Here is a 109,238-nt window from a genome sequence, read left to right as displayed (position 1 = left end):
TGATCTGCCATATGAACTAACGCCAGTGCTGCACACAGTGTGTGTTTACATTAAAAAGCCTGCAGGGACCAGCTATAGACACCAGAACCACTTCATTAAGCTATAGTGTCCCTTTAATGTGAGGTAAATTATAGATTAGTGTCACTAATAATATACTAGATTGCCTACTTACAATTGGATGAGGATGATGATGGGCTGCAGTTTGGCTCCACTGGTCTGGTGTAGAACAGGACCTCTGGAGGCTGTTTGCAACTGTGGTCACAAAATTCAACGTTCTGGGAGAATTGGAAGCAGCTCCATTTTTTGGGGGCCTCTTACACAGCTCAAGGTCTGGGCTCCAGTGCCTGACGGTGAGTATGCCCATAAGGCCCACTCATAAGTCCACTTATATGTTCCACCCACCCATGAGCTCGCTCACAGGGAGTGGAGTGTGTAGGGGATGTGTTATGTGTTATCTAATATGTGTGCTTATGGTATGTAGTGTATAGGGATACCAGTTTGTGCAGGTGATGCAGTGTGTTTGTGTGTAGTGGAACAGTGTGTATTTGTGTATAAGGGATGCATTATGTGTTTCTGGTTGTGTGTGAGGGATGCATTGTGTGAATCTGTGTTTGTATGCATAAGGGATGCAAGGTGTGTGTCTGTATGTGTGTGCATTGAGTGTAAGAGATGCATTGTGTTTCTGTGTGTATGTAAGAAAAACAGTGTGTGTGTTTGCATGTGTGTGTAAGGGTTTGCAGTGTATGTTTCTGTGTATGTGTGCAAATGATGCATTGTCTTTGTGTGTAAGGGTTGCATTGTGTGTGTGTGTAATGGATGCATTGTGTGTTTCTCTGTGTGCAAGGGAAGCCTGTTCTGTTTCTGTGTATGTATAGGGATGCATTGTGTGTTTCTGTGTATGTATCGGGATGCATTGTGTGTTTCTGTGTATGTATAGGGATGCATTGTGTGTGTGTGTGTGTGTGCGCGTAGTGTTAAAGAGCTCCCTGTCTTGCCCCATGTCCTATAGAGCTGTCCCTTCTGTCCCTTAGAGCTCTCCCCTGCCCCTTAGTGGTCTCTCCTCTCCCCCACCCTCCCCTAGCGGTCTCTTCTCACACTCACCCACCCTCCCTGTGCTCTTCTCATCCCCCCTCCACCCTCCCTGTGTTCTTCTCACTCCTCCCTCTGTGTGTTCTCACCCCCCCCTGTGTTCTTCTTACCATCCCTCCTCCCTGTGTTCTTCTTACTCCCCCCTTGTTCTTCTTACCCCCTTCTTCTTATTACTCCCTTCTTCTTCTTACCCCTTCCTTCTTCTTCTTACCCCCCTTCTTCTTCTTACCCCCTTCTTCTTTTTACTCCCCCCTCTTCTTTTTACTCCCCCCTCTTCTTCTTACTCCCCCCTCTTCTAATTACTCCCCACTCTTGTTCTTACTCCCCCCTTCTTCTTCTTACCCCCCTCTTTTTCTTATCTCCCCTTCTTCTTACTCCCCCCTCTTATTATCCCCCCTCCCCTCTTCTTACTCCCTCTCTTCCCTCTTCTTACTCCCTCTCTTCCCTCTTCTTACTCCCCCCGCCCCTCTTACTCCCCCCGCCCCTCTTACTCCCCCCTCCCCTCTTCTTACTCCCCCCTCCCCTCTTCTTACTCCCCCCTCCCCTCTTCTTACTCCCCCTCCCCTCTTCTTACTCCCCCCTTCTTCTTACTCTCCCCCCCTCCTTCCCCTCCCCTCTTCTTACTCTCCCCCCCTCCCTCCCCTCTTCTTACTCTCCCCCCTCCCTCCCCTCTTCTTACTCCCTCTCTTCCCTCTTCTTACTCCCTCTCTTCCCTCTTCTTACTCCCCCCGCCCCTCTTACTCCCCCCGCCCCTCTTACTCCCCCCTCCCCTCTTCTTACTCCCCCCTTCTTCTTACTCTCCCCCCCTCCTTCCCCTCCCCTCTTCTTACTCTCCCCCCCTCCCTCCCCTCTTCTTACTCTCCCCCCCTCCCTCCCCTCTTCTTACTCTCCCCCCTCCCTCCCCTATTCTTACTCTCCCCCCCTCCCTCCCCTCTTCTTACTCTCCCCCCTCCCTCCCCTCTTCTTACTCTCCCCCCCTCCCTCCCCTCTTCTTACTCTCCCCCCCTCCCCTCTTCTTACTCTCCCCCCTCCCTCCCCTCTTCTTACTCTCCCCCCCTCCCTCCCCTCTTCTTACTCTCCCCCCCTCCCTCCCCTCTTCTTACTCCCCCCCCTCCCCTCTTCTTACTCTCCCCCCCCTCCCCTCTTCTTACTCTCCCCCCCTCCCTCCCCTCTTCTTACTCTCCCCCTCCCTCCCCTCTTCATACTCTCCCCCCCCTCCCTCCCCTCTTCTTACTCTCCCCCCCTCCCTCCCCTCTTCTTACTCTCCCCCCCCTCCCTCCCCTCTTCTTACTCTCCCCCCTCCCTCCCCTCTTCTTACTCTCCCCCCCTCCCTCCCCTCTTCTTACTCTCCCCCCCTCCCTCCCCTCTTTTTACTCTCCCCCCCTCCCTCCCCTCTTTTTACTCTCCCCCCCTCCCCTCTTTTTACTCTCCCCCCTCCCCTCTTTTTATTCTCCCCCCTCCCCTCTTTTTATTCTCCCCCCCCCCCCTTCTTCTTACCCCCTCCCCTGTAGGTGGCCGAGCTGCACTCCGGTCCGCGGTCCCGGCCGGAGTGATAGGAAGGTGCTCAGTGTGCACCTTCCTGTCAGTCCGGCCGGGTACAGGAAACAGAAACTCCTGTTCCGCGCGGAACAGGAGTTTCTGTTTCCTGTACCCGGCCGGACTGACAGGAAGTGCACACTCAGTGTGCACCTTCCCATCACTCCGGCCGGGACCGCGGACCGGAGTGCAGCTCGGCCACCTACAGGGGAGGGGAGGGAGGGAAAAGCTGCTGCAGCCGTCTGAGCGCTCTTTACAGAGCGCTCGGCGGCTGCAGCATTTAAAGGGCCGGCCCGCCGCGGCCGGTCCTAAAAGAATTTCGGGCGGCCTGGGGGGCAATTGCCTCCCTGCCCCCCGGCCCAGCCCGCCCCTGCTCACGTGGTACACTACATTGTGCTGATTTCTGTAGGGCTTAGCATGTCGAGTGTGCAAATTCCGAGACTGGTCTAGTTAAGGAGATGAATGGGTTGTTGAAAATGTGGTGGAATCTCGGTAAAAATAAATTTAGTAGGCCGAGATTGCCACGTGGTATGTGCGCGCGCATATACTGATGTATCGGTCGGTTGGTTGCACGTGGCAAAGATACAATCAGTAGTGTACGGAGCATGTGCAAGAATACAGGATATAGTATTCCCCCCCTCCATTGTGCTGGGCAAGCCATGTGGTCAAACAGGAAGTTAGTCTTTGTTCGGTTGATTGGTTAAGAGTATGTGTGGGTGGAGCTTATTATGGGAGGAGTTATATGCCTATATAAGGGACCTACACTGTTGTTCGGGGCTCAGATCTTGTTGTATTTTGGTGACATTAGTCCCTCTGAGTCCCGGTCGGTGAATCGAATAAAGAATCTCTTTCTTCCTGAAGAAACCTGTGTCCATCTCTCTGTGCTTGGCTTCCGTCAGTTTCTCCGGTATCATTTGGTGCATTGGCCGGGAAGCTCATCGTTCAACGGTAGCTGAGAAGCAGAGGCGTGAGACGGTCTATCTTTGCCCATGCTCTCTACGGCTGCACCCCTGAACTTCTGCGTGTACCTCCTTTCGTCTCGGCGCCACTGGTCCGTTGTCCAGGAGATCATCGACCTCTACGTAGTAAGTGCTGGGGTGTCCCCGTCGATGAGTGTGAACTCAGGTTCAGGAACGAGGAGGTAAGACGACTACTGTTTTAGACGGTGGACCCACTAGGGGTATTGGATACCGATTGTGCGGTAGGCCCATAAGGGGTTATTTGTGTATGGAATTGGCCCCCTCCAGTGGAGGGAAGGAGCGAAGGCGCACTGCTCGTAATTAAACGCCCTGTAGTCAGCCCGTTTAATTTTGGTATTGGAGTCAGGCTGGGTCCTGTGTAAATAGCCCAATCCGGACACCGGTGTCTTGTCTAGACTAGCGTTCTAGGGTGTATATTACGTTCGCTAGGTCAGAGGGACCAGGAGACTAAGCGGGGCCTGTGTAAATTTGGTTCGCTAGATCTCAACCTATCTAAGTGGGAAGGCGTGTAAATTTGGAACCCACTAGACTTTTGATAGAGTAGATAGACTAAGAGGGTACTGTTGTAATTTCCGTCCTCTAGTTCGCTATATGTGGTGCTTGGGCAGCGTAGCTAACCAAAACGGATGTAAATAGTTTTAGGTAGTCCATCGAGGTACTGGCCAATAGATTAGTTGGGAATTGTAAATGTGTTAAAGATTGTTGTAGTAGAGTGTATATCTTGCTAGATAGCGTGAGCTCAGCCGTCTAGCGAGAGTGTGAATAGTGTGTAACTGTATTATAGCGCACGGTACCATAACCATGTATAATAACCACTGATACTGTAAATAATTACTAATAATTGTCGTTTATGTTGTATGTTTAACACAATAACCACTACTAATTGAACTGTGACTTTAAATTGAACTCTAACCAATGCTAACCGTACTGTAACTACTGTTTGTAAAGACGATGTTACTAGGGTATGTTATAGACGGGTAATTTGCATATATTTGCATTATAGCGTGGGTGGCTGTATAGTTTCGCCAAAGGGCACAGTATTACCGTGTTTCTCCGAAAATAAGACCGGGTCTTATATTAATTTTAGTCACACAAAACACACTAGGGCTTATTTTCAGGGTAGGGCTTATTTATTTACGGTACCGGTATGTACATTGAACCCCCCCTTTAATTAATCCACCCCCCCTTTAATTAATCCACCCCCTCTAATTAATCCACCCCCCCTTTAATAAATCCACCCCCCCTTTAATAAATCCACCCCCTCTAATTAATCCACACCCCCTCTAATTAATCCACCCCCCTCTAATTAATCCACCCCCCCTCTAATTAATCCACACCCCCCTCTAATTAATCCACACCCCCCTCTAATTAATCGACACCCCCCTCTAATTAATCCACCCCCCCTCTAATTAATCCACCCTCCCCTCTAATTAATCCACCCTCCCTTTAATTAATTCACCCTCCCTTTAATTAATTCACCCCCCCCCCTTTAATTAATTAAGTCCCAGACATAAAATACCGGTATCTACTCACAGTTCAAAGACCACTGGGTGCCTCACCGCCCAGAATGGATCCTTCCGCTGAAGATCCGTGAAGGCAGACTGACGGCGCTGCGCACGTCGTCATCACGCTGCTCACGTCGTCATCACGCTGCGCGATGCCGCGGCCCGCAATGCTCCTCCCCCTCCTCATAGAAGAAGGAAGTCCCGCCGGGCCGCAAAGGTAAAATGCCTAGGTCTTATTTTCGGGGTAGGGCTTATATTGCAGCCCACCCCGAAAATTCGGCTAGGGCTTATTTTCGGGGTAGGTCCTATTTTCGGGGAAACACGGTAGTTATTTAGTGATGGTGTAACAGCTGTGTGTGTACGGGAATTCCCTGTGTGTTTTGTTGTGTGCGTTCGGCCTAGTAACTGTACCACGTGGTGCTGTTGCCAAGGGGAACGGGTGTGACCGTTGGAAGTGTGTTTGTTTGGTTTCTGTTGGAGATGACGCTTCATTGTTAAGTATGGGTGCATCAGATTCAACGGTTATGGATCCCTTAGGATGTATGTTAAAAAACTTTAAAAAGGGATACAATGTATATGATTTGGGGGTAAAAATGTCTCCAACACGCCTGACTACTTTATGTAGTAGGGAATGGCCTACTTTGGTGGCCGCATGGCCACCACGTGGCAGTTTGGATCCTAATCTGGTGCAGCGTGTACATGTGGCTGTATCAGGTAGGCCTGAACTTTACAGCCAGTTTCCGTATATTGACTGTTGGAAGCAGGCCGTAAATGACTTGCCAAAATGGATCCGGGTATGCCACGAGGAACAATGTCGCCTCATGGTGGCCAGAACTCGCTTGTCCACTAAGGCCGTAATTACGCCCATTTTGGGAGTCTGAGATCCCCATGCCGCCCCCTTACTCCTCCTCCACAGGAAGAGGAAGAGGAGGTGCTGTTGGTAATGCTACTCCCCATGCCCCGTTGTCCCCACCTACTCCCTCCTCTAGCTCAGAGTCCAACCCTCTTGTTTTAAACCCTCCCCTTCCGGTACCTACCTCTGTTAATCCCACCTATCCAGATTTGACGTCATTTCTAGTTCCTGGTCAGGCTCCTCCCAGCCCGGCTCGGAATATTTTACTTACTGACCTCCCATTCAGTAAAGAAAAAGCGTCCCCTTCCCCTCGTCTTACTAACCCTCGACCGAAACCCGTAACCGACATCCCTCAACGAAGCCCCATACTAACCCGACAATTGACCGGTACCCTCCAACCCCGACATTATCAGATGCCTCTCCGACTGACACCTGGCCCGACACATATTGACGGTGATGGCCAGTTACAACACGCTGATCCCGTCTTTGTCTATGTTCCCTTCACTACAACTGATCTATTTAACTGGAAGACCCATAACTCCTCATACACCGATAAACCTCAAGCCATGACGGATTTGTTTACCTCCATAATCCAGACACATAATCCCACTTGGGCTGATTGCCAGCAATTGCTTATGACATTGTTTAATAACGAGGAAAGGACACGGATAAATCAAGCGGCAATTAAAGCGCTGGAAGAAGTGGCCTGTACTCAAAATCAGGCCAACCCAGCAGCATGGGCCGCAGCCCATTATCCAAATGCTGATCCAGAGTGGAATGTCAATGGCGCAGACATGGCCCATTTAAAAGCATACAGGGACGCTATTATTGCTGGCATGAAAGCCGGAGGGAAAAAGGCGATTAATATGTCTAAGACGGCTGAGGTACTGCAGAAATGTGATGAATCGCCCAGTGCCTTTTATGATCGATTACTGGAGGCATACCGTTTGTATACCCCCTTTAATCCAGAGGCTCCTGAGAATTCCCGGATGGTTAACTCTGCCTTTGTCAGCCAGGCCTACAGAGATATAAAGCGCAAGCTACAGAAGTTAGAAGGGTTTGTAGGGATGTCTATAACCCAACTAATGGAGATAGCAAATAAGGTCTATATGAATAGGGAGACAGAGACAAAAAAGGAGGAAGAGCGAAAGATGCGAAGGAAAGCAGATATGCTAGCAGTAGCTATCGCAGGCGTAGATAGAAGGGAAAAGGAAGCGTATAGGGGAATGGAGAAAGGCGAGAATAAGTGGAATAGGGAGCCGTTAAGTAGGAACCAATGCACGTATTGTAGGGAAGAAGGGCATTGGAGAAGTGAGTGTACACAGAGGGAACAATATGAGAGAGATAGACCAAGGGCAGGATATAGCAGTAATTATAGAGGCAGAGCAAGAGGGAGAGGAGGCCCTGGAGGAAATAGTGGGAATAATAGAGGTAGCGTTAGTGGGGATAGGTATTACCCAGCAGCGCAGAGACCCAGAGAGAGAGAAGATAGGGATTTTGTGGGTTTGGCTGACACTGTCATGGATGACTATTGATAACGACCGGGCTCCATCCCCCTTGGCCGAGCGGAGCCTATGGTCGATGTAGTAATAGGGGGAAAAAGGAGTTCTTTCATGATTGACACTGGTGCTGAACATTCGGTGGTGACTGACCTAGTCGCTCCTCCTTCAGGAAGAACTATCACTGTAATAGGAGCAACTGGAAGGAGTGCCGCTAAACCGGTTCTTAAAAGTCGACTCTGTACACTGGGAGGCCACGTAGTAAAACATCAGTTCCTTTACATGCCTGAATGTCCAGTCCAACTGCTAGGGTGTGATTTGTTGTCGAAATTACAAGCACAGATAACATTTCTGCCTAACGGAACGACATCCTTGAAGTTCAATGGACCCTCAGGTATAATGACAATATCAGTACCAAAGGAAGAAGAGTGGCGACTTTATACAGTGTTGACCAGCCAAAACCCTAAGAGTGATGAATCCCTGTTTAACGTACCAGGAGTGTGGGCAGAAAGTAACCCACCAGGACTTGCTCGCAATATTCCACCTATTTGGATTGAATTAAAGCTAGGGGTTTATCCAGTGAGCTTGAGACAATATCGTATTCCACAAAAGGCAAAGAAGAACATACAATCTTATTTGGATAAGTTCATAAGGTATGGTATCCTAAAATTCTGTACTTCCCCCTGGAACACCCCATTGTTGCCTGTTCAAAAGCCCGGTACAGATGAGTATCGCCCTGTGCAGGACTTGAGAGCAGTCAATGATGCGGTAGTAAGTATTCATCCAGTTGTGCCCAATCCCTATAACCTGCTTGCTTTAATTCCGGGCGGGGCTACTTATTTCACTGTTTTGGATCTCAAAGATGCATTCTTTTGCCTACGAATTGCTGCGGAAAGCCAGTGTATCTTTGCATTCCAATGGGAAAATGCTGTAACGGGCTCGAAACGCCAGATGACTTGGACAAGACTGCCCCAAGGGTTTAAAAATTCACCTACTCTATTTGGATCAGCTTTAAGTCAAGACTTACTGGATTTCAAGTCCATCCCAGGAGAATGTGTACTATTACAATACGTAGATGATTTGTTGATAGCGGCAGTTACAAGGGAAATATGTCAGCAAGCAACACATGATTTACTGCACATTCTTTGGAAGGCAGGATACAAGGTGTCCAGGAAGAAAGCCCAGTTGTGTCAACCAACTGTCAAGTATCTGGGATTCCATATCTCTGAAGGTCAAAGGATAATGGGGCCAGAGAGAAAAGAAGCTGTATGCCAAATACCAACACCCAAGAATAGAAGACAAGTGCGGGAATTCTTGGGGGCAGCAGGCTTTTGTAGGATATGGATTCCCAGTTATGCGATATTGGCGAAACCTCTTTATGCGGCTATAAAAGGTACAGAACACGATCCCTTCCTGTGGACCTTTGAACAGCAAAAGGTCTACCTGATCATACACGTCCATTCTACTTATATGTACATGCACAAAGAAGAATGGCTGTGGGAGTATTGACACAGTACTTGGGATCATGGCAACGACCTGTTGCATATATGTCCAAACAACTGGATGCAGTGGCCAGTGGTCTTCCACCTTGTCTAAGAGCCGTAGCTGCTGCCGCCCTGCTGGTAGCCGAAGCTGATAAGCTCACTCTGGGTCAGGAACTCTACGTGCGAGTCCTGCACGCAGTACAGACATTGCTAGATTATAAAGGCAACCACTGGTTTAGCAATAGCCGCATGACTAAGTACCAAGCTATGTTATGTGAGAACCCGAGAGTGCATCTTGAGACTGTTAATACCTTGAATCCAGCTACCCTCTTGCCACAACCTACTGAGAGTCAACATGATTGCCTGGAGGTGATGGATAAAGTGTTCTCAAGTAGACCGGACCTTTGTGATTTTCCCATCCAGAACCCTGATGTCCAGTACTATACAGACGGCAGTAGTTATGTGAAAGAAGGGATTCGCTATGCAGGATATGCAGTGACAACTATAGACAAGGTGAAAGAAGCTCGGCCATTGTCAAAAGGAACATCGGCACAGAAGGCAGAACTAATTGCACTCACACGAGCGTTACAATTGGCTGAAGGATTAAGGGTGAACATCTATACGGACTCAAAGTATGCGTTTTTAACCACTCATGCCCACGGAGCTTTGTATAAAGAAAGAGGACTATTGGATTCAGAGGGTAAGGAAATTAAGTACGCAGCTGAAATATTACAACTACTGGAAGCCATGTGGGAACCGAAAGAAGTTGGTATTATACATTGTCGGGCGCATCTGAAAGGAGATGCTGATGTAACAAAAGGAAATCGGATGGCAGATAATGCAGCTAAGCGTGCCGCTGAATCAGGACAACAGGAGTATGTGGAACATATAGCTGCTCTTATACCGACCCCTCTGTCTCAATGGACTCCAGTTTATACAGCTCAAGAAGAAGAGTGGTTAAAGACTGAAGCTGGGAAGTATTTGGAGAACAATTGGTATCAGCTAGAAGATGGAAGAATAGTTATTCCAGCATCACTAGCTGTAGAAATTGTCCAGAATTATCATAACGGGACACATTCCGGGAGAGATAGTATGGAAGAATCTCTTAGGAAGCATTTCTACATACCAAGATTGTCTAACTTAACTCAAGCCATTGTAAGAAGATGTGTGATATGTGCCAAGAACAACGCAAGGCAAGGTCCCGTGAAACCACCGGGAGTCCAGTATATGGGAGGACTCCCTATGTCCGATCTCCAAATAGACTACACGGTAATGCCTAAATCCGGTGGATATCGTTACCTACTTGTAGTTGTATGTACCTACTCAGGATGGGTAGAAGCATGTCGTACTCGTACAGAGAAAGCAGGAGAAGTTGTGCTATTTCTGTTGCGGGAAATAATACCCCGATATGGACTACCATGTTCTATTGGATCGGATAATGGTCCAGCCTTTGTTCACCAGTGCCTACAACAACTGACTCATATGCTCGGTATTAAGTGGTAACTTCATACGGCATATAGGCCTCAGAGCTCTGGGAAACTGGAAAGGATGAACAGAACTATTAAGAACCAATTGGCAAAGATGTGTCAAGAAACTCAACTTAAGTGGAATGTTATTTTGCCGATAGCTCTGTTGCGCATTCGTAGTACACCTACCAGAAGGATGGGTCTCTCACCTTTTGAAATTATGTATGGGCGTCCACCTCCCGTACTTGGTAACTTAAGGGGGGATTTGAGTCAGTTGGGAGAAGGAATTACCCGACAGCAGGTTGTAGAGTTAGGTAAAACTATGGAGAAGGTACAGAAATGGGTACAAGATAGATTACCTGTGAATATTTATCCACCTGTCCATTCTTATCATCCAGGAGATCAAGTTTGGATAAAGGAGTGGAACAGTGTACCGTTGGGGCCAAAGTGGAGAGGTCCTTATGTTGTTCTTTTGTCTACCCCTACAGCTATAAAGGTGGCCGAAGTGACTCAGTGGATTCATCACTCCAGGGTTAAACCAGCAGCAGTAGATTCTTGGCAAGCTACATCAGATCCTGAGAATCCCTGCAAGATCCGGTTAAAGTGTGTAACTCAGTCGGAGTGACGAGGAGATATTGGGACTTCTAGAGTAATCAAAGAGATCAGCAAGTAGGTGTTTTGATGGCCATAATAAAGCCTGACCACCTACCTACGTTACATAGTCAGAGTGTCTTGAAGGGACCTCTGTGAAGGGAAGAGAGGACTTGAAGGACTCCATTCCCTGCAGCCCTTACATCCTGGAAGCTGAGGTGCCATCGCACGGATGAAGAATTAGGACAAAGATGTCAGGAGAAATGTATTTGATAATGTGTATATTTGTGTTTTTAATTATTCAGGAAGGTAGAGGTACCGACAAACCAGGCTGTGAGGTTTGCATTAAGACTACAAAAACAGGTAATCATATTTCTCAGACCCTTATTTGGCATTCACAGTATGAGTGTAAAGGACATGTATCTAAGTGTTTCAGTCCAGAGTATCAACCCCGTACAATTTGGTTGACCCTTCGGAATGGAGACTCACAGGGGACCCTGATAAATAAGACCATATTAGAAATCGTACATTCTTCAGGTGTTCTGCTGTTTGATGCATGTAAGGTGATATCAAGTGGTAGAAAACCATGGAATGTATGTGGGGATCTTAAATGGGAAAGAACGGATGGGTCCAGGGGCGGGCTGGGCCGGGGGGCAGGGAGGCAATTGCCCCCCAGGCCGCCCGAAATTCTTTTAGGACCGGCCGCGGCGGGCCGGCCCTTTAAATGCTGCAGCCGCCGAGCGCTCTGTAAAGAGCGCTCAGACGGCTGCAGCAGCTTTTCCCTCCCTCCCCTCCCCTGTAGGTGGCCGAGCTGCACTCCGGTCCGCGGTCCCGGCCGGAGTGATGGGAAGGTGCACACTGAGTGTGCACTTCCTGTCAGTCCGGCCGGGTACAGGAAACAGAAACTCCTGTTCCGCGCGGAACAGGAGTTTCTGTTTCCTGTACCCGGCCGGACTGACAGGAAGGTGCACACTGAGCACCTTCCTATCACTCCGGCCGGGACCGCGGACCGGAGTGCAGCTCGGCCACCTACAGGGGAGGGGGTAAGAAGAAGGGGGGGGGGGAGAATAAAAAGAGGGGAGGGGGGAGAATAAAAAGAGGGGAGGGGGGAGAGTAAAAAGAGGGGAGGGGGGGAGAGTAAAAAGAGGGGAGGGAGGGGGGGAGAGTAAAAAGAGGGGAGGGAGTAAGAAGAGGGGAGGGAGGGGGGGAGAGTAAGAAGAGGGGAGGGAGGGGGGAGAGTAAGAAGAGGGGAGGGAGGGGGGGGAGAGTAAGAAGAGGGGAGGGAGGGGGGGAGAGTAAGAAGAGGGGAGGGAGGGGGGGGAGAGTATGAAGAGGGGAGGGAGGGGGGAGAGTAAGAAGAGGGGAGGGAGGGGGGGAGAGTAAGAAGAGGGGGAGGGGGGGGGAGAGTAAGAAGAGGGGAGGGGGGGGGAGTAAGAAGAGGGGAGGGAGGGGGGGAGAGTAAGAAGAGGGGAGGGAGGGGGGGAGAGTAAGAAGAGGGGAGGGGGGGAGAGTAAGAAGAGGGGAGGGAGGGGGGGAGAGTAAGAAGAGGGGAGGGAGGGGGGAGAGTAAGAAGAGGGGAGGGAGGGGGGGAGAGTAAGAATAGGGGGAGGGAGGGGGGGGAGAGTAAGAAGAGGGGAGGGAGGGGGGGAGAGTAAGAAGAGGGGAGGGAGGGGGGGAGAGTAAGAAGAGGGGAGGGGAAGGAGGGGGGGAGAGTAAGAAGAAGGGGGGAGTAAGAAGAGGGGAGGGGGGAGTAAGAGGGGCGGGGGGAGTAAGAGGGGCGGGGGGAGTAAGAAGAGGGAAGAGAGGGAGTAAGAAGAGGGAAGAGAGGGAGTAAGAAGAGGGGAGGGAGGGGGGAGAGTAAGAAGAGGGGAGGGAGGGGGGGGAGAGTAAGAAGAGGGGAGGGGAAGGAGGGGGGGAGAGTAAGAAGAAGGGGGGAGTAAGAAGAGGGGAGGGGGAGTAAGAAGAGGGGAGGGGGGAGTAAGAGAAGAGGGGAGGGGGGAGTAAGAAGAGGGGAGGGGGGAGTAAGAGGGGCGGGGGGAGTAAGAGGGGCGGGGGGAGTAAGAAGAGGGAAGAGAGGGAGTAAGAAGAGGGAAGAGAGGGAGTAAGAAGAGGGGAGGGGGGATAATAAGAGGGGGGAGTAAGAAGAAGGGGAGATAAGAAAAAGAGGGGGGTAAGAAGAAGAGGGGGAGTAAAAAGAAGAAGGGGGTAAGAAGAAGAAGGGGGGTAAGAAGAAGAAGGAAGGGGTAAGAAGAAGAAGGGAGTAATAAGAAGAAGGGGGTAAGAAGAACAAGGGGGGGAGTAAGAAGAACACAGGGAGGAGGGATGGTAAGAAGAACACAGGGGGGGGTGAGAACACACAGAGGGAGGAGTGAGAAGAACACAGGGAGGGTGGAGGGGGGATGAGAAGAGCACAGGGAGGGTGGGTGAGTGTGAGAAGAGACCGCTAGGGGAGGGTGGGGGAGAGGAGAGACCACTAAGGGGCAGGGGAGAGCTCTAAGGGACAGAAGGGACAGCTCTATAGGACATGGGGCAAGACAGGGAGCTCTTTAACACTACGCGCACACACACACACACACACAATGCATCCCTATACATACACAGAAACACACAATGCATCCCGATACATACACAGAAACACACAATGCATCCCTATACATACACAGAAACAGAACAGGCTTCCCTTGCACACAGAGAAACACACAATGCATCCATTACACACACACACAATGCAACCCTTACACACAAAGACAATGCATCATTTGCACACATACACAGAAACATACACTGCAAACCCTTACACACACATGCAAACACACACACTGTTTTTCTTACATACACACAGAAACACAATGCATCTCTTACACTCAATGCACACACATACAGACACACACCTTGCATCCCTTATGCATACAAACACAGATTCACACAATGCATCCCTCACACACAACCAGAAACACATAATGCATCCCTTATACACAAATACACACTGTTCCACTACACACAAACACACTGCATCACCTGCACAAACTGGTATCCCTATACACTACATACCATAAGCACACATATTAGATAACACATAACACATCCCCTACACACTCCACTCCCTGTGAGCGAGCTCATGGGTGGGTGGAACATATAAGTGGACTTATGAGTGGGCCTTATGGGCATACTCACCGTCAGGCACTGGAGCCCAGACCTTGAGCTGTGTAAGAGACCCCCAAAAAATGGAGCTGCTTCCAATTCTCCCAGAACGTTGAATTTTGTGACCACAGTTGCAAACAGCCTCCAGAGGTCCTGTTCTACACCAGACCAGTGGAGCCAAACTGCAGCCCATCATCATCCTCATCCAATTGTAAGTAGGCAATCTAGTATATTATTAGTGACACTAATCTATAATTTACCTCACATTAAAGGGACACTATAGCTTAATGAAGTGGTTCTGGTGTCTATAGCTGGTCCCTGCAGGCTTTTTAATGTAAACACACACTGTGTGCAGCACTGGCGTTAGTTCATATGGCAGATCATATGGGTGGGGCATTGTGATGTCACATGGGGGGGTGGCGCAATGGGCCACTTGACTGGTTTTGCCCCCCAGGCCTAAGGCTGCCAGCCCTCCCCTGGATGGGTCTAATGATAAATATATTTGCCCCAGTAGTAAGAACAAGTATATAGATCCAAAATGCCCAAATAAAGAGTATAATTATCGTCCATATTGGTCCTGTGTAGGGTGGGCAACTTGGGGACAGACAGTAGATAAGGATATGATTGTTACTAAGTTGCCTACCAAACCTTATTGTAAGTCTATGGAGTGTAACCCAGTCCATATACTTATCAATGACCCAGAACTATTTATAGATAGGTTTGGGAATTTATTTGGGTTCCAGATATATGGAACAGGTTTGGATCCTGGGACAATATTATTTATAGGGATAGAGACCGATACTGTGGCAGCCCAGACTCATCAGGTTTTCCATTCCTTCTACGAGGAGATGAGTGTGGAAAACAAGATCCCCCATAATGCTAAGAACTTGTTTATTGATTTGGCCGAAAGTATTGCTGGTAGTCTTAATGTAACCAACTGCTATGTGTGTGGAGGTACTAACATGGGAGACCAATGGCCTTGGGAAGCAAAGGAGGTAATGTATTCTGGTTCTGAGACAAGTGAACAATTAATAGATTCTCAAACTGATTATCAAAGGATTGTTAGAGGTAAATCTGAGTGGTGATTAAAGACCTCCATTATAGGTTATGTTTGCATAGCAAGGAAAGGAATAATGTTTAATACATCTGTAGGAGAATTGACTTGTCTAGGGCAAAAAGCTTACGATGATAATACAAAAGATACAACTTGGTGGTCAGCTTCAAATGCCTCAGAGCCACCTAATCCGTTTGCAAGTTATACCAATTTAAAGGATGTGTGGTTTGACTTATCTGCTACATCTAGTTGGAAAGCTCCAGCAAATTTGTACTGGATCTGTGGTAAAAAGGCCTATTCGGAGTTACCACAGGACTGGAAAGGGGCATGTGTATTAGGTATGCTCAAACCATCCTTCTTCTTGTTGCCAATTGAAACAGGTGAGACTTTGGGAGTTAAAGTATATGATGTGAATCATAGAAAGAAAAGGGGACCCCTAGAGATAGATAGGGTACCTGGAAAGATAATGAGTGGCCTCCCCAGCGTATTATAGATTATTATGGGCCAGCTACGTGGGCAGAGGATGGTACTTTTGGATATAGAACCCCAATATGTATGCTCAACCGTATTATAAGGTTACAGGCAGTGGTTGAGATAATTACCAATGAGACATCGCAAGCGCTCAATCTCCTAGCAAAGCATAACACTAGGATGAGGACAGCAGTTTACCAAAATAGACTAGCTTTGGATTACTTATTAGCAGTAGAGGGAGGTGTATGTGGGAAGTTTAACTTAAAGGGACACTCCAGGCACCCAGACCACTTCTGCTCATTGGAGTGGTCTGGGTGCCAACTCCAACTACCCTTAACCCTGCAAGTGTAATTATTGCAGTTTTTTTTAAACTGCAATAATTACCTTGCAGGGTTAACTCCTCCTCTAGTGGCTGTCTATTAGACAGCCACTAGAGGTCACTTCCTGACTCATAGCACAGGTTTTCTGTGCTAAAACGTCGCTGGACGTCCTCACGCTGTGTGAGGACCTCCAGCGTCGCTCTATTCCCCATAGGGAAGCATTGAAATTCATTTTCAATGCTTTCCTATGGGGTGCGCTAATGCACATGCGCGGCATTGCCGCGCATGCGCATTAGGTCTCCTCGGCCGGCGGGCGAGATCAGTCTCGCCCACCGGCCGACGTAAGCAGAAGGAGGAGCGGCGGGGGAGGAGGAAGCAGCGACGTGGGACATGTCGCTGCCTCTGGTAAGTCACTGAAGGGGTTTTCACCCCTTCAGCAACTGTGGATTGGGGGGTGGGAGGGAGAGGGACCCTCCAGTGCCAGGAAAACAGATCGTTTTCCTGGCACTGGAGTTTCCCTTTAAGCAATTGTTGTCTTCAAATAGATGATGAAGGGCAAGCAATAGCTGAGCTTACTAGCCATATGGTTAAATTAGCACATGTGCCTACCCAACTATGGAAAGGGTATAATCCAAGTAGTTGGTTTGGTAACCGGTATGAGCAGTTTGGAGGACTTAAGGCATTGGTAGGTGGAGTCATGCTAATCTTGATGCTGTGCCTTCTCCTACCATGTCTGATTCCTTTGGTAGTTAGGTCTGTGCAGAGTATTATAGAGAATATAGCAGAGAGAAAGGCTGCTGCACAGATAATGGCTATTTATAGGTATGAGGCTTTAAATCAAGGAGAACTAGTACAGGAAGAGGAATGAACATTGTTGAGGATTCATATCTTTAGGGAGTCGCAAAGTCTGGTCTGGTTTATGGCAACTTGAGGTGTAAACAAACTCAGATTAAGTGATGCATCTGGAATTGTGAAATATCAGAAGCATCAAAGAGGGGAATGTGGTGGAATCTCTGTAAAAATAAATTTAGTAGGCCGAGATTGCCACGTGGTATGTGCGCGCGCATATACTGATGTATCGGTCGGTTGGTTGCACGTGGCAAAGATACAATCAGTAGTGTACGGAGCATGTGCAAGAATACAGGATATAGTATTCCCCTCCTCCATTGTGGGCAAGCCATGTGGTCAAACAGGAAGTTAGTCTTTGTTCGGTTGATTGTTTAAGAGTATGTGTGGGTGGAGCTTATTATGGGAGGAGTTATATGCCTATATAAGGGACCTACACTGTTGTTCGGGGCTCAGATCTTGTTGTATTTTAGTGACATTAGTCCCTCTGAGTCCCGGTCGGTGAATCGAATAAAGAATCTCTTCCTTCCTGAAGAAACCTGTGTCCATCTCTCTGTGCTTGGCTTCCGTCAGTTTCTCCGGTATCAAAAAGCTGAGTGCAACTCAGGATATGTGAGCTAAGCTGACATGCAACTTGCCAGGCTGCCACACAGACCCCCTGCGCATGTCAGAGCATTGCAGAAATTTTGCATGCTGCTAACGTGTGCCTTTAACAATGTCTAATATATATAAATAGCGAAAATAGTTAGATCAGCTGGTCAGATTTCTGTCATATTTCATATAACACTTTTTTCTACATTTTATGATGTTATAAGTAATGCTAATTGCATGTGGTTTCACTTTTACAAAAATAAGTGCACGCTATTACACAATTATTATATTTTCCAATAGATACCTGTAAATTGTCAATACGTTGGCAAAGATATTCTATTTTCTCATAATGACATGACCTTCGATGTATAGGCAATAAATTTAATATTTTTTTAATAACTGGATTGATATCTGATACCATTTTCACTGGTGCACCATTGGATAAAACGTGTACATCATTCACTAGGTCCCAGATAACTGCCTGTAATAAAATGATTATTGCAGCTGTGCTGCTTTCTGGGATGCATTCTAGACTCCTTTGAAAGCGTTGAATTAAGGTGTTTTGCAAACATGATTGTAAATTGTAGCGGAGCCCTAGTCCTGTTCAGGACTTTCCTCCGCTGGATCAACAAGAGTAGAAATCTGGAACAAGAAATTGCCAAGTAAATAGTCCACCTTCTCCCCATTTTCTGGACGGCACACAGTTGTGGGAGTACAACTGAAGTTTATTCTGCCACACATGGCTTTTATGCACTGGCCCTAGCATGGGGTTTCCATATCAAGAACACAGGGGTTTTATTCCCAAGACAAGAGCCTTTGTGTTTGAGAGATAATTGAGCTCAAATTAGGATAACTCAATTATCTCTCAAATACAGAAACTTAAATGCATATTTTACAATACCCCCAAAATACACAAAAGGAATGCAGGAACCCCACAAAATTCATATTTCCGAATAGCCCAGATCTGAGCGCACAGCATATCCAAAAAGCACTCAAATCGGTTTGGTACAACAAAAGTTCTGTTTGCATAAAGTTTTTTTTTTTTTTTTTTTTAATTCTTTATTTTGTCGTGCACGAAAAATACAAAGAGGCAAGCAATGCCACAACAGCTGTTGCCAGTATTCAAGTCAACATTTAAAGACAATTGTTTGGCGTATCTGAACATTGCACATTTTATGTCATAAAGTAGTTTCAACAATGGTTAAACCACGTCTGTTGTAAGGTAAGGCAGACGAAGTCCTGATACAGGTTAACAGACTAACTTATTGAGGAGCTAGCGTTATCAGCTTAATTAACTAAGGCACATCGTGTTTGCGTGAGTTAAAAATAAAGAGGATATTACTAGGCAAAACATTGCTAACAAATATCAGGAACATGCTGGGTCTTTTATGCTTATTAGTTTGCATAAAGTTTTGATCGACCTATGTGAACACCGACGAACGCTCCCCCTAGCTGCTTTAGAGTGAATGCTCCCCCCAGTTGGTAGATCATATCTCCTGAATGTCGTTCATCTATAGTCGGGAAGTTGAACGAGCAGCAGTATGAACTCAGCACGGATTCGTGGACTCGTGTGGCCGAAAATAGTTCCAGGCGTACGACAACCATGTACCGCTGCCTGTGTTCGGGAGACAAAATGGACGGGGAAAGCACTCAAACTAATGTGTCAAATCGTTAATTTGTTGTTAACAGCCAGGGGAGGTCGGTGTTCACTGGGGCATAACAAGGGGAACCACACACCAGTCATTCGGGAGACAAACAAGGGGGTACGGGCAACCGAACACAAGGGAATGGAGTCTGCTACATAAATGTCATTACAATTGAAGATGATTTAAAACTTGGTGCCTAAGCTGAGGTTGTATACATTAAAGCCAAGCCCCTTCTGAGTATGGACCTTACACATGCTCAGTCTTCTCCTAAAGAGATTTGTAACATCACCAATTTACTTTTCATTAGGGCATTTGAGACTGGTGGCAGAAGAGAGTCAGGTGTGTTGCTTTTACGTCTGTAGCTTTCGTTGACTCACCTCATCAGGGTTAGAAGTCAGTAAATTAAGGAGACGTGCCAGAACATTGAATTTTCTTCTCCCATAATATATGAACAGGGTCTCTAGCTGGTCTCAGATGCACAGTAAGTAAAATGCCTGCCTGTTTGTTACCTCTGCCTTTCTCCTTCTGTGTCGAGGGGAGTTGTAGACCTGCATTTTTATACTTGGCAGCAATCACCCCACTTTTCAGTCCACTCATTAATCCTGTGCCATGTCCTAAGCGAGTTCAAAGTATTCGTGCAGTGATCCTGTGCCATCCAATACTCTTCTTGTGTTAAACGTCCTAGACATATCTTTATTTAGTATTAGCTATGCAACAAACTTTTCATGTCATCGAGATGGGTATTACACAGTACTAATAGTAATAGGTCACCGGAAGTAGTCTGGGCTTAAGCTGCAGTGACTGGTATAATACATTTATCTGTTATTGTGATACCAGTTATATAGTTAAATAGATATGCAATCAGTTCAATTAAGTGGTCTGGGTGCCAGGTCCCCCAGGTTTTAACCCTTCATGTTTACATTGCAGGGTTAATCCAGCCTCTAGTGGCTGTCTTCCTGACTGCCGCTAGAGGCGCTTCCGCAACGCTGAATACGAAAATCGCATCCAGCGTGCAGAACGTCCATAGGAAATGCTTTCCTATGGACTGTTTGAATGCGCGCGTGGCTCTTGCCGTGCATGTGCATTCCGCTCCACTCGGAAGCTGACGTCTGCAGGGGAGGAGAGGTCACCAGCACCGAGGGAGCCCGGCGCTGGATTAAGGCAAGTGGCTGAAGGGGTGTTAACCCCTTCATCCCAACGGGAGGGGGGACCAAAGGGTTATATAGTGTCAGGAGAACGGGTTTGTTTTCCTGACACTATAGTGATCCTTTAATTTTGTCCTAAATAAAGTATCTCAGCTTTTCAAAATGCAGTATCTTTGTAATCAACAAATACATGTAATGCACAATCACCACAGCCAGCATGTACATATTGGCTTTCTGTTCCCACACTAGATGAATGGGTTTGTCCTTCAGTGTAATGAGCTACTAGCCCAGGGCTACACACAGCCCAAGAGGACTGGTGCTGTTACAACATGTGATCTTTACAGTTAAAGTAGACTTTAACCTAAACTGCTTTGGGCGATTTCCTGTGTGGTTTTAAAAGATTTTTCTTCATATACAGCATGGGAACATTTTACTAAGTTAGACATCCTATGACAAATAATGAAGGTGTCATCTCTCAATGGCACACATGCAGCTAAAGCAATTTCTCATATATAAACAAATCCCTAAACACCATTGTATAGATCTACGATGTATACTGAACTGTAATATTTATCATTCGGGAAAATGACAAATCATTTTAACCTACAAGCTGCATTTATTGATCCTTTGATCAATGCACTCAATATAGGTTTCTATTCAAAAATACACCATACGTGAAAAGCTGGACAGGGATTTTCACATTTGTATTTATTAGATAATATTAGCACGAAATAAAAAAAAAAAGTATAGAAATTCTGGTCCCTTTATTATAATTCTGATCTTTTCGTTGTATTAACCTGATGGAAGCTGTCAAAAACGGATAACTATTTTAATGATTAAAACCAGAAAAACATTGAGTCCAATTGCTCAGCTTAATGGACCCTTTTTATATATTTTGGGACTATTTTGTTCATTCACGGAGTGTGTTGAAAGCCTTGGGGTCTGGTAGGACTGTAAGGGGGTGGAAAGCACAGCACCAATAATGCATCAATCCAGTTTGTGAATGTGCTGACTTGTTAGCTAAAAGGCCCCGATTTTATTAACCGGTTTAAGTACAGAGACAGTTGTCCACATTCTGAACCAAAACAAAACCTTGAATTTGAACTATAGGTTTGTTCCACTGTAATTTAATGGTCTCTCTTAATAGTAACAGGTCTCTTAAGTGCCCCCATACAAGTTGTTTAACTTTTTTTTTACAGGACAGGACAGAAAGGGTTTTCATTTAATATTCTATATGTATAACTAACACAACATTAAATGTGAATAAAATGTTAAAAATGGGGGGAAAAGGGGGAAAAGGGGGAAAACATTGTATATACATATTTTTGCTTATAATCATTTTTACACATTCAGTACAACTATTTAAAAATAGCTCATATATATCTAGGTCACATTTGGTGAATAAAGGGGGGAGAACCGGTATAGGATCCTAGTGTGACTTTGAAACCCTGTGACCAATTAGTAGATCTCCCTCTGCTCTCCATTCGGCATGTAAGTTGATGTAATGTATTTGTATGTATTTATTGTACTACGACTGTCTTTTTCGACTAAACCCTGAATACTATGTTTTATGTAATCAAGCACAATTAATGTATTTTTTTGTATGGGAAAAAAAACTATAAGAATAATAAAAATTATATTTAATAAAAAATAAAAAAAAGCTCATATAGATTTAACCCCTTAAGGACACATGACGTGTGTGACACGTCATGATTCCCTTTTATTCCAGAAGCTTGGTCCTTAAGGGGTTAAATATCATAGCTTTTATTTTATTTAGTGTTTTAATACAGGGGTGTGTTTGCATGTAATATTTGCGTTTGATTGCAGGGTTGTGTTTGTATGTAATCCTGGCTTTTAAATGTCAATGTACATTTGTGTAGTGTTGGTGTTCGAGTGAAGGGGTGTGTTTGTATATAGTTTTGGAGTTTGAATGAACAGACGTGTTTGTATGTAATATTTGTGTTAGATTGCAGGGGTGTGTTTGCATGTTTTGTTGGTGTTTGCTTGGATGTACACACATACACACATAACTGCCATAGTGATGTACCGAACTGTTCGCCGGCAAATAGTTCCTGGCGAACATAGCGTGTTCGCGTTCGCCATGGCGGGCGAACACATGCGCGGTTCGATCCGCCCCCTATTCGTCATCATTGAGTAAACTTTGATCCTGTGCCTCACGGTCAGCAGACAGATTCCAGCAAATTAGCAGCAGACCCTCCCTTCCAGACCCTCCCACCTCCTGTACAGCATCCATTTTAGATTCATTCTGAAGCTGCATTCTTAGATAGAGGAGGGAAAGTGTAGCTGCTGCTCATTTGAAAGGGAAATTGATAGCTAGGCTAGGGTATTCAGTGTCCACTACAGTCCTGAAGGACTCATCTGATCTCTGCTGTAAGGACAGCACCCCAAAAAGCCCTTTTTAGGGCTAGAACATCAGTCTGCTTTTTTTGTTTTTTTTGTTTTTTTGTGCGTAATGTAATTGCAGTTGCCTGCCTGCCAGCTTCTGTGTCGGGCTCACAGTGGATACTGTGCCCACTTGCCCAGTGCCACCACTCATATCTGGTGTCACAATAGCTTAAGCTTGCATTTAAAAACAAAAAAAACATTTTTTCACTGTAATAGATTGAATAGCAGTTAGTTGTCTGCAAGTGTCTGGGTGTCAGGCCTTCAGCGTGTACTCTGCCAACCTCTGCCAGTGTACTTTGCCACTCATATCTGGTGTCACTATAGTGTGCCTTTAAAAAGAAAAAAAGTTTTTCACTGTAAGCTAATAGCAGTCAGTGTCCTTAAAGCGGGTGTCAGGCCTTCAGCGTGTGCTCTGCCAACCTCTGCAAGTGCACTTTGCCACTCATATCTGGTGTCACAATAGCGTTGATTTAAAAACAAATTTTTTTTTCACTGTTATAGATTGAATAGCAGTTAGTTGTCTTCAAGCGGGTGTGTCAGGCCTACAGCGTGTACTCTGCCAACCTCTGCCACTGCACAGTGCCTCTCATATCTGGTCGCACAGTAGCTTGCACACATAGTACCACTAATCCCCCCAAAAAATGACAGGCAGAGGCAGGCCACCCCGCAGGGGCCATCGTGGTCGTGGTGCTGCGATTCCCTTTTGCCCTTGAATAATGCCCAGTTTTCAGAGGCCACGTACCCTGAACTTGAAAAGTTCTGAGGACATAGTTGACTGGCTAACACAGGACACCCAATCCTCTACAGCTTCCGCTTGGAACCTTGACGCACCATCCTCCTCCAGCTTAGCTTCGGGCACCTCTCAAGATACCACTCACCCGCCTGCCGCCACCACCAACACTAGCACCACAGCCGCTTCACTTGGTATGTCAGAGGAGTTATTTACACATCCGTTTGAAGAAATGAGTGATGCGCAACCATTATTGCCAGAGGATGTAGATAACAGGGATATATCTCAGGCAGGCAGCATTACACACATGGACGTACGGTGTGATGATGATGATGTTGTACCCGCTGCTGCTTCCTTTGCTGAGTTGTCAGATATAAGTGAAGCGGTTGATGATGACGATGCGTCCATGGATGTCACGTGGGTGCCCGCTCGGCAAGAAGAAGAACAGGGCGAAAGTTCAGATGGGGAGACAGAGAGGAGGAGGAGGAGACGAGTTGGAAGCAGGGGTAGGTCGTCGCAAGGAGCTAGTGGCACAGTCAGTGGCACCCGGGGTCAGCCCGACAGCACGCCAATCAACGCATGCTGTGTCCACCACCAGAATGCCATCATTGCAGAGCTCAGCAGTGTGGCATTTTTTTTGTGTGTCTGCCTCTGACAACAGCGATGCCATTTGCAACCTGTGCCAAAAGAAACTGAGTCGTGGGAAGTCCAACACCCACCTAGGTACAACTGCTTTGCGTAGGCACATGATCGCACATCACAAATGCCTATGGGATCAACACATGAGTACAAGCAGCACACAAACTTAAAGCCGCCATCCTCCTCCTGGTCCAGCATCTTCAGCCACGTCAACCACTGCTGTCCTCCTTGCCCCCTCTCAACCATCCGCCACTCCGTCTCTCGCCTTGAGCAGTTCCCGCTCATCTGCCCACAGTTAGGTGTCTGTCAAGGGCATTTTTTTTTTTTTTAATTCTTTATTTTTGTAGTGCATAAGATTATAACAGATGGTCGTGAGGTACCCCAAAGGCATTCCTCCAACGCATTATAACATTTCAGCATATGGGTACATGGGAAATCTAGCACAATTTTTGTTTAGAGGTATTTCAAGCAATAAACAATAGAGGTTCTAAACAGCTGAATGTGTCTCTTAACTTAAGGTAACATCTCTGGCATATTTATTCAGCTAATTTTGAGCAACTACATGTAACATTCAGTCTGTGTAATATTGGCTTAGTCTGGCTTTTTTTTTTACAAATGTGGGTTAAAAGTTTAAGCTCATGCATTGGCGAAACAGGTGTGACAATGGGTCTACCGGAGGACATTTTTACTGTTAAGTAGATACATGAGGGTAGGAACAATTTTGACAAGGGTCCAGCTGGGCTGATAATCCTGCCTAGTTATGTAATCAGAATGTGTTTGCGGTTATTCAATTGCCTCACATGCGAAGAAGGTTGGGTAAAACATCAAATATAGCAGGTACAGTCGTAATATTTTTTGCAAATTTATAACTTAATAGGCAACGGATTAGGTAGGGTATTCTCAGGATCATCTACTTGTCTACGCTTTAGGCTACATGGAGTTGAACATGAAACAAGCTGTTCCTATCCCCGGTTGAGTTATAGAGGTTAAAGACCGCTGGCCCTGTATCTATATGGCACTTTAGCATATACAGCAGAGGACTGGGTAGAACACTAAACTAGCAAGCATAAATGAGAAAAACATAAACATAAAAATCAATATCTGGCAGCCGTCGTTAGTGTGCATATGGAAAACTCAGGCAGGTTGGCATATATGGGTAGAATATAGGAGTCCCTTCAGTGGCATCTGCTGTTGTGGTCTGTCCCATAGTGATGGCACTGCTTTAGGCAGCAAGCCGGTGTTCAGCCTATGCCCGAGGGCGGGAAACGAGCGTCCTGTGCACTGGGGGTTAATTAGGCTGCAGTGCTCTGGTGGCTCTGATGGGCATCCCTCCTGCCCCAGGCCGGTCTGCAGGCCAGCATCTTCTTGCCACGGACATGGGGGCTCCAGGGGTCCCAGTCCTCCCCTGTAAGGGGCAGACTGGAGGTCCTGATGGTAGGTAGCCGCTGTCTGCGGGCGATCCTCCGTCTGTGTGGATGATGCCGTGGGGCTCTACCCCTAGTGGCCCTCGGCCTGGGTGATCTCTTAGTGGAGGGTTTCTGTGCTTTGGAGGTGTGTGTGATCGGGGGGGGGCCCACTCACCACTGGCCCTCAGTCTCCTGGTCGTCCTCTTAATGCCGCTGCCTTGCTGCAGCTTGGCGTGCCTCCAGCGCGGCCCAGAAGCGGTCGAAGATTTCATCCAGCCTGTCCTGTGTTAGCTGCGCTGGAGTGAGAGGCGCTGCCTCGGATTGCTGGGTGTCAGAGTCCCGCTGGGTATTTCGTGCCGCCATTTTGTGTGTCTGCTAGGCTGTAGCTGTATTAGTTTAAGTTGCTTTTATGCAGGATACAGGCCAGGGTGGACCGGGATGACCCCCGCCGGCCCAGAGGGGGGGGGAACAGGGCTGAAAGGCAAGCTTGGAAGGTCCCAGCGTCGCACGGAACGGGGGGTTGGCCGCTCCACCCGTCCGGCGACTGTGCTAGGCCTCACTCCAACGAGCTCCGTCTGATGTGCCGTGCACCCGCGAGCAGCGTACCTGGGGTTCCTTGGCTGGGTCCAGAAGCAGGTAAGTCTTAGTGTTGGCGGTTTGGCTGGCTGGCGTGTGGTAATCAGGCTAAATACGAGAATTGAGCTCGGAGCTCACACGATGCACGTCCAGCCGCCATGCTGTCCAGGCCCCCCAGCGTCAAGGGCATGTTTGAGCGTAAGAAGCCAATGTCAGAAAGTCACCCCCTTGCCCAGTGTCTGACAGCTGGCTTGTCTGAACTATTAGCCCGCCAGCTTTTACCATACAAGCTGGTGGAGTCTGAGGCGTTCAAAAAATTTGTAGCTATTGGGACACTGCAGTGGAAGGTACCCGGACAAAATTTATTTTCACAAAACGCAATCCCCAACCTGTACTCGATTGTACAAAAGGAAGTAATGGCATGTCTGGCACACAGTGTTGGGGCAAGGGTCCATCTGACCACTGATACCTGGTCTGCAAAGCATGGCCTGCTGCCACCTCCTCTACTCCTCCTACTCCATCCTCTTCCATAACCTCCTCGGCTGAGTCCTCTTCTGCTGCTGCGTCTTGCTCCACATCAACGGCACCCCCCCAGCTCCCCAGGTACTATTCCACATCACGGATACGGCAGTGTCACGCCGTCTTGGGTTTGACTTGCTTGAAAGCATAGAGTCACACCGGACAAGCACTCCTGTCCGCCCTGAATGCACAGGTGGAAAAGTGGCTGACTCCGCAGCAACTGGATATCGGAAAAGTGGTTTGTGACAACGGAACAAATTTGTTGGCGGCATTGAAGTTGGGCAAGTTGACAGATGTGCCGTGCATGGCACATGTGTGTAATCTGATCGTACAACGCTTTGTGCATAAGTACACAGGCTTACAGGACGTCCTTAAGCAGGCCAGGAAGGTGTGTGGCCATTTCAGGCGTTCCTACACGGCCATGGCGCACTTTGCAGATATCCAGCGGCGAAACAACATGCCAGTGAGGCGCTTGATTTGCGACAGCCCTACGCGTTGGAATTCAACACTCCTAATGTTCGACCGCCTGCTCCAACAAGAAAAAGCCGTTAATGAATATTTGTATGACCGGGGTGCTAGGACAGCCTCTGGGGAGCTGGGAATTTTTTTGCCACGTTACTGGACGCTCATGCGCAATGCCTGTAGGCTTATGCGTCCTTTTGAGGAGGTGACAAACCTAGTCAGTCGAACCGAAGGCACCATCAGCGACATCATACCATTTGTTTTCTTCCTGAAGCGTGCCCTGCGAAGAGTGCTGGATCAGGCTGTAGATGAGCGTGAAGAGGAAGAGTTGTGGTCACCATCACCACCAGAAACAGCCTTATCAGCATCGCTTGCTGGACCTGCGGCAACGCTGGAAGAGGATTGTGAGGAAGAGGAGTCAGAGGAGGAATGTGGCTTTGAGGAGGAGTAGGAAGACCAACCACAACAGGCATCCCAGCGTGCTCGTTGTCACCTATCTGGTACCCGTGGTGTTGTACGTGGCTGGGGGAAAGAACATACCTTCATTGAGATCACTGAGGAGGAGGAACGGGAAATGAGTAGCTCGGCATCCAACCTTGTGCAAATGGTGTCTTTCATGCTGTCGTGCCTGTTGAGGGACCCTCATATAAAAAGGCTGAAGTAGAACGACCTGTACTGGGTGTCCACACTACTAGACCCCCGGTATAAGCAGAAAGTGGCAGAAATGTTACCAAATTACAACAAGTCGGAAAGGATGCAGCATTTGCAAAATAAATTAAAAAGTATGCTTTACACAGCGTATAAGGGTGATGTCACAGCACAATGGAAATCTAACAGGGGAAGAGGTGAAAGTCATCCTCCTCCTCCCACGACCACGCCGGCAAGGACAGGATGCTTTAAAGACGTGTTGTTGATGGAGGACATGCGGAGCTTTTTAAGTCCTACGCATCGCCACAGCACTTCGGGATCCACCCTCAGAGAACGACTCGACCGACAGGTAGCAGACTACCTCGCCTTAACTGCAGATATTGACACTCTGAGGAGCGATGAACCCCTTGACTACTGGGTGTGCAGGCTTGACCTGTGGCCTGAGCTATCCCAATTTGCAATAGAACTTCTGGCCTGCCCCGCTTCAAGTGTCCTGTCAGAAAGGACCTTCAGTGCAGCAGGAGGTATTGTCACTGAGAAGAGAAGTCGCCTAGGTCAAAAAGTCTAGATTACCTCACCTTTATTAAGATGAATGAGGGATGGATCCCGAAGGGACTGACAGTGGGCGATACATTCGACTAAAAAAGGCCTGATGAGATGAGCTGCCTTGGGCTAAAAATGGTCCACACGCTACTGTATTTTAGCTCTGAATGCCGGTTGACTTGCGTGACTTATCCGCCACCAACTAGGGTTCAAGCCGCAATGTTTTAGGGCACTTTCTGCCTGGGAAACAAACATCAATTTTTATGGCCGCTGCTACAGCAGCGGCTGCAACAATACCTAATTTTTCAGGCATGTATACATGCCTAATTTTTCGGCCCTCTGGTGCTGCACTGTGGCTTCAAAAACCAAACCAAAAAAAAGGCACATAACAGGGATTAAACTGATAGGAATAGTACTACTTAACACACCATCCTATCTGGTGGTACATTAGATTGTACACGCAGTGCCCCAAATTTGAAGTAGGAGGACCGACCAAGCATCTTTTTCCATCTCCCGGTTCCTAAAAACGATGCCATTTACACGTCCCCTGATAGGGCGCCAGCTCGTTATTCTCTTGGGCGCCAGCTCGTTATTCTCTTTTTCATTTCACTAGGGACACTGTACTGCACTATGGGCACTTAGACACACTCTTTGTCTTGCACACTGTTATTAGCCAGCATCTGTGATGGGAAATCAGGCAGTCATCTAAACGTTTAGATTGAGCTTTAGCTTAGAACACCCTTGAACAGGGCCGCCATCAGGGCATGACAACCATAACAGTTGTCATGGGCCCGGCGGTCCTGGGGGGCCCCGAGCCCCACATACTGCTGCAGTAAGTAATGGCTGAGCTGGGGAGTTAAACAATCTCCCCAGCCAGCCTGCACTCAGCAAGGGGCCCGCATAGTCGTCCGCGGGCCCCTGCTGCTACTAATCATGTCCTCCTTGCAGGGCACACTGAGGGGCAGCTATGGGGCCTCCCAAAGACCCCACTAGGCTGCCCCTCAGTGTGCCTGTCTCAGAACACAGCCTCACTGAGCTGCCTGCAACTGCTCAGGGCAGCTCCGTGCGGCTTGTTTTGCAGGAAGTGACATCACCAGTCACAGTGAGCTATGCGGAGCTGCCCTGAGCAGACTTACAGGCAGCATGTCAGCATTGTGAGGTTCCTTCAGAAGAGGACCACCAGAGAGGTACGGTTTGGGAGGGTTTTGGGAGCCCCTACCCCACCCCCCCTTGCTCCCACTGAATTCCCTACCCCCCTTGCTCCCACTGCATCCCCTACCCCCCTGGCTCCCACTGCATCCCCTACCTCCCCCCCCCCCGGCTCCCACTGCATCCCCCCACCTTGCTCCCACTGAATCCCCTACCCTCCTTGCTCCCACTGCATCCCCTACCCCCCCTGGCTCCCACTGCATCCCCAACCCCCCCCCCTGACTCCCACTGCATCCCCTCCCCCCCCTGGCTCCCACTGCATCCCCTCCCCCCCCTGCTCCCACTGAATCCCCTACCCCCTTGCTCCCACTGCATCCCCTACCCCCCTGGCTCCCACTGCATCCCCTACCCCCCTGGCCCCCACTGCATCCCCCCCTCTCCCACTGAATCCCCTACCCCCCCTTGCTCCCACTGCATCCCCTACCCCCCTGGCTCCCACTGCATCCCCTACCCCCCCTGGCTCCCACTGCATCCCCTACCTCCCCCCCGGATCCCACTGCATCCCCTACCCTCCCCCCCTTGCTCCCACTGCATCCCCTACCCCCCTGGCTCCCACTGCATCCCCTACCCCCCTGGCTCCCACTGAATCCCCTACCCCCTCCCCTTGCTCCCACTGCATCCCCTACCCCCTTGCTCCCACTGCCTCTCCTACCCCCTGCTCCCACTGCATCCCCTGCTCTCTCTGCAGCCCCTACCCCCTGCTCCCACTGCAACCCCTACCCCCCTGCTCCCACTGCATCCCCTACCCCCTGCTCCCACTGCATCCCCTGCTCTCTCTGCAGCCCCTACCCCCTGCTCCCACTGCAACCTCTACCCCCCTGCTCCCACTGCATCCCCTGCTCCCTCTGCAGCCCCTACCCCCCTGCTCCCTTTGCAGCCCCTACCCCCTCTGCAGCCCCTGCACCCACTGCATCCCCTGCTCCCTCTGCAGCCCCTACCCCCACTGCATCCCCTACCCCCTGCTCCCACTGCATCCCCTGCTCCCTCTGCAGCCCCTACCCCTATGCTCCCTCTGCAGCCCCTACCCCTCCTGCTCCCACTGCATCCCCTGCTCCCTCTGCAGCCCCAACCCTACTGCAGCCCCTACCCCCTGCTCCCTCTGCAGCCCCTAGCCCATACCCCCTACAGCTCCTACCTCCCTGCTCCCTCTGCAACCCCTACCTCATTCAGCCCCTACCTCCCTGCTCCATCTGCAGCACCTACCCCTGCTCCCACTGCAGCCCCTACCTCCTGCAGCCCCTACCTCCCTGCTCCCTCTGCAGCCCCTACCTCCCTGCTCCCTCTGCAGCCCCTACCTCCCTGCTCCCACTGAATTCCCTACCCCTCTGCTCCCACTGCAGCCCTTACCTGCTGCTCCCACTGCAGCTCCTGCCCCCTGCACTGTGCGCAATGGTAGGGTTTCGCTTTTGGTAGTGGCTAGTGGGCTACCCAACTGCTCCCACTGCAGCTCCTATTACCCTTTGCCCCACTACATCCTGTCCCTCCTCTGCACCCACTACAGCCTCTATTCCCCCCTGTACCCTCTGCAGCCCCTTCCACTCACACCCCTTACAGCCCCTTCCTTTCGGCACCCTCTGCAGTCCCTACCCCTTTGCACGCACAAACATAAAGGGACACTATAGTTACCAGAACAACTACAGCTTAATTTATATTATACAGCTTAATGTAGTTGTTCTGGTGAGTATAGTCTACCACTGCAGGGTTTTTGCTGCAAAGACTGCCTTTTCAGAGAAAATGCAGTGCTTACATTGCTGCCTAGGAACACCTAGGCGCTTCCTGTGTCAGTGTTGCAAAATGTGCAGCACTGACATTCAACATCTCCATGCTCTGCATGTCGACGCTGAACGCTTGTCATAGAGAAGCACATATATATATATATATATATATATATAGCGATTTTCGCTATATATATATATATATATATATATATATATATATGTGCACAGAGGGCCCCCTGCTACCTGTACGATGAAGAGGGGGCCCAGCAGCACACTCTGTCCTCCTTTCCAGCTGCTCTCTGTCTAACTTTCCTGCATTCTGCGGCCGCCAGAGCGTTGCCACGGGTTACTATGGCAACGCTCCGCACAGCACACAGGCCTGTCTCGTGAGATTTAGTCAGAGAGGAGCTGGAAAGGAAGAAAATGTGTGCTGCTGGGCCCCCTCTTCAATGTACCGCGGCTGGCTCCCTCCACCATGCCACTGGATCAACAGGAAATGCGATCTCCCCCCTCTCTGGCACGGTAAGAACCAGGGAGAGGGGAATAAAATTGAAATATACACAAATAAATAATAAAAAAAAATACTCCCCTTCCCCCCTATTTTACACACACACTGAATCCTTACAAGCACACTCTGCACTACACACACACACTACATTCACTAAACACACTCTGCACTACACACACACTACATTCACTAAACACACTCTGCACTCACTACAAACACTACATTTACTAAACACACTCTGCACTACACACACACACACACTACATTCACTAAACACACTTTGCGCTACAGACACACACTACATTCACTATACACATTTTGCTCTACACACACTACATTTACTATACACATTTTGCACTACACACACACTACATTCACTAAACACACTCTGCACTACATTCACCATACACTCTCTGCACTCACTACAAACACTACTTTCACTAAACACACTCTGCACTACACACACTACATTCACTAAACACACTTTGTACTACACACACTACATTCACTAAATACACTTTGCACTACACACACACACACACACACTACATTCACTATACACACATTTCACTCACTACAAGCACACTACATTCACTACAAACACACTACATTCACTATACACACTACATCCACTACAAAAACACACACTCTGCATTCACTATACACACACCTACAGTCACTACACACACACTCTGCATCTAATGCATGCATACAAACATTACATACATTACACAAAACATACAATCTGCATCCACTATACACACTGCATCCATGACACACATACTGCATCCACTATACACACTGTATCCATGACACACATACCGCATCCACTATACACATTCTACATCCACTATACACACTGCATCCATGACACACATACCGCATCCACTATACACACACACACACACACTTCATCCTTGTGGGCGGACTCAGGGCTGGCCCCAGGGGCCCAGATCTTTAACTGTGTCAGGGGCCCTAAAATTTCTGATGGCAGCCCTGCCCTTGAAGGAGATTAGGGATAGTTTAGAGCAGTGCTCCCCAACCTTTTTATCGCCGCGGACCGGTAAACGTTTGATAATTTTTCCGTGGCCCGCTTGTTTTGATTTAATAAGACAAAAAAAAAAAAGAGCACATATATTAAAAAAAACACACAGACACATACATAGTGAGAAAATCACAAACACAGTCACATAAAGACATAGACTCAAAATTGTTGGTTCAGGGTCCCACACATACTCAGACTGAATGTATATAGCATGTTCATGTGAGAGTTAATAAAAATGGGGTACATATGAGGGTATGTGACAGACAGGATAGGTAGGTAGTGTTACACCAGCAGACTAATGCTGATGTAACACCACCTATACTCAGCAGCTTCTTTCCCAGTCACAGACTGGGGGAGTTTCTGTGGCTGGGAACTCAAGGCTGTATTTCAGTCTCCTACCTACCTTGTCCCAAGCTGCCTCTGCTTCCATGCAGTGCCCCTTCTCTCTGGTGCCCGATCACAAGTCTCCTCTGCCCTCTGTTATGGCGCCAGTAGTGTGTGCATGGGGGCAGTGTTTGTGGGGCAATGTGTGTAGTGTGTGCATGGGGGCAGTGTTTGTGGGGCAGGTGTGTAGTGTGTGTATGGGGGCAGTGTTTGTGGGGCAGGTGTGTATGAGGGGGCAGTGTTTGTGGGGCAGTGTGTGTAGTGTGTATGGGGGCAGTGTTTGTGGGGCAATGTGTGTAGTGTGTACATGGGGCAGTGTTTGTGGGGCAGTGTGTGTAGTGTGTGCATGGGGGCAGTGTTTGTGGGGCAGGTGTGTAGTGTGTTTATGGGGGCAGTGTTTGTGGGGCAGGTGTGTATGAGGGGGCAGTGTTTGTGGGGCAGTGTGTGTAGTGTGTATGGGGGCAGTGTTTGTGGGGCAATGTGTGTAGTGTGTACATGGGGCAGTGTTTGTGGGGCAGTGTGTGTAGTGTGTGCATGGGGGCAGTGTTTGTGGGGCAGTGTGTGTAGTGTGTGTATGGGGCAGTGTGTGTAGTGTGTGCATGGGGGCAGTGTTTGTGGGGCAGGTGTGTAGTGTGTGTATGGGGGCAGTGTTTGTGGGGCAGGTGTGTATGAGGGGGCAGTGTTTGTGGGGCAGTGTGTGTAGTGTGTATGGGGGCAGTGTTTGTGGGGCAATGTGTGTAGTGTGTACATGGGGCAGTGTTTGTGGGGCAATGTGTGTAGTGTGTGTATGGGGGGTAAGGAGGGTAGGGAGGCTTTTTTATATATTTTTTATTTAATTAAATATAATATATTGATGTCCCCCCTCCCTTCTTACCTTTACTGGGAGGAGGGGGGACATTTCTTAGTCCCTGGTGGTCCGGTGGGGAATCCCTGGTGGTCCCAGCGGTGGTGAGATGAACTCTAGCCCAGTTACAGGGCTAGAGTTCACTCTCGCGAGATTTGGAGTGTTGCCGTGGTTACCGCGGCAACGCTCCAAATCTCGCGAGAGGAGGACCCGGAGGAGCTGCAGGTAAGAGCTCCCGGGTCCTCTCTCACTCCCTCCCCTGCCGGCTGTCAGCACAGTGCCTGCAGACCGGGGAGGGAGATCTCTGATCTCCCCTCCGGTCCGCAGGCACATTGCAGGGCTGGCACTTGGGCAATGCCAGCCCTGCACTAGCCGGCAGGCTCGCACACCCCTGGGCGGCCCGGTACCGTTTGATCCACGGACCGGTACCGGTCCGCGGCCCGGGGGTTGGGGAACACTGGTTTAGAGGATTCTTCTTAGACCACTCTGAGTCTTTATAGCCCTTCTACCTATCCAGCATTTCTGGAAACTAGCTAAGAGAAAGGGTGGCTGTGTGTCTGTGATACATTTAACTTTATATCACCTTATTGACACTTTATCACTCCGGTCTCCATACTCTCTGCCTATACACATCTATTTAGAGGGAATTTCCTTGCCCCTGCCAATATTATATAATAGGTAATAGTATTACCATTATTACACAATTAGCCACTATAGGGGAATGAGTATAGTATCCCTTTGTTATTTATAAATGATACGATAAAGACTTTTGTCCATTACTCAATTTACTTTAACAAAGGGTACTAACCACGGTATTAGGAAGCATTACTCTGCTTTCCCTTTCTCCCTCTATTATACACCTATGCTCACTAGGATTTGTAGGTATCACTTTATTATAGTTGTCTAACCTTTTCCTATGCCAGTTTTAGATCTCCTTCTTGGGAGATTTTTCAGTTTATTAACATACTTTCAGAGACCCTTGGTGTTGTACGTGGCTGGGTGGAGGAAGAGACCTTCAATGACATCAGTTAGGACAAGGAACGGACATGGCTAGCTTGGTATCCAACCTTGTGCAAATGGGGAGTTTGCGGTTGTGCAAATGGACTGTTTGCGGTTGTTTGCGGTGCGTTAAACGGGGAGTTTGGTCTGTCACTGTGAAGCGGGTGTAACCCTTACACTACCTGATCGGTACAACATCATACAGTAGGTCCCCCCCTTATTATTTTTATGGCCCCCACCCACCGCTCACGGGTGGGGGCTGGGGGGAGGACAGTAGCCCCCCCCCCCCCCCTTATCCTTTTTTACTGAATATTCCCCTGTATAACAATGTTTGGCATTTAGTGAATATTCCCTATTCTGCTCTGTGTCAGTGTGTATCAGGGTCCCTGAGGACATCCATGTCTGCCAAGTGACCCTATGTAGGGGGAACAGTCCCTATTCTGCTCTGTGTCAGTGTGTATCAGGGTCCCTGAGGACAGGTGTCAATCCATATCTGCCAAGTGACCCTATGTAGGGGGAACAGTCCCTATTCTGCTCTGTGTCAGTGTGTATCAGGGTCTCTTAGGACAGGTGTCAATCCATATCTGCCAAGTGACCCTATGTAGGGGGAACAGTCCCTATTCTGCTCTGTGTCAGTGTGTATCAGGGATCCTTAGGATAGGTGTCAATCCATATCTGCCAAGTGACCCTATGTAGGGGGAACAGTCCCTAATCTGCTCTGTGTCAGTGTGTATCAGGGATCCTTAGGATAGGTGTCAATCCATATCTGCCAAGTGACCCTATGTAGGGGGAACAGTCCCTATTCTGCTCTGTGTCAGTGTGTATCAGGGTCTCTGAGGACAGGTGTCAATCCTTATGTCAAGGTGTCAATATGTCATATGTCAGGTGTCAATCCATATCCATTGTGATTTAGGAATGTTAGGTGATTTATGCCCTTTATGGCTTAAAACCAGACTCTGCATCAACTGTGTAATTTTCCATGTGAGTTTTGCCATGGATCCCTCTCCGGCATGCCACAGTCCAGGTGTTAGTCCCCTTGAAACAACTTTTCCATCACTATTGTGGCCAGAAAGAGTCCCTGTGGGTTTTAAAATTCGCCTGCCCATTGAAGTCTATGGCGGTTCGCGAACGTTTGCGGAAGTTCGCGTCCGCCGTTCGCGAACCGAAAATGTTGTGTTCGCGACATCACTAAACTGCCACATACATACACCCTGACACACAGATACACACACTGACATTTACACATACACTGACATATAGATATACACAGTGACATATACACACCTTGACACACAGAGACATACACAATCAGATACACACACATATACACACACAACTTAACATAGATACACACACACAATGTGACATACTTTACATACGTTGTAGCAAATATTTGTTATATTTGCAGCCACCCTCCTGTTTGCATACCTTTGGTTTCCAAGAGGGTGGCTTGCTTCCTGCTTCTTGTCGAGGGTAGAAAGGATCTGCTGCTACTTGTGCCTTCCCCTCTCCCCCTACTGCTACTTGTGCTGCCGCCACCTCTTCCCTCCTGTACGGTGTGCTCTGTAAGAAGATCGGCTGCCACTTCCTCCCAGCGTTTGCCATATTATAAGGGCACTGTTAAAGGGCTGTGGCCCCTGTTCAGCTATGCCCATCGGGTGGCTCTAAGTGCTCGACAAATAGTATATGAGTTATACTTTAAGCAATAAAAGAGTTAATGTGGTTTCTTCAGGATGAAAAGGAGAAATGCTAATATTTTATAATTGAATTAATTTACTAGAGCTAGATTTGCCTTAAATAATATAATTAAATGACATCAGCCATATGTAATTTAGAAAGCATTTATGAATATTTATCATGAAGTGATAATTGTTTGACATTAAACAGATATTTATTATCTGAAAACAGCTTACAAATGCTGCAGATCTCTTGCAAGCAGTCTTTGCAAGCCCAGCCCTTTTTAATTGGGAAGCCAATTTTGACTATTTTTCTTTTTAATAACATTTTTTTTATTATTGTGAGCAAATAGGTGATTGCTAATCTAATCACTCCCCGTTGGAACCTCTGTAAATAAATAAAGTGAAATTGTTGCAGAACTTAATGTCCTAAACCAAACTGTTTCAGTCTCCTTACTTAGAGGAGAAAGCTGTACACAGCCAATGGAGACTATTTTTAATTTTTGTAATCAATGTATATTGACATTTTTTGAGTAAATCCCTTACCTACCTTTCCTACTTCCTCTTTTTAGCCACTTTCTTTGTTCACATTCATTTGCATTGCTAGTTATTTGACCAAATGTTTACCATTTTGCAACTGTCCGTTCATGATTTGGAAAATATTTGGCATCAGAAGGAGGACTGTATAAGACATCCAAAATGGATGCCTACTTTGATTGATAAAAAAAAAGTACAATATGGAGTCTCTATGGTTTTGCTCAACTCAATGTACATTTTTTTTAATGTACTATTTTTCGAAGACTGTGCTAAAATGCTTTAAAACTTGGTGGGGATTTTGGAAAGTAGAAACCATAGTGCTCAGAAAGTGTGAATGCATGTGAATGTGTGAATATGTTTTTTTTTTAAAAATGTATCTATCCTGAAACCATTTAGCTACTTTGGCCTTCAATTGGAAATTAATGAGAATTGGAAGGAATTCAAAGTGAGAGTTAATAACTGGATACATCCCATTGTCCTGCAATATTTTATAGAAAACTGCATTTAATTGTCATGCAGAGCAATGCAGGATACAGCTTGAATGCAAATCACAATGTCTACAACAAAATGTCCCTGAAGAAAACCTGTGTGACAGTTACAGGAAAAACAGAGCAAACTATTTTTTTATGGGAGACAACATTTAATAATCACATCTTATGTTTCTCCAGGCATTTTGTACAATTCCAGTGATCTAGCAACACAAACTAAATTTATATAGTGGTATGAAATACCATATTCTAAATACCACAGTTGCAGAATTCTGGAAGATTATAATGTATGTTGTAGGTTTATCCAGTCATGCACCCTGTTTCTGTCAACGGCAGTGTTTAAAGAGTTGTTGCGATACATTCCACAGGTGCCCAATGGTTCGGAGAATTGTTGAGATATAGGATGGTGTGAGCACGGTGCCATTTCAGGGGAAGGCCGCAGGGCTCCATATTCACTAGATGAAGTTTTAAACAGAATGCTTTGTTGCTTGGCTTGGAATATATTGTTGGGAGAAAGGTTTGGATTCCCCACGCAGGAGAACACAGGATTGCCAATGTTATGACAAGGCTGCCCCATGTTAGCCGTTTGTTATATGTGCCTAGATATGGAGATGATCCTTCAAAAGATATGCCTTGGAGAGAAAATAGAAATATATTTAGTATGAACCATCAACATTTCAATGCAAAATGGATTTTAAACACACACACAAATTCTGATTGTTGTATACAAAATGTATATGTGGCTGTAACATGCGTGCCGTGCAGATACAACTAACAAGTGATGTGTTTTGGCCTACGACAAGACTTCTAGCACCAAAATCACTACATTTTAATGTAGTGGTTTAGTACATAGAAGTCCCTATGTCTGATGTTTACAACATGCATCTGGTGCCTGCCACTTCCTTAAGAGGAAGTTCAGCATCACTGTGCACTGCATAATGACACTGAACTCTGCTAATGCTTCTGTAAAATAGATTATGTTTAAAAAGAATATTCAACTGCTGCTCCTCTGACTGCCCATGTAAATTACATATAGAGCCACAAGGCAACCTAGATGTTTGATATCCCATTTTACCAGCCTGACATTATTTTGCAAAACTCATACCTGCATACTGGCCCTTAGAATCTCCTCATTAGAGTAGGGCAGTGTACATGCAGATATGCTGAACAGCTCATTTGTAAGCATTTGTGCTCTGTAATGAAGTTAGGATATGATGTCACTCCTACATTAGTAGAAAGCATGCAAGTGTGTGAGGTAGCAATTCCAGATATCAGTGCAAGCGTGCATGGAGAGATGCTTGCGCACCAGTGCACACACGGATTAGACTCAGTTCCAGTCTTACTTTGCAAATGTAGGTAATAAGAGACTGGAGCATCTGTTAGAAATCCAATATGAGCAAAGATGTTTGGCCATTATGGACTGGGGTGTGACTTTAAAGGGACACTATAGTCACCCAGACCACTACAGCTCAATGAAGTGGTCTGGGTGCAATGTCCCTCAGGTTTTAACCCTTCACATGCAAACATAGCAGTTTCAGAGAAACTGCTATGTTTACATTTGGGGTTAATTCAGCCTCTAGTGGCTGTCTTCCTGACAGTCACTAGAGGCGCATCTGCGACGCTGGATGCAAATTTCACATCCAATGCGCAGAGCGTCCATAGGAAAGCATTGAGAAATGCTTTCCTATGGACACTTTGAAAGCGCATGTGGCTCCACTGACGTCGGACGGGGAGGAGAGGTCACCAGCGCCGAGGGAGCCCGGCGCTGGATTAAAGTAAGTCCCTTCAGCGCCACGAGAGGGGGACCCTGAGGGTGGGGGTATCCTCAGGGCACTATAGTGTCAGGAAAACCGCTTTGTTTTTCTGACACTATAGTGATCCACTATAGTGATCCACTATAGTGATTCCACACTCTCATCTTTATTAATGTTGTTCATTTCATTAAAATGGGAGGATTGGAGTTATTTTAGAAACTAGCAGAGCAGATGCTGAGTTGTCAAAGCACAGTGGGTTTACAATTATAAAACACACTTCTAACATAAAACAAGGCAACAACATGCAAACAAATTTTAAAATTATGCATTCAGTAACCAGGTGTGTCAGTGGCGTACATGCCTTCGACTCTATAATATTCAAGCACAGTTGGTATCTTGGTATACGCCCCAGCATTTATCTTGATGGTAAATATATTATGTTTCATCTAGATTTCTCCTTTGGATTGTCCACTGCTCTTACAAATCCACCAACAAATACCTCTCTTACCCTATGACTTCTATGATATGTGTGTTTTAAAGGGACATTCACTAAAGCAAGTTCATCTTATTGAAGTGATTTGGGCACATACCTTTTTTTGTGACAACGTAAAACATTGCAATTTCAGAGAAACGTTAATGTTTACATTTTGCGTAAACCCCTACTATAATGGCGGTCTGACTGAGATTCGCTAGAGACGCTTCTTCCTTGTCGACCCTTCATGTTCGGTGTCATCAGCATGACGATGCCAAATGCTACTAATGCTTCTCTACGAGAAGTACTGGATTACATTTTTGTCTCTATGCAGCGTCGGAGAGCCGAATATGTTGTAGGTCCCCAAAACTTCTCTCTGAGACACACTGGACTGGGCAGAAATTGCCTGTATTGATGATCTCAGAAGAGGCACCATGGCTGCTGAGTGCATCCCCGCTGCTGGATTACAGGGGGATTTAAAAGGGAGCCTCAATCTAAATTAGCAAAGGAACACATCTAACATCAAAAATCACATGTTAATATTTAAAGTTATAGTTTTCCTTTAAATGTCTGCACTTCATTTCGACAACCCCCTCTTTCAACATGGCCATCATGCTAAACCTGGTCCTCCTGGACCCCTGCCACTACCTACATATAATGGCTGCTACATGAAAGGTGCTGCCCTGCAGTATGTAGAATTCATATGATGGGGCACAATCAGTTCAGTATCCAGCAGTAACCCTAAAGGAAAAGCTGTGACTCCCTGCTGTAGTACATGAGTGCTCCATACTGCAGTACATGATTGCTCTATACTGCAGTACATGAGCACTCCATACTGCAGTACATGATTGCTCTAGACTGCAGTACATGAGTGCTCCATGCTGCAGCACATGAGTGCTCCATACTGCAGCACATGAGTGCTCCATACTGCAGTACATGATTGCTCCATACTGCAGTAAATGATTGCTCTATACGGCAGTACATGAGTGCTCCATACTGCAGTACATGAGTGCTCCATACTGCAGTACATGATTGCTCCCTACTGCAGTACATGAGCGCTCCATAGTGCAGTACATGAGTGCTCCATACTGCAGCACATGAGTGCTCCATACTGCAGTATATTATTGCTCTATACTGCAGTATATGATTGCTCCATACTGCAGTACATAAGTGCTCCATAGTGCAGGGCAGCACTTTTCATGCACTGCCCCCCTCAGCATGAACATGTAACGGGTACCCAGATAGTATGATGAGCCTGTCTTCATGCTGTTTACATATCTCTCCCCTCCAGCCCCATTACACGTACCTGGCCCGCGGAGTGCTGCAAACCCTGTGAGCAGTCCGTAACGTGCAGTGCAGGGCTGATCCGGGATCTGTGTTGTGTGCGCCCTGCGGTAACCATGACAACCCGCCGGGCCGGCCTCCTTGTCTAGTTAGCCGCGCCTATTTTGGGAACAAGTCACGCCCTTTGTCCCGAGGCTCCACGGGAAATGTATTTCCAGTCGGTTCTTTGCTGGCGGTAAAGCAGCGTCCCGCACTGTAACTCCCGGCGTGCTCCGCGGCCTGGCCACGCCCCCTCACGCTGGCTGTGGGAGGGAGACTGATTGTTTTCGGAACGCGTCACCGGCTGACAGTTACCGATCAGCGGGCGGAGGGGACAGACATGTAAACACCTACCGCGGGGTCTCCGGGGCCTGACTCACTCACCGTGAACGAGCGCTGCAGGCGGGAGCCCGCCATTCCCACCGAGGTACCGGGGGAGGGGGAGATCTAGGGCTGACATCGCATTGTCCGCTGTGTGACAGCAGGCTGGGCCCCCGGTAGCTCTATATATAACATGGCAGCCTGCTCCCAGGGGCCCAATCATGGCAGCCTGCTCCCAGGGGCCCCACACTGGCTGTGTACCCACAGGGACCCAATCATGGCAGTCTGCTCCCAGGGGCCACACAGGGGCCCAATCATGTCAGTCTGCTCCCAGGGGCCCCCAGTGGCCGTGTACCCACAGGGGCCCAGTCATGGCAGCCTGCTCCCAGGGGCCCCACACTGGCCGTGTACCCACAGGAAACCAATCATGGCAGTCTGCTCCCAGGGGCCACACAGGGGCCCAATTATGGCACTCTGCTCCCAGTAGCCCCACAGTGGCCGTGTACCCACAGGAAACCAATCATGGCAATCTGCTCCCAGGAGCCCCACAGTGGCAGTGTACCCACAGGAAACCAATCATGGCAATCTGCTCCCAGGGGCCCCACACTGGCCGTGTACCCACAGGGGCCCAATCATGGCAGTCTGCTCCCAGCCCCCCCCCCCCCCACTTACCGTGTACCCACAGGGGCCCAATCATGGCAGTCTGGCTGGCATTCAGCGGGTTAATGATGTCAATACCAGCTCTGCCTGCCAGGCTGGATAATAGGGCTGACTGGCACTCAGCGGGTTAATTATCTAAGCCCTGTTATATGTCCAGTTTATGTGTTATCCATGTTTATATACTGTCATCATGTCCCCTGGATGGGAATGTGTAAGCTTGGGCACTCTAGATGTTGTGGACTACATTTCTCATCACCCTCAGCCAGCCTTTGGTACACCAGTGGTCGCCCATACTTTTCCAAGCCTCAGCCATGTGTCCAGGACCCCCAAAGCAAGCCCCCTCTGGGGGACAGACCTGGCTGGCTGCTGCCATAACACCTTTGTTTTGGTGGCTCTCCTGGTACTCAGCCCTTACACAGGGATTGCATCATGTTGGATTTTGTTTATCATTGCTTTATGACATCATCCTTGTCCACTGTCAGAGCACATTTTAATATATTGTTTTTTTTCCCCTTTTGTTTAACAATTGTTGCACCTGTATAGGATCTTACATGTGTGTTATTTATATTTAAATATGATCATGATGATCTGTAGGTCTTTAGACCTCCAGAATCTGGCTCAGTTAACTTTATTATTATAAATCTTATATTTTGCTGATCCTTCCATTGCCATGTTTGTGTTTTGATCTATCATGTTTTAAGTAGAAAACAGAGCAGCTGTTACCCCCTATGTGCCAATGCATGGCTCCTGCCTGCTCTTTATTGGAGTGTTGTCAGGTCAGGATGTCTCGGTATAATAATAGGTGATATCTAGTGACAAGTTAGTCTAGTTCTAGCATTAGTTCAGATCAATACGCCTGCATTATCTCTCTGCAGACTGAAACACAAGCTGTAGATGGCATTGACTCCTCCCTGGTCCTTCTTGATCTTGTGACTTTTAGGCACTGCCCCTTAATGCAGGGGATGTGACAAAGCCTTGTTTTTCTTTTTTTGTTCCTGATTACTCAGGGTTAGTTTGTGCTGTGTTTGAGAGTGATACATTTATTTAATTTTTTCAAATAGATATTTATTTTTGTCTTCTAAATATATCATAAAGTGTCTGACACAGCAAAACAAACAAACAAAAAAACCCCACATATTTAGGTTTTAACATAGGCTCAAAATTCCCACTAGCCTTTGTAAAGTGAAAATTCAGCCCTGGTGAGTGTGCCATGGAAGCTCTAGGCTTCCAGTGGTAAGTAATTTGTGGGCCTGTTTAGTAGTGCAGCACTTTACATTTTGAGTCCTGCTGTTACTGGCTACATTTTGCATTAAGGATTGCAAACATTTAATGTTTACTGAATAAACTCCATTTGTCTGATTTACTGCAAACACTTTCAAGTTCCATTATTTTCCCAGCTTGGCCATTTTGGCAAAAAACTAAATTCCTGGTTTAATGATTAATGTAAAGAGCTATTCCATAGGAACCAATATCACAAAAAGTACAGTTTGCAAATAAAACAGGTTTGTTCACAGTAGCGGTCACTGTACATGTGTTGCTCCTCTGAGTGGGATTTTAGTAAAGGGCAATTTACCTGGTCGAATGCTAGTTTTTTAAAGCGGTGTGCTGTGGCTGCAGGTGGTGGCCTTTGACCACAACGAAAGAAAGTGTCAGTCACTATACTGTAGGTTCAACTGAATGTGCAGAGATAAATCATCAGGACACTTGTGCAAAACCACCTGCCCACTCACCCTCATTTATTGCTTTCATCATTTATAATTAAAACAGAAATTTAATAATGCTACTTTCTTTAAATAAATAACCTCCTCATGACAAAGCCTATCTCACACACACACAGTCAGGCACCTCTACAAGTGGTTTCAAACTTCTCGAATATTTTCTCACCAGAATAGTCGATCAAGTAACATTTGACCCCCTATGAAGTATTTGCAGCACAATCAACCCCCCCCCCCCCCCCCCAAGCTGATATACAGTGGGCTATTGTACAATAACAATCTGTTTTTGGTAATCTAGTCTCCCTTGACCCGGATTATCACTAAATAATTCTAGAAGGCTAATTTCTTAGCACCTTATCTAGCAGATGGACTCCAAAGCCTTTCAATTCAAATACAGGAGCACTTGTTTTAAAGCTGTGTACCATCGCTGCTACATCATATTGTGGTGATTATGGTAAAAAGAGGATTGGGGTGCAGTCCCTCTTGTTCTTTCAGCAGAAGAAGGGGTGTGCCTTGAGCACAAAGAGAACTAATTTTTTGGTCAAAAGGTACAAAAATAATTTGCCAAAGGCTCCTTGTATCATATCACCTACTGTAAAATGAGAGTCTGAACCAAAAAGCTGCGATATCTGTGGTGCTTAAAATGCCCCTTTACTTCACAATGGTTCTGGAAAAAACCTTAGGTAAGTTCTATAGTTTGAAACCTAACATCTTCATTTGGTAAAATTATAGTGTAGTATATTAACTGTAATAAAGAGCATGCTGTAAAACAAATGCCTCTGCTATCATATTATTTTTTATTTTTTTGGAACAAGGTGGCAGACTTGCTTTAATTTGTGCTGAACTAGGCTGGATATTGCACTCTGTGTGTCAAACACAGGAACATAAACTGGTGGCCATAATTCCCAGAAATCCGAGCTAGCTGCCAGAGTAACATTCTGTTCCATCTAAATGAATATGTTAATACAACCCACTCTCAGAAGAAGGTTCCCCTTTATTTGTGCTGTTATTTAACCTAATGTGTCATTCTGTTCTAAGTTATGTTAGAATTTACAGAATTGTATTTAGAAACATTTCTTCCTTTTTATAATGAACTATGTATGTTTTCATAAATCTTTTAAAACAAGTAAAGGAAGTGTAACCACAGGTAGTGCTGTCACTTCCTTCATAATAATCACACGCCTGTGTTACCGGAAGGTTGTTTTGTATACAATGCTTGATCTGCCTGTGTGCACTTAGTATACATAACAAACAGGGGAGGGCTGGCAGCCTTAGGCCTGGGGGGCAAAACCAGTCAAGTGGCCCATTGCGCCACCAAATCAGTTCACCATCTATGCCCACCTTTTTCTGGTTTTATAACGGATATTGATGTTATGCTAATCAGGAGCTCTTTGCCATACCCGCTCCTTCACGGCTCTGACTTTCAATGTTGTCAGAGCACAGGCTGAGAATCTCTGAGCCTGCTCTCTGACTCACTAACTGAGCGCCGGAACCACGAGGGAAAGGATATGATCTGACTGCACCTACTGCTGGTGCGCACCAGTGGACCACCAGCGAAACGTTTAAATTAAATATGCTGGTGTACCCAACTTGTGAGCTGTGTTGGCCGCCGGGCGCCTCTGTTGTCATGGCACCCTGCGTGACCGCACAGCTTGCCCACCCCAACGGCTGGCCCTGCTGACACACACTGATGTTACTACTTAGACATCCCTCAATATTAATACAGAGATGAGAGTAAACACCAATAAACTGTGGAAACAGAGCTGATCCCCCCCAAATTTATAAAGGTTTGCTTAGAGGATTTATTCAAGATTAAATCATGCCTCCTCCTCTCTCCCCCATGCGCTGCTCTGTAGGCTGGGAGGAAGTGAAGAGTAATCACAGTCTCCCAGCACAACGCCACCTGTGGCTGCATGGGGAACAGCTGTTTAATGTAATGCTTGCAGGACGGCCAGCTGCCGCAGAACCTCTTTGTTTCCGTCTCTGCAAAGGGCTCCAGGCACTGCTTGTTGTGAGTGTGAGCCACTGTAAATTAGGGGCAGAGGGCACTTGCACTGCGGTCAAGACGGGTCTGGGCAGGAGGAGAGTGCAGTGCAATCAGTGCACTCCCCTCCTGTGGGTCACCAGTAGACTGGTGCACCTGCCCAGGATCAGAGCCGGTGCAAGGATTTTTGCCGCCCTAGACAAAATATAAATTTGCCGCCCCCCCCATTGTGACATCACAATGCCCCACCCATATGATCTGCCATATGAACTAACGCCAGTGCTGCACACAGTGTGTGTTTACATTAAAAAGCCTGCAGGGACCAGCTATAGACACCAGAACCACTTCATTAAGCTATAGTGTCCCTTTAATGTGAGGTAAATTATAGATTAGTGTCACTAATAATATACTAGATTGCCTACTTACAATTAGATGAGGATGATGATGGGCTGCAGTTTGGCTCCACTGGTCTGGTGTAGAACAGGACCTCTGGAGGCTGTTTGCAACTGTGGTCACAAAATTCAACGTTCTGGGAGAATTGGAAGCAGCTCCATTTTTGGGGGGCCTCTTACACAGCTCAAGGTCTGGGCCCCAGTGCCTGACGGTGAGTATGCCCATAAGGCCCACTCATAAGTCCACTTATATGTTCCACCCACCCATGAGCTCGCTCACAGGGAGTGGAGTGTGTAGGGGATGTGTTATGTGTTATCTAATATGTGTGCTTATGGTATGTAGTGTATAGGGATACCAGTTTGTGCAGGTGATGCAGTGGGTTTGTGTGTAGTGGAAGCAGTGTGTATTTGTGTATAAGGGATGTATTATGTGTTTCTGGTTGTGTGTGAGGGATGCATTGTGTGAATCTGTGTTTGTATGCATAAGGGATGCAAGGTATGTGTCTGTATGTGTGTGCATTGAGTGTAAGAGATGCATTGTGTTTCTGTGTGTATGTAAGAAAACAGTGTGTGTGTTTGCATGTGTGTGTAAGGGTTTGCATTGTATGTTTCTGTGTATGTGTGCAAATGATGCATTGTCTTTGTGTGTAAGGGTTGCATTGTGTGTGTGTGTAATGGATGCATTGTGTGTTTCTCTGTGTGTAAGGGAAGCATGTTCTATTTCTGTGTATGTATAGGGATGCATTGTGTGTTTCTGTGTATGTATAGGGATGCAGTGTGTTTCTGTGTATGTATAGGGATGCATTGTGTGTTTCTGTGTATGTATAGGGATGCATTGTGTGTTTATGTGTATGTATAGGGATGCATTGTGTGTTTCTGTGTATGTATAGGGGTGCATTGTGTGTGTGTGTGTGTGCGCGTAGTGTTAAAGAGCTCCCTGTCTTGCCCCCTGTCCTATAGAGCTGTCCCTTCTGTCCCTTAGAGCTCTCCCCTGCCCCTTAGTGGTCTTTCCTCTCCCCCACCCTCTCCTAGCGGTCTCTTCACACACTCACCCACCCTCCCTGTGCTCTTCTCATCCCCCCTCCACCCTGCCTGTGTTCTTCTCACTCCTCCCTCTGTGTGTTCTCACCCCCCCTGTGTTCTTCTTACCCCCCTCCTCCCTGTGTTCTTCTTACTCCCCCCTTGTTCTTCTTACCCCCTTCTTCTTATTACTCCCCCTTCTTCTTACCCCCTTCTTCTTCTTAACCCTCCTACTTCTTCTTACCCCATTATTCTTCTTACTCCCCTTCTTCTTCTTAACCCTTCTACTTCTTCTTACCCCCTCTTCTTCTTCTTACCCCCTCTTCTTCTTCTTACCCCTCCTTCTTATTCTTACCCCATTCTTCTTCTTTTTACCCTATTCTTCTTCTTACCCCCTTCTTCTTCTTACTCCTTCTTCTTCTTACCCCCCTCTTCTTCTTACCCCCTTCTTCTAATTACTCCCCACTCTTGTTCTTACTCCCCCCTTCTTCTTCTTACCCCCCTCTTTTTCTTATCTCCCCTCCTTCTTACTTCCCCCTTCTTCTTACTCCCCCCTTCTTCTTACTCCCCCCTCTTATTATCCCCCTCCCCTCTTCTTACTCCCTCTGTTCCATCTTCTTACTCCCTCTATTCCCTCTTCTTACTCCCCCCTCCCCTCTTCTTACTCCCCCCTTCTTCTTACTCTCCCCCCCTCCCCTCTTCTTACTCTCCCCCCTCCCCTCTTATTACTCTCCCCCCTTCCCTCTTCTTACTCTCCCCCCTCCCCTCTTCTTACTCTCCCCCCTAACCTCTTCTTACTCTCCCCCCTCTTCTTACTCTCCCCCTCCCCTCTTCTTACTCTCCCCCTCCCCTCTTCTTACTCTCCCCCTCCCCTCTTCTTACTCTCCCCCCCTCCCCTCTTTTTACTCTCCCCCTCCCCTCTTTTTACTCCCCCTCTTCTTACTCCCCCCTTCTTCTTACTCTCCCCCCCTTCTTACTCTCCCCCCCCTTCTTACTCTCCCCCCTCTTCTTACTCTCCCCCCTCTTCTTACTCTCCCCCCTCCCCTCTTCTTACTCTCCCCCCTCCCCTCTTCTTACTCTCCCCCCTCCCCTCTTCTTACTCTCCCCCCTCCCCTCTTCTTACTCTCCCCCCTCCCCTCTTCTTACTCTACCCCCACTTTCCCCCCTCCCCTCTTCTTACTCCCCCCCCCCTCCCTTTACTCCCCCCCCTCCCTTTACTCCCCCCCCTCCCTTTACTCCCCCCCCTCCCTTTACTCCCCCCCCCCTCCCTTTACTCCCCCCCCCTCCCTTTACTCCCCCCCCTCCCTTTACTCCCCCCCTCTCCCTTTACTCCCCCCCTCTCCCTTTACTCCCCCCCTCTCCCTTTACTCCCCCCCCTCCCTTTACTCCCCCCTCCCCTCTTTTTACTCCCCCCTCCCCTCTTTTTACTCCCCCCCTCTTTTTACTTCCCCCCTCCCCTCCCCTCCCCTCCCCTCTTTTTACTCCCCCCCTCCCCTCTTTTTACTCCCCCCCTCTTTTTACTCCCCCCCTCTTTTTACTCCCCCCCTCTTTTTACTCCCCCCCTCTTTTTACTCCCCCCTCTTCTTACTCTCCCCCCCCTATTCTTACCCCCTCCCCTGTAGGTGGCCGAGCTGCACTCCGGTCCGCGGTCCCGGCCGGAGTGATAGGAAGGTGCTCAGTGTGCACCTTCCTGTCAGTCCGGCCGGGTACAGGAAACAGAAACTCCTGTTCCGCGCGGAACAGGAGTTTCTGTTTCCTGTACCCGGCCGGACTGACAGGAAGTGCACACTCAGTGTGCACCTTCCCATCACTCCGGCCGGGACCGCGGACTGGAGTGCAGCTCGGCCACCTACAGGGGAGAGGAGGGAGGGAAAAGCTGCTGCAGCCGTCTGAGCGCTCTTTACAGAGCGCTCGGCGGCTGCAGCATTTAAAGGGCCGGCCCGCCGCGGCCGGTCCTAAAATAATTTCGGGCGGCCTGGGGGGCAATTGCCTCCCTGCCCCCCGGCCCAGCCCGCCCCTGATAACAAATCACATACAAAGTTTAAGGAATACTCCAAGCACTATAAGCACTACAATACACTGTAGGGCTTATGGTTCCAGGAGTGCCCTGCCACACCCTGTGGAAGTAGTCCAGCTGTTTAGTAATAATTTGACTTCCTATGTGGGGTTTGCTACGCTCCGCTCCTCTCAGCTTTCAGGAGAGCCGTAAACACCTGAGCTAAGCTGTGCAGGGCCAGCTCATGGGCCAAGAGCGTCAACTGATCACTCTTAGCTAGTGAGCTAAGCTGAGCTTTCATCTGAGAGTAGGCAGGGACCCCAATAATTAAACTGTAGTATGATGAATTAAGACTTTGAGGTCAATAGGTATATTTATTTTTTCTGTTTTCACGTGTGATTGCTTTAAAATAGGTCTCTAAGGTTATGAATATTTGTTTTATTTTCACCGTTAGTTTATTTTTTTAGACTGATTCAGCCCCCTCCCATTTTACAATAAAAAAAAAAGGCAAAACTGCTTTAGACCACCTGTAATCCAATGCCAAGATGGACTATGCCGTGCAGTTTTAAGGTATGATTGGGGAACACAACATATATATTTGTGTGAGGTTCCCCTCTATCTTCCACCTCAGCACAATGGAAGGTTGATTGGCTTTCCAATACCTACTTAGTCTACGTGATCCTTTGTAAGCAACATGTCTATAAATGACAGACATATTGCACTCTGTATGTCCTGCTAAAGGAATGGAGCTCTTAAATAAATTGTGAGGTTAAATAAGAAAAAGCAGTTCTGAGTTCCTTTTAGACGTTTGCCCAGTTTTGATTGGTTTCCATGCTTCATTCCTATATGTTAAATAGGGTAGCTTTACAACACACACATTTAGTATGACTGTCACTTTAACAGAAAGCCAAGGGGCTGTTGGCACACATAGGGTTAAAGCCTGACCAGTTTTCACTGGATGGCGTCCTCACATTAGTAATGGATAAACAGAGTCAGGTGTTTATCATTCGAAGATCGCTGTAATAATTTACCCATACTTGAAACCTCAGGACTGTGTTACATCAGTACTGTGTTTTAACAGTGTGTAACATGCAGGAATCTCTGTAAGACACATTTACATTGTTTGAGTAATAGTTACATTGAATTATATTTTTGGTTCTGCACATATTTATTTAAAATTGGAGTAGAGTGTTAAATAATGACACACTGTGCTATTCTTGATAATTTATGTTCGGCTGAGCCATTCACTTACAGAGGTTCTAATTGACAAGCCCTGCTTACATAGCCAATGTTACATATGTTTCAACAAGTAGAGGAATTAATAGCATTTCTCCAAATTTCATTTTTTCTTTATGAATTCCACACTGATCAGCCCGACTCCTGTGTAATATTTTTAAAGGTCGCTGTCATGTCTGGGATTTATTTATTTTTTACGGTGAATGTATTTTATTTATACTTTCTATCCTGTATGTGGTTTATATGCACAGTTAGACCCCATACCTTGTTATTTCATTTAACCCCAATGGGGCTGTGTGAAAATAAACATTTAGGAAACCTGTTCTTGAACAGTGCACATGTCATGCAGACTTAATGCCGTGTCACTTTGTACAGTGACTTTCTAGAGTCTGAAAAAGTGTTTGTTCTCAATGTAAAATTTGCATACAAATAACATGATACATTAATCTAGAATACGGGGTCTCTCTCTTCTTCCCCCCCCCCCCCCCTTTCCCACCCATTCCCTCCCTCTCATGACAACCACATACCTAATATTGGCTGGCACCATAGATGTTTCCTTAATTCTGGCATAGTTAACCATCATTGGCTTGGGCAAATCCCTTTAAAGCATGGATGGACAAAGTGTAGATCTCTGGATATTGTGGAACTACAATGGACATTTTGCTTTACCAGTCTTTAGAATGTCAAAATCTCTAGGAAGTTGCAGTTGTACAACATCTGAAGATCTACAATTTGCCCACCCCCAATTTAGGGCATCACAGTCCTGCCAGCCACCTGTCAGGACAGGATACTTTTTGTCTTGAAAATAATTTCTTAAGACATGGATTATATAAAGTATTCTATTGACATCTTTCCATATGGTTTATTTTCCAGTAACGTGAAAAATGTCTGAAAACTCCAGTGACAGCGAGTCTTCTTGTGGCTGGACGATTATTAATCATGAGGTATGGAGCTTCCACCTTCAGTGTGAAAGTAAATCTATTACCCAACAATTAGTACGGCTTTACCAATACTAAAGGCTAGAAAATGTAATTGATATTAAAACATGGTTCAGCCAGGCTTTGCTAGTTAGACAGGAGTGCAGGTTGGCAAGTTCAACTAATGGATATATTGACCTGGAGCCTTACTAGGCATATTTCTAAGCGGACAGAGATTTAAGGGTATGTTTGAATGTTATTAAAATTCTGTTTTTACAAATGTTTTAAATCTTGGCTATTTATGACTTCAGCTCAAAGTTATTAAAGGGACACTCTGAGAGATAGTCACTACAGCTTGCTGTAGTAGTTATGTTGCCTTGTGTCCTGGTTTACAGCAGGCAGGGTTAACCCTAGATGGACCTGGCACCCAGACCACTTCATTGAGCTGTAGTGGTCTGGGTGCCTTTTGTGGTCCTTTAACTCCACCTTTAGTGGCTGTCTACTGGACAGCCACTAGAGGGACTTCTGTTAGAAGCTGGCGCTGGACACCCTAACATTATGAAAGGGGATGTCCAGCATCACCCAATGCTGCTCATACGTATTAGGTCTGCCCCCCCGGCTCACATGGGCAGGGGAGGAGCGAAGGTGAATTGGGCACTGGACCCAGCTAAATGACAGAAGGGGTTTTAGTGCCAGGAAAACAAGTTTGATTTCTTGGTACTCTAGTTTCCCTTTAAGTTGACTCATTAACAACTAAGATAGTTATAATTGGCTGTGCATTATGTTTATGACATCATATTTATACAATAACCCATACATTTAATAAAACTGCATATATTGGGTAAATTGACATGCCAACATAAAATGACACATTTGAAGGAGTGGCAGGTCAGTACAGTGTGTGATCATATTTTGTGACTAAATCATGTGAAGCTTTTTCGGTACAGACAGAATGACAGAACTCCTGCCTAGTGTTTCTCCTCCATCCATCATACATTAGCGCCTCCATTAGGCAGGATGCAAGCTGTCACTGTTACAGCAATGGAGATGGGAGAGAGCACCTACCCAGGCAATTACCTGACACCTGTTCCATGCTGGATCACAGCCAGCATTGTAAATACATGAAGTGGATACTTGTGCACTATCCATTATCTCTCTACCATTGGCTAATCATTCATTTAAGTGCAGAACAGATGCTAATTCCTGTCTTACACATGATTTCATTAGCTTCTTGTTTTTACTGACAGGTTCTGAGAAGTTTCTGATGGCAATGAATTTGTGATCCTTTTAAATAGATTTTTCATTTTTAGTTTTTTTTTTTTTTCTGTTTGCATAATCAAATGATTTAAATCTGGCTATTTGTTTTAATATTATTGCTAAATTAAACCAGGGACTGCTTTATCATATGACCCTTCTTTCTGCCTTGACTTGATAAAGGCCCTGACATCGAGTGCAAACATTGCTGAGTGCAGAATCACAATAAAAAAACCCAAACAAAACAAATTGGCCATGACCCACCAATGGTCAAGGACCAATCAGCCAATGGTGACTTTTCCTACCGGGGTGTATGTGTTTGACAGTGCATTTTCTTGGTGGATGGTAACATGTCCTCAAACAATCAAACTGTCAGAAACCAGGCATATCTTTAATTTTACGCGTGCATTCGTGACTAAAAGGTACATGCTAGAGAGTGATTGTCTACAGGACCATGCATTCTAGATTTAGTCCTCATCTGCTCCAAAATTATTACTCAAGGCCAACATGTGAGGCCTTGGACACCTCCTTCAGTTTAGCTATGGAGATTTCAAATGCGAAGTTCCATTAAAGGGACACTATAGTCACCAGAACAATTACAGCTTATTGTATTTATTCTGGTGAGCATAATCCTTTCAGGCTTTTTTCAGTAAACACTGTCTTTTCAGAGAAAATGCAGTGTTTACATTACAGCCTAGGGATACCTCCACTGGCCACCCCTCAGATGGCTACTAGAGGTTCTTCCTGGGGCAGTGCTGCACAGTGCCCTCTGCATGGAGACTCTGAACTTGATTCAATGCATCTCTATGAGGAGATGCTGATTTGGCTGGGGCTGTGTTTGGCTTATGCTGGCTCTGCCCCTGATCTGCCTCCTTGACAAGTTCAGTCAATCCAATGATTTCCTATAGGAAAGCATTGTGATTAGCTGTGATCACCACTGCTTTTGATGTTAGCGAAGCAGGCAGATCAGAGGCAGACTGCAATAAAGGTAAGATTTTACTATATTTAGAGGGGGCTGATGGTGGTTTTAACATTATAGGGTCAGGAATACATGTTTGTGTCACTGACCCTATAGTGTTCCTTTAAGGAAAAAGATCTATTGGGGAGGCACTTGAATATGGTAAATCAAATGCTGCACTGAGTATTTGTTTACCCTGAGACTTCTATAGAGTTCAAGAGATGAACACCCTGCTGTAAATTGACACTTGTGCTGTGACATAGAATACCTTTTTATAGTAACTATTCTCATATTTTAACATCTTCGGTGGTTTTCCTCAACAGGGTTCCGATATAGAGACCATAAACTCTGAAAATGGGGATGTGTGTGCTGATTTTGCTTCAGAGCAAAGGGATGAGTTTGTGCAAGAATTACAGCCCGCAGAAGCGGAAGATGAGCCAGGTAACGTAATAACAGTGTGCATGGTAGCAGCACGTGTTCTGGAACTCTGTGATTAACTGATCTCATTGTGCATGTTACAGATCTTTACATCAGTGAGAACTCTGCTTCCACCATAGGGATTATTCTGCAGGCTTCAGAAGAATCTCATCTTGCTTCTGAGGTCAGTAAGCAGCATAAAGGTAACATGTGTCCTATATAAAACAGCTTTGTTATAGCATAGAAACAAATACATAGGGCTTCCGTACCTGGCCTGAGTTCCCACCGTGGCCTGCAAATGTTCTTATATGTATTTTCTTTTGCTGTGTGACTATGCCCACTGTGTTACATATTAATTAGTTTACTTTGTTTTCGGTATACCTTCTAAACATGTAAAGGCCATATTCTGTATTTGTTAATTAATGGAAGAATGTTCTTGGAATCTGGTATCAGGGTTATTCATTAAAGTTTGAATTTCTTGTTTCCAAAATATGACTTTTTATAAATGTGGCTATTTTCTCCTAAAATTTTAAACTGACATTAGGTACCCAGACAACTTAATCTCATTGTGGTGCAATGTCCCTGTCCCCTTAAACCTGAAATGTTAATAAATGCAATTTCTCAGAAAACGCAATCATTCTATTGCAGGGTTAGGACTGCCTCTAGTGACTTTTGGTCGCCTAACTGACCTTAGACGTCCTCCTGCTCTGCAAGAGGACATCCAGCAACCTTAAAATCTCCATAGGAAAGCATTGCAGCAATGCTTTTCTATGGGGAGGACCTAATGCGCTTGGTGTGCATGTGCATTAGCACCCCCCTTTTACAGCGATTGGCGTGGCGTATTCCTAGCACTATAATATCCCTTTAAATTTGCTCTAAATTCCCAACGGTTTAGTAAAGTCTGACCTTGGTGAATAACCCTGTAGGTATAAAGTATCCATGGCTGGTCTATACATAATGCCACGATGAGTTAGCATTTCAACTGCCGCAGGGAAACCCGACAAGATTCATTTCTAGTTCATTTCATTATCTCAGCCAATAGTGACACTGTCTCTAACTTTAATGATCTTTGTCTGCTACAGGATGTGTCATCTTACAGCCTCTCTCCTACAGCAGCAGCCACCCTTCCAGATGAATTACGTTGCCAAGAGAAGAGAACGTTGGCTGCTGACAGCTTGGGTGAGGCTGCCAGTGAGGACTCTGACATTGTTACCTTGGAAACGCCTAAAGTCGATGATATTGGGCCCTTGGAGGACGAAGTGGCAGACAGTGGAGATATTAACATGAGCTCTTCCTCTAGTAGTCAGTATACCTTCAGCAAACCTGAGCTTGGTAAGCATTAACCCCCTCCCGTCAAGATATGGGTTTAGGCATGTCATGCAATCATATCATGCAGGAATATCATAAGGCTGCCATCTAAGAGCACCATGATTGCAGGCCTTTTTACATGATCGGGCTTATTTCACACGGGAAGTGCTAAAATGCCCTTTTGCAAGTCCCTCAATTTATTTCTGTAAATAATCGAATTTAAACTCTATATAAGTATGTAGTCATCAGCCAGATATCCATCATCCAAAGCCAGATTAAGGTCCCCCCCCCTCTTCTAGAGCCCTTTGTGATGTCTCTGTTGATTGATTGTGTGTGTGTGTAGGAGCAAGGTAAGAGTTGTATGTTGGGAAGGGGGAGTGGAGTCTGAATGTGTAATTGAGCGTTGTTTGTCATGTGTGCCCCCCTCACCCTCTCCAGTTTCCATGATTGTCAAGTCGTGGGTGAGCAGGGTCCCTGCTAGTTCAGTGGAGGATGAGATGGTCTCTGTTTGGACGGTGGGGAAGCTCCATCATCTGCACCGATATCAAATACAGACCACTTTAAGAGCTCCCACTTTAAGAGCTCCCTCCTGGTTCTGGCACTTGGTCAATGACAGAGTTATCAGGAAGTGCCAGGGGACCACCAGGGCACTCTTAAAGAGGTCGAGACATGATATTGGTGCCACACCACAAGGTTTTATTGATGAACTGCGGCACAGGCCATGCAGTGCGATCTTTTGATCTCTTTGCTGGCTCTAGGTGGGCCTGTTCAGACTGGGCTTTCTGAGGCCATCTTGGTCACCTAATGGGCAATCTGGCTCTGCCATCATACATGCTGTTTGTCATTTTTGTGGTGCTGCTGTCACTCTTTGATATTGTATTTTGAGTTATGTTTTTCTCTTTGTGTTTTACATCCTCTCCTTTTTGTGCTCTGCACAAAGGGGATCTTGTGGACGAATAAGGAAGATGCTTACCAATGTAAGGGCATGAATCAGTGAATGGAGAACAGGGTGCTTTTTTGTTCTTGTTAAACTTGATGGTGTCAGTGTGTGGATTTATATCCGTTAAATTTTACACAAGCTTCTTTAACTTGTGCCATACTAATCATAAGCAATATATTTTTGGAATGGTATACAGCTGTCTGCATGTTTTAACATTACTTGTCAGAATAATTTTTTTTTCTGTTAAAATGCATAAAATAACACTGAATAAATTGTCCCTGGCCAATAATTATTATAACTGTATGGCTTGACTGGTTGCCTTGACACCTTTTGTATACAAAAACATATTATAGGACAGCTTAACTTGGCATTTTCAAATAGCAATATCTGCAGTATTTGTTGTTCATTTTACCATAAACTTGGAAAATATTCTCTGTTTTGGCCCACAGATAAGTATTTGATTATTAAATTGAGTTCCTCCAGTGGTTAATAATGCATGTATTGGGTATTATAATAATGTATTTAATATATGAACTCCTGTGTTAGTTTTTCCACCTCAGCACAGTGCCGACGAGTCCAGCAATGATGAAGCAAGCGATGATTCTCGTCCGACTGTCCGACAACGGCGTTCAAAGAAATTGTCTGTGTCTGTCTCAGAATCTGACACTAAAGCTCCTGCAGACCATCCTATTGCATCTAAACCTAGAACATTGGGTTGTCGGGGACGTGGCCTGAATAAATGTATTATACTGGCTCTGATCATTGCAATAAGTATGGGTTTTGGCCATTTCTATGGTACGTCTGGAGGAATTCATTTTGTTAATCTTATCTAGCTGTAAAAATTTGTTAACAAGTATTATGTCTGGCTCCTAGTCATGTTGTTCCTAATGTCTGTCATTTTTGTATTTTTGCATATTATATGTAATCCAGTGATTCTCTTCCCAATGCCTGGTTCCAATTTGTAGAGCTATAGGAGAAATATAGGCACTTTCACTTCATTCTTGATAGTTTCTTAAATATACAGATTTTCTGAGTATTACTACAGGTGGAAGTGGAAGTGTCTCGTAGGTACCGTGCATGGGTACGCTTGGAATTGGTCTTGCTCTCTGTATTCTTCTTCTGTAAATATTTTAGTATTGTAATGTAACCCAACCATGTGATGTCAACTCCTGCTCTACTTACAATTAAAGGACCACTAAAGGCACCCAAACCACTTTATCCCAATTAAGTGCTCTGGGTGCAGTGGGCCTTTAGTTTTAACCCTGCATTGCTGTCTAGAAAATATGGCAATCAGAGTTAGAACCTGGCCATGGCACTAACAGAGATTGGTTATTGCTTTATTTATTTAACCCCTTAAGGACCAAACTTCTGGAATAAAATGGAATCATGACGTGTCAGACATGTCATGTGTCCTTAAGGGGTTAAAGGGACACTGTAGGCAGCCAGACCATTTAAGCTCATTGAAGTGGTCTGGGTTTAAACTCCCATCACCCTTAACCCGGAGCATGTAATTATTGCAGTTTTTATAAACTGTAATAATTACCTGCTAGGGGGGTTAACTGGTAGACAGCCACTAGAGGAACTTTCGGGTGGATAGGTGGATACTTTTGGTTGACTAAATGACACTGGACGTTCTCAGGCTCTGCATGAGGACTTCCAGCGTCACTGCAATCCCCATAGGAAAGCATTGAATAATGCTTTCCTATGGAAATATCCTAATGCGAGTGCTGCACATTAGGTCTCCTCCCCGCTGGCGGTGGGGGAGGAGCGGAGCTGAGCCAGCTCCAAGTTACATCGGCGCTGGACCCAGGTAAGTGTCAGAAGGGGTTATTAACCCTTCTCCACCACGGGGGTGGGGGGTTTGTTTTCCTGGCACTATCGTTTCCTTTTAATGGGGGATGAGGACCAGGTAAGTAAGGGTTACTTTGACCAAAAACAGTCTTTTTTTTTATTTTTTTAAATGTTTAATTTAGAACCAACATGAGTGAGGCAGACCTAAGTCTGCTTGCCCCAGGTAAGAAGAAGCGATGTGAGCTTTCGGTTTTGATAATATACTCTGCTCAAAATTTATGCTTTTAAAATATAAATTGAGAATTCAATGTGAATTTCAAATGTAAGGCTAGAGTAGTCAAACTAAAAGCATAGTTGGGTTGGCTTAGAGAATTTTTCCAGTTTGGCTATTTTGACCTAGAGGGGACACTATAGGAGCCAAAACAACTTAATGGAGTGGTTTTTGTGTATTGATCATGCTTCTGCAGTCGCACTACATAATTCTGTGCCATTTAGGAGATAAATCACTTTGTTTTTATTGCCCTAGTCACACAATGCTGCAGGGTACTTGCATAGCCTTCTTAAACACTTCATGTAATGATCTAATGTTGTAACTTCTTTCATGGCACAGTATGTTTCATTTAGAATTTTTTATCCCCTGCCCTGTTAAAGGGACACTATAGGCACCCAGATCACTTTAGCTAATTGAAGTGGTCTGGGTGCAGTCTCCCTGTCTCTTTTTAGTTCTGCAATGTAAAACATGGCGGTTTCAGAGAATCTGCAATCTTTATATTACAGGGTTAAGACTGTATAAATGCAGGAAGCCACTAGAAGCAGAGTTTAGCTCTGTGAAACGACACTGAACGTCCTTACGCTTTGCATTCAAAAAACTTTTTCACCTATTAAGTGAGAAATAAATGAATTTATTTTTTTTTTTTTTTTTTTTTTTTAAATCTTTATTTTGGTGTGCAACAAAGGAATAACATACAGGCTTGCATAGCCACGACAGCATCAACAAGCTTAATGTGGTCAAACATTTGCATACAGTGTCATGACATGAGGTATAATTGCACTTTTTTATGGGTTAAAGAAACTGGAAATCTTGAAAAATTACAGGCTAGAGAAATAGGTCACAGGTTAGGTAGGTAAGTATGTTGAGTAAGGTAGTTAACAAGGTTAACATGTCAAGATATAAATCAGGCTTATCATAAGATTCTATTCTACCCTGTGTGCTAGATGGTAAACATATACAGTATTTAGTGGTTATCAGGCTTAAACATGACTTAGATTGTGATACATATATATGCAGAGTGAAAGATCTGCTGGGTTTAGAGATTAGGCTTTGGTGCATACCGCTTCGCTTTTACATTTAAGAGCCATCGGGCAGACTGATGGGTAAGGGAAAACAGTGGATTAAATAGCGCGATGGATGGGTATCTCATACATGCAAAGCTTATCTAGTTTCTCTATGACTATAGTGCCTGGGTAGTAGTGAAGGCGCTTTTAGGGTATGAATTAAAGGCTTTACAGTGCTATGTTAAGATACATGCTGCGAGTAAAGTCACCAGGTCTGAGCAGGTTGTTGGGTACAGTGCGTGTCTCTGTGCAGGTCTAGACGAGAGCGTTGGTGAGTGTCTTCAACCCACTCCGCATGGTGGGATAGCGTGGTGGTCTTGGCAGGCCAGGTCATCAGGCTGTGGTTGGGGGCCCTGTCCATTCCACTCACGAGTAGGGTTCAGCCGTGCTTCTCTAACTAGCTCTTCCTTGGCAGGAGGTCTTTTGGCAGGCCAGGGCGTGGGTTGTATCCAGCTGCCCATGGGCTTGCGGAGTCTGCGTGCCACCTGTCTTCGGCCTGAAGCCTTGAAGGGAACTCGCGCCGTCGTGCCATCGATCCCGTTTTGTGGGTCGTGGGCCCAGGGTGCTTCCGGTTCTCCGGTGTCTCCCCGGGTGTATGGCTGGCGTTGGAGAGGTACCTCCATGTGAGTACCCAGCCCAGAAGAAGGGCATGTGGCGGAGACTGCAGTGTTGTCCATGTGCATAGCTGGGCTTGTGAGTTCAGTGGAGCTGGTCGCTGATAAAGCTTCCGTCTGGAGCTGTGCGGTGTGGGTGATAAGTGGCTGCGTTTGCTCTGCCTGGGCTGCAATCCGGCTCCAGAACGTTGCACATATCTCGTCAAAGGCAGCATTAAACTTGGTTTCCCATGTCGGTTCAATGTACTCCCCTACTCCGTCGGCCATGTTGGTTGCGGCCCATGAGCGGGAAGCGGCGGCATACGTTGATGGGAAGCTCTCGGTTGTCTTTTCCCCAGCAGGGACCGGGATTACCCCCACCGGTCCAGAGGGTGGGTGGAACGGCTCGCTTGCGTTTGCCCCGTGGTCCCAGGTTGGAGGAACGGCCCTTTCCTCCCCCCCCGTGGTTCCCTCCATGTGAGTAGGCCTCAAATGTGGAGTTTGGCTTCAGAACGGCGGGCGAGTCTCCGGAGTCAGTTAATAGTGCTCCCCAGCGGTTATTTACAGTGTGCAATCTCGTTTGTCGCTGTTTTAGGGGTAGCATCTCGGTTTGTGCCCGTCTTAGCTTAGTTTGTGTGAGGAGCTCATCACACACGTCTGTCAGCCATGCTGGTCACTGGTAATCCCAGTGATCTAGAACTTCTTGGGCCAGGGAGGGAGAACCTTTCAACTGGTGGTCGGCTGGGAGGCTGGAGCTGCAGTCAGGACCGCTGGGGAGTCTGGGAGCAGAAGTCGAAATAAATGAATTTAAACACACTGTAGGGCCAAGTTGTGCAGAGCCCAATACTACATTAAAATCAACAAAAACCCAGCAGCAGTTAGCTTCTCTTAAGGAGTAAGAAGTCATAATTCTCAGAGACCTCTCTGAGAAAGTACTCCCTTTGCACAAAACGTATTAGATCCCCGTTGGTGTATTATACCATATTTAAAATAAAAAATAATGCATATATTTTAAAATGTATACACAGATTGAGACATCCTACTTCTTCCTGAGAGAAGCTGAGTGCTGTTTGGATTTGTTTGTAAAAAAAAAAAAAATGGGGGGGCCTCTCAGCCCTGGATTGAAATACTGCCTTATTTACACCCAAACATTTACAAAGGAGTTAATCTTTTCTGCAAAATGTTGTTTTTCTGTTTTTGTTTTTAATTTATTTTATGTATTCAATATCTTTTGTGGCTGACTTCTAGGTAAATGTTTTTGTGCTTGTAAGTTTCCTACCTCAAAGTTATTATATAGTGTATTTAGTGATATTTGTAAAGTGGTCAGGTTGATTTGGAATACAGACTTAAAGGGAATACAGCTTAATGTAGTTGCTCTGGTGTCTTTAGCCAGTCCCTAAAGGCTTTTTAATGTAAACACTGCCTTTTCAGAGAAAAGGTACTGTTTACATTAATGCCTAGTACCTCTAGTGGCAGTCACTCAGACTGCTTTCATCATTGGCGTTTAGAGCATAGAGATGCTGAACGCTTTCCATAGAGATACATTTATTCAAGGCTCTGGGAAAAAGGTTTTTTTTTTTTTTTTTTGTTTGTTTTTTTTTTGTTTGTTTTTTTAAATACCCTTTTCAAAGGTGGCTACATACGTAAATAGTGATTTTACCACTATAGTGTCAGGAATTCATGTGTGTCTCCCTGACACTATAGTGTTCCCCTAAGGGAGCAATCATTTAATCAAGTAAGTGCTGTTAAACTTATAAAAAAAAAAAATAAAAAAAAAATATATATCTATATAATGAATTATGAGATTGATGCAATCCACAATCTAACAAGGTAAGAATCTATCAATAATATTTCAACAAATTTTTTGTTTGTTTTTTTTTAGGTAATTTTGTGTGATTGTTTTGATATATACCTAAGTGAGCATGCTAATTGTCATTCGTATATTTGATTTAAAAGATAGCTGTCATTAAAGTTGCTGCTCAGCCAAGCTTTCCTTCTGCTGCAGGATCACACAAATCAATTCCAGCAGCAGGCAAGTTAGGTTGAGCAGCGGTTAGTCTGATAACAGAGGAATCTGACTGAACATGACAGATTAGCCGGACAAAGTAAAATTTTCACAAAAAAATATAAATTATTTAAAAATAGAATAAATTTTCATTAAATCTAATAAACAATCAAAACAAAATGTATTTGATGACCATTATCCTTTACTATGACTGATCAGTTTCTTATTAAAAAAATATATATTTTTTTAGGTACTATTCAGATCCTGGAGCGGCAGAAACATGTTGAAATGATTCATGAAAACGAACTAAACGATATGAAGGAAGATCTTTTTCAGTGTCAGATGGACCAGGTAGCTACAGTGGAACAGAAGGCCAATGTCAAATGGGTTGATTATGTTGGAAAGGAAAACAATTAATTTACTGTCCTTTCCTATAGAGTAGTGATGACCAACGTTTAACATATATCTCTTTATAACCACACCATTGAGCAGCAATTTGTGCAATGCACAAACTATGCTGGTTATGTTTGTATTAACTCCTTAAAGATGATTTATTGTGGGTGCCGTGGGTGTCGTCACTGACAAACTACCGTTTTATTTTTAGTGGGAATGTTCTGTCAAGTTTGCTCAGGTGTTTAGAACATGTATTTTCTATTGAATACATTCTAGTTTTCACTAAGATGTGTTTTTCCCTTCGTATAGTGGCAGTACTCACAAGTGGGATGTTCCTTCCGGTCTTGGACAAGAAGCTCCCCCTTCTTTGAGCTTTATAGCTGTGCTCTGCCTGCTGCCTCTATAAAACCTGCAAGCCATAATCACACACCAGTTCTTCTTGTCCCGGCAAACGGGAGGGACAGGTTCCCCGGTCTGGTGGAGAAAGATCGGGGAGGTGAGTGCCCGATAGCTCCCCGGGCGGTAACTGATTGGCACAGTACTTCCGGTCTTGCGTTACGAAACGCGACCGGGTACTGCCTTTTCTGTGGCTTCCACGATGAGTTCCCGGGCGGTCCTCCTCGTCGGCATTACACATGCGCACAGCGGTGGAACGCACGCCCGGGAGGCGTTGCATTCCACCAAACACGGAATCGCGCTACTGCGCATGCGTGAAACTGTGTTTTGGCGCCAAATTTAAACTTTTTTTTTTTACAAAATTCGAATATAAAGCTGTGCAGAACCTTTCTGACTCCAAGGGTTGGGTGTACAGTTCTGGTTCTCCGTGTCACCAGCCCTCCTACACGGACCTTAGGTGATTTAAGGTGAGATTTAACTCTTTAAACTCTCCTTTTATTCACCTATACTTATGCATACTTCAATTTATTTATTATTAATTATTTACTATTCTGGTGTTCCACAGATATGTCCAGTCCTATATCTCTGGATAAGGCAGATAAAGACAAGATGTCAACATCTGTCCCCAAAAAAGCCACAAGCAAGTCTAAACACTTATGTTGTCTGGAATGTGCTGTACCTCTACCTGACGGATGTCGCAAAAAGACATGTAATCAGTGCTCTACAGAATTACTAGAGAAAGCAAAACAGACGGATATGGCATCCTTCCTGGGCTGGTTTCAGGAAAATTTGTCCCAGACATTTAACTGCTTAAAAAACGTAGGAGGAATAGATCTCCTTCGGTGTCTGACGTCTCTTCAGGAGAATGCTCTTTTTCTTCACCTTCGGATATTTCCAGCCTGGCTTCAAGTGTGGAAGAGGGCTTTCCACCAGAAGAGCTGAATAAATTTATTAAAGAAGTGACGACGGCTGTACAAGAAACTGAACCTACCAAGGGTAAGGTTAAAGGTTTCCCAATGTCTCCTAAAATCTTGGATCTCCTTCATAGAGAATGGAAGAATCCTGAAAGACGTGCGTTTATTTCAAAGCATTTTAAACTGCTGTTCAAGCTACAGTCTGAAGAAAAATGGGAAGATCTTCCTAAAGTGGATATTGAGATTGCCCAGCTGTCAAAGAAAACCACTATACCCATTGGCGAAGTCTCAGGGCTTAAAGACCCAATGGACAAACGAGCCGAAACTTCATGTAGAAGAATATTCCAGGCCGCAGGATATCAGTGCAGAGCTGAAATTGCAGGTTCAGCGGTTCTCAGAGCACAGAGCGTTTGGCTACAAGCCCTGGAAGATTCCCGTATGGGAAAATCCGATACAGATCCTTCCCGTCTCATGTTCCTACTGAAACTATCCAATAAATTCCTTTTGGATGCACTGATGAGTTTCTTCGTTTATCAGCAAGAATTATGGGGTTGTCGTCAGTAGCCAGAAGAGCGCTTTGGCTACGAACATGAACAGCTGATTCAGCGTCTAAGGCAGCCTTATGTGAATTACCCTTTGAGAGGAACAAACTTTTTGGTACTCCTTTGGAAGACATTATTAGACAGATGTCGGAAACAAAGAAAGCCCTACCTCTGGAATCAAGACCCCAGGGATATAAAAGATTTCAGTACAAGGGTCAGCGGTCCTTTCGTTACCAAGGGCGGTTTTGCAGGTTTCAAAAACATGGTGGAAACAACAGCCAGTGGTCTAGACAGGAATCCAACAGGCAAGACAAAAAGAGGAAGTTTTGACGCCAAAAGAGTTGGAGGACGCCTTCGGTTCTTCGCCCAAGAATGGAAAAAGAGTACTTTGGGTGGATTATAAGAACCGTTTTAGAAGGTTACAGAATAAAGTTTTCGTCAAGACCACGTCCATCCTTCCTACTGTCAAGCTATCCTTAAAGGGTAAAAACAGAGGCACTCCTAACAGAAGCTCTTCTTCTTTTAAGAAAAGATGTGGTAGAGAAGGTACCCAAACGTTGGGAATTTCAGGGAGTTTACTCACGCCTTTTCCTGGTTCAAAAACCGGATGGATCCTTTCGGCTGATCCTAGACCTGAAACAAGTCAACACCTGCATACCATACCAGAAGTTCCGTATGGGAAGTATTCTGTCTGTAATGCACATTTTACAAAAGGGAGATTACATGGCAAGTTAGATTTAAAAGCTGCTTATCTCCATGTACCGGTTTCAGAATCTTCCCGGAAGTTTCTCAGATTTGCGGTTCTAACAAGAAAGCGAAGGATACTCCATTTGCAATTAAAGGCTCTTCCCTTTGGCCTGTCCTCAGCTCCTCGAGTTTTTACAAAGATCCTGGCACCCATAGCAGCAGTTTTACGTCTTAAAGGTATCTCGATTGTTCCATACCTGGACGATTGGTTCCTGAAAGCCCAATCAAGACAACTGCTAAAACTTCATCTCAAGATTGCGATGAAGGTTTTAAAAGATCACGGTTGGATCCTGAACCTGGAAAAATCCAAGTTGACTCCGTCACGGAGTCTAGAATTCTTGGGTCTTCGGGTAGAATCCCGGTCCCTCTCTCTTTTTCTACCAATAGAGAAACAAATGAGGATTTTGAAAGCCGTATCAAAGCTGCAGAAAAACCTAAGCTCAATCAGGGATGCTATGAGGTTTCTAGGCCTCCTCACTTCTGCAATCGCGGCAGTAGCCTGGGCAAAGGCGGAATCAAAACCATTACAATGGGACATTCTTTCCCAATGGACACGAAAACGGGAAGATCTAGACTCTGCCTTCCACCTATCCGAAGGGGTGAAAAGACAACTGAACTGGTGGAAAGACAGAAGCAACATCTCAAAGGGCCTATCGTTTGCACAGAAACAGTGGATTACGATAACCACAGATGCCTCCCAGATGGGTTGGGGCGCCCATCTAGGTTCTCAGTTTCATCAAGGTCTTTGGAACCGAGAAGAGGCATGCGCTTCCTCAAATTTCAGGGAATTAAAAGCGGTTTGGAAGGCACTGGTTTCCTTCAGTTCATTCATCACCAATCAGACAGTGAGGATTCAGTCGGACAACACCACTACAGTGGCTTATTTGAATCACCAAGGAGGCACAAAGGTGAAAGCTCTGCAAGATCTCTGCTACCGCATAATGTCTTGGGCCCAAGCAGATCTTCTCGCAATATCAGCTACCCATATCAGAGGGTCTCTAAACATTATTGCAGATGACCTCAGCAGAAGCCATTGGTCTCAGGCAGACTGGGCGCTATCAAACCAGGTTTTCTTGGAGCTGGTTTCACGCTTCGGCAGGCCAGAGATAGACTTGTTGGCCACAAGGAGAAACATAAAAGTACAAAGATTTGCTTCTCTCCGTACAGAAGATTACCCAGATGTACTAGACGGTCTATCGATACCTTGGAACTTCGACATGGCTTATGTTTTCCCTCCTATCGCTCTTATACCACGGATTGTTCCAAAAATAAGATGGGAGAAGGCAAGAATTTTGGCAGTCCTGCCCTTCTGGTCGAACAGAAGTTGGTTTTCAGAAGTGAAAAACATGACCATCTCACGTTGGCCTCTTCCAGTCTCTTCTCACATATTAGAGAATGTGACTCTTCCCATAGAAACCCTGGAGATGTTTCACCTGACGGCATGGTTGCTGCAAGGATGATCCTTCAAGGTCATGGTCTTTCTGACCATTTATGTGACGTTTTGCTGTCTTCTGTCCGCTTGTCCACTTCGAAAATCTATTTCAGGGTTTGGATGAAGTTCAGAACCTGGTGTTCACTTCGAGGTTCGGATCCTGCCAAAGCCTCAGTAATTCTTTCTTTTTTGCAAGATGGGTTTGAAGCCGGCCTAGGGGTATCTACGCTCAAAGGCCAGATTTCAGCTCTTAGTCACTTCCTGGTTCGTGACATTGCCTCAAACATGCTTGTACGAAGGTTTATTAAGTCCATACGGTTGAAGAGGCCTCCCAAGCTAGTTCCCTTTCCTACCTGGGATTTGTCTCTGGTTCTTCAAGCCCTTTGTGAACCACCGTTTGAACCGTTACTTCAGGTCCCCATCAAGCTGCTTACCTTCAAGACGGCCTTCCTGGTGGCTATCACCTCCGCTAGGAGAATAGGTGAGATCCGAGCTCTATCTTCTCCGGAGTTCACCATATTTCATCAATAAAAAGTGGTCCTGCATCGCAGGCCTTCTTTTTTGCCTAAGGTTTTATCAAGTGCTGCGATTAACCAGCCTATTATTCTGCCGGCCTTTTGTCAATCACCTACATCAGATTTGGAAAGAAAGTGGCATCTCCTGGATGTTAGGAGATCCCTGAAGATCTACCTTCGGAATACTCAGGGGTTTAGATCCTCAGATCTCTTTGTCTACTTTCAAGGCAAATACAAGGGTTGTGCTGTCTCCGGACCCTCGTTGGCTAGATGGCTGACAAATACCATCAAGTTGGCCTATCACTCCAAAGGGATTCCTCTTAGATTCATGTTAAAGGCTCATTCCACTAGGGCTATGGCGACCTCCTGGGCTGAAAGAGCAGCAGCTTCACCTGAAGACATCTGCAAAGCGGCTACTTGGTCTTCCTTACATACCTTTATCAAGCATTATAGGCTGGACATATTCTCATCATCTGAGGCTGCTTTTGGGCCTGCTGAGTCCCCACCCTTTATTTTGTTGCAGGGATCTTGCTATATCCCACTTGTGAGTACTGCCACTATACGAAGGGAAAAACAGTAATTTTACTTGCCGTAAATTCCTTTTTTCTTTGTATAGTGGCAGTACTGGCTTTCCCTCCGCTTTAATATGGATTAAATGAATTTGCATTATTCGGTCTCCGTTTGGTTCTTTTTTTTTTTTTTAATTACTGGTGTGTGATTATGGCTTGCAGGTTTTATGGAGGCAGCAGGCGGAGCACAGCTATAAAGCTCAAAGAAGGGGGAGCTTCTTGTCCAAGACCGGAAGGAACATCCCACTTGTGAGTACTGCCACTTTACAAAGAAAAAAGGAATTTACGGTAAGTAAAATTACTGTTTTTTTTCTTCTTCTTCTTAAGGTAGAAACAGATGACCTCTCAACAACATTTAAAACTGACGAGAAAAAAAACAACCTTGCACTGGAAAACCAGCATTTAAGGACTTCTCTAAAGAAGGGAGAAGAAGTGTTCTCCTTACTGCAGGATGAGCTTAGAAAGCTGCGAGAACAGATTAGAAACCTGGAAGAAAAAGGAAATGGCGATCTGATAAAATCTGAAAATCAGAAGCTGAGGACCTATTTGAAAGAAGAAAGACAAAAGCTTAGGAGCTTCCTGACTCAGAAGGAAACTCTCTTGGCTGAAGCACAAACCCTAAGAAAAGAATTGGATAACGAGCGTCAGATTACGGAGTCTTTAAAGGTTGAATTGGAGGAGATGAGCAACAGGAGGGCACCTAATATTAACCAGGATACGGCTGAGAGTAGTCAAGAGTTTGAACAAATGAGAGAACGACTTTCTGAGCTTGAAAAAAAGTTAAATTTTGAGCAACAGAGATCAGATTTATGGGAACGACTGTACATTGAAGCAAAAGAGCAGAATGAAAAACTAGAAAGTGGAAATCCAAACCATTCTCACGAGAAGGAACGATATAAAAGTAGAGGTAAAAAGAAAAGGGACAACTTCTTTAATTCTGTTAAAGACACATTTGACGCAATGAAGAACTCAACAAAAGCATTTGTAAGACATCACAAAGAAAAGATTAAACAAGCCAAAGAGGCTGTAAAAGAAAATCTGAAAAAGTTCTCAGATTCTGTAAAAACGACTTTTCGACAGTTTAAAGACTCAACCAAGAATATGTTTGACAAAACCAACTATAAAAAATACGCAGAAAGAAGGCGGGAAGAGACCAAGGAAGCACACACTGTGCGTCGGGAGTACAAACAAGATTCTGAGGATAAGGATGCAAGTAAGGCAGCAGAAAATCAAAATGAGTACGGTAACTTAAAGTATGAGAATTCTAACATTAAAGATGAAAGTGCCTGGCCAAACCATGGCAAAAAGACCAACAGTGAGCAGTGCACATATAAGAAGGGTTGCTCAGGAGTGTTTGAATGTGCTCACCAAGAATCTTTCAGTCTTTTTAACAAAGTGTTGGACCCTGTGCGCATGGAAGAGTTTAACCAGTTGATCCAGATATATGTCCAGGATCAAGTAGATAATTTCAGGCACTGGAAGGAGCTATTTCAGTTCATTAATAGATTTTTCCACAATGGCGTTTTCATTCACGATCAAATGCTTTTCACAGATTTTGTTAATGATGTTGAAGATTATCTTGAGGATATGAAAGAATATACAACTAATGATTCTGGAGTATTTGAAGATCTTGATGAATTTGTGTACGGCCATTTCTTTGGCAATGCTTACACCACCCAATACGGACCAAGGTTGGCTCATGATTTTTTTTTTACACTGTGAAATGTTTTAAAAGTGAAATATTCCCTTTGCAAATAATTGCTTGGTGGCTCAGTGGTTGGTGTTACAAACCAACTAAAGTGTGTGTTGTAAATGCAAAGTGAGTTTCAAATTGTAGGTAAGAATTTCCAAATTGAAAACCAAGCTGACTTGAAGAATTAATCCAGTTCATCTATTGTAGCCTACATTTGAGAACTGTTTAACCCTTTTTAACCTAATTTTGATTAAGTGGTAATGGTGTCCAGAGTGTTCCTTTACAATCACAGATCTGCTTTTATTATTGCCTACATGTATGTCTTTCTAGTTTTGGGTTGCAGTACTGAAATCTGATCCATCAGTATTATTTCATTTTATTCACAATTTATAGATGTGGAGTTAACCCTAAAGCGTGAAACAAACTTTTAAAATGAAACGAGAGAAAATATAATAAATATAGCTTACCATGTGTAAAAACAAAATAATAAAAAAAATACACTGCAGCAGAATTATATTTTGTACAAAATCTATACAGTTATGTAGCTGGGGATCACCTTCATTAAATTATTTTTAAAAAGTAAATGGTCATTTAAACACTCCCACTCCCTTAAAGGGACACTTCACTGTTTTATGAAATAAATAATCAAAATCATTGTTTAGTAGAAATACCCAAAATGAAACCTTGCATGCACTGGATGCATTTTTTTTTATTGGGGATATATCTAAAACAGCTTGCAAAACCTGCAGTTTTCTTGTCTGCTGCCTTTACAAACTCTCTCCTAACCCTGCTGAGAGTTACTGTGCCTGTCCAATCACAGACTTCCCAATGCAGCTCAATAAGAAGTATTTGCAAGGCAGGTGCTCTGGACAATTTCCTGCCTCTTGACTTTAGCTCCACCGAGCTAACCAAACCAGGAAGAATCAGATCCAGACGTCTGCTTGAATGCAGGGGGTGTAACCAGGTTAATTTACAAAAGTGACAGTTTCTATTTAAATCTGAACTTTTTTGCAATAAAAAAAAAAAAAGACGCAATCTTCACACATAAAGCATATCAGCAAGTTAAAGTACTTTAGCTTGCGTAAGTACTTTGTTTTAACTGCATGTTCCTTTAGATTTATCTCACTTATTAATAGGTCAAAGCAGAAGTGAGTGCCTTAAATAAAAGAGAAGAGAGCGTTGGATTCAGGGTCTATTTCTAAAATATAAAAGGAACATTTCAGTGTTAAATAAAATTAAAAAAATTAAATTAAAAAGTAAGCTGTATTAACTTTAGGCTTTTATTTTCTTCAAGGAAACCTGATAAAATTCCACCATATAAGGACCCTGAAAGTCCCGGACACAGAAAACAGGAGCAGAAACCTGAAAGAAACCATTACAGAAGGGAAGGTAAATGGAACCGGCATGGACGTGCTAATGGAAGACACATGGCAAATGTTGAAATAGATCTGGGGCAGTTACCGTTCGACCCAAAATATTAAACATGGGATCACTTGCATTCATGTAGTGTGGTTATTAGAACTAGATAATTACCTTGATTAACAATGTCCTGTACTGGATGCTGAAGGTTACACGTGCAAGGCGTCCTAACACAAGGGTATCAAGCCTGGCTCTCTCAAACTGTTGATAATCTGTTACTTCCCAGTGGTTCGTCAACAGTTGAGACTGTTTGTGAGGTCCTGTTCTAACCATAGTTTGCTGCTTTGGGTTTCCGAGTTTGTGGATATGATTTTAATTAATCGAATTTCTGGTCAGTGGGCGTTAACAGCATGTAGAAGCATGGGTCCACTCTTGACAGTCTGAATCACTCAACTGAATTGTCTACGTTTGTCGTGCTAATTCTAAGTGCAGTGTTGACTTTATTTTTTATTTTCTCTCTTTGAATTTTGGGGAGGGATGGTTCAGGGTCTGCTTACCGCTAGCTTATTTGACTTCTCTGTTTTGTGGTTAAAAAAAAAAAAAAAAAAAGCAAACAAAATTCTGTAGGAAGACGTAGTTGCATACAAATGAGCTTGCTGGTTCTCTAAGGAAATTTGTTACAATTCTCAATGTTTGCAGAAAAATAAAGACAAACTGGACAAATAAACCTTTTATTCAAAAAAATATTTGTACAATCCGTTTTTAAATGAAAACACTAAATGTACATGTATTTTACAGACCACCGGTATTTCCTGATTCTGCCTTAATTTGTTTTTACCTATTACAGTGTGATTACTCCTGTTTGCTGCCACCTCTTAGAGGGAAATAAAATAAAGTTCACTTTCATGGAAATGTTTATGTACCATTTCATAAAATGTTGATTAAAAAAAAAAAAAAATCACGTTTTCCGTTCATACATATAGATGTGGCTTCCAACTCGACCTTCTGGTAATTGAGTATGGAATACAGATGCTGTCTTCATATAATGGTGTGCAGTTAAAAATTGAAGGATTTCCTAAGATTAAAAAAATAAATAAAAAGTAAAACAAGCTGGTAAGAAATTATTAAATTTAGAACTAACTATCGTGGAAATTTGCAGCACTCCCAATTTTACATCACACAACCCCTCTCTCCCCACCCCTACCTTAAATATGGCTTGGCCGTCTACAGCTACCGGGGCCACCTAGACATACTTGGTGACCAATCCTATTAAACGTTCAGCACTGGTAAAATCATCACTATGCAGATAATGCATACTTTTTTTTTTTTTTTTTAAACAAAATAGAGAGTATTTTAAAGATAAGAAAGGCAGGCAGTTTAAGATAAATGTATAGAACAAACCTCTGATGATCTTATGAGCCCATAACCCATTATGGGTGTTTGTATCAGGAAAAAACCCATGTGTGTTTAATCTTCACTCCGAATGACATGAAATGTTTCATTGATTTATTTGCATCAAGAAGCTTTTAATTGTGAATCTGGGATACCAACCTGTTCTAAAACACTAAACATGACCAGGTGTGTTGGTAGTTGTGTTGTATTGTAAAACTCTGCATTCAGCCAAGCCATCGGGCTCACATAGAACAGGTCTGCCTCATCAACATAACTGTCATGGTCTGAAAGGTCAGGAGGGCACTCCAGAAAATTCATTTTTATACGACAGTGGACATGACTGGGGAAAAATAGAATTATGTATAGATTAACTGTGTTCCTGGTTAGTTATCCCTTTCCTCCACTCTGTTTCAAGTCTACAACATAACCTTTTAAAAAATGCATTTAACACACTTTACTTTTATCTTCCAAGAGTTGGTATTAAAACAGGTCTGGAACACTAACCCCTATCTATGTTAATGCAGCTTTGAATAACTGCAAAACAGTAAACCTTTTTAACCTTCTATTGTTATCAGCATTTATACAGCAACAACATATTACATTGTGCTTTACAATTATAAAATGGGGATAATTAGAAAGTGAAGAAAGCCCAGCTCAAACGAGTTTAAATCTAAGAGGATTTGAGGTAGGTTGATATACATTGGAAGGTAATCAAGAGGCTTGGGCAAGACATCTAACACGTGTTCTATACATTGGATCACTTCTAATTTGTTTCTTGTATTATATCTCTGGAAAGTTGTGCAAAATGCACAAGTAAGAGTGTGTGAGAATACGACTGCACAATTACTGATGGAGCAGCATGCACAGTGCACATAATTTAAATAATCCCATAACACACTGTCTTGGCTTGTTGTGAATATGCCCCACGAGAAGTAATTTATTTACACTGATAAAGTAAAGCAATATTTGCCTCTTTCTCTGCAATGTTTAATGTAAAAGATGCACACTGAAGTCCAAATCTAACTTCTCAAGATGCTATTATCCTCTAAACATGATGCTACGGTATGTACTGCAGTCTGCCTGTCTTGGTGGCAATTGTAAATAATCACATCTAAAGGCAGTTGGTCAGATATCGTGAACAGCAAAATGTAGGCTAAAATGGCAAACCTAGGTTTAGATCAAAGTTGGAGACGGTCTGCAGATGAGCTACTTTTGTCTAAAAAAATTAAATAAACTATACAATACATGTGTTTGGTTTAGGGGAGTTAAACAAAAGTAAATCACATTTCCTCAGAGTCTGAGGGCATGGTTTGCCAATTAACTAGAAGCACAGGTGTCCGTATTTAGCTAACATAACACCTGAGTCCAAATTCTATCTAGACCAAACAAGCAAATCACTTGTACATGTGTTGCTATGCAACAGTGTTTAGAGCAAGCAACCAATTATATAATTCATACTGCACTGCCTAACAGCAATATATGACATCACAGCCCTCCTGCTACAGGGACACTTCATTACAATTTATTTTAAGTATTTGATAGATTTCTTTTTTTCTGTATGTTTTATTTTAGGGTCCCTGTAGGAAAAACCGTGTGCAATAGCTGCAGATCTGCTCCCTGCAGCATTCCCAAGTCCTCCTCTGTTTCCCTGGCACAGACTTTGTCGGGAAATTGAGCAATGAAAGGCCTTTCAGTGAGAAGCTTCTTTGTTAGAGCCACGTGCGCACACTGCTTTTCAATGATTCCAAAATAGGCTGTAGCAGAGTTTATTATAAGATTGGGGGGAAGGCAGGTGCAATAAAAGTTGAAGAAAACCTTCCTTCCTGACTGACTGACAGCGAGGGGGATGTATCTGCACACAGTTACAAAAGTGTCTCTTTCTATATGAAGGTGCATTTTGATGTACTGAAATTTGCGTTGGCCCACTGTTTATTTCATGTTTAAGCACAGTTTTGCCTCCTTTTATATGATGATGATTATAACCTAGAAGGGAATGGACAGGGATAGTGAAGGCCAGATTATTTGGCTTTATGTGTGTTTCACTAATAGCTGATTAACTTCACCAAAAGGAGGCAGCATTGGCTTACACGGAGGGTTACTACCTCTTTAACCCCTTAAGGACACATGACATGTCTGACATGTCATTTTTCCCTTTTATTCCAGAAGTTTGGTCCTTAAGGGGTTAATTCAAACATATGTCGTCTTTTTGTATACCCTCAATGCTCCAATTTCCTGTATTTCTCCTGCCTACAGATAGTGGTACTCTGTGATTACTATTTTTCTCAGCTGATAATACCTCTTTAGGTGTGTGTTTTTGTGATTGGTGTCAAGGGTGATATATTTACTACAGTTTACTCATTCTGATATATTTGTACAGCGAGGCTCCCTAGGGTTGGGGGAAACAACAAGTAGTAGCTCCGCCCTTTTTGTCAAGTGTAGGAAAAATACTGAAACAAAGTAGCCCTGACATGGTCTTCTGTAAATCTTTTGACTGGGTTGGAATTCAGTGAAATTCCAACACAGTCACTTTGAGTATTTCATAAAGATTGTATAATTAATAAGAAATAATAATTTTTTGATATAGGGGGTGACAGAGCCGTTAAGCTAAAGTTGTTCTGATGCTTAGAGTATTTCTTTCAATGCTGCAATTTGTATTCCAATACTACACTACAACTTGGTTTCCAGTGAATAAAACCCTTACATTTATTAACAGGTTGCAATTTTTGATTATAGACAGTGAATTACACAAGTGTTCTTATTAGTGAGGCTGTGGTTTTCAACAAGACATGAAGCCGCTGGATCCACCTACCTGTAATAAGGAATAGAGTGACAGGGCATCAGAACAAGAAGGGATGTGGACATATTCTCCGCTTTGCACTGCTGCTGGATATAGGACATAATGTCAAGTGCTCCTCGCTGGTGAATTAGTCCAGTATAGAGCGCTGGGAGTAAATTGGATATAATCAGGAAGCCCACAGCTGGTTTCTTCCACCATTTCAATCTTGTAATGGAAAACCCTATTCCAGGTAAAGGAGTTTCCCAGAAGACACAAACATTAATAGTTATAAATAATGTGCAGTGCATACTTAATTACAACTCATTGCCTGAAAGGTACCCACTGAGAGTGAACATTTTATCGTGATGGTAAGTTTACATTCACTGAATAGGCGGTAATCCGCAGGTAGCTCCCCGAATGTGATGGAAATAAATCCCATGATGCTCAGCAATCATCTTGAATTTAATGTGTCGGTGGTTGGTTGGAACTGCAACAAAAGGGGTAGTTCAACTGCAACAACTGGAGAGCTACATATTGGTTACAACTCTCTATACAAGGTTACTTACTACGGTGTGTGTTGGGGGAGGGGTGGATTTAAAGTGAAATTAACCTGTCAGATCAGTTACTTCGGCCTAAAATGATTAATTTATGTTGAATTTCTACCAGTTCACATTTAAGTAAATAACTCTAGAATATTCAACAAAAAAAAATCCAAATGCGCATTGTAACAGGGAACTAATACATGTATCTGAAAATATCATGAGATCCATTAGAAATTAAAAGAACACTCCAAGATGCCATGTTTGAGAATGAAGCCTACACATCTGCCTCACACCATGATGTAAAAGGCATACAACATCTCCAGTTATGCCAGAGGCTCTGGGATAATGCTGTGTCACAGGACACTCATACCTTCTGCATTTCCATTCTTTAACAGTATGATGACTTAAGGTCATCAAAAAATGTCTAGTGAAAAAGAAATGTAACCTGTAGAAATTTGGCTACAACATATAGGTGTAGTCATATCAGGTTTGGTAAAATAAGTGCATTTTAATACTTCCTAAACATTGAGTAAGGAACCAGAATGGTCATAAATAATCTCAACAGACAGATGCTAAACCACACATGTACATGCACTTACCACAAAATACCATGCAGAGAGGCAGCACTGGATAGATGAATCGAAACTCTTTATGGCTCAGCATGCTAGAAGAATAAGACAGGACACAGGGATTTGTAGTCTATCCACAAGCTACTCTGTTCCCAAGGGATGTGGTTGACTAGATGAAAAGGCAGAGGCCAGTCATAGTATAGATTGATTTCAGCCCATTCCTAAACCAATTAGACTATAGGGAGGGATTGCAAAAGGACAGGGCAGCTAGTTCCTGAATACCCTGGTGCCTCCTTCACTAACTGGCGCATTGTAGGTTCTCTCTGCATAATTTACCATCCGTTAGGAGTGGGAAAGAAAGAACCAAACAGTGTACCTATTGACAATAGGATTATAAGGTTTTGCCCTATATTTAAAAAAAAAAAAAAGAAAAATCCAATTCACTTATCGCTACCAGTTTTCACTGTCACTACACAGCCAGCATAAAATGATAAGAAAATTGTGAAAGGGACACTAAAGTCACCTGAACAACTTTAGCTTAATGAAGCAGTTTTGGTATATAGAACATGCCCCTGCAGCCTCACTGCTCAATCCTTTGCCATTTGGGAGTTAATTCCCTTTGTTTATGAACCCTAGTCACACCTCCCTGCATGTGACTTGCACAGCCTTCCATAAACACTTCCTTTAAAGAGAGCCCTATTTAGGCTTTCTTTATTGCAAGTTCTGTTTAATTGAGATTTTCTTATTGCTATGTTAATAGCTTGCTAGACCCTGCAAGAGCCTCCTGTATGTGATTAAAGTTCAATTTAGAGATTGAGATACAATTATTTAAGGTAAATTACATCTGTTTGAAAGTGAAACCATTTTTTTTTCATGCAGGCTCTGTCAATCATAGCCAGGGGAGGTGTGGCTAGGGCTGCATAAACAGAAACAAAGTGATTTAACTCCTAAATGACAGTGAATTGAGCAGTGAAATTGCAGGGGAATGATCTATACACTAAAACTGCTTTATTTAGCTAAAAGTAATTTAGGTGACTATAGTGTTCCTTTAAGTGAAGTACTACTGTTTGGGCAAACGTACCATTAGGGCCACGCACGAACACACAAAGTGCACAGTGTTCAGGTGTGAAACCATCCTCTTAAACATATAACGCATGTATTAAGGGACAACTCAACAAACTTTCACTCTTTTTAAAAAGCTTTTTTACATTTATTGAAACTTGGAATTATTATTATTTTATTTTTTTTGAGTTTTACATTCTTTGCCTGGCTGAGTAGTCATGTTGCAGCTGGTCTGCTGCTCAGCCCAACTTGCCTGCTGCAGCAGTTTCACACCGAGGCATCCCAGCTACAGACAAGTCAGATAACAGTCTGACCAAACATGGCTACTCAGCCAGATAAATACATGAGAAAAAAAAAAAAATCAATGTACATAATTTAAAAAACAAAAGTCACATTTCTTTTAATATAATGAACCGTTAAAAAACAAGACGTGAAAATTTGTATGACAGTTGTTCTTTAATCATAGAGAAACTGTAAAAGTACGAATCCTAGGTTTACTTACCTATAAACAAAAACAGTCCAAATGACAGCTACAAGGAGAATTCGATATCTTCTGGGTGCCAATATGCTGCCATGAATAAAAAATGGGAAGTGGGTACCGATGATGACAGGAAACCCCTGGGTGATGTACCAGTGCCAAGGGTGAGACCCATAGAATGCTCCCATGTTCTGAAGAACATTAAACTTCAGGAAGTTCCACTGAACAAAGGTCCACTAAAAGGAAATGCAGATATTCCAATGTGATTCTCATAATAATAATGAGAACATCACACATTTATTATTTAGAATTGTTAACGATTAATTTATTTTATTTCCTTAAAATATTGTATTATAGTTTAGATAATTTTAAAAAAGTAGCCAGTTAACATTTATACAGCCACGCTATGGGGTTTATTGATTAGAATGGGAATTGTGGGGCACGGACAAGGGGAATGCAAGTTTCTACATAAAATATCTGTGCTGAAAAAAACCCCCAAAAACTGATGAGCTGGAGAACCTTTTCCAGCTTGGATATTGATGTAAAATGTGCAATCATCTTGTAAATTATTCACAATTAACAGTTTAGAGAATAAACATCTCTGTCTTTTCAGGGTACCATCACTGAATGAAGGGGTAGCTCAGTTTGGTAAATGCTGATACCATTTAACCCCTTAAGGACCAAGCTTCTGGAATAAAAGGGAATCATGACATGTCACGCATGTCATGTGTCCTTAAGGGGTCAATCCAACTGCAGCAAAATACCAATGAATTTATTAAATGAACTTCAGCATTTATTTACATTTATGCACTTTAATATCTTATTTTTATTTAGCACATTGTTATTGGAAAGGTAAGTTCCCAAGCATTTTTTAAAGTACCTATTTTTGTTATGGTAACTTTCCATTACTTGAAATGTTCTACATAGCTGGTTCTATTGGAAACATTATTGGAGTACTAAATTAGGCTTTTGTGCCGTTAAAGGGACTCTATAGTCACCATATAAAAGCAAGAAAGACAGGTCCCCCAGCCTTCCTTCTTGCTTTTATATGAACTTTCATTAATTAAAAAAAAAAATTCGGTGGTTTTATATTAAAAACTTACCTCCGTTCCAGCGCCGAGCTCCCCGCTAGGCCGCGCCCCCTTTTTCGTCAAAATGACGAAATCGCGGGGCCCAATGGGACGGCTTCGCGCTGGACCAATCGCGTTCTTCATAGAGCGGCATTGAATGCCGCCCTATGAAGAACCTGAGCGCTTTACCGCGCATGTGCGCGGAATGCGCGTTCGCGAGCTGAGCTGTCTGACTGACAGCTCAGCTCGCTTTCTAAAATTATCAATAAGGGGGGGGACCTACTGTCCCCCCCCGGCCCTCACCCCTGTGCGGCGGGTGGGGGCCCTAAAATTATCAATGAGGGGGGGGACCTACTGTCCCCCCCCGGCCCCCACCCCTGAGCGGCGGGTGGGGGCCCTACAATTATCAATAAGGGGGGGGACCTACTGTCCCCCCCCGGCCCCCACCCCTGTGCGGCGGGTGGGGGCCCTAAAATTATCAATGAGGGGGGGGACCTACTGTCCCCCCCCCGGCCCCCACCCCTGAGCGGCGGGTGGGGGCCCTACAATTATCAATAAGGGGGGGACCTACTGTCCCCGCCCGGCCCCCACCCCTGTGCGGCGGGTGGGGGCCCTAAAATTATCAATGAGGGGGGGGACCTACTGTCCCCCCCCCCGGCCCCCACCCCTGAGCGGCGGGTGGGGGCCCTACAATTATCAATAAGGGGGGGACCTACTGTCCCCCCCCCGAACCCCACCCCTGTGCGGCGGGTGGGGGCCCTAAAATTATCAATAAGGGGGGGGACCTACTGTCCCCCCCCGGCCCCCACCCCTGTGCGGCGGGTGGGGGCCCTAAAATTATCAATGAGGGGGGGGACCTACTGTCCCCCCCCCCGGCCCCCACCCCTGAGCGGCGGGTGGGGGCCCTACAATTATCAATAAGGGGGGGACCTACTGTCCCCCCCCCCGGCCCCCACCCCTGTGCGGTGGGTGGGGGCCCTAAAATTATCAATGAGGGGGGGGACCTACTGTCCCCCCCCCCGGCCCCCACCCCTGAGCGGCGGGTGGGGGCCCTAAAATGATCAATAAGGGGGGGGACCTATTGTCCCCCCCCGGCCCCCACCCCTGAGCGGTGGGTGGGGGCCCTAAATACAAAGGGGGGGGGGACCCTAGTTAACCCTCCCCCCCCCCCAAAAAAAATTATCTCCCTACCTACCCCCCTCACCCTAAAAATAATGAGGGGGGACCATTAACTAAAAACCTGTAAAAAAGAAAAAATGAGATAAAATCAACTTACCATTCGATGTTTTCTTTCTTCTAAAATCTTCTTTCTTCAGCCCCAAAAAAGGCCAAATAAAAATCCATAATAACCGACGCAATTAAAAAAAAAAAAAAGAACGAGCGCAAAAAAAAATAATCCATCTTCACCCATGGAGGGCTCCGCGCAGACTGAGCTCCGCAGGGTGGGGAAGGCTTATAAAGCCTTGCCCCGCCCTGCAATTAGGCTAAGAACACTCTGATTGGTGGGTTTGAGCCAATCATAGTGCTCTTTGTCATTTTACAAGCGTGGGAAAGTTCTTTGGAATTTTCCCACGCTTGTAAAATGACACAGAGCACTGTGATTGGATGGATTTTAAGCCATCCAATCACAGTGCTCTGTGTCATTTTACAAGCGTGGGAAAGTTCTTTGGAATTTTCCCACGCTTGTATAATGACACAGAGCACTGTGATTGGATGGATTTCAAGCCATCCAATCACAGTGCTCTTTGTCATTTTACAAGCGTGGGAAAGTTCTTTGGAATTTCCCCACGCTTGTAAAATGACACAGAGCACTGTGATTGGATGGGTTTCAAGCCATCCAATCACAGTGCTCTGTGTCATTTTACAAGCGTGGGAAAATTCCAAAGAACTTTCCCACGCTTGTAAAATGACACAGAGCACTGTGATTGGATGGCTTGAAATCCATCCAATCACAGTGCTCTGTGTCATTTTACAAGCGTGGGAAAATTCCAAAGAACTTTCTCACGCTTGTAAAATGACAAAGAGCACTCTGATTGGTTTAAACCCACCAATCAGAGTGTTCTTAGCCTAATTGCAGGGCGGGGCAAGGCTTTATAAGCCTTCCCCACCCTGCGGAGCTCAGTCTGCGCGGAGCCCTCCATGGGTGAAGATGGATTTTTTTTTTTTTTTATTTTTTTTTTTAATTGCGTCGGTTATTATGGATTTTTATTTGGCCTTTTTTGGGCTGAAGAAAGAAGATTTTAGAAGAAAGAAAACATCGAATGGTAAGTTTTTTTTATCTCTTTTTATTTATTTATTTTTTTACAGGTTTTTAGTTAATGTTCCCCCCCTCATTATTTTTAGGGTGAGGGGGATAGGTAGGGAGATAATTTTTTTTTGGGGGGGGGGAGGGTTAACTAGGGTCCCCCCCCCCTTTGTATTTAGGGCCCCCACCCACCGCTCAGGGGTGGGGGCCGGGGGGGACAGTAGGTCCCCCCCTTATTGATCATTTTAGGGCCCCCACCCGCCGCACAGGGGTGGGGGCCGGGGGGGGACAGTAGGTCCCCCCCTTATTGATAATTTTAGGGCCCCCACCCGCCGCTCAGGGGTGGGGGCCGGGGGGGACAGTAGGTCCCCCCCTTATTGATCATTTTAGGGCCCCCACCCGCCGCACAGGGGTGGGGGACAGTAGGTCCCCCCCTTATTGATAATTTTAGGGCCCCCACCCGCCGCACAGGGGTGGGGGCCGGGGGGGGACAGTAGGTCCCCCCCCTTATCGATAATTTTAGGGCCCCCACCCACCGCTCAGGGGTGGGGGCCGGGGATAATTTTAGGGCCCCCACCCACCGCTCAGGGGTGGGGGCCGGGGGGGGACAATAGGTCCCCCCCTTATTGATAATTTTAGGGCCCCCAACCGCCGCACAGCGGTGGGGGCCGGGGGGGGGAAGGAGAGTAGGTCTCCCCCCCCCCCCTCCCCTTCAACCACTATTGTGGACAGTAATCGTCCCTGTGGGTTCGGGCTTCAGCTGTCAGCTGAAGCTGAAGCTGTCAGCTGAAGCCACGCCCACAGCAGTGCTGACAGGCTGTCAGCACACAAAGCGCGTTCACAGTGCTTTGTGTGCTGATAGCCCGTCTGATGCATTCACCCAGAATGCATCGGACGGGAGGCCTTTTTAGGGCCTCTGAACTCGGAAGTCCCTCTGGTGGCCGTCTGATTGACTGCAACAAGAGGTGTTCCAAGCTTCCAATGTAAACACTGCATTTTCTCAGAAAATACAGTGCTTACAAGAAAAAGGCTCCGGGTAGCTGTAGCACTCACCTGAACAACCTCATTAAGCTGAAGTTGTTCAGGTGACTATAGTGTCCCTTTAATAAGCAGGGGGACTGCAAAGTTTACTTCCTGGATCCAGCAGCTCTAACGTTACATTGTAGCACATGCAAGCTCAATGACACATGTACCCAATATTCAACATATCCACTCATGACACTCTGGGCATCAGGTGACCAATCCCCCAGGTTTGATGACCATGTGACGCATTGTAGGAATTCTGCATATTACACATTAAGGAGTAGATGAGTAGTTTAGAATTGTCATGATGAATGATCCAAACAATTCTCTCACCTAGCTAATAAGGTGCTCTTTTGTGTGTAGTATAGATACACACGGAATATTTTATATTGCACTAACCTTTGTAAATACTGCCGAATGTCTGAATAACCCAAGTCGGTTGTAAGGACTGTCACATGTAGCATTTACTATCACTATACATCAAAATTCACTTATATAACCTGTCCTCCAAATTCCAATGTCTGGTCATTAAAACGCTTGATCATATCTGCATGCTTCATGTGTCAATATGCAGACACGATTCACAGGGTTTTATTTATTGCTATTAATAAACAGATATACCTACTAATGTGGATACTGTTAGACAGTCAGATATACAATCTACAATCAATCTGGTATTGCAACCACAATGTTTATTTTCTACATAATTTAACCACAAAAGGGATTTTAATTACTTACTTTGCCATAAAATACACGGTCGATTACAAATGATATCCCAAAAGTGAATAATCTAGTGAAATATAAGGATGTATAAATTAGTACTGATATTCTACAGCTATACCTTGGACATTTTAATAGAGTTGGAGTCATTTTCATTGGCATGGTAGGTAGGTTAGAAGTAACCTAGGAAATACTTTAGCTACTTTACAGCATACATTATGAAAATGATTAAACCTTTAAAGTGGAAACAATATATTTTACTGATAACCATTTCAATTAGGCTTACACCAGTAATACTGGAATATGTATCTTAAGGTACCATAACATACACTTCCAAACACTAGTGCAGACATTATCCCATTGTTCCTCTTTTCCCCCAATGCTGTGTGCATGCATTCATGCTGGGATTTTGCTTTTCATTATGGTGTATGTGCATGCACACAGCTTCATGGGATACTATTGATTTGCATCACGTGCCAAGCTGTGTCTTGACATCCTCACACTGTATGTACATCAGAAGTAAAATGATAATTAAAAATTGGAGCCGTATTATAAACAAACAAACCAAAAAAAACACCCAAGACAAATGTATTTTTTACCTTAGGGTTATCTCTGGTTGAGAGGTTGACAAATATATGTTTTTGAGGTCTGAAATATAATATTACATGCAGGAATAGACATCACTCTACCTAAACCCAAGTGCCACTATATTGGCTACCTCCCATTCACTGTTATAAGCGCTACCTTTTTCTCACTGAATCAAGTTAGCACGCTTGTTTGGGCAGGGCCCTCTTCACCTCTTGTGTCTATCAGTTACTTGCTGTATAATTTGAAAGTGTTGTGGAATATACTGACTGTTGGAGTTTCAAGAAATATGATGGTTGCCCATCAAAGTAATCCTTGAAGACAGTTTATAGTCTTAAAAACATACACACTTACCCAACAGGTAGGCATTGCTGAATAAGCAAGTCTATTTTTTTCTTGTCTTTTAGAAATTGGCAGAAAACTAAAGGAATCCAAAGAATGACAGCTGTTGGTCGGATGATGAATCCCAGGGCAACAAAAATTAGATATTTGGTGCTATAAAACAAAGAAAGGGCAATGTTTGAGAAAAGGGCACATAAATGAATTTGAGATGTTGCTTAGATAATTAATACCGGTTACCTGTTCTTTGTGCGTGAACCTTCTATAGGGTAATAATACAAAGCAAAAGTGCCAAGTACAGCTTCCATTGTGTTTGTTAAAGTTCGAGTGGCACAGAACCAAGTGAACCATGAACACATCTGGCAAAGGTACTGAAAAATAGATTCATAAAAATAGATTCATATTAATGTAACAGACACTAAACTTACATTTCTTAACCATGCATTCAAAGAGGCATAGTCAACTTAGAGTGGCCAATCTCATATATATTGTTTCCATTTTTTTCTTAAAGGGGCACTCTTTGCACAATAACCACTTCAGTCCTGTAGTGCTTATAGTTTTAGGAGTCCTTTGGCACTGTCCCATGGTAAGGAGTCAAACCTTACTGCATCTTCAGTACTTCGAGTCTTCTGTGATAATTTTAAAGTGGAAATGTTCAGTTCAGTTTAGAGTATCAGCTGACAATAGATAGATTTATAAAATGCTAATAAAATGTATAACTGCAATTTATTTGTTAAAAAATTTAAATGCAGCTTAATCTACATTTGCACAATTCAATTTATATCCACACATTTATCAATAAGTGACTTGAGTTTCTTGCTGTAGTTTATATTGTTTTTTTTTTTTCTTTGTTTGTGTATTGTTATTTGTAATTCATATCAAAGTCATACTTACCACCCACTTTGCCAACTCAGCATTTTCTAGTTTCCGCACTAAGATGTATAGTCTTACATCTGCAAGGCTTGAAAAGATGGACTGAGCCAGTCTAGGAATCCAGATCTATAAAAAAAAAAAAAAGTCAACAGTATTGGTAGAATAATAATACAATGCATAAACAAGAAATATTGAGTGTAGTAATTGCACCCATAACTATGTTAATTAATTTTTTATAGTGAATTATTAAAGATCTCTATTTGTAGTATTTTTCAACATTACTAGTTTTCCCCTATCTACAAGTTGATGTACCAGGTATGGTCTTAAAATTTAATTTCTTTGAATATCAAAAATGAGCAAGAAAGAGCAAAATTGTATAATGTTTCCAGATCAGCAATTTTAAATTCAAATTTGCCACTTGGATTCAATTCACTATAATCACAGGTTAGTAATGTACTCACTAGGAACCAAACATCATCCTTTCCAAGCCAGTATAATATTTTGTAGATGCCTCCAAACACCAATGGATATGAGAAGCCTCTCAAACCTTCATTCCATTCCCAAGTTAAATAGCCATAAGTATCAATGTTAAGGTTATAACAGACGTAAACAGAAAGAAAAGCACAATCTCGGGTCGCTTAACGAATACTGGATAACTTGTCTAATTAATATGGTGACAAAATCACAATCAGATGAGCAACTTTACAAAATTACTGCAACGTTTAATGATGAAAAATGTTTGCTGAATGCAAGGGCTAAACAGAAATGCATCTAAATTAGTCTTCTATAAATACTTAAAATTTCAATACTTCAATATGCATTTTCGCGAGCCATCTTTCACAATCTTGGGTCAAGCCCTGTTACAATAAAATTACAAGTCTTGATAAATATGAAATAATGGGTTATGTCATAGATGTGATAGCAAACATGAAGCACTCCGCTTGCTGCGGGACTTCAAACCTGTGATACTTAGTCAACCGTAGACATGATTTTATTTAGAATTTAGCACCATGGAGATTTGTAAGTACACCGCAATAGTAATGCTGCCTACCAAGCTCTGTAATAATCCAATATTGCACACCTGTGTTACACATTGTTCTAAGTAACTAAGTAGTTGTAAATAAAAGGATATTTAAATGTCATATTGTGTGCAACTTCAAGAGATTGCCAGTATTCATCTGGGACAAAGCTTGTTTGGACCATGAAGCAGTTAAGGACCCGGAATGCAATGGTGAACAAGACCAGACCACCATATTCTCCAAAGAGATCTCAAGGAATAAAAAAAAGATATTAGTTACTTCATTTTTGTTGAGTTATAATAGGAAGTGGTAGAACCATTACTTTACATTTCAAATCTAAGTACTAAGTCTAAGATTAAATGCTTTGTTTGCATCTCGTTGATACTTAAATTGGTTATGAAGACTATTTACCCCCTTTAGAGTTTGCTTAATAAATACGGTCAATTATTTAGTTTCAGTTTAACATGTGCTGTGCATAGTGCTGCTTACAGTTTTTAGAGCCTGTGTCATATTTTAATTGGCAAAATGTTTAATAGTATATGTTGTGCTGTCAGACACTATTGTGATGTTGCACCTAGAAAAATTATAAACAATCTCTTAAAACCAGTACACACGTTGTCCTACACAGCTTTATGGGATTTTTATATCAGGATAGTGACTGCAAAAACCAGAATTATTATGTTGGAACTAAATTGTTCCCTAACCCAACCAAATGCGATTAAAGTGTTTACTGAAGGTGTAAAGGGCAGTGAAAACAGAAATAACTCTACAGAACTAGTTTTCAGACTGATGTCACTGCCCCGTAATGCCACAAGCAAGCCATTACAAGCTTGGGCATTCCTTCCATAACGCTCTATGTGCGCTCTTGCAATCCTTTCATTGCGCCATACATTGTGCATGAATACTGTACTAGATTGCAGTACTAACTGTACCAAAAATTGCTGCAGCACTTTTTGTACCCCAACATTATGGTTGACATAAAGGGGGTTCTACAATTCTGAATGCCAAATCCTGCTAGGGCCCAGCACAGACATCAAATAATCACAGTGTGTGGGCCGGCCATGGGTGTCACACCATCCAAATATTGCTACAGGTAATGAAGAAATGTCACTTCTCCTTATAGTGGATCAGGCAATGAGTACCAGGGAGCCATCCAACTCTCTTAAATCACTTGAATAGTTTGTCAAAAAACAGAGTGGCACCACCCATCCCCATACCCCCCTAGCACCATAACCACTTTACTAACCAATGCTGATTGTATTGCCCCTTTAAGAGATAGCTATCCCCTATATTACCCTGTGCCCTACCCTTATCCCATGCAGTACCTGCTCTATACCCTGCACTACCCCCCTCCTTGCTGTACAGTTTGGATTTCCGCCTCCTCAGCTGCACAGCTCCCTGTTTGCCAGACCCCCGATAGGCCATGATCCTATTCCTTATCGCCTCCATGCTGAGCAGACCCCCCCACTGTTGTCATAGGATACCCAGCCCACTGCTTAGCCAGCATGCAGCACTTCCGCATATGACGTAGCCACGCACGCCGTTCTGTCGCTACGCCAGCTGCTGGCTGCCCACTTTGACTCTTAATAGTCTGGAAGGAACTTTGAACGCGAGGCCAGGAACGTCATCTGGTAGAATGCTGCGCGTGTAGGAATTTGAGCCAGCGCGCTTCCCGTAGAAGCAGCAAAAAAGGTGCATGTGTTAAAGCAGCTGGGGGCATTCTGATGGTGCAGCAGCTCTGGTGAGTCCTGGGTGACCTTACTGAATAAGCAAAGAACTGAGCATTGCAAGTGCTCCTACCTCCCAGTTATACTCCCCACCAGACACACTTTATTAATACATCAAGATAAAGCTAAGGAAGTGATATTTATCAAATTACTCTTTATAAGTAGGCCCATCAGTTATTTACTAAAGTGGGAATTGTTAAGAATTCGAAGTGAATTTAAGTATTGGGTCAAAATAGCAAAAGTTCTCAGTAGAAAATGATCTAAGACTGGATAGTTAAGATGGTGCCTGGGGACTTCAGATACCATAGCTACTTCATTAAGAGGTAATGGTTATGGTACCAGGAATGCCTGCCGTCAAATCTGCGACAATCAGAAATTTACTCCGAATTCCCAATAGGTCACACTTCAGTGACAAACACTGCTAATGTGTGAGAATTTACAGATTAATTTGTAAAGTTAGAGAAGTGAAAATTGCAGATGAAGTAGCTATACGCCAGAATGTGTATTGACGGGTATTGAGAGTGAATATCCAACAATGCGCACTTCAGCTAATAACCCAGTACAGTAGAATGTTACTGGGTTCAGAGACTTAACGGGACCTAACATTTCAAGCGCTGTTTTAGTATCTCAGTGTATCTTAGTGATTTGAAGTGGTAATGGTTCCTGGTGTCTGTTTTCCTTTAAAACCCTGCACACACCCTGCCAGAGGTGTAACTCCACCTCCAGCAGCGTTACTAGGACATCATTTAACACTACAGAACAAGACTTCATTAGCTGGCTAATGTCAGTTTTTTGCACTTTGGACGCCTGTCACCAGAACGTATAACAGGCGTCCAATGGGCATGAGCTACCTCTCCCTACCACCAAGTCCTCCTTATGATTTAGGACGGTTAAAGGGACACTATAGTCACCAGAACAACTACAGCTTATTGTATTTGTTCTGGTGAGTAGAATCATTCCCTTCAAGCTTTTTGCAGTAATCTCTGTCTTTTCAGAGTAATGTGTTGACATTACAGCCTAGGGATAACTCCACTGGCCACTCCTCTGATGACTACTAGAGGTGCTTCCTGGGTGTGCAGCTCTACCATTCAGTGACTCCACCCTCTGCATGGAGACCCTGAACTTTCCTAATAGAGGGTCCTGCTGGCTCCCTGGAAGTCCGTGCCAGCCAATATGAGAAGGGCTACCATTCAAACTGGTTTTGTGCCCTTTTTCCCAATTGGCAAAGGAAAATATTTTAAATGTCACTCTTGGAAACCTTTTTTATAATTTCCCTGAGCGCCAATTGGTACAAATTGGTTTGCGCCCTTACTGTGTATCTTGCCTTCAATAAACAGTCCTCAAGAGGGTACACCCCCACAGTCAGGCATACTTGTGTTCCTGACCCTATAGTGTTCATTTAAAGGATCACTATATGGTCAGAAACACAAACATGTATTCCTGACCCTATAATGTTAAAACCACCCCTCATGCCTCCATAAATATAGCAATATCTTACTGTATTCAAGCCAGAAGCTGTAACTCTGTGTGGCGAAACCGACCTCGCCACGTGTCCTTGGAGGGGGCTGATTGCCCGCCTCTTGCCTTTGGACTATGGACCAGACTTTATGGGAATGTGATACCCCAGATAGCCATACCATGGAGCCTATTCATATAATGAAAGACTATGGGAAATACTTTAGCTCCACGGCAATTGTACTGTGTGAGTAGGATCTGCGCGCTATTCGGTAGTTTTGTGCGCGCAGATCCCAGCTATCTGGGGATAGGTGAAATGTCTGAGTGTTATGTATAAATGTGACTTTATGTATTTTAAAGTGTTTTATGTCGTTTTGCAACCATGTGGTTAATGGAGTCTGCCTCTAGTCCTGGATAATTGGATTACTTCTCCAATTAACTCCAGGGCAGAAGGGAGGAAACCAGGGTGCATTGTGGGGATGTTTTTATGCCAGACAGGAGGGACAAAAGATACTTTTAGTAACTTTTGAACCCCTGGTCGGATTCATGCCATTTTTTAATATGTTGTTCCCCTGAATGGATTGATTGTGGATATGTATTTTTATGTGAATGTGATGTATGGTTTTAAAGTTATGAAAGTTGTGTAAAAGTATATTTTACACTGTATGCATAATGGGATTATGTGTCACACTAAGGGGAGGGGATGTGTGGGAGGTAACATCTATGTCATTGGTTCTTTTATGCCTCCCCCTGGGTGTGGCCTGTATGTGTGAGTTGGAAATAAAAGCCAGGCTGGATGAGCCAGTCCAGAGTTCCTGTTTTACCCTCAAAGTGATGTGTCGTCTCATTATTGGGGGGAAGGATTTATTGCATGCTGTTCCAGTTGACTGCTAGGAGTACAAGCCTATTCGTATGGTTCCTATTCAATGGTCTACAGCATCCATATGCTTGGGAGAATTTAAAAGGTTTCTCGGATCCAGTGTTCGTGTGTCTCCAGTCGGGAGAATGGTGTTTGCAGTAGCTGCCTGTGCATCTGGAAAGGGGATTATCGCCTAAACTGGGTTTTATCCTCTTGTAAGTGAAACGGTCCGTTACACTCTGCATGGTGTTTGACTCAAAAAAAACCCCAAAACAAGCTGTCTGCTGAAATCATTTAGAAGTGGTAGCCTGATCCAATCACAGTGCTTCCCCATACGATTGGCTGAGACTGACAAGGAGGCAGATCAGGGGCAGAGCCAGCATAATTCAAACACAGTCCTGGCCAATCAGCATCTCCTCATAGAGATGAATTGAATCAGTGAATCTCTATGAGGAAAGTTCAGTGTCTGCATGCAATGGGAGGAGATACTGAATGTTTGGATGCATTTTAGGCAGCCATGGCCCAGGAAGGATCTCTAACAGCTATCTGAGGAGTGGCCCATGGAGTTTTCACTAGGCTGTAATGTAAACACTGCATTTTCTCTGAAAAGACAGTGTTTACAGCAAAAAACCTGAAGGTAATGATTCTACTCACCAGAACAAATTCAATAAGCAGTAGTTGTTCTGGTGACTATAGTGTCCCTTTAAGCTACCAATGAGATTACACCTTAGCCATAATATGTATCACATTCTTGCAAAAGTGGTTAAAGGAGCTCTCTAATGTTAGAAATATATGTTTGTATTTTTACCTTTAGAGTATTCTTCTGCCTTTTTAGTTATAGCCCCCCTGTAAAAGTTAAAGTAAAGAAGATTTACTCACCTTCTATCTCACACACAGCGATAATCTCAGTGTGGCCTCTGCTCTTCCCCTGGCGAAGAGCATCGTTGATTTATAAACACAGCCAAACCAATGCTTCTTCATAGGGAAGCAATGGGGGACAACTCTAATACATCTATATAAGGAGTGTTCAGCCGCCGAGCGTCGTACCTGCAAAGATTGCAAGACTACAATAGGAAGTGCCTCTAGTGGCTGCCTGTGTAACAACTACTACATGAGTCTGTACAGCTCAATGTAAATACTGCTTTTTTGCAGTGTTTACAATTAAGAGACTACAGCAAGCATGTCAAACTCAAAGGCTAGCACGAGCCACATAAACAAGGTTTAAGTTTATGTGGGCTGCAAAAAAAACCCCAAAACTTTAAATTTTCATAGAAACGTAGGTTTGTTTTAAAATGTACAGTATAAAAAAAAAGCATCCCCCTCTACTAAACCCCAGTCCCCCCTCTGTACTTATTCACAGCCCTCCCTCTGTACTAATTCAAAGTCCCCTCCTCTATACTAAATCCCAGCACCCCCTCTAGTAAACCCCAGCCCTTGTTTTTAAAAAAAAAAAGGCTCCACTCATATTGCCGCTGACAGTATGCGACTCCGGAATCCAGCCCCCGGTATACCCCCAATGGCGCCGTCCGCATCCTGTGCCAAACGGATCCTCCTGCTACTCCTTGAAAACCTGTAAAGGTGGAGCACGTTAAGGTCACGTCAGAATGTGGCGTTGCGTGCTCCGCCAGGTTCTCCACTGTCCAACCGCCATCGCAACACTGACCAACACACACTCTCTGACACACACACTCTCTGACACACACACACACACACTCTCTGACACACACACACACTCTCTGACACACACACACACTCTCTGACACACACACACACAGTGACTGACACACTCACACAGTGACAGTCACACACACACATATCATTTGTATTCATTACTCCCTACCTTTGGGAGCTGGTGTGGGACCTCTCCCTGATCTTCTGTTGGGAGCTCAGTCTTCTTGCTCCTCACTGCTCCCGTGCGCGCAGTTTAGTGATGCCAGAATATGACGTCATATTCTGGCGCCCAGCTTCACATCAGACGGCGCGCGTGAGGGTGCAGCCAGAGACCTCTGCCCCGCCCGGGTAAATGAGCAGAGTAGGCACCTGCAATGTGGGGAGAGCAGGTGCCTACTCTGCTTTAGGAAGCATATCAAGCTCGTGGGCCGCAAAAAAAAAATCATTGTGGGACGCATGCGGCCTGTGTGCCGCAAGTTTGACATGCTTGGACTACAGGGACTGTCTCTTTGTACCAGAATCACTAAATTAAGCTGCTGGAATTTGGTGTTAAGGGTGTCCCTTTAACATGATCCCTGTTTAGTATAATATAATAATACTTTCAAGTTTCGAAAGGAAACAGATTAGAAAATTTTAAAAAATCAAGTATATGTTAAAAAATTTGAAAACGTTTCCCCTAACTTTAATATGTGACAGGATCTTTCAGCTATATACATGCACCTTGGGTCAGACATTGTTTGAAAACCGACAGTCTGTTTGATCATATCACTACACTGTGCAAGGAGTGAAGCAGGAAGACCTATACTTTATTTAAAAACAGAATATATTTTTGTTTCAAAACTTGGTGAAAGTATCATTATTTTTAATAATATTGTTGAGGTGACAGTTGTCCTTTAAGGAGCTATCAAGAATAAACAGAACATGATGTCTGTTAGCTAAAAAGAGGATCTGTTATACTGTAATTTCCTTTTAGATGTTGAGTAAAATTTGAAAAAAACAAACAAAAAGAAAACCGTACATTTGATGAAATTATTGAACACTGGAGCATTTTCTGGGGTAAGTTATCAGTGGAACTAAAACTCTTTTTAGTGCATATCCTGGCTTTAAAGAAAAGTGTTGGCACCATAACTACATCATCTCATTGATAATATTTTAGTTTTGGAGCGCTCTGATAGTCTAAATTTAATGCAACTTAGAGTTGGTATGAATTGTTTATAACACTGCTAACACACTCAATGTGTTGTACCCCCAACACACAAAACAAAATCAAAAGAAAAAAAAATATATAAATAAGAGTGGAGCAGTATAGTAAAATTAATGTTTAGGTGATAAACCCAAACCTAGTCTAAATTGTGAAAAATCTAGAAATGCTGTAATAATACTCAATGGTCAGTAGATTGCCCCAAGTCGACACAATTCAAAGCACATATGGAGAAAATACATAAATACACATATTTTAAAGATGTATTGTTATATATATATGTGTGTGTGTGTGTGTGTGTGTGTGTGTGTGTGTATATATATATATATATATATATATTTATTTTCTTTTTCTTTCTTCCTATTAAATGTTATAATTTATGTATATGTTTTTTTTATTACTAATTTTGAAGTACTTGGCATATTTTTTGTTTTTATTAGGGGTGCATAACTTGCAATGATGTCTATTTTAAATGTCAATTTGCTATGAAAAATACTATTGCTGCAAAATACATACTTTTTTTGAAATTAGGACTTTTTCTTGCCGCCCAAGATCAATTACGAGCGCATGAGAGTATGTAAATAAGATCTAATTAATGTACCTATCCGGAATAAGGACTACCTCCCTTTAGACCTTTTATATACCCTGTTTGAAGATGGCGGCGACAGCATCACGTCCTTAGGAAGTCGGGCAGACCAGAGAAACGCGTTGATGTCATTGAGGAGGTGGAAACTACAGGAGCTCAGAAAGAATCACACTCATATTGTTCGTGCTGCACTGAAGCCAGATCACTGCATTACGGATGTTACAGCTATCTAGAACAGACAGATGCTAAACCACACATGTACATGCACTTACCACAAAATACCATGCAGAGAGGCAGCACTGGATAGATGAAGCGAAACTCTTTATGGCTCAGCATGCTAGAAGAATAAGACAGGACACAGGGATTTGTAACGTCTATCCACAAGCTACTCTGTTCCCAAGGGATGTGGTTGAACTAGATGAAAAGGCAGAGGCCAGTCATAGTATAGATTGATTTCAGCCCATTCCTAAACCAATTAGACTATAGGGAGGGATTGCAAAAGGACAGGGCAGCTAGTTCCTGAATACCCTGGTGCCTCCTTCACTAACTGGCGGATTGTAGGTTCTCTCTGCATAATTTACCATCCGTTAGGAGTGGGAAAGAAAGAACCAAACAGTGTACCTATTGACAATAGGATTATAAGGTTTTGCCCTATATTAAAAAAAAAAAAATCCAATTCACTTATCGCTACCAGTTTTCACGGTCACTACACAGCCAGCATAAAATGATAAGAAAATTGTGAAAGGGACACTAAAGTCACCTGAACAACTTTAGCTTAATGAAGCAGTTTTGGTGTATAGAACATGCCCCTGCTTCCTCACTGCTCAATCCTCTGCCATTTGGGAGTTAAAGCCTTTTGTTTATGAACCCGAGTCACACCTCCCTGCATGAGACTTGCACAGCCTTCCATAAACACTTCCTGTAAAGAGAGCCCTATTTAGGCTTTCTTTATTGCAAGTTCTGTTTAATTGAGATTTTCTTATTGCTATGTTAATAGCTTGCTAGACCCTGCAAGAGCTTCCTGTATGTGATTAAAGTTCAATTTAGAGATTGAGATACAATTATTTAAGGTAAATTACATCTGTTTGAAAGTGAAACCAGGTTTTTTTTGCATGCAGGCTCTGTCAATCATAGCCAGGGGAGGTATGGCTAGGGCTGCATAAACAGAAACAAAGTGATTTAACTCCTAAATGACAGTGAATTGAGCAGTGAAATTTCAGGGGAATGATCTATACACTAAAACTGCTTTATTTAGCTAAAGTAATTTAGGTGACTATAGTGTTCCTTTAAGTGAAGTACTACTGTTTGGGCAAACGTACCATTAGGGCCACCGCACGAACACACAAAGTGCACAGTGTTCAGGTGTGAAACCATCCTCTTAACAAACAGATAACGCATGTATTAAGGGACAACTCAACAAACTTTCTCTCTTTTAAAAAGCTTTTTTACATTTATTGAAACTTGGAATTATTATTATTATTATTATTTTTTTAAGTTTTACATTCTTTGCCTGGCTGAGTAGCCATGTTGCAGCTGGTCTGCTGCTAAACCTAACTTGCCTGCTGCAGCAGTTTCACACCGAGGCATCCCAGCTACAGACAAGTCAGATAACAGTCTGACCAAACATGGCTACTCAGCCAGATAAATACATGAGAAAAAAATAAATAAATAAATCTACATAATTTAAAAAACAAAAGTCACATTTCTTTTAATATAATGAACCTTTAAAAAACAAGACGTGAACATTTGTATGACAGTTGTTCTTTAATCATAGAGAAACTGTAAAAGTACGAATCCTAGGCTTACTTACCTATAAACAAAAACAGTCCAAATGACAGCTACAAGGAGAATTCGATATCTTCTGGGGGCCAATATGCTGCCATGAATAAAAAATGGGAAGTGGGTACCGATGATGACAGGAAACCCCTGGGTGATGTACCAGTGCCATGGGTGAGACACATAGAATGCTCCCATGTTCTGAAGAACATTAAACTTCAGGAAGTTCCACTGAACAAAGGTCCACTAAAAGGAAATGCAGATATTCCAATGTGATTCTCATAATAATAATGAGAACATCACACATTTATTATTTAGAATTGTTAACGATTAATTTATTTTATTTCCTTAAAATATTGTATTATAGTTTAGATAATTTTAAAAAAGTAGCCAGTTAACATTTATACAGCCACGCTATGGGGTTTATTGATTAGAATGGGAATTGTGGGGCACGGACAAGGGGAATGCAAGTTTCTACATAAAATATCTGTGCTGAAAAAAAAAACCAAAAACTGATGAGCTGGAGAACCTTTTCCAGCTTGGATATTGATGTAAAATGTGCAATCATCTTGTAAATTCTTCACAATTAACAGTTTAGAGAATAAACATCTCTGTCTTTTCAGGGTACCATCACTGAATGAAGGGGTAGCTCAGTTTGGTAAATGCTGATACCATTTAACCCCTTAAGGACCAAGCTTCTGGAATAAAAGGGAATCATGACATGTCACACATGTCATGTGTCCTTAAGGGGTCAATCCAACTGCAGCAAAATACCAATGAATTTATTAAATGAACTTCAGCATTTATTTACATTTATGCACTTTAATATCTTATTTTTATTTAGCACATTGTTATTGGAAAGGTAAGTTCCCAAGCATTTTTTAAAGTACCTATTTTTGTTATGGTAACTTTCCATTACTTGAAATGTTCTACATAGCTGGTTCTATTGGAAACATTATTGGAGTACTAAATTAGGCTTTTGTGCCGTTAATAAGCAGGGGGACTGCAAAGTTTACTTCCTGGATCCAGCAGCTCTAACGTTACATTGTAGCACATGCAAGCTCAATGACACATGTACCCAATATTCAACATATCCACTCATGACACTCTGGGCATCAGGTGACCAATCCCCCAGGTTTGATGACCATGTGACGCATTGTAGGAATTCTGCATATTACACATTAAGGAGTAGATGAGTAGTTTAGAATTGTCATGATGAATGATCCAAACAATTCTCTCACCTAGCTAATAAGGTGCTCTTTTGTGTGTAGTATAGATACACACGGAATATTTTATATTGCACTAACCTTTGTAAATACTGCCGAATGTCTGAATAACCCAAGTCGGTTGTAAGGACTGTCACATGTAGCATTTACTATCACTATACATCAAAATTCACTTATATAACCTGTCCTCCAAATTCCAATGTCTGGTCATTAAAACGCTTGATCATATCTGCATGCTTCATGTGTCAATATGCAGACACGATTCACAGGGTTTTATTTATTGCTATTAATAAACAGATATACCTACTAATGTGGATACTGTTAGACAGTCAGATATACAATCTACAATCAATCTGGTATTGCAACCACAATGTTTATTTTCTACATAATTTAACCACAAAAGGGATTTTAATTACTTACTTTGCCATAAAATACACGGTCGATTACAAATGATATCCCAAAAGTGAATAATCTAGTGAAATATAAGGATGTATAAATTAGTACTGATATTCTACAGCTATACCTTGGACATTTTAATAGAGTTGGAGTCATTTTCATTGGCATGAGAAATGACACCCCAAACTCAGGTAGGTTAGAAGTAACCTAGGAAATACTTTAGCTACTTTACAGCATACATTATGAAAATGATTAAACCTTTAAAGTGGAAACAATATATTTTACTTATAACCATTTCAATTAGGCTTACACCAGTAATACTGGAATATGTATCTTAAGGTACCATAACATACACTTCCAAACACTAGTGCAGACATTATCCCATTGTTCCTCTTTTCCCCCAATGCTGTGTGCATGCATTCATGCTGGGATTTTGCTTTTCATTATGGTGTATGTGCATGCACACAGCTTCATGGGATACTATTGATTTGCATCACGTGCCAAGCTGTGTCTTGACATCCTCACACTGTATGTACATCAGAAGTAAAATGATAATTAAAAATTGGAGCCGTATTATAAACAAACAAACCAAAAAAAACCACCCAAGACAAATAATATTAATTAATAAATAATATTACATGCAGGAATAGACATCACTCTACCTAAACCCAAGTGCCACTATATTGGCTACCTCCCATTCACTGTTATAAGCGCTACCTTTTTCTCACTGAATCAAGTTAGCAAGCTTGTTTGGGCAGGGCCCTCTTCACCTCTTGTGTCTATCAGTTACTTGCTGTATAATTTGAAAGTGTTGTGGAATATACTGACTGTTGGAGTTTCAAGAAATATGATGGTTGCCCATCAAAGTAATCCTTGAAGACAGTTTATAGTCTTAAAAACATACACACTTACCCAACAGGTAGGCATTGCTGAATAAGCAAGTCTATTTTTTTCTTGTCTTTTAGAAATTGGCAGAAAACTAAAGGAATCCAAAGAATGACAGCTGTTGGTCGGATGATGAATCCCAGGGCAACAAAAATTAGATATTTGGTGCTATAAAACAAAGAAAGGGCAATGTTTGAGAAAAGGGCACATACATGAATTTGAGATGTTGCTTAGATAATTAATACCGGTTACCTGTTCTTTGTGCGTGAACCTTCTATAGGGTAATAATACAAAGCAAAAGTGCCAAGTACAGCTTCCATTGTGTTTGTTAAAGTTCGAGTGGCACAGAACCAAGTGAACCATGAACACATCTGGCAAAAGTACTGAAAAATAGATTCATATTAATGTAACAGACACTAAACTTACATTTCTTAACCATGCATTCAAAGAGGCATAGTCAACTTAGAGTGGCCAATCTCATATATATTGTTTCCATTTTTTTCTTAAAGGGGCACTCTTTGCACAATAACCACTTCAGTCCTGTAGTGCTTATAGTTTTAGGAGTCCTTTGGCACTGTCCCATGGTAAGGAGTCAAACCTTACTGCATCTTCAGTACTTCGAGTCTTCTGTGATCATTTTAAAGTGGAAATGTTCAGTTCAGTTTAGAGTATCAGCTGACAATAGATAGATTTATAAAATGCTAATAAAATGTATAACTGCAATTTATTTGTTAAAAAATTTAAATGCAGCTTAATCTACATTTGCACAATTCAATTTATATCCACACATTTATCAATAAGTGACATGAGTTTCTTGCTGTAGTTTATATTGTTTTTTTTTTTCTTTGTTTGTGTATTGTTATTTGTAATTCATATCAAAGTCATACTTACCACCCACTTTGCCAACTCAGCATTTTCTAGTTTCCGCACTAAGATGTATAGTCTTACATCTGCAAGGCTTGAAAAGATGGACTGAGCCAGTCTAGGAATCCAGATCTATAAAAAAAAAAAAAAGTCAACAGTATTGGTAGAATAATAATACAATGCATAAACAAGAAATATTGAGTGTAGTAATTGCACCCATAACTATGTTAATTAATTTTTTATAGTGAATTATTAAAGATCTCTATTTGTAGTATTTTTCAACAGAACTAGTTTTCCCCTATCTACAAGTTGATGTACCAGGTATGGTCTTAAAATGTAATTTCTTTGAATATCAAAAATGAGCAAGAAAGAGCAAAATTGTATAATGTTTCCAGATCAGCAATTTTAAATTCAAATTTGCCACTTGGATTCAATTCACTATAATCACAGGTTAGTAATGCACTCACTAGGAACCAAACATCATCCTTTCCAAGCCAGTATAATATTTTGTAGATGCCTCCAAACACCAATGGATATGAGAAGCCTCTCAAACCTTCATTCCATTCCCAAGTTAAATAGCCATAAGTATCAATGTTAAGGTTATAACAGACGTAAACAGAAAGAAAAGCACAATCTCGGGTCGCTTAACGAATACTGGATAACTTGTCTAATTAATATGGTGACAAAATCACAATCAGATGAGCAACTTTACAAAATTACTGCAACGTTTAATGATGAAAAATGTTTGCTGAATGCAAGAGCTAAACAGAAATGCATCTAAATTAGTCTTCTATAAATACTTAAAATTTCAATACTTCAATATGCATTTTCGCGAGCCATCTTTCACAATCTTGGGTCAAGCCCTGTTACAATAAAATTACAAGTCTTGATAAATATGAAATAATGGGTTATGTCATAGATGTGATAGCAAACATGAAGCACTCCGCTTGCTGCGGGACTTCAAACCTGTGATACTTAGTCAACCGTAGACATGATTTTATTTAGAATTTAGCACCATGGAGATTTGTAAGTACACCGCAATAGTAATGCTGCCTACCAAGCTCTGTAATAATCCAATATTGCACACCTGTGTTACACATTGTTCTAAGTAACTAAGTAGTTGTAAATAAAAGGATATTTAAATGTCATATTGTGTGCAACTTCAAGAGATTGCCAGTATTCATCTGGGACAAAGCTTGTTTGGACCATGAAGCAGTTAAGGACCCGGAATGCAATGGTGAACAAGACCAGACCACCATATTCTCCAAAGAGATCTCAAGGAATAAAAAAAAGATATTAGTTACTTCATTTTTGTTGAGTTATAATAGGAAGTGGTGGAACCATTACTTTACATTTCAAATCTAAGTACTAAGTCTAAGATTAAATGCTTTGTTTGCATCTCGTTGATACTTAAATTGGTTATGAAGACTATTTACCCCCTTTAGAGTTTGCTTAATAAATACGGTCAATTATTTAGTTTCAGTTTAACATGTGCTGTGCATAGTGCTGCTTACAGTTTTTAGAGCCTGTGTCATATTTTAATTGGCAAAATGTTTAATAGTATATGTTGTGCTGTCAGACACTATTGTGATGTTGCACCTAGAAAAATTATAAACAATCTCTTAAAACCAGTACACACGTTGTCCTACACAGCTTTATGGGATTTTTATATCAGGATAGTGACTGCAAAAACCAGAATTATTATGTTGGAACTACCGGTAAATTGTTCCCTAACCCAACCAAATGCGATTAAAGTGTTTACTGAAGGTGTAAAGGGCAGTGAAAACAGAAATAACTCTACAGAACTAGTTTTCAGACTGATGTCACTGCCCCGTAATGCCACAAGCAAGCCATTACAAGCTTGGGCATTCCTTCCATAACGCTCTATGTGCGCTCTTGCAATCCTTTCATTGCGCCATACATTGTGCATGAATACTGTACTAGATTGCAGTACTAACTGTACCAAAAATTGCTGCAGCACTTTTTGTACCCCAACATTATGGTTGACATAAAGGGGGTTCTACAATTCTGAATGCCAAATCCTGCTAGGGCCCAGCACAGACATCAAATAATCACAGTGTGTGGGCCGGCCATGGGTGTCACACCATCCAAATATTGTTACAGGTAATGAAGAAATGTCACTTCTCCTTATAGTGGATAAGGCAATGAGTACCAGGGAGCCATCCAACTCTCTTAAATCACTTGAATAGTTTGTCAAAAAACAGAGTGGCACCACCCATCCCCATACCCCCCTAGCACCATAACCACTTTACTAACCAATGCTGATTGTATTGCCCCTTTAAGAGATAGCTATCCCCTATATTACCCTGTGCCCTACCCTTACCCCATGCAGTACCTGCTCTATACCCTGCACTACCCCCCTCCTTGCTGTACAGTTTGGATTTCCGCCTCCTCAGCTGCACAGCTCCCTGTTTGCCAGACCCCCGATAGGCCATGATCCTATTCCTTATCGCCTCCATGCTGAGCAGACCCCCCCACTGTTGTCATAGGATACCCAGCCCACTGCTTAGCCAGCATGCAGCACTTCCGCATATGACGTAGCCACGCACGCCGTTCTGTCGCTACGCCAGCTGCTGGCTGCCCACTTTGACTCTTAATAGTCTGGAAGGAACTTTGAACGCGAGGCCAGGAACGTCATCTGGTAGAATGCTGCGCGTGTAGGAATTTGAGCCAGCGCGCTTCCCGTAGAAGCAGCAAAAAAGGTGCATGTGTTAAAGCAGCTGGGGGCATTCTGATGGTGCAGCAGCTCTGGTGAGTCCTGGGTGACCTTACTGAATAAGCAAAGAACTGAGCATTGCAAGTGCTCCTACCTCCCAGTTATACTCCCCACCAGACACACTTTATTAATACATCAAGATAAAGCTAAGGAAGTGATATTTATCAAATTACTCTTTATAAGTAGGCCCATCAGTTATTTACTAAAGTGGGAATTGTTAAGAATTCGAAGTGAATTTAAGTATTGGGTCAAAATAGCAAAAGGTCTCAGTAGAAAATGATCTAAGACTGGATAGTTAAGATGGTGCCTGGGGACTTCAGATACCATAGCTACTTCATTAAGAGGTAATGGTTATGGTACCAGGAATGCCTGCCGTCAAATCTGCGACAATCAGAAATTTACTCTGAATTCCCAATAGGTCACACTTCAGTGACAAACACTGCTAATGTGTGAGAATTTACAGATTAATTTGTAAAGTTAGAGAAGTGAAAATTGCAGATGAAGTAGCTATACGCCAGAATGTGTATTGACGGGTATTGAGAGTGAATATCCAACAATGCGCACTTCAGCTAATAACCCAGTACAGTAGAATGTTACTGGGTTCAGAGACTTAACGGGACCTAACATTTCAAGCGCTGTTTTAGTATCTCAGTGTATCTTAGTGATTTGAAGTGGTAATGGTTCCTGGTGTCTGTTTTCCTTTAAAACCCTGCACACACCCTGCCAGAGGTGTAACTCCACCTCCAGCAGCGTTACTAGGACATCATTTAACACTACAGAACAAGACTTCATTAGCTGGCTAATGTCAGTTTTTTGCACTTTGGACGCCTGTCACCAGAACGTATAACAGGCGTCCAATGGGCATGAGCTACCTCTCCCTACCACCAAGTCCTCCTTATGATTTAGGACGGTTAAAGGGACACTATAGTCACCAGAACAACTACAGCTTATTGTATTTGTTCTGGTGAGTAGAATCATTCCCTTCAAGCTTTTTGCAGTAATCTCTGTCTTTTCAGAGTAATGTGTTGACATTACAGCCTAGGGATAACTCCACTGGCCACTCCTCTGATGACTACTAGAGGTGCTTCCTGGGTGTGCAGCTCTACCATTCAGTGACTCCACCCTCTGCATGGAGACCCTGAACTTTCCTAATAGAGGGTCCTGCTGGCTCCCTGGAAGTCCGTGCCAGCCAATATGAGAAGGGCTACCATTCAAACTGGTTTTGTGCCCTTTTTCCCAATTGGCAAAGGAAAATATTTTAAATGTCACTCTTGGAAACCTTTTTTATAATTTCCCTGAGCGCCAATTGGTACAAATTGGTTTGCGCCCTTACTGTGTATCTTGCCTTCAATAAACAGTCCTCAAGAGGGTACACCCCCACAGTCAGGCATACTTGTGTTCCTGACCCTATAGTGTTCATTTAAAGGATCACTATATGGTCAGAAACACAAACATGTATTCCTGACCCTATAATGTTAAAACCACCCCTCATGCCTCCATAAATATAGCAATATCTTACTGTATTCAAGCCAGAAGCTGTAACTCTGTGTGGCGAAACCGACCTCGCCACGTGTCCTTGGAGGGGGCTGATTGCCCGCCTCTTGCCTTTGGACTATGGACCAGACTTTATGGGAATGTGATACCCCAGATAGCCATACCATGGAGCCTATTCATATAATGAAAGACTATGGGAAATACTTTAGCTCCATGGCAATTGTACTGTGTGAGTAGGATCTGCGCGCTATTCGGTAGTTTTGTGCGCGCAGATCCCAGCTATCTGGGGATAGGTGAAATGTCTGTGTGTTATGTATAAATGTGACTTTATGTATTTTAAAGTGTTTTATGTCGTTTTGCAACCATGTGGTTAATGGAGTCTGCCTCTAGTCCTGGATAATTGGATTACTTCTCCAATTAACTCCAGGGCAGAAGGGAGGAAACCAGGGTGCATTGTGGGGATGTTTTTCTGCCAGACAGGAGGGACAAAAGATACTTTTAGTAACTTTTGAACCCCTGGTCGGATTCATGCCATTTTTTAATATGTTGTTCCCCTGAATGGATTGATTGTGGATATGTATTTTTATGTGAATGTGATGTATGGTTTTAAAGTTATGAAAGTTGTGTAAAAGTATATTTTACACTGTATGCATAATGGGATTATGTGTCACACTAAGGGGAGGGGATGTGTGGGAGGTAACATCTATGTCATTGGTTCTTTTATGCCTCCCCCTGGGTGTGGCCTGTATGTGTGAGTTGGAAATAAAAGCCAGGCTGGATGAGCCAGTCCAGAGTTCCTGTTTTACCCTCAAAGTGATGTGTCGTCTCATTATTGGGGGGAAGGATTTATTGCATGCTGTTCCAGTTGACTGCTAGGAGTACAAGCCTATTCGTATGGTTCCTATTCAATGGTCTACAGCAGTGGTAGTCAACCTTTTTCTACCTACCGCCCACTAATGCATCTTTTTGGTTGAAAAAATTTCCTTACCGCCCACCAGTTTTCGCGCAAATGTGGAATATTTTTAAGAAAGGAGGGTGTTTTTTAAAAAAAATAAATGTACGTACATTTATCTTTTTATTTCTACTTAATGCAGGTTTATAAGGTTTTTAACTTTATAACGTTTAATGAGAAAACAATAAAGTAAATTGAAATTACCTTTACTAGTGATTAATGAGATCCTTGAGGTTGATGCTGCGACACTAAATATTTGATATCTGGTTCGATTTTCGTAAGGAACAAACGAAGGTCTCTTTCAGTGATATTCAGACGACTTCTCTGTTTGCGCATAATATGATTTCTCATTTGTGCGTCAGCTCATCTCCTCTCCCTCCTCAATTCCCCTCCCCACCTTTTTTTCCCCTTTTTTCTATTTTTTAACCGTCCTTATAGCAATGCCCAGTAGGAAGGCTGAGCTAGGTAGCCCACTTACTATAGTCCACTATAACAGACAGGCACACATACACACAGACATGCACACACACATGCAGACACACACATAAGACATACATAGACACACAGACATGCAGACACACATACAATGACACATACATACAAAGACAAGACATACATACATACAGACACACACACACACACACACACACACACACACACACATATATATATACATACATACACACACACACACAAGACACACATACGACACACACACAGACATACAAGACACACACAAGACATACATACAGACACAGACAGGCACACATACATACACACACACACAAAGACACAGACAGGCACACATACACACAAGACACATACATACAAACAGACAGGCACACATACAAACAGACACACACAGACATGCACACACACATGCAGACATACATAGACACACCCGATGGACACTTTGGAAGGCGGCCCCGGCGGTTTACCGGGCAGGCCGGAGCCGCAAATGGTCACAGCGGTACCCAGTCGCACGGGTACCGCCGGCTCGCACCCGCCCGCCCGATCAACCTGGAAATCCCTACCGCCCACCTGGAATCCTGAAACGCCCACTAGTGGGCGGTAGGGACCAGGTTGACGAACCATGGTCTACAGCATCCATATGCTTGGGAGAATTTAAAAGGTTTCTCGGATCCAGTGTTCGTGTGTCTCCAGTCGGGAGAATGGTGTTTGCAGTAGCTGCCTGTGCATCTGGAAAGGGGATTATCGCCTAAACTGGGTTTTATCCTCTTGTAAGTGAAACGGTCCGTTACACTCTGCATGGTGTTTGACTAAAAAAAAAACCCAAAACAAGCTGTCTGCTGAAATCATTTAGAAGTGGTGGCCTGATCCAATCACAATGCTTCCCCATACGATTGGCTGAGACTGACAAGGAGGCAGATCAGGAGCAGAGCCAGCATAATTCAAACACAGTCCTGGCCAATCAGCATCTCCTCATAGAGATGAATTGAATCAGTGAATCTCTATGAGGAAAGTTCAGTGTCTGCATGCAATGGGAGGAGATACTGAATGTTTGGATGCATTTTAGGCAGCCATGGCCCAGGAAGGATCTCTAACAGCTATCTGAGGAGTGGCCCATGGAGTTTTCACTAGGCTGTAATGTAAACACTGCATTTTCTCTGAAAAGACAGTGTTTACAGCAAAAAACCTGAAGGTAATGATTCTACTCACCAGAACAAATTCAATAAGCAGTAGTTGTTCTGGTGACTATAGTGTCCCTTTAAGCTACCAATGAGATTACACCTTAGCCATAATATGTATCACATTCTTGCAAAAGTGGTTAAAGGAGCTCTCTAATGTTAGAAATATATGTTTGTATTTTTACCTTTAGAGTATTCTTCTGCCTTTTTAGTTATAGCCCCCCTGGAAAAGTTAAAGTAAAGAAGATTTACTCACCTTCTATCACACACAGTGATAATCTCAGTGTGGCCTCTGCTCTTCCCCTGGCGAAGAGCATCGTTGATTTATAAACACAGCCAAACCAATGCTTCTTCATAGGGAAGCAATGGGGGACAACTCTAATACATCTATATAAGGAGTGTTCAGCCGCCGAGCGTCGTACCTGCAAAGATTGCAAGACTACAATAGGAAGTGCCTCTAGTGGCTGCCTGTGTAACAACTACTACATGAGTCTGTACAGCTCAATGTAAATACTGTTTTTTTGCAGTGTTTACAATTAAGAGACTACAGCAAGCATGTCAAACTCAAAGGCTAGCACGAGCCACATAAACAAGGTTTAAGTTTATGTGGGCTGCAAAAAAAACCCCAAAACTTTAAATTTTCATAGAAACGTAGGTTTGTTTTAAAATGTACAGTATAAAAAAAACAGCATCCCCCTCTACTAAACCCCAGTCCCCCCTCTGTACTTATTCACAGCCCTCCCTCTGTACTAATTCAAAGTCCCCCCCTCTATACTAAATCCCAGCACCCCCTCTAGTAAACCCCAGCCCTTGTTTTAAAAAAAAAAGGCTCCACTCATATTGCCGCTGACAGTATGCGACTCCGGAATCCAGCCCCCGGTATACCCCCAATGGCGCCGTCCGCATCCTGTGCCAAACGGATCCTCCTGCTACTCCTTGAAAACCTGTAAAGGTGGAGCACGTTAAGGTCACGTCAGAATGTGGCGTTGCGTGCTCCGCCAGGTTCTCCACTGTCCAACCGCCATCGCAACACTGACCAACACACACTCTCTGACACACACACTCTCTGACACACACACTCTCTGACACACACACTCTCTGACACACACACACAGTGACTGACACACACACAGTGACTGACACACACACTCACACAGTGACAGTCACACACACACATATCATTTGTATTCATTACTCCCTACCTTTGGGAGCTGGTGTGGGACCTCTCCCTGATCTTCTGTTGGGAGCTCAGTCTTCTTGCTCCTCACTGCTCCCGTGCGCGCAGTTTAGTGATGCCAGAATATGACGTCATATTCTGGCGCCCAGCTTCACATCAGACGGCGTCACATCAGACGGCGCGCGTGAGGGTGCAGCCAGAGACCTCTCCCCCGCCCGGGTAAATGAGCAGAGTAGGCACCTGCAATGTGGGGAGAGCAGGTGCCTACTCTGCTTTAGGAAGCATTTCAAGCTCGTGGGCCGCAAAAAAAAAATCATTGTGGGACGCATGCGGCCTGTGTGCCGCAAGTTTGACATGCTTGGACTACAGGGACTGTCTCTTTGTACCAGAATCACTAAATTAAGCTGCTGGAATTTGGTGTTAAGGGTGTCCCTTTAACATGATCCCTGTTTAGTATAATATAATAATACTTTCAAGTTTCGAAAGGAAACAGATTAGAAAATTTTAAAAAATCAAGTATATGTTAAAAAATTTGAAAACGTTTCCCCTAACTTTAATATGTGACAGGATCTTTCAGCTATATACATGCACCTTGGGTCAGACATTGTTTGAAAACCGACAGTCTGTTTGATCATATCACTACACTGTGCAAGGAATGAAGCAGGAAGACCTATACTTTATTTAAAAACAGAATATATTTTTGTTTCAAAACTTGGTGAAAGTATCATTATTTTTAATAATATTGTTGAGGTGACAGTTGTCCTTTAAGGAGCTATCAAGAATAAACATAACATGATGTCTGTTAGCTAAAAAGAGGATCTGTTATACTGTAATTTCCTTTTAGATGTTGAGTAAAATTTGAAAAAAACAAACAAAAAGAAAACCGTACATTTGATGAAATTATTGAACACTGGAGCATTTTCTGGGGTAAGTTATCAGTGGAACTAAAACTCTTTTTAGTGCATATCCTGGCTTTAAAGAAAAGTGTTGGCACCATAACTACATCATCTCATTGATAATATTTTAGTTTTGGAGCGCTCCGATAGTCTAAATTTAATGCAACTTAGAGTTGGTATGAATTGTTTATAACACTGCTAACACACTCAATGTGTTGTACCCCCAACACACAACAAAACAAAATCAAAAGAAAAAATATATATAAATAAGAGTGGAGCAGTATAGTAAAATTAATGTTTAGGTGATAAACCCAAACCTAGTCTAAATTGTGAAAAATCTAGAAATGCTGTAATAATACTCAATGGTCAGTAGATTGCCCCAAGTCGACACAATTCAAAGCACATATGGAGAAAATACATAAATACACATATTTTAAAGATGTATTGTTATATATGTGTGTGTGTGTGTGTGTGTGTGTGTGTGTGTGTATATATATATATATATATATATATATATATATATATTTTCTTTTTCTTTCTTCCTATTAAATGTTATAATTTATGTATATGTTTTTTTTATTACTAATTTTGAAGTACTTGGCATATTTTTTGTTTTTATTAGGGGTGCATAACTTGCAATGATGTCTATTTTAAATGTCAATTTGCTATGAAAAATACTATTGCTGCAAAATACATACTTTTTTTGAAATTAGGACTTTTTCTTGCCGCCCAAGATCAATTACGAGCGCATGAGAGTATGTAAATAAGATCTAATTAATGTACCTATCCGGAATAAGGACTACCTCCCTTTAGACCTTTTATATACCCTGTTTGAAGATGGCGGCGACAGCATCACGTCCTTAGGAAGTCGGGCAGACCAGAGAAACGCGTTGATGTCATTGAGGAGGTGGAAACTACAGGAGCTCAGAAAGAATCACACTCATATTGTTCGTGCTGCACTGAAGCCAGATCACTGCATTACGGATGTTACAGCTATCTAGAGCCAGCGCCTCCATCATCAGATATATTCAGACAAAGCTTGGCAGTGAGTAACGGCGTATGCTAAGCCTACTCACCACGTTCTCTTGTAAGCGACAGTCTGTTTACCGTTCACCATCAGACCTTTTAAATCTATTTGCACTTTGTTAATATAACTGAGCGTTTTCATTATATGATTGAAACGTGAACATTTTTTTTTTTTTTGTTACTCTGAACCTTTACGATAAGACCACGATCTGGCTGTCAAAGCTCAGAAATATTACTTGCTGTAAGAATAATAATGTATTAAATATATACTCTTATTGCCTGTTTTTGTTTTGTTTTTTAGATATCTGCAAAGTAGAACTAATTTGAAGATGTTCAGGGGACTTTCTTTTCCTCAGTTATTTCTTGCAACGTTTCTGGGAGTTGGTGCAGGTGTCTATATATACAAGCCAATCTATGAACAATACTACTGGGAACAGAAAAGGCTAAAGGCAGATGTAAACACTGTTGACACTGTTGAAAAAAAAGAATGAACAGAATAAATCTGGATTTTTATTTTTTACTACGTTCTACACCACAATAAAAATCATCTTTTATTATACGTTGCAGCATTGTGAGAGTGAAATAATATTGATCGCAGTTAACTCAGCCCAATCATGGAGTTTGAATACTTTGAAAACAATCAGGCTGGATTTGGGCAATCCCTGACAATCTACATGCAACAAGTGCTCAAAGACTTACTGTTACATCAACAATATCAGATGTTTTTGTTTGCTTTATAATCTTACAGATTTAGAATTGTAAATTAAAGATTTTACTGATTTCATTCTGTGACAAATTTTAAACTTGGGAGACGCTTACGTGTTTTAATCTCCAAACATTTCCAGTTTAACAAAGATGTACATCTTTATTAAACAGAAAAACAAGACCCCCTGTCTTGTATAACCTGAGAATACTTTTGTATGTATCTTTCAATTGCATTTTAGCCAGTGGGAGGGCCCAATTAGCCAATTTGGGCCCAGAGGCATAAAGACCAGAAATATGGGTTTTGTCAAGATGACTAAGGGGTTAAACTGTTCATTAATCTTTCAACTTCTTAAGGTAAGATGATGCTGAGTTCCTCGAGGCACCATAATCACATTGAGATGAAATGGTTATGGTGCCCAGAGTGTCCCTTTAAGTATTCTAATAATTAGGGCTGGCTAAAAATCAAGGGAAACCTGGTTAGGGATATCTTTGCTGCCAGCATGAGCCACTACTGATTAGTAATGTCTTAAACAAATATTAACTCCTTGAAGGCCAAATATTAAATTTTGACAACATTAGCATATTGTCCCCAAATACATACCCGAATGAATTGCCCTAGTAATTGAACATTGACTATTATATGCAGTCGTTAAATGAGTGAGCCTTTCCATTTTGGAGCAAAATCTAAAACCGATTATGACACAGTAGAGCACCAATCGTCCTTATAGGGTGCATAGATGTGTAGACCGGTCTGATTT

The 109,238-nt window shown here is 43.7% G+C and overlaps 3 protein-coding genes across 7 annotated transcripts; 2 read left to right on the top strand and 1 right to left on the bottom strand.

Moving 5' to 3' along the window:
• The first annotated feature begins 41,369 nt into the window (after positions 1-41,369).
• Positions 41,370-71,288, top strand: CCPG1 (cell cycle progression 1). 3 transcript variants are annotated; one of them, XM_063449069.1, is made up of 9 exons: positions 41,370-41,530; positions 51,301-51,371; positions 53,880-53,997; positions 54,078-54,157; positions 55,056-55,305; positions 56,768-57,016; positions 62,196-62,317; positions 67,781-68,666; positions 70,441-71,288. In XM_063449069.1, exons 2-9 carry the CDS (start codon positions 51,312-51,314, stop codon positions 70,590-70,592), a joined length of 1,917 nt encoding a protein of 638 aa, XP_063305139.1. In that variant the 5' UTR covers positions 41,370-41,530; positions 51,301-51,311; the 3' UTR covers positions 70,593-71,288. The 3 variants fall into 3 exon arrangements, with proteins under 3 accessions (XP_063305139.1, XP_063305137.1, XP_063305138.1); XM_063449067.1 differs by having other exon boundaries at positions 67,781-69,144; XM_063449068.1 differs by having other exon boundaries at positions 41,371-41,530; positions 62,196-62,296; positions 67,781-69,144.
• A 40-nt stretch (positions 71,289-71,328) lies between these two features.
• Positions 71,329-100,363, bottom strand: PIGB (phosphatidylinositol glycan anchor biosynthesis class B). 3 transcript variants are annotated; one of them, XM_063449071.1, is made up of 12 exons: positions 100,189-100,363; positions 98,983-99,118; positions 98,312-98,429; positions 97,872-97,976; positions 97,233-97,363; positions 97,008-97,148; positions 96,120-96,171; positions 94,508-94,719; positions 92,970-93,034; positions 74,707-74,914; positions 72,057-72,237; positions 71,329-71,580 (listed from the first exon to the last, which is right to left on the bottom strand). In XM_063449071.1, the coding sequence occupies exons 1-12, from the start codon at positions 100,322-100,324 to the stop codon at positions 71,464-71,466; spliced, it is 1,602 nt and encodes a 533-aa protein (XP_063305141.1). In that variant the 5' UTR covers positions 100,325-100,363; the 3' UTR covers positions 71,329-71,463. The 3 variants fall into 3 exon arrangements, with proteins under 3 accessions (XP_063305141.1, XP_063305142.1, XP_063305143.1); XM_063449072.1 differs by having other exon boundaries at positions 100,201-100,363; XM_063449073.1 differs by lacking the exons at positions 92,970-93,034; positions 94,508-94,719; positions 96,120-96,171; ... (4 more) ...; positions 98,983-99,118; positions 100,189-100,363 and adding exons at positions 75,815-75,879; positions 77,349-77,560; positions 82,401-82,452; ... (4 more) ...; positions 85,312-85,447; positions 86,524-86,683.
• A 185-nt stretch (positions 100,364-100,548) lies between these two features.
• On the top strand, positions 100,549-108,559 carry PIGBOS1 (PIGB opposite strand 1). The gene is made up of 2 exons (XM_063445700.1): positions 100,549-100,616; positions 108,077-108,559. The coding sequence occupies exon 2, from the start codon at positions 108,105-108,107 to the stop codon at positions 108,264-108,266; it is 162 nt and encodes a 53-aa protein (XP_063301770.1). The 5' UTR covers positions 100,549-100,616; positions 108,077-108,104; the 3' UTR covers positions 108,267-108,559.
• The last annotated feature ends 679 nt before the right edge of the window (positions 108,560-109,238 follow it).

The sequence above is a fragment of the Pelobates fuscus genome, chromosome 3 (genome assembly GCF_036172605.1).
Source record: "Pelobates fuscus isolate aPelFus1 chromosome 3, aPelFus1.pri, whole genome shotgun sequence".
Lineage (NCBI taxonomy): Eukaryota > Metazoa > Chordata > Amphibia > Anura > Pelobatidae > Pelobates > Pelobates fuscus.
Note: the sequence above shows the minus strand (reverse complement) of the source record. Positions and strands in the feature narration are given on the sequence as shown.

Bases quoted from the DNA above. Each gene is read 5' to 3' on its own strand.
- CCPG1 (XM_063449067.1), top strand. From the start codon at position 51,312: ATGTCTGAAAACTCCAGTGACAGCGAGTCTTCTTGTGGCTGGACGATT. The intron at 51,372-53,879 runs GTATGGAGCTTC...TTTCCTCAACAG, and splicing joins GGACGATTATTAATCATGAG to GGTTCCGATATAGAGACCAT. The intron at 57,017-62,195 runs GTACGTCTGGAG...ATATTTTTTTAG, and splicing joins GGGTTTTGGCCATTTCTATG to GTACTATTCAGATCCTGGAG.
- PIGB (XM_063449071.1), bottom strand. From the start codon at position 100,324: ATGGAGGCGATAAGGAATAGGATCATGGCCTATCGGGGGTCTGGCAAA. The intron at 94,720-96,119 runs GTAAGTAATTAA...ATTTCCTTTTAG, and splicing joins ACCGTGTATTTTATGGCAAA to TGGACCTTTGTTCAGTGGAA. The intron at 74,915-92,969 runs GTAAGTGCATGT...TACCTGGAATAG, and splicing joins TCTCTGCATGGTATTTTGTG to GGTTTTCCATTACAAGATTG.
- PIGBOS1 (XM_063445700.1), top strand. From the start codon at position 108,105: ATGTTCAGGGGACTTTCTTTTCCTCAGTTATTTCTTGCAACGTTTCTG.